Source organism: Artemia sp. Qi Xiang Cuo, chromosome 2, assembly GCF_049724085.1.
Source record: "Artemia sp. Qi Xiang Cuo chromosome 2, ASM4972408v1, whole genome shotgun sequence".
NCBI classification, from domain to species: domain Eukaryota; kingdom Metazoa; phylum Arthropoda; class Branchiopoda; order Anostraca; family Artemiidae; genus Artemia; species Artemia sp. Qi Xiang Cuo.
In genome coordinates this window covers 80,399,094-80,543,272 of record NC_142795.1, presented here as the reverse complement: position 1 = coordinate 80,543,272, position 144,179 = coordinate 80,399,094, and the positions used below count along the sequence as shown (strand labels likewise).

Sequence of the window (144,179 nt, the reverse complement as noted above, 5' to 3'; positions counted from 1 at the left end):
CAATTCTCTAGAGGTAATGATGAAGCCCTCTAGAGACTGAAAGGTTCTGATATTCAAAAATGGTATTTTACACCAAAATGTTTCACGACAACCTTTGAACTACTATGGAGTCTATGGAGTATAATATGGTTTATCCGCTACAAGAGTACTAATAATTGTGGATTCAGGTGTACTGTTTACATTTAAATAAATGTTTGTAATAAATTTTAATAAATGTACTACGCTCCAGTGACCGCAGATCAGTCACCGATGGACAAGTACTCGTACCTAGGTATTTATATCCTTCATTATAACATAATTTTTGGTGTGGTGTTTCAAAAGGCGTTGTGTTACATGATTTATCAAGCTTTAATTTACCATTCTTACATTAGCCGTTACACGTATAACGCTACAGAACAGTTAACGGTTTCTTCGGAAACTTTTACAATCAGATCAGTCACCATCATCATCAGACAGAAAGAAAAACTAAAACTCACAGAGAACAACAATATATGTCACCCACCCTTGAGTCACTTTGGAAACTAGACATTTATTCACTTTAGTCGCAGGAAGTATAATATGGCTTATCCGCTACAAGAATACTGATTATCTTGCATTCTTGTAATGTTTGTATTTAAATAATTTTTATTCTTCTGTTTTTTTTTTAAGAAAGAGTTTAGAAGAGCTTTATAATCTTCTTTCTTTTCTGCATGACATAATCATTGACCTTTAGGGGTAATGATGAAGCCTTCCAGAGACTGAAAGGTTCTGATATTCAAAAATGGTATTTTACACCAAAATGTTTCACGAAAAACTTTGAACTACTATGGAGTCTGGTTTTTAAAATATCTGCTATAATCGCAAAAGTTAAGTTATAAACCTTGCAGGGTTATTCTATCTGGATGGGGTTGAAGCCCATCTTGTGTAATGATATATTATGGCATTTTTTTCTAGGTATTGAACATATCAGTAAAGTCAAGTCACAATGGATACTTGAACCCATTGATACAGAGATATCTGACGACGAAGAGGCTTTGATAAAAGGTTGGCCTAAGCTTTGGCCCAAACAACATAACGGCGAAGTTATCATCCCTTACAAAATTGAAAAAAGCTTAACTGACGTTAGAAAAAACATATCTTTTATTTTGGATGCTTTCAAGCTCTGGGAAAAAGACACATGTATTCGTTTGATTCCTTGGGATGGAAAGCCAGGCCATATTTGTGGTTGGGGATCAATTTCGATTGCCAACAAAGGCTACCTTCAATGCTGGTCATCTCTTGGGAGGACATATAGCATGAAACAGGAAATGTCCTTGGGAGATGGCTGTTGGCGTGTTGGGACGGTTGCTCGTGAATTAGGGCACGCACTAGGCTTGAGAAACGAACATCGGCGGTCGGACAGAGACAAATATTTGATGTTTAAGAGGGAAGCTAACACCAAATGGTCTAAGATAAATCATGTTGGAAGCTTCAAAACTACTTATGGTTATTTATCTGTAATGCAAGTTCCAATTCCATCATGGAATCCCATCCTCCTACCTAGGGATCCGACAAAGGAGTATCTTCTTAGAGACCAGCAAGATAATGTTAGCCATTACGATAGGGAGCGTGTGGTTCACGCCTATGGCTGCATCAAGGAATGGGAAAAAAAGTGTAAAGTTCGAAACTATTGCCTAAATTATGGGTATTTGGGCCAAAATTGCAATTTAATTTGTCCTCCACAAACTTACGGAAGTGCCTGTGAAAGGAAACATGCTCTGACCCTGCCCGCGTACCCACCACCAGAGTGTGGTGGACATATCCAAAAGCCTGGAACGTATGCATCTGCTAAAGCTAAAAGCGGATTATGCATTTGGTGGGTTCAACCTCCAAAATGCCAAATAGCTATTGTTACAGCAACAGGTTTCAATCTTAAATGTCAGTCAGAAAAATTCGGCATAAGAAGTGCTAACATTTATGAATCAGATGAAGAATATTCATGTGGAAAAACGATTAAGCTAGGATCTAGCTAGGAAACAACATTTTGATGACCGAATGGACGAAGTCCTGCTGAAAATCGCAAAGCTCCAGCAGGAAAATAAACTTCTACGGTCGGAAAACAGGTCGCTCAGATCCGAGCTTTTAAGAGTTAAATCGACCGCTCTTCGGTCAGAACTATACTCAAGAAGTAACAATCTTGTTATCCACGGTCTAGAATCTTCAGATGGCGAAGATCTCCGTCAGAAAGTAGTCGGTTTCTTCGAATCAAAACTCGGAATAGCTACCACGAATGAGATACGGATGAATGTGGTATACAGAATTTCGAAGAAACCGTCAAATGCCGAGTCGTCTGGCTCTAGCGGTCCAACACTGAGAAACAGCGCGCAACGAAAAATTCCGCTGATCCGATTTTCGCTAGCCTTGAAAATTTTGATCGGTCAGAAATAATGAAAGAGTGTGGTAAACTGAAAAAAAATGGTTTTAGCGTATCTGTTAACTTGCCAGCTGATCTCGGGAAACGACGCAAAGAACTTTTATCACTTGGTTATAAGCTACGAAATTCAAAAGTAGCGAGTGAGAAAATAGCGGAAACGCATCTGATCCAAAAAGGGATCAAACTTTGGTTAGAAACCAAAAAATCAAAGACGGCTCAGTGGATGAAGTTTCCAGACAAATGCTACGATCCGCTCAAGCTCCCCCGCGCTGGCTCGGACGATGCGAATGATTCTAATTCGGACGCCTAGAATTTTTCTTTTTTTTGTTAATATTTTGTGAGGTTTGTGGGGCAGCTATAATACTGAAGTAATTAGGAGTGAATATTGGTAAAATTAAAGTAGTAAAATTGATGAATAATTTAAATTTAAAAAGTATTATAACTGCGCCATGAGAGAGTGTTTATGTGTAATTTGCCGCTTGCATATTCTTGATTTTTGTTTATACAATGGGATGTTTTTCGTTTTCGTGTGTTCTTGCTTTGTTTTTCTTTTCCAGAGTTATAAGAAAAGTTCGGGTTTACAAACTTCAGAGTGGTCTACTGCTCTTCTCAAAGGTTCAGCCATTGCTTCTCTTCAGTATGTTGGTAAGTAATGAATTCCTGTTCTAATCCTCCCGGGGGTGCCTCCTCGTCAACAAGCCAAAGTAATGCTAGATTAGTAGAGAAGGAAGAACATTTTTTAGATTTATACAATATTTTTGATTTAGAATTAAATAATGAATCAAATATCCTGTTATTTGATAGAAGTAAATTTCCTAGAAGCCGTTATGAAGAAGTGTGTAATTTAAGTACGGGACGCTGTGAATCTCACCTCACTGTTCTTAAACTGAACTGTCAAGGGTTATGCTCATCGTTCGCGGATCTAACGACTCTTTGTCAACAGTTGCAGCCAGATGTAGTCGGACTTTGCGAAACCTTTTTAACAAGACAAACAGATACCCTTCTGGAAATACCCGGATATACTTCCCATTTTTTGCACAGAACAGCATTGAAGAAAGGAGGTTTAGCTATTTACACACGGCAAGAGTACTCGGTATGCATTAACAAAGAATTAACCCGGAATATAGAAGGAATTTATGAATCACTTTTCCTGGAAATATGTTTACCTTCACAGAAGAAATTAACAGATGGAGAAGTATACCACCCACCGGCAGGATCTGTTTCTTCATTCTTGGAAAACTTAAGCCAAATATCGGATCATCTAGAGAAACAAGGGAATGAAGCTATCTTAATGGGGGACTTCAACATCAATCTTACTCTTCCTCTATCTTCCGGTGCGACAGATCTGCTTAGTATGATGTCTGCTTCGAATATGTACCCCTCGACGACGATTCCAACTCGAGTAACTGCTACTTCGCACTCACTGATTTACAACATTTTTTCGACTCTGCCTCCAACATCAGCCTCAGTTCTGCTATCCGACACTTCAGATCACTTCCTTCTGCTTACAAATTTCAACATACAGCATAAATATCCAAACCCTAATGCTTCGATTAAGCAGGGGTTCACTACCTGGAAACTGAATGACGAGAACTTGAACACTCTTAATCAAAATCTGGAGAACACATCCTGGTAAAGTGTTATGAATACAGATGATGTTAATTCAGGATTTGAGGAATTTCATAACATTTTCATGAGAATATATACGGATTGCTGTTGTGAAAAGCGTTAAGGAAGACGGGACGGAAAAATCAACCCATAAGCCTATTGATTAGTCATAGACTGCTCCAGTGCATTAACAGGAAATATAAACTCTGGATGGATTACACAAATGACCCATCCATTGCAATGCTTGAGAAATATTAAAAATATAAAAAATGTTTTTGATCAGTTTTATGCAAAGCTAAACTAGATTATTTTAGTGGGAAAATAGCTGAAAGTGGCAAAAAGTCTCAGAAAATATTGATGTCTGTTACCTCTATATTGTGTTCCAGCAGCCCCCCACCTGAGCGTGCATATAAATTAACTGTCAATGGGGGGACAGTAACAGGACCTGATACTGTTGCACATATATTGGGAACAGTTTTTTCAGACGTGGGCAGAGAAACAGCAGATTATGTTGGGAATTCTGTAAAGAGTTTTAAAGATTACCTTGGTCCGGCATGCACTAAGTCCATGGCAATAGAACCTGTCTCTCCATCTGAAATTCTGCTAATCGTACTAAATCTAAGAGGCAATTCGGCTTTTGGGTTCGACCGAGTACATACCAAAGCGTTAAAAGCAGTTGCCCCTTCAATCATAGAGCCCCTTACTTACCTCATAAATTTGTCTCTGCACAAGGGCACTTTCCCAGAACTGCTAAAGAAAACTAGAATAATTCCTCTGCACAAAGTGGGTTCTCAAGTTGACCCGGCTAATTACAGACCTATTTCTATTCTCTCAGTTTTTCCAAAATTTATTGAAAAACCTATGCAACAGCAGCTACTCCAGTTTCTGGAGAAGAAAGGGTTTCTTAATAATCGCCAGTTTGGGTTCAGACCAGGGCACTCCACACAGGATGCACTAACGGCGTTAAGTTTATGGATAAACAAAGCTTTTGATTCTGGTCTACTACCTGCAGTGGTTCTGCTTGATATCAGAAAAGCATTTTATAGCATGTACCATTCAATTCTCCTCGGGAAACTGGAACATATAGGAATAAGAGGTGAAGCTCTGGATTGGTTCAGATCATATCTGAGGGACCGCAGGATTTATTTGGGAGAAGATCCTGGAAACCATGTGCTCGTTAACTGCGGTGTCCCCCAGGGCTCAATATTAGGACCATTACTTTTCCTAATCTATGTTAACGATCTGAGTCGAGTACTGAACCCGGCACGAACAAATCTTCGCTGCTGTAATTTGTGCCAGGATGAAAACTCCCTCCGGTCCGAAGGTGAAGATCATGAGCTCGTGGCCTTTGCTGATGACACCACACTTGGTTGCTGTGAAACGGATAAGACAAAGCTCATGTCTAAACTGAGGGAGGTTCTGGGGGGACGTATCTCTGGACGGATGCTAACCGACTTGTTATTAATGTTGAGAAATCTTGCGTTCTATTTTTTTCGCGGGTTGGAAGTGTCCATCCGGAGATATGTGGTATCCGGACATCCAGAGGTGTGATTAGTCGGCCAGAAAAGAATTTTGCAAATACCTAGGAATCCTCCTCGATGAGAACCTATCATTCGTGCATCATATTCAAGAAGTAGAGTTGAAGCTATCCCGGAATTTTGGAATAATAAAAAAACTGAAAAGCGCTTTGCCGCAGAAAACGCTGGTCCTCCTGTACAATGCTCTTATAAAACCCCATTTACAGTATTGTGCAATGATCTGGCAATCAACTTTTAAATCCCACCTGCGAAAACTGAATTTGATTCATCAACGATGCCTGATACTAATTGGAAAAAATGAAGAGTACTTGTCATTAGGGTCCTTGCATCAATTATTATGCTTGACCTTTGTGTTCAAGTTTTTAGCTGGAGAGCTGCTATCTGCGTTTAAAATATTATTTTGACCTATTTCAGACCAGCATAATTTGCATACCTAATCATAATCAAACCTGCAAATACCCCTCATCCCAACTGTGTAATCAGATTTCACTCCCAACACAGCCGGTGCACAGATATGGAACCTGCGTACAAAAGAGCTAAGAAGTCGGAGCTCCTTCACATCATTTAAAAAAAGAGTAAAAATCATTTAATAGCATTACAAATGAATAGTTAATAAAAAAAAAAATTAGAATTAAATGTAAGTAGTAAATTTAAATTACAAATGCATTATTTTTAAATATGATGGGGTGGTTTCCCCTGAGGGTAAGGAACGGGAAGGTAATAGTTTTAGTTGTTTGGTAAATGAGGTGTATGGTTGTGTTTGAGATTAGGATCGGTGACCGTTTTGCGTATTATGTTAAATTGTTATGATTTTGGTTCTCTGCGTCCGGGAATGGACTGGGTATATTACTTATGTATGATTTATTATTTTTATTTGTTAATAAACCCATTGAACTTGACTTGGAAAGCCGGATTTAGTTGTGGATTTCCGGTCTAACTTATTCAAACAGCCATCAAGGGACGTATAGCATTCAATGTGTCATCTAACCAAGACCCAGCTTGTATAAATCGTGCTTTTGCATTAGGAGAATGTCCTTATGTGAGATATTCTGACGTCTCTATAAAAGCCCCATTACGCTATTCCACTTCCAATTGTACAGTCTGTTTTGAGCATCCTGGAGCCATTTCCGTTCGTGGTCCTTCCTGAATTCCTTATTGAAAAGCTTCCAGGTCTCCTATAGAACCTTATAGACCCTTCTATCGAAGTTTTGTTGAAATTACAAGTTTGAACGGCTTATCAAGGAAAATATCAATTTTGGATTATTTTAATCACCTTTTCCGTGGAAACAAAGTAACTTTGTCGTTTTACGCCCCCACGGCAATTCCTGGATATGAAGTTGTTCTGTTTCCTATTATGGCAGCTAAAACAACAACAGCTAACTCACTGGACTCTGCCAATTTTGGTTAAGGATAAAAAACATAATTGCCGCTTTATGAAGTGGATTATTATGTTGGCTAAATTTGTTGTTTGTTCGTCACTTAAAATAAAATAACTGGTCCGTTTTTATTTTTTCAATACTTCAGACATTAAAAAAAAGAAGAAAACTGAGACGTTAAAAATATTACCAACAAAAAAAGTAAAGGGTGATGCAAAGTTTTGAAGGAGCTGACATACATCCAAATTAGAGGTGAGATTAAAGGCGAACAAGATTATTACTAGTGGAGAAGCAAATCAAAAACAAACAAAAATTCGTCCAAACGATGGTATGCTTTTTGAAAGTGGTGTACCGCCCCTTTTAGTCACTCAGATATTTGAGTATAACTTTAACTTTACTGAAAACGAAATTTATTTTGAACAGTTTTCCTATTTTATTGTAATTCATACAAACTTTAAACAATGCTCAAACGTCCATAAAAATATTGTTTTGACATTTTTTATTATGCACCTTCTATTTTAAAATTCAATAATATCATGATAGTTTAACATTTTCTATTATTTCATTGAAAACACAAAAAGAACATTTGTTCCTTTGACTAATTAAATAAAAAAAACAAGTTTTTTTCAACTGAAAGTAAGGAACGACGTTAAAGCTTAAAACGAACAGAAATTATTCCGCATATGAAAGGGGCTGTCACCTCCTCTACGCCTCACTCTTTGCGCTAAAGTTTTTTATTGTTTCAAAAAATAGAGTTGTGAGAAAGTCAAACTTTAGCGTAAAGAGCAAGGTGTAGAGGAGGGGACAGCCCCTTTCATATACGGAATAATTTCTGTTCGTTTTAAGTTTTAACGTCGTTCCTTACTTTCAGTTGAAAAAACTTTTTTTTTTTATTTAATTTTTGAACGTTTTTGAATTAATGAAGATTTTGATTTCGGCTCACCGTACATGAATAATTAAAACAAAATTTGCATATTAATTTAACTTTTATTTGTTTCTATGGCTCTCTCAAAAGTTGTTTAATTTTATTTACGAACTTTTTTATTAGTAATAAATATACGTAACTTACGAATTAGCTTACGTAACGAACTTCTGTAGTCATATATTTTTAATACATATATTAGGGGGTTTGCCCCCTAGTAAATACCTTGCTCTTTAAGCTAAAGTTCGAATTTTGTCCCAATTCTTTAAAAATGACCTCTTAATCACAAAGGCCGTTAATTAGAATAAATAACTCTTATGAAAGTATGAAAGTAGCTCTTATGAAAAAATCTTTGGCTTGAAGAGCGAGGTATTGACTAGGGGGTGAACTAAATCATATATGTAATATTTTCTATTCGTTTTAAGTTTTGATGTTGCTCCTTACTTTCAGTTGAAAAACTTTCTTTTTTTTTTAATTTAATTTTTGATCTTTTTTTAAATAATGCTGGGAAATCCGGTGCCCCCTTCATAGCAATGTCTCTTCACCCATGAAAAATTACTTCATGGAAAGATCCTCCAAAATAACCCCCCCCCACTACCAGAAAAAAATTCCCCCTGAAAACGTCTGTATACTTCCCAATAACCAGTACTATATGTTAACATTTGGTAAAGTTCATAAATTTCAGCCCTCCCCCCGGGGACTTTGGGGGATTAAGTCATCCTAAAAGACAAAGTTATCATATTTTCGACCATGCTGAACGAAATGGCTACCTCAAAATTTTGATCGGGTGACTTTGGGAAAAAATGAGCGTGGAAGGGGGCCTAGTTGCCCTCCATTTTTTTGGTCACTTAATATGGGCACTAGAACTTTTAAATAACTTTTAAGTCATCCTAAAAGACAAAGTTATCATATTTTCGACCATGCTGAACGAAATGGCTACCTCAAAATTTTGATCGGGTGACTTTGGGAAAAAATGAGCGTGGAAGGGGGCCTAGTTGCCCTCCATTTTTTTGGTCACTCAAAATGGGCACTAGAACTTCTAATTTCCGTTCCAATGAGCCCTCCCACAATATTCTAGGACCACTGGGTGTTACGATCACCCCTGGGAAAAAAACAACAAAAAAACAAATAAACACGCATCCGTGATCTTTCTTTTGGCAAAAAATGCAAAATTCCACATTTTTGTAGATAGGAACTTGAAATCTCTACAGTATGATTCTGTGATACTCTGAATATGATGATGTGATTTTCATTAAGGTTTTATAACTTTTAGGGGGTCTTTCCCCCTTTTTTCGGAAATCAGCCAAATTTTCTCAGGCGCGTAACTTTTGATGGGTAGGACTAAACTTGGTGAAACTAATATATTTGAAATCAGCATTAAAATCTGATTATTTTGATGTATCTATTGGTATCAAAATCCCGTTTTCTAGAGTTTCGGTTACTATTGATCCGGGTCGCTCCTTACTTATAGTTCGTTACCACGAACTGTTTGATTTAAAAAATAAAAACATGGTTTTGTTCTGGAATCTGGAATTGGAAGTTGGCTCCAACTGGTGAAGCCAAGACATTAAGTGGGAAAATGAAGGACTGATGGGAAAATTCCCACGGGGGTAGGTTGTACCAAGAGACTATTTAAATGGTAATATATTTACGTTAGTATTGTTTTATATTAACTTCGAAAGAAAATCATCGTATGAAAAAAAAGGAGAGTGAATCGTCATGTTCACTGAGATAGCCAAGATCATAGGCAGCGCAATAGCGCAACCTAAGTAAAGAGCGATGTGGGCACAATGTATTATCTATTTATAATTTTTTTGTCAGGCCAGGGCACTCCGTATGGTAGGAGTTGCTGTAAAAACTTCAAAAGCGGCACATTCGATTGGAATTTTAAAGTTCTAGCGTCCTTTTTAATAGACGAAAGTAATTAGAGGGCATCCAGCCCCCCCCCCCATTTGCATCATTTCCTCAGACATATCCAATCAAAATTTTGAAATAGCCATTTTGTTCCGAGTAGTTGAAAAGTCCAGTCAATTTGTCTTTGAGGATAACAATCCCTCCCCCCAAAGTCCTCAGGGAAAGGGCTATAAGTTATAAAAATACCATTATCAACACGTAAGGTTTTCATGGAAGGGGGGTCGTATAAACTTCGGAGGGGGCTCATTGGATTGGAAATCAGATGCTCTAGTGTTTTTTTTAAGAATCAAGAGTGACCGAAGGTCAAATAGACTTTCCCCGCACTTCCTCTTTACACCAAATGCATCTGATAGACATTTTGAGATAGATATTTTGTTCAAAATAGTCTAAAGATCATACAACAAGGCCTGTGGGGTTGAAACAACTCCTCAGAACATGGGGGCAAGGGTTGTACCTTGTGCCCCAGGGGTATATTAAGTTTTTATGGAAGGGGTGATTGTATAAGGTTTAGATGAGGCTCATTTGATTGGAAATTGAAAGTTCTAGTTCCCTTTTAAGAGTCAAAAGTGATGGAGGGTAACTAGCCACCCACCCCCACGCCCACTTTTCCCCAAATTCATCTAATCGAAACTGTGAGATAGCAGTTTTTTCGAAATAGTCAAAAGGCCTTTTTTTTCAAAATAGTCCAAAGGACATATAACAATGGCTCCAGGGCTGATGGAACCCACTAGAGCCCTGGTGCAAGGGTTTTAAAATATGGCCAGATGGCATATAAAACGTCTAGGAAATGGGCGGTCGTTTAAACTTCGGATGGGGTTCATTTGAATGGAATTTAGAAGTTAAAGTACACTTTTAAGAGTCAAAAATGATTTTAGGGCAACCGACCCCCCCACCGTTCCATGACTACCCAAAACAAACAACCAATCAAAATTTTGAGACATCTATTTTCTTCAGCATTGTTGAAAGGTCCCCCCCTGCAATCCTTAGGGTAAGGCAATGCGTTCATTGTATACATATATTGTATGTTTTGAAAAAGATATTCAATGTTTGACTTTTACTTTCCAAAAAGACAAAGGGCGTTCAGGTGAGCATTTCAGATAATGTTGAGGTGAATGTTCAATGAAACCAAACGTGCCATTTACATACGGGTTGTCAAAAGGGCGTAACTCAGCAATGACTGAGTATATCAATTTCAAACTTTCAGCAAATGAGAAGGGACGTGATCGATTGACCAAAAAGGCAATTTTTGCACGATACTACTACTACCACAACTGCTAATACTTCTACTACTACTGCTACCACCATGTTACTTCATTTACAATATTGAGGGGAAATTTGAACTAAATTAAAATACACTATGTGCGTGCACATTGTCAAAAGAGCAGAGCACATCTCAAGAATGAATTTGGGTATTAAGTTGTAACTTTCAGAGAAGGATTAAAGGGGTAGATTGTTGACCAAAGGGCAATATGTGCAGGCTACTGCTAATATTACTACCATTACTACTGCTACATTTAATAATTTTACTACTACTACTATTTCAAATACTGCTTCTATAACAACTGTTTGTAAGGCTAAGAGCATTAAGAGTAAACTCTAAAAAAAAGTTTATGAATATACAAGCTATCAAAAGGACATATCAGCAATGTTATAGCAATAGATAATTGTATTAAGTTGAAACTTCCAGGACTTATACGTCCTGGAAATTTCAACTGCTGTTGATACTTCCGTTGATACAACTGCTGTTGAAAATACGTTGATACAACTGCTGCTACTAGTGTTGGTGATATCACTATTAATAATAATAATACTTTTAAGACTAATGCCACCACTGTGACTTATGGATATGGCTAATGGTATGAAGGTGAAATTTTCAGGGAGTTTTGAGTGGGGAATGTGAACTGAATCACAACACTCCGTGTGCATGCAGGTTTTCAAAAGGCTGTTTCGGCAATATCCTAGGAGCAGTTTGGTGTGTGAAGTTGAAACTTACAGGGCTTGTTGTGGGGGATTTTCAACTAACCAAATGACAATATTTGAACCTTAATTCTACTGCTACTACTCATACTACTACTACTGCTATTACTACTACTACTATTATTGCCACTTCTACTACTACTACTGCCACTGAAGCTAAGGCTACTGCTATTTTTCTACTGCTACTGCTACTACTACTGCTACTACTATTACTGTTGGTACTACTACTACTGCTTCCAAAGCTAAGGGAATTTCGGTAAAAAAATTGGGGTTATTGAAACTGTATTGAACTAAATTGGATCACACTATGCCCACACAGGTTGTCAAGAGGACATACCAGCAATGCCTTAGGAACGGTTGACGGTATTAAATTAAAACTTTCAGCGTGTATTGAAGGGGATGTAGAAGAAACCAAGGTTAATCGTTAAATTTAAAATCATTACAAAATACATAAAATAGCATTGCACACGCATGAAACAAACATAAAGTTAAGTACTGGACTCAGCTTTTGCTAAGGCTGTCAGCATGAGTTGCTGTACACGACAGTAGTGCACTGTAAACAAGCTTTCAGGAGGGTGATGGGGAGTTTAATAAGTTCGGCTTTTTTTCCATTTTTAGAAAAGAAAAAATGTCAAAAAAGGGTGTAAAAACTCTTCGGAAAGATTTCCCCCCACCCCTGCAAAAATTCTCCTCCATGGAGTGTCCCCCTGGAAATTTTCCTTATATTTGAAATAGCGACCGTATTTGTAATTTAAATTATTCGAAAAAAAAAATGTGTGAATCGTTAACTTACTCGTTTAGCATTGTTCGATTAAGAATATCCAGGAAATCTGAACAATTCTAAGCAACAATGCGGTAGACACCTTACATTAATTTAAACTTGTCAGGGATGCTAATCGGATGAAATTTTAGTGTTTTTGTGATATTTTGTCTTGCAAGAGGATTCAATCCAACAGACCGGCTTAGGAAAGCTATTAGTGTCAGTGTTGATCGAATAATTGTAGAACCAATGACCCTTTCATAAAACTTTCAGATTTGAAAACAAGTTTTTGTTTTTTGCTTAATATAGAAGTTATTCTCCAGTTAAAAATTTAAATAACATCTTCTTAGCTATAAATTGCTCCTGCTGCTTTTACCTGGTTATGGAGCCTTGTAGGACATAATTTTGGCTAAAATTTTGTATTACTTTAAAAAGCGGAGTTGTGAAAAAGAGTCAAATTTTAACGGAAAGAGCGAGGCGTTGAGGAGGGGACAGCCCCTTTCATATACGGAATATTTTCTGTTTGTTTTAAGTTTTAATGTCGCTCCTTATTTTCAGTTATTTTTTTTCTATTTAATTTCTTAACATTTTTCAATTAATGCAGGTTCAAATTTGGCTCACCTTAAATGAAAAATTAAAACAGAATTTGCATATTAATTTTGGCAAAGTTTACCCCCGTGTAAAATTTCCTCTGGAGAGTTCACCTCCAGAAACTACCCTCCTAATTTGAATTCCTCCCTGCATAAAAGAACCACTCCCCGACCGAAAATATTTCCCTCGAAAAATATCTGTATATCTCCCAATAACCAATAAAACTCGTTTAATTTCATTGTTGGATTTTAATTACAACTTATAGAATTTTACGGGGGGTTTCCCCTATAATTAGAAAATTAGGCACATTTTCTATATTTATTTTCTATATGTTATCTATATTTATTTTCTGTATATTACTGTGTTATAAACATAGTCTACATTTTCACTTTCAGTTAAAAAAAAAACTTGTTTTTTTATTTTCTGATCGCTTTTCAAATAATCCCGGTAAATCTGGCTCATCCTCCATGAAATACCCCCCACCCCCCTTCAACAGAAACTCCTCTGTAGAAATTTCATCCCGTGTAAAGTGCGAATTTTCCCCAGACAATTTCATCCTCGCTGAAAATCCCCCCCTCCGTAAAATTTCTTGCAGACGATTCTGCCAGAAAAATTCTCAATAGCACACATACATTTGAAAATGACTTTAATTTTTAATTGTTTTCTCGATCACTCTGGAAATGCCCCCTCCGGGGCAATTTCTTCCTGGAAATCAAAACAGGCGGAAAATACCCCCCGGATAATTATCTCGACGTGCAAAGTTGAGTTGGCAAAAATAATGTAAGAAAATTAACAAGAATTTCGCATAGGGATTCTGCCAAACTCCCCAGTGTGAAGCTTTCCCTGGAAAATTCACCCCTCGGAAATTTCCCTCCCCAAGGACAATTGCCCCTATTAAAACCACTACCAAGCATAATACCCCCCACCCCCACCCGAAAAATGTCTGTATTTTTCCCAAGAACAAATACAATGAGTAAATAATGGGCAAATTTCATAACTTATAGGCCTCTCCCCACAGGCTTGGGGGGGATGAGTTTACCCTTAAAACATAGTTATTGGATCTCTCAACTATACTGAACAAAATGGCTATCTCAAAAATTTTATCAGATAACTTTGGAGAAAAAGGGGTGTCGAAGGGGGGCCAGTTGGCCTTACATTTTTTGGATACTTAAAAAGGGCACTAAAAATTTTTAATTTCAGTTTGAATGAACCCTCTTCCGATCTTCTAGAACCGTTTTTTGATGCAATCACCCCTGGGAAAAAAATCATCCGTGATCTTTCTTCTGGCAAAAGTATCAGAATTCTACATTTTTGTATACGTGAGCTTGGAACTATTACAATAGGGTTCTCTGGTACGCTGAGTCTGATGCTGTGATTTTCGTTAAGATTCTTTGAATTGTAGGAGATGTCCCCCCCCCCCTATGTAAAAAAACTAGCAAATTTTCTCAGGCTCGTAACTTTTGATGGGTAAAAGTAGACTTGATGAATTTTTTATATGTGGAATCAGCATAATAAGTTGATTCTTTGGATGTATCTTTTGATATCAAAATTGCAAATTTTTTTTAGTTTCGGTTACTATTGAGCTGAGTCACTCTTTACTTGCAGGTCGTTACCTCGAACCCTTTGAAAATTGAAAATCGAACCCTTTGAAAATTTCAATTTTCAATTGAAACCCTTTGAAAATTGAAAATTGAAATTGTAAGTTTTTTTTTCCATGAGAAAGACTATGTAAGTAAAAACGAACGATGATTAATTTTAATTTTTTTTCCCAAAAGCAAGTTTTTCAAAAAAAAGTAAAGAGCTGCATTAAACTAAAATGAGCAGAAATTAAGTCAAATGATCTTTCAAGCGTCACCATCAATAAATAAATCACCACCAATAAATCAATGAAACCCAAAAAGAAAATAAATTACAATAAATAATCGAGTCAAACTCAAAATGAGCAAAAATTAACATCAGTGGGTTGACAACCCCCATAAAGTGCAAATTATGTTCTGGCCTTGAGAAGGCACGAGGTTGTCAATCCTACTGATGTTAATATTTGCTCGTTTTTGAGTTTGAATCGGTTATTTATTGCAGTTTATGTTCGTTTTGGGTTTCATTTACTTATTGATAGTGATTTGTGGTAGTTTTACGTTTGGAAGATTATTTGACTTTATTTCTGTTCATTTTTGGTTGAATAGAGCTCTTTACTTTTCTTTGAAAAACTTGTTTCGTGAAAAAGTTGTTTTAAATTAATTACTACCAAGAACAAATTGATACACTAGAATGAAACTATCACACCTTCAAGCAGGCTCCGATTGAAACTATCCTTTGTCCAATCAAACAGTTCGTGGTAACGAACTGTAAGTATGGAGTGACCCGGCACAATGGTAACCGAAACTCTAAAAAACAGAATTTTGATACCAATAGATACATCAAAAGAATCATATTTTAATGCTGATCTCAAATATATAAGTTTCATCAAGTTTAATTTGTGCCTATCAAAAGTTAGGCGCCTGAGAAAATTTGCCTGATTTTCGAAAAAAGGGGGAAACACCCCCTAAAATCTATAGAAACTTGATGAAAAACAAACCATCAGATTCAATGTATTTTAAAACCCTACAACCTTTGTTTTAAGCACTTATCTGCAAAAGTATAAAATTTTGCATTTTTTGGCAGAAGAAAGATCACGGATGCGTGTTTATTTGTTTTTTTGTTTTTTTGTTTTTTTTCCCAGGGGTGATCGTATCGACCCAGTGGTCCTAGAATATCGTGGGAGGGCTCATTGGAACGGAAATTAAAAGTTCTAGTGCCCTTTTTAAGTGACTAAAAAAAAGGAGGGCAACTAGGCCCCCTCCCACGCTCATTTTTTTCCTAAAGTCACCCAATCAAAATTTTGAGATAGCCATTTTGTTCAGCATGGTTGAAAATATTATAACTATGTCTTTTAGGATGACTTAATCGCTCAAAGCTCCCAGGACGAAGGGTAAAATTTATGCAGTTTATCCAACGTTAACATATAGTATTGGTTATTGGGACCCGGCTCAATGGTAAAAAAAACTCTAGAAAACAGTATTTTGATACAAATAGATACATCAAAAGAATCGGATTTTAATGCTGATTTCAAAAATATAAGTTTCATCAAGTTTAATCCTACACATCAAAAGTTACGCGCCTAAGAAAATTTGGCTGATTTTCGAAAAAAGGGGGAAAAACCCCTAAAAGCTATATAACCTTAATGAAAATCACACCATCATATTCCGCGTATCAGAGAACCCTACTGTAGAGGTTTCAAGCTCCTATCTACAAAAATGTGGAATTTTGCATTTTTTGCCAGAAGAAAGATCACGGGTGCGTGTTTATTTTTATTTTTTTTTATCCCAGGGGTGATCGTATCGACCCAGTGGTCCTAGAATATCGTGGGAGGGCTCATTGGAACGGAAATTAAAAGTTATAGTGCCCTTCTTAAGTGACCAAAAAATATGGAGGGCAACTAGGCCCCCTCTCATACTCATTTTTTCTCCAAAGTCACCCAATTAAAATTTTGAGATAGCCATTTTGTTCAGCATGGTTGAAAATATTATAACTATGTCTTTTAGGATGACGTAATCCCTCGAAGCCCCCAGGAGGAGAGCTAAAAGTTATGAACTTTACCCAATGTTAACATATAGTATTGGTTATTGGGAAGTATACAGACGTTTTCAGGGGAGATTTTTCCTGGTAGTGAGGGAGGGGGGGGGTCGGGCAGGGACATACGCAGGGAGGGGGCCTCCGGGCCCGGGCCCCCGAAATCTCACGATTTTTTTCATTTTCCCATAATTTTCTGATTTTTCTCACAGAATAATGGGTTTGAAGGATTTGCCCCCCCCCCAAACGAATTGCCCCCCCCCCCCCAAAAAAAACAAATTCCTGCGTACGTGCCTGGGGTAGGGGGTTATGTAGGAGGATCTTTCCATGAAGGAAGTTTTCATTGCTATGAAGGGGACGCCGGACTTCCCAGCATTATTTAAAAAAAGATCAGAAATTAAATATAAAAAAACAAGTTTTTCAACTGCAACAGCAGCAACATAAAAACTTTAAACGAACAGAAAATATTACATATTTGATTGGGTTCACCCCCTAGTCAATACCTCACTCTTTAAGCCAGAGATTTTTTAGTACTTTCATAAGAGCTATTTATTCTAATTAACGGCCTTTGTGATTAAGCGGTCATTTTTAAAGAATTGGAACAAAATTCGAACTTTCACGTAAAGAGCAAGGTATTGACTAGGGGGCGAACCCCCTAATATACGTATTAAAAATATATTAATGTAGAAGTTCGTTACGTAAGTTAATTCGTAAGTTACATATATTTATTACTAATAAAAACGTTCGTAAATAAAATGAAACAAGTTTCGAGAAAGCCATTTAACCTAATATAAGTAAATTAATATGAAAATTTGTTTTAGTTATTCATGTAATGTGAGCCAAGATCAAAACCTGCATTTATTCAAAAACGTTCAAAAATTAAATAAAAAAAACAAGTTTTTTTAACTGAAAGTAAGGAGCGAAATTAAAACTTAAAACGAACAGAAATTATTCCGTATATGAAAGGGGCTATCCCCTCCTCAACGCCTTGCTCTTTACGCTAAAGTTTGACTTTGTCACAACTCTATTTTTTTTAACAATAAAAAACTTTAGCGTAAAGACCGAAGTGTTGAGGAGGGGACAGCCCCTTTCATATACGGAATAATTTCTGTTCGTTTTGAGTTTTAATGTCGCTCCTTACTTTTAGTTAAAAAAACTTGTTTTTTTTTATTTAATAATAGAAGAAATTGATTATTAGTCTATGTTGTGCGAACTTTTGTGCTGAATCTGAATTTGTAGTCAGAATTGACACCACGCCACTAGATGTCTTCCAAATTGATCTTTCCAATTTTATCCTACACTGCAAAGTTGCTTTTATCACGTTCTGAAATTATTCTAATTCCTTTATTTGGACTTACGATAGTTTCAAGCAGTAGATTGATGAGCTGCAAAACATGGGATAGATTGTTTGGTCTTAGGATACTGTCATTCTAAAGACTCGATGCGTCTTTTTGGACATAAGATAGTTTGATGGCACCACGTTTGTCTTCACAATTATCAATATTTATAGTAAAAACTTGCAAATATTGAAGTCACGAAATGAATCAAACAGTTCGTGGTAACGAACTGTAAGTAAGGAGCGACCCGGCTCAATAGTAACGATAACTCTAAAACGGGCATTTATGCTAATTCCAAATATGTAAGTTTCATTAAGTTTAGTCTTACTCATCAAAACCTATCGTAACCCATCGGGGGTTACGTGGGAGGATCTTTCCATAGAGGAAGTTTTCATGAGGAAAGGGACGTTGCTATGAAGGGGGTGCCGGATTTTCCATCATTATTTAAAAAAAACGATCAGAAATTAAATAAAAGAACAAGTATTCAACTGAAAAAATTTTCAACTGAAAAATTTTCAACATCAAAACTTAAAACGAACAGAAACTATTACGTATATGATTGGACTCGCCCCCTAGTCAATACCTTGCTCTTTACGCTAAAGTTTTTTAGTACTTTCATGAGAGCTATTTATTCTAATTAACGGCCTTTGTGATTAAGGGGTTATTATTAAAGAATTGGATAAAAATCGAGCTTTAGCGTAAAGTGGGAGGTATTGACTAGGGAGGGCGAACCCCCCCGATATACGTAATAAAAATATACGAATATAGAATTTCGGTACGTAAGTTAATTCGTAAGTTACGTATATTAATTACTAATAAAAACATTCGTAAATAAAATTAAGCAACTTCCGAGAAAGCCATTTAGTAAAAAAAAGTAAATTAATATACAAATTTCGTTTAAATTATTCATGTACGGTGAGCCAAAATCAAAACCTACATTAATTTAAAAACGTTCAGAAATTAAATTTAAAAAAAAACAATTTTTGTAACTGAAAGTAAGGAGCGACGTTAAAATTAAAACGAACATAAATTATTCCGTATATGAAAGGTGCTGTCCCCTCCTCAACGCCTCGCTCTTTACGCTAAAGTTTGACTCTTTGTCACAACTCTATTTCTTAAAACAATGAAAAACTTTAGCGTGAAGAGCGAGGCGTTGATGAGGGGATAGCCCCTTTCATATACGGAATAGTTTCTGTTCGATTTAAGTTTTAATATATCGACCCAGTCGGCCTAGAACGTCAAGAGAGGGCTCATTCTAACGGAGATGTAAAGTTCTAGTGCCCGTTTTAAGTGAACAAAAACATTGGAGGGCAATTAAGCCCCCTCCCACGCTACTTGTTTTCCAAAATCTTTGATCAAAATTTTGAGACAGCTATTTTGTTCAGCATAGTTGAACAGCCCAATAACTATGTCTTTGGAGATAACATGGCTTCCTCTAGTCCTGAGGAAAGGTCTTTAAGTTATAAAATGTGCCCATTGTTTACGTATAGTATTTGTTATTGGGAAGTATGCATACTTTCTTCGGATGGGGAGGGGAGGACTAATTTTCTGCTGGGGGGATTTTGCAAGGGGAAAATTTTCCATGGAGAGGGAAGTTTAGATAAGATAAGATTTATTGCTGAAAAATGGCTATCACAAGCCCAAAAGGGCCGAATTCGCACTTTAGCGTCAAATACAGCGAACAAACAATCAAACAACAACAGAAAATTATAAAAGGGTCAATGTAAAATACTTAAAAACGTTAAAAACAAAAACAAAGTACAAATTAAACTAATAAAATAATAAGGCTAATGTCGCAATAAAAACTATTAAAACGTATAAAGTAAGCAAACAAAAAAAAACATAAGTTGGATTTTGAATAACAAACAAATATATAAGACCCCCAACTTTACAAAAGGATCCGTGAACTAATAAAACTGAGGTAAGGAGCGAGTGAGGGGGGGGGGGGGGGCACCGGAGATTACGTGGTTTAAAAAGTAAAATATGTAAGGGAAAAAAGTTCTTATATATCTTTACGTGCAAACTATTATTGGGGCGAGAAGGGGGATTTTTGTTGACACAGAACCCGGGAGGCGGGGTCGAAGGGGTGAATATTGACCGGGGAAAAGGGGAGTTGTTCGAGGGTTATGAAGGGCATTGTTAGCAAAACGCAAGGTAATTTTTGCTCTCCTTTCCTTAAGGGTGACAAGATTAACTCTCCTAAGAAGGGAAATATAAGGTACTTTACCCTCATTGAAGATAATTCTTAGGCACCTTTTTTGTACTGCCTCTATTCAGTCCAACAATTCAATGGAAATGCCAGGATGTCAAACAGGCCAGGTGTACTCAAGGGTTGGGCATACAAATGATAAGAAAATCCTCAAACAGTGTGATTTAGGGCATTAAAATTTATTAAAGAGTTTAAGAAGGGAAAATGCAGCATTTGCATGTTTTAAGATGTCATTAATATGACAATCCCATTTTAAGTTGCTTGAGATGGTAACACCCAGTAATTTCATAGTGGTAACGGACATTTCGGGGGGGATTGGACAGGAGAAAGAAGGAGGAGTTTTAAGGAAATTAATAGTAAGAACAGTTGACTTTAAAGGGTTGACTTTCATATCATCAGTAAGAGCTTCGGCTGATATCGATTCCAAGATGTACATTGGGTTGCTTTTGAAAATTTTTGGAACATGTCTCTAAGACAGTTAGATCATCAACGAATTTCCATCTATCCGGGAAATAAACACCAAGGTTATTTATCATTGTAAGAAATGAAATTGGACCTAAGAGGGTTCTTCGGGGCACACCATTATAAATTGGAAGGGGATCAGAATATACATTCAGGTATTTCACGACTTGCGTTCTGTTAGAGAGGAAAGACGCAATTATTCTAATCAAATAAGGGTCAACTTGAAAGTCATTAGATAGCTTTTCTAATAGTATATTGTGGTTGATTAAATAAAAAGCTTTTTGCAAGTCAACAGCGATAACATTGAGCCAGGTATTGGGTTTTTAGAGTGTTTTGCATATTGTGTCCATAAGGTGAACAAGTTAGTGGGTAGTATGAGTAGAGAAGAGGTTCCAAATTTTCTTTGGTCAGCATTTGGGATTATCTGAACTTTCAACCCCTAAGCAAAAAAGCTTTCATATGACTTCGAAAAAACCGAAGTAACAGTAATGGGATGGGCAAAATCAAATCTTGATTTCTACTTTTCTTTTTTACGGGAGCAATAAAACCTAATTTCCAACAATTTGGAAACTTACCAGTAGATGTAATTTCATTAAAAAGTAAGGACAAAGGTTCTGAGAGGTTGTCGGCACAGGCTTTAATTAGTACAATCGGAATGTCTAATGGACATGTACTACACTTTTTAATGTTATTAATTTTTGCCTCTACATCCGAGGGCGAAATAACGGGAAAATTGAGAGAGCACAAATTATAAGGAGTGTCAAAAGAAAGGGGAGGGAGGTTCTGGATTATGGAAGAAAGAAACCTGTTCAGATCATTGGCTGTAACTGAAGGGTCTTCTTGGAAATGGAAATCTATATTATTATGTGTTTCCCCACAAATTTTCTTTATTCTATTATACCATTGTTTTGGCTTTGTAGAAAATAAATCCTGGACTTTGCATTTGTAATATGAAGAAGCAGATTTACGTATTTCTTTTTTTATATGTTTACCCAGTGAGTTGGCTTTGGATGTTTTACCACTCTTTAGTAGATTCATTTTAATTCTAATTATGTTTTTCAACCAGGTAGTAATGTATGGTTTGTCATTAAAATATATTTTTACTTTTTTCACAGGGAAGGAATTTATGTATTTTGTTTTAAACAGATTTTGGAATTCAGAGACTTTAAAATTAATGTAATTTTTTCCTTTGAGGGCCAGCCAGTTTTCATTGGTACTCCAAGATCCAAATGTGTAAAGGCTATCATTGGAAATTGGGCGATAAGAGAACTCAGTAACAGAAAAAGTATGATTAAAGCTATTGAGAGGCTTCGTTAATAAACAAAAATGGTAACTTCCTCCTAACGGGGGCAAGGGAACAGGAGGGGCATAGAAAGCCTGCAAATTGGTGCAAATCAAATCAAGGGTTGAATTTCCTTTTGTTGTTGGTATTTTTACTATTTGTTTTAAGTTTAGGGAACTACAAAGGGGATTTAACTTGAGATCATTAGCATCACCTACTAAGAAAATACCGGCGTTCCAGGGAGTGTAGGAGAAATTTTACACTGGGCACTGTGCCAACTGGTACTGAAGGATTCCTTTTTACAGCATCCTATCTGCTGTTACAATGTTAAGAGACCCTTCCACCAATACTGATAAGGTCCTACAGGTGACATAGTGGTGGTTCTAGGCCTAGGCAGGGGGGTCGGGAATCTGCCCTTCCAGATTTTCTGACATCTGATATTAAATTCCTTATATTCTATATTTTTACACTCTTATGGTATACCTTTCCCTCCCGATTGTGAGGATTAAAACTGCTACTGATGTTACACACACTATGTCTTAGGTCAAACAACGGCAAATTAGAAGATTTTTCCATTATTGAGCTATGAATTATGTGAACATTTCATTCAATGGACTTTTTTGCTCTTTCCGAATAAAACACTCGTTTTACTTTGAAATTTAATTCTAAGCCCTTTGTAAACCTTTAAATATGATAATTTTTTCTCCTTTTTTTGGCTATAGAAAGGGTTGAAAACAACAGAGCTTACTTCATAATGCGCAAGCGAATCTACTATTGAGATGAATCTGAGAAATTTGTGAGCTAGGTATTATTGGTGCTGCATCTGTTTATGACCTCAGTGGAATAAATCAGAATGGGAAAACCTCTACTAATGAATTTTCTGGAATAGATGAGAATGGGAAAACCTCTGCTAATAAACTTTGTTGAACAGAGAAAATGACAGTGCGTCTGCTGGTGAACTTAGCGTAACATAAAAAAGTCCTAGTGTCCTGGGAAATAAAGAGAAAGAGAAAACCTTCCAACTGAAAAAGATAGATAAAAAAATGTTGGTATGAAACCCATTAGCAGAAAAGGAAAGACTTCCAGAAAGGAATATGAAAGGGCCTTGTAAGTGCAAATTGAAGTGCTATGAAATAATTCCGGAGGATACTTTAATAACTATTCTCAGGTCTTTCTGGAAATTGATTGGTATTAATAGCAAGAGCGGATCCAGGATTTTTGTTCCGGGGGGGGGGGCTTTGCCCAATTTTTTCCCGTGGACTTTGTCTAACATCCCGTGGTTTTGTCTTTACAGGTATTTTTTAGACTAATTTTCGACTCGGTCCAAAATTTCGGGTGGGGGGGGGGGTCAAACCAGGTACCCCCCCCCTGAATATGGCCTTGATTAATATACACAGAGACTACATACTTCAGCAAGTTAGTCAAGCGAAAAAAAAACATTCTAGGATACATAAGAACGAGAAACCACCAGATAATGATAATCATGAAGAAGGAATGAAGAAGGAACAGACCGAGTATGGGATTGAAAAGTCAGAGAGGAGAGTTTTTCAGTGGCGTATTCTTTCTGCATCGATGGGGAACCTCAGAGATTCTGTCGACTGTTTTTCATAAATATACTAGGAATCTCTGAGCAGATGGTTAAAATTGCGTTGAAGAAAAAAGTACCTGGTACGGGAGCTGCAAAAAGGGATGAAAGAAGTCATAAAGAGGAATCCTGCAGATCAACTGATATGAGAGAACTTAATTCATGCAGGGAGCATACAAAACTTTTGAAAAAAGCCCTGAGCCATTCCTGCAGAGCTAGATCTAAACCTCAGTACCTAGAAAATGTGATCAAGACTCATGCTCAGTCTTATAAACTCTATTGAAAGTGGTGCCTGGAAAACAATATAAGAGCCGCAAGATCCAAAAAATTCAAAGACATTTTTTAGCATGAATTCAATCTCCGCTTTTTCCATCCAAAAAAAATTAGCACTGTGACATACGCGTTATGGCGGAAAATACTACCCCTGAGTCAGAAGAAGGTAGTTGACCATACAGCACAGTAATCATATAAGAAATAAGGAAAGAAGTAAAAAAATTATAGCAGAGGAACAAGAGAGAGGAAAGATGAATCCTGAAAAGATTATAGTAGCGTGCTTTGACCTGCAAAAGCTCCTACATTGTCCACGTGGAGAAGTTTCTTCTAATTATTATAACTTACTCACTTACTTACTTTTGGCGGGAACCAGACGATGAACTGTCCGCCCAGAACCAAAGGATCTTGGAATGACTTCCGACGAAGACTCGAACCTGTCGGCTGCAGCTTCTCCGGCGATCTTCAGCCAGTCTTTGCCCCATCTCCGACCGTGTCTCCTGAATCCTCCCCACAGTTTCAGGTCCTTCTTGTATTTTTGCCACAGGTTCTTCCTTTGTCCTCCTGGTTTATGTTTCCAGGAGGGGGCTTGTTCGCAGACAAGGACGTCTTGACATATCGTGCCTTCGGGACGGCGCAATTTGTGGCCGAAGAGCCTCAGGTAATGTTTTTTAATTATAAGCAATAGCTCTTCTGATTGGCCACATTGACTCCTTACTTCAATATTTGAAATCCCGCCCTGTCCCTTAATGCGGAAAATATAAAGAAGGCAGCGGTGGTCGAAAACATCCAAAGCTCCCGCGTCTTCAACCTCGATCGGCTATGTCTCGCAAGCATAAAGTAGTACTTCTCGAACAGTTGCAATATAGAGTGACTTTTATTTTGGTTGAGTTCTCCCTTCTGGTCCATAGTACTTTTTTCAGATTAGTAAAGACTCCCCAGGCTTTTGCTATGCGGGCAGAGATATCCCTTTCAGCTCTGCCATCTGATGTTATGATAGAGCCAAGATACTTGAATTCCTCGACGTTTTCTATTTGCTCGCCGTCAAGGGTAACCTGGCAGCTTTGTTGTGAGCATGGTAGAGAAAGAAGCAAAACAATTTGCTTTCATAAGTGACAGTTCTGGAGGGCAAAACAAGAACAAGAATATTATTTCCCTTTATTTACATTGTGCCAGAAAATTGAAAATAGTGATTACTCATACTTATCTTGAAACCGGGTACACGCAAAATCAAGACGAGTCTGTCCATACTATCATCGAGAGGTTTTCTAAAACCAAACAGCGTATGTGCCTTCTCAGAGGTCTCAAGTTGCAAGAAGTGCATGTTTGAAGAATTCTTACAAAATGAAGGAAATGGAAACGTCTGATTTCTACGATCTTGATAAGCTATGTAGAGAGACCAGTGATAATTTTAAAGTCGATATCAATAGGGCTAAAGTGAATTTCACTGAAATCCGACTGTTGAAAGTTGATTACACATTGCCTGACATGATTAGTGTTTGGACAAGCTGGGTAGCTGAAGACGCCAAGATGATTGAAGCTATCAAGAGGTTGAGAAGAAGGAAAGCAGCAGCGAGATTGTCAGCAAAGTCATGCGAATTGTGAAAACAGTATTCTGTTCCGGTTCCAATCTGCAAAAAAGTGTACCAGGATCTTTAAGATCTTTGTACAAAAAAATTGATTCCCAAACCTTATCACCAGTTTTTCAGAAATCCTCCGTTTGATCCTTCAAAAACACATTCCGCTGTGTCAGAAGATTGTGATTAATTTGGTTTTATTTTTCCCTTCTAATGCTTCGAATAATAGCTTTTCACTTTGTCATAATTTTTATATGAAATAAAATTAAATGAAAATTAGATTAGCCTGAAAGGGAAATTATATATATATATATATATATATATATATATATATATATATATATATATATATATATATTGAAAGAAAACTTTGATATAATACAAACATAGGATGGACTCTGATTTTCTCTATCAGGGATTCTCAGATTTGAAAAATCCTATTTCCAATAGTGAGACTTAGTATTATTTTGTGCTGATGTAAGTAGTATGATTAGTATCCTATGTCCAGTTTTTGACGTTCTGTCATAAGCAGGTCAAAATCTCTTCACTAATACATAACCACTTATTACGAGGTAGCGCCAAAGTTCGGTTTTTCTTCTATAATTTCTTTTGGAGTTACTGAAAAACAATCTTAAAAGCTTCAAACACTTTCCTGGAAAGGAGCAGTTTTAGACATAGAATAGTTTCTGAAGTCAAGGTTTAACAGTTCCCGACTTTACACGGTGACTTTTTCCTGGCGTCCAAATTTTTCTAATATATTTGACTATCAGCGTACTCTCTAACTTTGAAAACAATGAAGCGTTTGAATGTCTTGCTCCATATATGACGCTTATTGTGGTGTTTGAATTACATTCAGATTTGCTAGTGCATATTTGATGGCCATTCCATATACGACTGAACCATGATTTATTTTTGGCAATATAAACGAAAGTAATGAAACAGGGAATCAGAAATTAGGCCACAGGACCTATACCTGAATATAGAATGGGGGTGGGATCTGTTTTTTTTTTGCAAATACGGTCTCCCCCCTCCCCTAGACTTTGAAAATACTTCTTTACTTCGATTTGTATTAAATCGTTCTTTTTTTTGTATTTTGGGTGAAAGGTAACAAAATCATTTCCTATGATTTTGATCTCTTTGATGCCTCTTGTGATCGTGGAGTAAAAACCATCGAGTTCTAGAAAATACCAGCTAATTCTAGGATGACATTTTTTTAAATTCTATTTTCTAGCGAATTTTGATCTCTGGGAAAGAGCTTCATTTGTCAACAGTGTACACAAAGAAAGAACAAGAGCACATTATTTAAATGATGTGGAACACTGAAACTGAAAAACAATTAATAACTTTTGTTTCTCAAATACCAGCAATATATGACAGTAGGCCTCCCAAGCTCAAAGGAAAACTCCTTATTGAAAAGAAATGGATTGAGATCAGCCAGCTGATGAATTCGACTTTTAGTGGTCTTGAATTCACAGGTAGGCCTAGGCAAATCCTGTTAAGCAGAGAGTCAACTGCCCTTTGGCTTCTGTTTTTGATCATGCTAAAATAAAATAAATTAGTGGTAAATGGGAAGCATCTTTGTAAAGTAAAAGTTGCCTAATGCCACTAGCCTAGATTTCATATGCTTAGGCTATTTTGTATATTTTCTGAATATTAGCCTCCTAGCTAGTTTGTATTTCTGGCAGTGTAGTCTAGCTCTGATAACATATTTCTTTGTGCTGTTTTTATCTTGTGGTGGGTTGTGGGCCTATAATGGGCTGGCTAGCACCAGTCTTTGCTTGATGAAATCCAGCTTTGCCTGAGTAAGTGAAATTAGCCTTGTATACATAATAGCTTTCAGTTTGAAATGATTTAGGAATATTAGTATACATAAATAATGGTAGCCTACTGGGGCTCTTAAGAAGGAAATATGTTTAAAAACCTAGGCTATTCTTATGTCAAAATATAAAGAAACATTGTTATTAACAAATTTTGAAAACACTTCCACTATACTTTACCCCTGACCCCAGTACCATAATTTGCAGATATATAGCTCAGATTGTGTATTTTTCAATACATTTTGCTATCATCACTCTTGTTTCAGCTTAATATTCATAAATTGAATCAACACAGATGAAACCAAGAAACATAAAAACACATGGTATGTATGCTACTATGAATGTCCAAAATCTGGTTAATGTCAACATTTACCAGTGAATGGCCAAACTTTCTTTTTCTCTGCTTAGATTCAGTTAGCTTAGTGAATCAGCCTTGATGCAAGTTTTGATGGTAAAAGTTAAAATTAATTGTGCTAGGGTAGGTTAGATTAGTTAATAAATCTCAGAAGTGGGTAAAAAATCTAACCTAACCTGTCACCATCAAACCTTGCATAAAACTAAAAAAGTTGACTGACAACACTGACTAAATCCAAGGAGAAAGAACAGCAACATCTTAAGAAATTTAAAAATAAGTCTCTTTTGAATTATTGTCTTGATTTATCAGTAGTTGTACTGAACCAATTGTGCTCAAAATCCTCCTCAGGGCCAAACTGTGGTGTTTTCTCTTGTGGATGGTGAAGTTTTCCCCATAGTAGAGTGCAGACAGTCTTGTATCATATTATTATCTTTTTCTGTTTAGCTTAAAGCTTATTCCAATAGGCAATGCAAAGAACTCCCCCTAAAAAAAGGTCCCTCCAGATCCCACCCTAAATACTAATGAAATTGATCCATTTTTGCCCCATCTTGGCTGGTCAAGCTCTCTATCACAAAGCTCACATGAAAGCTCAAATTCTGAGAATAGGACAATGATAAGTGTTGAAGCTAATGTTACCATAGATGATAATGGATTTCAAGAGGTCCTTTCTAGGAGCTCCAAAAAAAGGAAAAAAACGTCCCCACTCAAAAGTATTTCCCCTCCCCCTGTCCAAGTTTCTCCTTCCCAAAACTTAGGCATTTACCCCAAAACTAATCCTAATACCCCCTTTGAAATAACAAAGATTACTACAATAAGGGTTGCAATTTTCAAAATGTTAAAATCAATGTTTTCTTTTAACATTCACCATGATGGATCTTTGCTAATAGCTGAACAAGATCAGAAATCAGCAGATATAATACTTAATCTAAAATCTTTCTTATTTACACTGAAGGAAAAAATTAATATCCCAGAAAAGTTATTCCTATTTGGGCAAATCAAACCGCACAAGGAATACAAGCCAAAGCCTATCCAGTGTCAGAAGTGTCTGAAACAGGGTCGCACAACAAATAAATGCAATGAAATTCTCCTAGCTTGTAGTAATTGTAAAGGCTCCCATCCCTAAAGAGTTGACAACTTGCAACAACACTTAGCCTACATGTATCAATTGTAAAGGCCCATATGAATCCACCAATAAATCACAATGCCCTGCATATAAGAAAAGAGCACTAACACTCCAAATAGCAACAGAGAAGGCCATTCCATACCATTTAGCAGCTATGGAAGAATATATTTCTCAATCACACCAAATAAAACTTATATTGAAATCAGATAAAAGCCCTAAGTCAACCACTCTCAATGCATCAAGTACCCCTTAATACAAAACCCTATCGATTAAGCCCCCTAGCTCACATCTCTATCAGAAAGAATCACCAAGCCAACAAGCCTCCTTGCCTATTGAGATGAGGTTGGCCTGGCACCCCCTCCCAACATGAAACAAACCAGAAATACTACCAGGAATTAATCCCTTAACTGACAAACTGGATGCACAACAAAACATGCAAACCCCAAATATATGCTTATTCATTCTAAACTGCAATGCAGTTCAGGCCATGAATATACAACAAAAACATAAAACAAAAGTCATGACCAAATGAGCAGAAATCTACATCCTGAATCCCTTACTAATTCAAGCACAAAAATATATTGCCTTACCGCCAAAAAAACTAAATGCTAATGCACAATCAAACAAAAAGCAAATCAACAAAACAGCACATATGAATGCTCTAGTAGAATGTAAGGTCATTTACTGAACATAAGTTAAATGAACTAATATCTTTTATGAATAATAATTCCATCAATATTGCTTGCCTCCAGGAAACTCATTTAATCCAAAATCAACAAATTAAGTCTCTTGGTTACACTATCCTAAGAAAGGATAGATCATCAGAGAGAAAAGGAGGTGGAGTCGCTTTAATAGTTAAAAATAATATAAATTTCTGTGGCATCAACTTTCCAGATTTTGTAAATGATGTTGATGCAATTGGTATCAGTGTTTGGTTGAATAATAGAAAAACTTACATATTAAGCTTTTATAACCCTAATGGCCGAACTACGGATGCCATGGATTTCTTCAGCTATATAAATAATTCTAATATGTTAAAAATATCATTATTTGTGGAGACTTTAATGCTCACAGCCTTTTATGGGGGAATAAACCAGCAAATAAAGCTGGTAAGTTCATTGAGCACATGACTTCAAATAATAATGAATTAGCTGTTGCTACCCCTCGAAACCTGAATATATATTTCAACCCCAAAAGTGGCAGTTCCTCTACAATTGACCAACAAATTGTGTCTGTAAATATTTTGAATAAAATTTATATAAATAAAATTGATAGTCTATGTACTGACCATTTTGCCATAGTTTGCTCCCTAAACAAACCTGCTGAAACCCTACCACATACCTCCAGATATATCAACACTAAAGCAAATTGGCCTATGTTCCAAAATAAGCTAAATGATGAAATTACAAGTTTCACCCAAAATTTATGCATTTCAAATGCAACAGCTGACACACATGCTGAAGTTTTGGAATCTTTACTAATAAATACAGTTAATCATGCTATCCCCAGGACAACACCCAGGAAAACCTTCCCTAAACATATTCCCAAAGCATGGTGGACAAATGAGTGCCAAATTAAATGGAGAATCAAAAAGGCAGCTAGGAGAACATTCTTAAAAAAACCATCACCTACTACATATTTAAAAAAATTACAAGCAGAATCTAATTTAAAAAGGACCATAATAAATGCTAAATATCACTACTGGAATAATTTTGCAAATAATCTCTCCAGAGAAACACATGAGAAAATTATACATAAAGTCATAAGCCACATCTGTGGGAAAAAGACTTCCCCCAACCTACTTCTGTATGAGCTTATACATAATAATACCCATTATGGCAATGATAATGAAAAAGCTAAGCTATTAGCCACTTTTTTTGTTAATAAGCTAAAATCAAACAATTGTAGCAAAATGCCCCCAATTCCTATGAACCCAAGTTACCAACCTCACCCAGGATCCGAGTACATAACCAGCCCATTTTCAATCCAGGAGATGAATAAAGCAATACATCATATTAGGACCAAGACTAGTGGCAGCTATGACAATATACACCCTACATGGATAAAGAATCTCACCCCTTCATACAAATAGGAACTTCTAAATTGTTATAATCATGCTTGGGCTTTATCCCTGTTCCCCAATATCTGGAAATGTTTGTCTCTCCTACCAATCCTAAAGAAAAATAAACCCAAAAGTAACCCTGAGTCTTATAGGTCCATAATGATTAATCCTGTGATGTGGAAAATAATGGAGGAAATAATATATTACCAACACCTGTTGTTTGTTGAAAAAAATAATATAATCCCTCACACTCAAACTGGCTTCAGGAAACACCATTCCTCGACAGATGCTTTCATATTGTGAACAAATACAATAAATGAATCATTCTCAAAAAATAATGTCCTAGTTGCAGCTTTCCTAGATTTTGAAGGGACATATGACAATGTCAACCACCAAATCCTTTTAATTAAACTTGCAAACCTTGGACTACCCCCAAGCTAGTATCTTTCATAAAATCTGTCATACAATTGCGAAGTTTCATTGTTTGTGTAGGTTCAGCCTTTTCGCCCCAAAAGACAATAATCAAAGGCCTTCCTCAGGGAGCAGTCCTCAGCTGCCTCCTCTTTTTTCTATATTTCTGGGGCATGACCCACCCCCACACGAATCTGAAATATTCTAATGATCTGGTACTATGGTCCTCTGGCAACACCTTTGAGATTGCACAGTCAAAGCTGCAAAAGTCACTTTTCCAATTTGAAAAATTCTCTCAACATTCAGATATACCATTGCACCTACCAAGTCAAAAATAATCCAATTTCATCAAAAGCAAAATCATGTTAATGCAAGACTAACTCTAAATGGAACAACTATTCCAGAAGATAATCATATTAATTACCTTGGTCTCATGCTTGACCAAAAACTTAATTTCCACCTCCACATTTAAACTCAATAAAAAAATGCTATAGAAAAGCAAATATGCTAAAAAGACTTCTTTCCACACCCTGGGGTTGTAAGGAGAAAACCTTACTCCAGTTCTATAAATCACATATAAGACCCCATATTGACTATGGGCTCATCGTCTATGGTGCATGTGCAAAGACCCAGATGCAAAAAATTGAAACAATACAAAACGATATAATAAGACCCCATATTGAATATGGGCTCATCGTCTATGGTGCATGTGCAAAGACCCAGATGCAAAAAATCGAAACAATACAAAACGATATAATGCGTCTCATGTTTGGTCTTAGGAAACGCACAAGCACCAAGTTTCTGCTTATGGAGAGTGGATTAACAACAATAAGGGAGAGACGTAGCTTTTTCTTGATTAAAGATCTTACAAAAATTGAATCAAATAGCTCACACACCCTACATAATTGGTTAAGAAATCCAGCCATGTATAGAGGCATTGCAGATGAGTATGCCAATATTCAGAAGAAGTTCCCTGTACCAGCAAAGTCTATTGCACCTACTTTCCCCCAATCCCCTCCATGGAATTGGTCAATCCCCATAATAAATACTGATTTCTCAAAGTGGACTAAAGATTTAACCCCCATCACTTTTGTCTGGAAAAAATTTGCTGAACTTAATGCAATTACTTATAAAAATAATTTCCAAATCTTTATTGATGGGTCCATAATGAATGATAAGGTAGCAAGGGGTGCCTTCCTTCCTCACCTTAAAATTGCAATGGGGGAGAGATTGCATAATAATGTATCTATAATGTCTGCAGAGTTAAATGCCATAATCTTGGCATTAGAATACCTTATGGAAAATAAACCCTTGATTACTAATTCAAATAATATTATAGTTTATTCTGACTCTTTATGAAACCTTGAGTTGCTGTCTTCAGCTCCTCAGTATAAGCTGGATATTGACACTTATCATTGTCATAGTATTATAGATAATCTTGCTTCAAGTGGCATAAGAACTTATCTTCAGTATGTTCCTAGCCACTCTGGTATAAGTGGTAATCATCAGGTTGATGAAATAGCAAAAAATGCTATGAATATTGACCAGCCAAGTGGGAGACCAATCCCCATTAGAGATATTTACTGATGGAGACTATCAGATATTATGTTTAATAAGAAAAATCCTACTCTTTCCCCCTTTCCCAATAAGTATTTTTTTAAAATTTATCATAGAATTCGTTCTGGAACAAATGGACTAAACTTTCTTGCATTCTCGTATCAGTTCCTAGTTCAAGTGGTTCAGTTCCCCTGTCCCCTCTTTGCAGGTATTGTATTATGAATAATGAAACAATTGACCATTGCCTATTTGAATGTAATATGCTGACGTCTGCACAGCATACTGTGCATTGTAAACTGTTAAAGTGCTTCAAACACCACAAAATCTCACTATCAGCCAAGAGCCAAGCCGACTATACCTGCACACAGAGCGGAGAAATCAATATCTTTTATCTTATATTTGAACTCCTTGAGTCGAAACATCTACTAAAAGATATCTGTGAATATCTAACAAATAAGAGGCAACGAAGGCAGTAGCTCTGTGGCCCAAAGAGGGAATCAAAACGAAAAGGGCAAAGTAGTATCATCTGAAAAGCCCGCCTGCTGTGAAATAGATGAAGAAGAAGGTATTTCAGACATTCTTGTCAATGTACAGACATTCAGCAACATTTAAAGAAATTTAAAATAAATTTCTGGTGAACTATTATCTCAATTAATCAGTAGTTGCACCGAATCAATTCTGTTCAAATCATCCTCAGGGCCATACTGTGGTGTTTCTTTTGATCCTGAAATTTTCCCCATAGTACAGTGCAGACGGTTTGTTATCATTGTATTATCCTTTCTTGTTTTAGTTTGTTTTAGTTTAAAGCTTTTTCCAGTTGGCAATGATTAGAAGTCTTCCAAAAAAAAAGTCCCCCCACATCCCACCCCAAATACCAGCGAAACTGAAACCCATCCTGACTGGTCAAGCACACTATCACAAAGCTGATATGATAGCTCCGATTCTGAGAATAGGACAATGATCATTGAAGGGGCCAATGTCACTATAAATTATGAAAATGGGTTTCAAGAGGTCCTTTCTAGAAGCTCTAAAAAAAAGGGGAAAAATCTCCCCAATCAAAAGCATTCCCCCCTCCCCACCGAAGATCCTCCCTCCCAAAACTTAGTAATTTACCTTAAAATTTCTCCTATTACCTCCTTTGAAATAAAAAAGATTACTGCAATAAGAGTTGCAATTTTCAAATTGCTAAAATCAATGTTCTCTCTTAATATTCACCGTGATGGATCTCTGCTAATAGCCGTCCAAGATCAAAAATCAGCAGACACAATAATAAACCAAAAATCCCTTCTGAATACCCCAATTAATGCATCTAAATATAACCCAAAACAATCCCCAACAAGAATGATAGTTTGTAATATTTCCCCAGAAATACCCATTCAGGATTTAAAAGAAGGGCTCTCACATAGGGCTGGCAACACAATTCCAGTTGAAGATGCTACCCAACTCAGTAAACCTAACTCTATTGGCCCAGAAAAAAGTAGATCTTTGTTATTTACACTGAAGGAAAAAATTAATATTCCAGAAAAGTTATTCCTATTTGGGAAAACGAAACCACACAAGGAATACAAACCAAAGCCTATTCAGTGTCAGAAGTGTCTCAAACTGGGACACACAACAAACAAATGCAATGAAATTCTCCTAGAGTGTAGTAATTGTAAAGCATTCCATCCTAAAGAGTTGACAACCTGCAACAACACTCAGCCTACATGTATCAATTGCAAAGGCTCACATGAATCTACCAATAAATCACTATGCCCTGCATATAAGAAAATAGCACGAATACTCAAAATAATAAGAGAGAAGGCGATCCCATACCCCTTTGCAGCAATGAAAGCAAATACTGTGAAACAATGCTAAATAAAACCAGTAATGAAACCAACCAAAACCCCCACGGCAGACGCCCTCCCGGCCTCAAGCCCCCCGTATGAGACCCCAGCCTCTAAGCTCCCTCGCTCACATCCCAATCAGAAGGAATCACCAAGTCAACAATTCTCCTTGTCTGATGAGATGGGGTCAGCCTGGCCCCCCCTCCCAAAAAGAAACTAACCAGAACACTACCAGGAATTAATCCCTTAACTGACAAACAGGATGCACAACCAAACATGCAATTCCCAAATATATGCTTTTTCAATCTAGACTGTAATGCAGTTCAGGCCATGAACATACATCAACTACAGAAAACAAAAATCATCGCAGAATTGGCAAAAATCTACATCCCTGATGATATGCTCATTCAAGCAAAAAAGATCTTGCTTTACTTTTAAAAAAGCTGAACATTGATACACAGTCATATAAAAAATAAATCCACAATACAACAAATATCAATACTCTAGTGGAACATAAGACCACCCATAGAAAATAAGCTATATTAAATAATATCTGTTAAGAATAACAATTCCATTGATATTGCTTGCCTTCAGGAAACTCATTTAACCCAAAATCAAAAAATTAAGTCTCTGAGATATACTATCCTGAGAAAGGATAGATCATCAGAGATAAAAGGAGGTGGAGTAGCTTTAATAGTTAAAAATAATATAAAATTTTGTGGCATCAATTTTCCAGATTTTGCAAATGATGTTGATGCAATTGGTATCAGTGCTTGGCTGAATAATACAAAAACCTACATGATAAGCTTTTATAACCCTAATGGCCAAACTACAGATGCCATGGATTGCTTTAATTAGATAAATAATTCTAATATGTTAAAAAATGTCATTATTTGTGGAGATTTTAATGCCCACAGCCTTTTGTGGGGGAATAAACAAGCAAATAAAGCTGGTAAATTGATTGAGCATATGACTTCAAATAATAATGAATTAGCTGTTGCTACCCCTCCAAACCTGAATACATATTTCAACCCCAAAAGTCGCAGATTCTCCTTAATTGACCTACAAATTGTGTCATTAAATATTTTGAATAAAATTTATATAAATAAAATTGATAGTCTATGAACTGACCACTTTGCTATAGTTTGCTCCCTAAATGAACCTGCTGAAACTCTATCACATACCTCGAAATATATCAACACTAAAGCAAATTGGTAAATGTTCCAAAATAAGCTAAAGGATGAAATTACAAGTTTCACCCAAAATTCATGCATTTCAAACCCAACAGTTGACACACATGCTGAAGTCTTGACATCTTTACTTATAAGTACAGCTAATCATACTATCCTCAGGACAACACCCAAGAAAACCTTCCCTAAACACATTCCTAAAGCATGGTGGACAAATGAGTGCCAAAATAAATGGAGAATAAAAAAGCCAGCTAGGACAGAATTCATAAAAAAAACCATCACCTACTACATATTTAAAAAAATTACAAGCAGAATCTAATCTAAAAAGGACTATAATAGATGCTAAATATAATTACTGGAATAATTTTGCGAATAATCTCTCCAGAGAAACACATGAGCCAATAATACATAAAGTCATGAGCCATATGTGGAAAATAGATTTCCCCCAACCTAGTCCTGTATGAGCTTATGCATAATATTATCCACTAAGACAATGATAACGAAAAGGTTAAGCTATTTGCCACTCTATTTGTTAATAAACTAACATCAAATAATCGAAGCAAAATGTCCCCAATTCCTATGAACTCAAGTTACCAACCACGCCCAGGATCCGAGTATATAACTAGTCCATTTTCAATCCAGGAAATGAATAATGTAATACATCATAATAGGACCAAAACTAGCGGCAGCTATGACAATATACACCCTACATGGATAAAGAATCTCACCCCTTCATACAAACAAGAACTGCTGAATTGTTATAATCACGTTTGGGCATCTTCTATGTTCCCCAATATATGGAAATGTTCGTCCCTCCTACCAATCCTAAAGAAAAATAAACCAAAAGATAACCCTGAGTCCTATAGGCCCATAATGATTACTCCTGTGATGGAGAAAAAATTGGAGAAAATGATCTATTACAGACTCCTCTGGTTTGTTGAAAAAAATAATATGATCCCTCACACTCAAACTGGATTCAGGAAACACCACTCCCCAACAGATGCTTTCATTTTGCTAACAAATGCAATAAATGAATCATTCTCAAAAAATAATGTCCTAGTTGCAGCTTTCCTAGATTTTGAAGGGGCATGTGACAATGTAAACCACCAAATCCTTTTAAACAAACTTGCAAACCTTGGACTACCCCCCAAGCTAGTATTTTTTATACAATGCTTCATAGAAGTGCGAAGTTTCATTGCTTGTGTTGGTTCAGCCTCTTCACCCCAAAAGACAATAACCAAAGGCCTACCTCAGGGAGCAGTCCTCAGTTGCCTCCTCTTTGCCCTATATCTCTGGGACATGAACCTACCCCACACGAATCTACAATATGCTGACAATTTGGTGCTATGGTCATCTGGCAACACCTTTGATATAGCACAGTCAAATCTGCAAAAGTCATTTTTCCAAATTGAAGAATTCTCTCAACATTCAGATTTACCCATTGTACCTACCAAGTCAAAAATAATCCAATTTCACCGAAAGCGAAACCACGTTAATGCAAAACTAACTCTAAATAAAACAACTATTCCAGAAGATAATCATATTAATTACCTAGGTCTCATGCTTGACCAAAAACTTAATTTCCACCTCCACATTTCAAACACAATAAAAAAATGCTATAGAAAAACAAATATACTAAAAAGACTTCTTTCCACACCGTGGGGCTGTAAGGAGAAAACCTTACTCCAGTTTTATAAATCACATATAAGACCCCATATTGACTATGGGCTCATTGTATATGGTGCATGGGCAAAGACCCTGATGAAAAAAATTGAAACAACACTAAATGATATAATACGTCTCATATTTGGTCTTAGGAAACCCACAAGCACCAAGTTTCTGCTTATGGAGAGTGGATTAACAACAATAAGGGAGAGACGTAGCTTTCTCTTGACAAAACATCTTACTAAAATTGAATCAAATACCTCACACACTCTACATGTGGTGAGCAAGGTAGCAAGTGGTGCTTTCCTTCCTCACCTGAAAATTGCAGTGGGCGAGAGATTATATAATAATTTATCTATAATGTCTGCTGAGTTAAATGCCATAATCATGGCATTAGAACACCTTAAGGAAAACCAACCTTTGATTGGAAATTCAAATAATATTATTGTATATTCCGACTCTTTATCAAGCCTTGAGTTGCTGGCTTCAGCTCCTCAGTATAAGTTGGACATTGACACTTATCATTGTCTCAGTATCATAGATAATCTTGCTTCAAGTGGCATAAGAACGTATTTCCAGTATATTCCTAGCCACTCTGGCATAAGTGGTAATCATCAGGTTGATGAAATAGCAAAAAATGCTATAAATATTGACCAGCCAAGTGGGAGACCAATCCCGATTAGAGATATTTACCGATGGAGGCTATCAGATATTAATTTTAATAAGATTAATCCTATCCTTCCCCCCTTTCCCAATAAGTATCTTTCTAAAATTTATCATAGAATTTGTTCTGGAACAAATGGACTAAATTTTCTTGCATTCTCGTATAAGTTTTCTAATTCAAGTGGTTCAATTCCCCTGTCCCCTCTTTGCAGGCATTGTAATATGAATAATGAAACAATTGACCATTGCCTATTTGAATGTAATATGCTGACGTCTGCACAACATACCTTGCTTTGCAAACTGTTAAAATGCTTCAAACACCACAAAATCAGCCAAGAGCCTAGCCAACTATACCTGCACACAGAGCATAGAAATCGACATCTATCATCTCCTAATTGAACTCCTAGAGTCTAAAAATCTACTGAAAGATATCTGAAATTATCTAATAATCATGAGGCAATCAAGCCAGTAGCTCTGTAGCCCACAGAGTGAAGCAAAAGGAAAAGGGCTAAATAGTATTACTGAAAAGCCCGCCTGCTGTTAAATAGAAGAAGAAAGAAGAAGATGTACACCAATTTTGAACATTCATGTTAACATATATAGAGTAAAGAATTTTGGAACCCCTGTTGAAATTTTTCTTCAAAATGGAATAACTCTGCTTAGTCATGACTTTGAGCACCATCTCTTGAAGCCATTTTTGTATCCCAGCAATAAGAAACATTGACACAATATCCAGTATACCCAGATAAGAAAAGAACATTTAATTCAGTCAGTTTCCTGTTTTTGACAAGAAAGGAGCTACCAACAATTTTTCAGGTATGCAATGTTCAAACTGCTGTTACTGCTGTTGATTGCAAAAAAAGAGTTGGGATTAGCACCAATGCATCAAGATACATCTGATTTTATCTGTATTCTAGTAACATTAGCTTTTTCTTGATAAAATTAAATTAAAATGGCAACAAATATTACATTGTCAAAACTAGGTTCCAAGTGTCAAAAATTCTTGTTTAATGTAGTGGAATACCAGGTGCATTAAAAATATTCCTTCAGTCAAGTTCAAACGTAGATAATGGCTTCTATAAACTGATTTATTTTGTTTGCAAATATCTTGTAGTAACCTTGTCAAAATTTTTAACAGACAGTAACAGGCCCTGTTGAAATATAGGTGACTATCGAAACTTCACTGAACATGTTTAACAAATGAGAAATAATTGATGTCAAAATTCCCGGGTCCACTGAGAAAAATATACCTGTCAAATTTATGGGTACCTGCTACTGCCAAAAATTGCAGAAGTTCACATAGAAGTCATTAGCACTTAGCACTTATCAATGAAACTAAATAAAAATTCTCAAATTTGGGTCGGAGGTTGAGCTGCAGCTTGACAAATACTCTGCCATTTTTTTGGTGACAAAAAAAGCAAGGTGCCATAGTTTGTTATTAGGTTTCTGGACTTTCCTGACAAAGGACAGTCCAAACTAAAAATTTCCAAGTGGATTAGAAATGTAGATCACGCTTTGAAATGGCCAAATGTTCCAGTTCTAGAATTTGTATGGGGGTATATGGACTACCATGCAGTCCTTTCACCCCTTTGATTTTGTGTTGATGACATTTACACTGTCAACATTGAATAAATCTTTGCTGGGCCATTAAAACTGACAGGAAGTGGGCCATTCCAGATAGCGTTTGGAGATGCTTTCCTGTGGCATATATGCAACAAAAGAAGATTTAAGTGATCTAGCTCACAATATCACATACCTTATGATTAAGCAATTTTGTTATATTAAATACTACATAGTTAAAACAATTTTTTTAGTTTTATTACTTCTACTTTTTGAATAGTGCTTTATACTTTTGTACATTAAATAAAGTTGAAGAAAAAACAACGAAACAAGAATATACATCTCAAATACACCAGGTTTGACACACAAGTATTCCCCAAGTATTTCAACACATTTCAAATACACCTGGTTCCACTGGCGTGTATTCCCTAAGCATTTTGACACTTGTTGAATTGGATTCTGACTTGCATTGAAAACAGGTAACTTTTTTGTTGTGTCAAATTTGTAGGTGAAAATGCCCTAACTTTGGAAAATCAGAGTTGTTTACCCTTTTCTGATAAAACTTCAAACTTCTCATCAAAGAATTATATTTCTAGATGTTTTTCCTACATACTGAAACCCTTTTCAAACCAAAAGTCTTTGAATTGGGACTTCTAGAGAAGAAAAACTGTTTTTTTTTTACAAAAAATGTTGAATCATCAGTGCACCTTTAATGCATTTTTCTCTTATTTTTGACAATAGAAAAGGGTTAAAAACAACAATTCTTTCTTCATAATATGCAGAATAATTTTTGGTATCTCATTTTGACTGCAGATCTACTATGCTCTTGCCCTAGTCCCACAACCATAATGTGCAAATATATTGTATCAAATTCTGTGGAATTTTGCTAAAAGAGCACAAGTCCACTTTTCCTAATTTCACAGAAGATCAAAATCAAAGTAATAAAGCACAATAAAAAATAAAAGAGAATTTAAGAAACTTGAAACCTTATTGACTGATTCCTAGTTAACTTTTTAATCAGAATTCACTGGAAATGTCTGAATTGTTCATGACTTAGAAGATAAAGGACTTACACTCTCTTTTAAGCCCTTTTGGAGCAATTTATAGCTCGGTCAGAATTAAAGATAAATTCAGTCTGAATAAACCAGTTGATAGATCTCTTCGAGCTCTTTTGAACCATATGCTTAACTAATTTTTAGGAAAAAGTAGACTTAGGCCCTTTTTGCAAAACATCTCACAGTTTATATATTTTTCATGCATCACTCTTGTTTCAATTTAATGCCCATAAATAGAGTCAACACTAATGAAATCAAGGAATAGAAAAGCACATGGGAAATCTATAATTTGGGCTATATACTTGGGGAGTTGGGGTCCCCCCCCCCAGGAAGATTCCCCAATCAGCAAATTTGAGCATCCACAGAGAAAGCACAAAATAGGTACCTTAAAATGTCAGTGAGATATCTTAAGAGGTAACAAAAGGATGCAATACCAAAAATAGTTTTAGTATAGAGGCTGGATGGTCTCTAATCCCTTTCAATTCATAAAAAAATAGGACTAGCACTAATAGTAACAAATTGAATGAGCATCCTCCAAAGTTTCTACAACCACAAGGGAGGTTGGGGATGAAGTAAAGGCAGCCCCTCTCCTATAAGGAATGTGACTATTTACTTCATAATAGTAGCATAGATCAGCAATATTCCCAGAAATCTAGAGGGATTAAATATCAATTTCTACCTCCACCCCCTGGCCCTTTCTTGGAAATAATTCTGTATTTACCTGAAGGCTCCATGAGAGTTAAGATGTTTTAGCATTAAAATGCACCTTTTGAGATACCTGCCCCCTCCTTAAAAAAAAGAAAAAAAGAGGACAATGCTCTTGAGGTTTAAAGCTCTCATCTACAAATATTTAGGAATCTGTATTTTTTTTTTTACCAAATAAAGATAGATGTGTGATCACTTTCCAGATATAAAAACTGTTCTAGGACAGGGGCTATTTATCTTCCAATCCCTTCTGATTTAAACAAAAAGACTAGAACTTTCAATTTCCAATCAAATGAGCATCCTCCAAAGTTTTTACAACCATGAGAGGAAGGTTGGGAATGGGGAAGGGAAAGCAGCCCTCCTTGACAGAAACTGGCAGCCCTCCAACCTCCTTGAAACTTCACTCAACATTTCCTGAAAGTTTTAACTTAATACCTTTGCACTGGGGGGGGGGTCAATGCCACAATGGCCATTTGAACTTAGGACTGTTTTAAATAAAATGGCTATCCCAAAATTTTGATTTGATGCATTTGGTGGGAAGAGGGCACAGAGGGAAGGTTGCCCTCCAATCATTTTGTATCTTATAAAGGGCAATGGAACTGTCAATTTCCAATTGAATGAGCCTCCTCCAAAGTTTACATGACCACACTTTCCACATAAACCTTATCTTGTAACAATGGGCAACTTGCATAACTTACAGCCCTTGCCTTGGGGGTTGGAAAAGCAGTTGTCAACCCAGAAAAGCAGTTGTCAACCCATAAGCATTACTGTTTGACTTTTGAACTATTTTGAACAAAATGACTATCCCAAAGTTTTGATGATAAGCAATTGAAGAAAAAATGGCTTGGGAGGGGCTGGATGCCCTCCAATCACTTTTAAGTCTTTAAAAGGGCACTAGAACTTTTAATTTGCAATCAAATGAGCACCCTCCAAAGTTTGTACCACTATCCCTTCCAAATGAAGTGCCTCTAGGAAAAAAAAAGAATATTATATTGAGTACTTGTGGCTGTTTATTATAGCCATAAATTTGCATATCAGGGCAAATTTGGAGGTATTCCCATTACTGAGTTATGAATTAGGTAAATGTACAAGTTGATACCTTTTTTATGCTCTTTCTGGAAACATTTTTCTTGAAAATTAAATTTTAAGCCCTTTATACACCCTTAAAGATGATATATTTTTCTCTTCTTTTTGTCTATAAAAAAAGGTTAAAAACAAAAGTTTGTTCTTTATAATATGCAAAATAATTGTGGTTAACCCATTTTGACTGAACGAGCGGAATGAGGACTGATACTTTCCAGTCGTTTGGGAAGATCTTCGTCGTCCATACCTGTAAAAAAAAGTCGGTTAGGCGGCATAGTAGAGTTGGTGAGGCCTTGAATATTTCAGGAGGGATCCCATCCACTTCTGGATTTTTAAAGCTGTTCATGCCCTTCCGTACTTTTTGTACGCCCACAATACTTGGCGGGTCGAGATTTATTACGTAGGGATCTCTATCAGCACTCAAGAAGGCAGGTAGATCGCACGGGGGTTTGACAGGGTTCAGTAGCTCAGAAAAATGCTCTTGCCAGCGTTCCATGCGTCCTTCTTCTGTTCGGATGAGTTCCTGGCAGTGTGTCAACCGCTACAGGATCGTTTCCTGTAGCTTCTTTCAGGAGTTTGAACATTTTCCTGCTGTTGTGGTTCTTTGACGCTTGTTACAATTCATTCGCCAGATCTGACCAGTTTTGTTCTCTGTCCCGTTTCAGTGACTGTTTAACTGCTTTGCGGGCTACTTTTAAGGGTTCTTTTGCACCTCCCACGAGGGGTCGCTTCTTCTCAACTAGTTCTATGATGTGGTCAGAGATCCAGGCTCACTATTTTCGTTTTGTGTGGCCAAGCACCTCCTCAGCTACGTCCTGTGTCGCAATTTTTATCTTCGTCCATTCTTCTTCGACGCGTGAAAGACGATTCAAGGCTTCGAACCGGTTGCTTAGCTTTAACACGAAGTCAGTTTTGATTTCCGAGCATCTTAGTTTCGACACATTGAAGGGCTTCCCTGCCTTCTGTCGCTTCTGCCTACTAAGGCGGTGACGGACTTTGCAAGTGAGGAGATAGTGGTCGGATCCATTTAAAGATCCTGTGTCTGCTCTTCTGTATACCTGGGCATCTGTGCAGGAGCTCCTCCATCTTCTGCTGACTAAGTTGTGGTCGATCTGGGCTGTTGTTACGCCGTCGTTCGAACGCCATGTAACGAGGTGGAGTCTCTTGTGCTCAAAGAGAGTGTTTGTGACGCTTAGGCTGTTGTATCTTGCTAGCTGTAAGAGCCTTTCTCCATTGATACATCACCAACGGTGTGGCGGCCAATAACTGCTGCTGTGTTGGGGTCTACTCTGCCAAGCCAGGCGTTCCAGTCTCCAGCTACAAAGAGCATGTCACGCCTTGGTGTCTTGTCGATGATTCTTTGTAGGTCATAATAAAAGGTATCTTTGACCACTTGACAACTATCCCTTATCGGAGCGTACACGGCGATTATGGTTGTTTGGCTAATGTGGCCTCTCAGTCTGATCGTGGTGATTCTTGATGACACTGTCTCCCAAGAGGTGACGCATGATGCAGTAGGACCGTCTATTAGGAACCCAACTCCTTGCTGGCCGGAACCATCATTGGGACCCGAGTAGTAGAACTGGAATGAGTCAGATTCGGAAACGGTCAAATTTTTGGACAGAACATCATTAAGTCTCGTTTCTGACAGACAAAAAACGTTGATTTTATACTTCTGCAGCTCTCTTGCAAGGAGCAGTTGCGTGGATTCCAGCTTGCAGCTGCGAACATTCCACGTGCCAATATTCAGATGTTTTCTTGATCTGGCGGCTTGCATACTTGTTAGGCCAGGCACCACCCTGACCTGGTCCGCGTCGGCTACCGCGAACGCCGTAATAGTAGTATCTCTCTGCATTTGATCTTCAATATCCATTGGTGTTTCATAGGAATTGACTTGACCAAAGGCTCCCCAGACCCTTGGCACCCCATGGCGTTAACCATTCTATTTGTCGGGCAAGGCTACTAATAGAATGTTACACCACTCCACCGCTGTGAGGTGCAACTTAGGGCTCTCCTCCCGGCTCGCTAGGGACGGGGGCGTGAATCCTCGCTCCGAGGCCCCAACCATAGCTTGGGAGCACTCGTGCTTATCATTATATCTGCAGAGTTAACATAAAATGTTAACTCTGCAGATATAAATATTACTTGGTGAATATAGTCATATGGAGCAATGAACTGCAGATGTAACTAATACTAGGCAAATACAGTTGTATGGAGCAGTAAACTAATTCTATTGTGTAATGTTAACTTGGCAGATTGGACCATACCATAGTTTACCATAGGCAACATAATTGTGTTGCCTACTGATGTTGTACATTTAATTTGTGTCTTTAAAGATCAGTCTTTATTAAGATTAAAAATAAACTTAATGCTACGAAAAAAATTTCCTGAAATATATTCCCTGTCAACCAACCACCACTGATATTTTGGTGTTTGCCCCCCCCCCACCCTCTGGAAAATTTTCTTCCGGCGCCCTTGGAAGGTATGGTTCTGAAGCCTGGCCCTCGGAAAAACGGAGGAAGATTTGCTAGATATTTTCCAGAGAAATTACCGACAAGTTGTTTTGAGTACCTGACAGACTGATAGTATTTCAAACAATAAGCTCTAAGATAAATGTGGTTCAACCCCACTTTCTAGGGCAATAACGAGAGAAAGGTTGAGATAGCTAGGAAACTTTGTGGGGATGAAGAATGAGAAATTACATAAGATAATCCTTGTCAGTCAATCGTCTAGGGCCAAACGAAAAGCAGGTCGTCCCCTAATGGGATGGGAGAATGTTGTAAGGAAAGATTTAAAGGAAATGGGGACTTCCTGGAATGGCTTAAGTAGGTAGGTTTTGAATATATTGGGATAGAGGAGGAGCGTGCGTAGGTGTGTTGGCATCAGGTGACTTAGTACTGCAGTGAGGTGTTAGTATTAGTAGTAGTAGTAGTTTTAGAAGGTTTAGGGGTATTAGCCCCACTTCTGTTTATTGCATTTTTTTTTTCGTTTTAAGTCTGACTTCCTTATTCATTTCAATTTCTATGTTTCGAGGTTCATTTATTCACTGAATTTAATTTCTGTTCGTTCTAAGTTTAATCATCATGTGGCTTTATTTCGGCTCCTCTTTGATTTTAATATGGCTCTTTACTTTTCTTTTAAAAGCTTGTTTAATAGAAAGTATTTTTTAAAATTAATTTCAGAAAAAGGCGAAATTGACCAAAAAAGAAAATCGCATTTCTCTACCATTTGTCCCTTTTTTTATCACAAAATTTTTTAAGAGAGAATGCAAAAATATAATATAAAACCAGTTTTTTGTACTTTAAGGTTATTTTCATACATGTTGTAGTTGTTTTTTTGCTTGATTTGTTTGAATGTTTTTTTGTTTCTTTTTTTTGTTTTTTTGTTATAGCTGTTCTCAAATGTGGTGACGAAATATCAAGGCTTATGTAGTTTGTTTTATTCACTTGCTTAGTTAAAAAGCGTCACCCACTTGCTTCATATCTCCACTTTTTTATTTCATTTCTTCACGTAGTCACGAACAAAAATTCAGCTTTTTCTATACAGTATTTATAATCACAGCAAATGGAAAAGTCCTGCATTTTGTTTTGTTCTTCTCTTGCGAAAGAAGATGTTAACACAAAGACTATAATATAAATGTTATTACATGTTGTATCCCCTATTTAGAACTGAGACAAATTATACCCAAGAGGCATTATTGGGCCTTGGATACAATTCGTATCTAACTTTTTTATTTTATCAAAATATTCCAAAACACTAAATACTACAAGCGAGCTGAATTAATGGTGAAAATCAGGGCACATATTTATATGTGCTAAAAATTATAAAATATGTGCACATATATGTAATTATTTATTGCACGATAAGTAAGTAAAAAGGCAGAATATGTCAACAGAATATAAATAGAGTTGTGAGAAAGAGTCAAACTTCAGCGTATAGAGCGAGACGTTGAGGAGGGGACTTTCATATACGGATTAATTTCTGTTCGTTTTAAGTTTTAATGTCGCTCCTTACTTTCAGTTAAAAAAGCTTGTTTTTTTTTATTTAATTTTGAACGTTTTTGAATTAATGCAGGTTGTTTGGCTCACCGTAGAACAATAATTAAAACGAACCTTGCATATTAATCTTACTTTTATTTGGTTAAATGGCTTTCTTGAAAGTTGTTTAATTTTATTTACGAACGTTTTATTAGTAATAAATATACGTAACTTACGAATTAACATACGTAACGAACTTCTATTTTCATATATTTTTCTATATATTTATATATATATATATATATATATATATATATATATATATATATATATATATATATATATATATATATATATATATATATATATATATATATATATATATATATATATATATATATATATATATATATATATATATATATATATATATATAATATATATATATATATATATATATATATATATATATATATATATATATATATATATATATATATATATATATATTTATATCGGCGCGTACAAACAGCTCCTCTCATTTGATCTGCCATCAGCGGTCCAATTACCCTGGAACACGTATTTTGGCAGAAACTTTCTCAAAATGCCTTTGAAACCAACTTGAGACTTCGAAACCTATTTTTAATTCCTAAAACCATCTAATAATAACATTGCACTACTAATTACCGATTTTCATGTATGTATTGGAATAAATTAATTTAAAATTAGTTTCTTCAAAATTAGTGTTCCAACGTTGAAGCCAAGTTTCGCGTTCAAGAGAAATCTGACTTGTTTACCCGTGAAAATATCTAATGCCGCTTATGTTTTTACGTTCTTCGGAGCACTTGCACCTCGGTCCGGGTTTTTATAATGGGTGAGATAGGGAATGATCATACTGCTAATTCTATAAACTTAAAAGTTACATACAAAAAGTTACTTTAAAAGTTACAAAAACCTTACTTAAAAGTTACATAAAAGGAACTATGCGATCGTCTCATTTCTAAAGTAGAAGTTTTCCTTCAAGCTGGTTTTTGGTAATAATAAGGCCTCATTACAAAAACAAAGTTTAACAGAAAAATGTTGCCTTTAATCACCAATTTAATGTCTTTTAATTTGGTGACCATTTTTTCACGTGGAAATTTACAGATCCTTTAAAGATTAACTCAGTACTTTTCTGAAAGAATAGTGGAAATACGGTGATAAAGAGTACTATATTTTGAAATGCATACTATTGGAAGGCCGTACCCAGGGAGGAGGGTCTACTGGGTTTGAACCCCCCCCCCACTCCAAAAAAAGAAGAGTAAAAACAAATATTTGATGCATTTTTTAAAGTTTTTTTTTTTTGTAAAACACCCATCCGAATAAAAATCCCGGACACGCCCCTGCATTAGGTTCTGTTATTAGATTCCTGAATTATTTCGTATGTCAATTCTACAGGAATTTATTGTTTTCTAAGATGGCCTCAACTATTTTTTTAGAGGATAAATTTGAAACAGTCGAAAAATTGGACGTTAGGCCTATATTCAAAAAGTATATAGGGGGAAACTAATGCCTTTTGTATCAACCATCAAAGTTGGTGAAAAAGATAGGAGGCAGCCGCTGGAACAGGAAAATAAATACGATTCTTAGTATTAAAATCACAATTTTGATTCAGAGAAAAATTCCAAACATACAATTGGGAAACTATATTATAATATACTTCTGTTTAATAGTGTGCTTTAATTCCGTCATTTAGTTATGTCGCCAATCGTCATATTTCCTCGAGCCAACACAGTGGAGCATATGTCAAAAAGAGACGCCAAATGACACGTTTTTTGCCTATTGTTATGTTTACCTGTCGTCGTTTGTTGAATATCGCTCCAGTAAATAGCAAGGCCGTATCCAGGGGGGGGGGGGGTTTACCCGGTTACCGGTGACTAGGGGGTTCGCCCCCTAGTCAATACTAGAAAGGAATGCTGTTAACTTTAATATTAAGAAATGCTGTTAACTTTAGTGCTATGACATAGAAAAGTTACCCTTGCCTTCTTAATGGTATTACGAATCCTTTATATCTGAAGAAGAGTCCTTTCACCCGGGGCACTGAAATTGCTACATCTTGTTCCTTTTGTAAGTAATTAATTTAAAAAAAATCTCCAAAAAATAAGTTTTTCAAAGAAAAGTAAAGGCCGTTTTATATAAATTTTATCCATTTTATACAAATACTTGTTGAAATCAAACAGTTCGAGGTAACGAACTGTAAGTCAGGAGCGACCCGGCTCAATGATAACCGAAACTCTAGAAAACGGGATTTTGATACTAATATATACATCAAAAGAATCAGATTTTAATGCTGATTTCAAATATATAAGTTTCATCAAGTTCAGTCTTACTCATCAAAAGTTACGTGCCTGAGAAAATTTGGCTGAGTTTAGAAAAAAGGGGAAAGACTCCCTAATTGTTATAGAACCTTAATGAAAATTACACCATCCTATTCAGCGTGTCAGAACCCTACAGTAGAGTTTTCAAGCTCCTATCTACAAAAATGTGGAATTTTGCATTTTTTGCCAGAAGAAACATCACGGATGCGTGTTTATTTGTTTGTTTGTTTGTTTTTTTCCAGGGGTGATTGTGTCGACCCACTTGTCCTAGAATATCGTGGGAAGGCTCATTGGAACAGAAATCAAAAGTTCTTGTGCCCTTTTTAAGTGACAAAAAATGGGTGGCAACTAGATCCCCTCCCAAGCTCTTTTTTTTCCCAAAGTCACCCGATCCAAAAATTTTGAGATAGCCATTTTGTTCAGCATGGTCGAAAATATGATAACTATGTCTTTTAGGATGACTTAATCCCCCGAAGTCCCCGGGAGGAGGGCTGAAAGTTATGAACTTTAGCCAACGTTAACATATAGTATATTGGGAAGTATACAGACGTTTTCAGGGGGGATTTTTTCTGGTAGTGGTGGGGGGGGATCGGGGGTTATGTGGGAGGATCTTTCCAAGAAGAAAGTTTTCATGGGGGAGGGACATTGCTATGAAGGGGGCGCCGGATTTCCCAGCATGATTTAGAAAAAAGATCAGAAATTAAATATAAAAAAACAAGTTTTTCAACTGAAAGTAAGAAGCAACATCAAAACTTTAAACGAACAGAAAGTATTCGGTATATGATTGGGGTCACCCCTTATATGAGGGGGTCGCCCCCTCCTCAACCCCTCGTTCTTTACGCTAAAGTTTAAATTTGTGTGCCGATTCTTTAAAAACAACTCTTGAAATACAAGGGTTGTTCAATTAGAACAATAAGTACGCCTAACTTGTTTTTTAAATGCCGAAAAACTCTAGCGTGAAGAGTAAGGTGTTGAGGAGGGGGGCAGCCTCCCTCATATACGTAATAATTTCTGCTCGTGTTGTTTTAATGTTGCTCCTTACCTTCAGCCGAAAAAACTTTTTTGTTTTATTTAATGAAGCTTACAACCATTTTTCTAAAGGCAATGAAAAAAGTATGTTAATTAAAATAAAAGTATATAAAACTCGAAAAAGAAAACTAAGGTATGAACGCCCATCATTCAGTTCTGTTGAGCAATGCCGAAACGTTGGACGGATATTTTTTAACAATATCGACAGTTTTGAACACCAAAATATTTAATGCCTTTAGACTCAATTGTTTATAAAAAGTACCGCAGAATCAAAATTAGTTTGTTCAAAGTAAAACACTAAAACTAAGATTAAGAAAATAAAATAAATATTTTAAATTTAATTTTCAATACCAAAAACCAATATATTTGACACCTTTATACTTCATAACTGTAAAAAATTAAATCCTATTCAGAGCTACAATTAGATAAATACAATCACTCCTGGAAAAATAGATACATGATAATAAGACACACAAAACGTATCATACAAAAATTCCCAGCATTCCGTTCAGGGGAAACATTTCTGATTATAGGGGCTTTTTATATTTTTATTGCAGCTCATGTATACTCTCGCAATCCAAGCAAAAGTTGACGGCAATTTTCTTTTTACCAAAATTGCCCATTATTAAGTTGTTTTCTTTAATTATACAAACTTTCTTGTTTACTAATAACTGCACTAATTACTAATAAACAAATACATACCTAGGATTGCCATAAATAGCTGATTCTTAGATTTAGAGTTATCAATAGTTAGGCTCTTACACTTTCGTTATAGGGTCAAAATATATTGGCAGGCTGTCAACAATGGGGCAACATAGATTTTTCCATGGTTTTTCCATATCCTGCCTTTTTTCTTTTAGTTTCCTTATAATTGCTTTAGAGTCCCAAATTTCCAGGGGAGGGGGGGGCATGCCCCTGCCGGCACCCATGAAGCAGTATCCAAACTCAGGTTTGTAGGGAAACTATAATTGTCTTGGACAACTTTAGAAAGAACTAATAAATTAAACTGAATATTTGATGTATAATGATATTAATTACTGAAAGCTCATGAGTTCAAAATTTTACTATAATTTTAATGTTTATTTTCAATATTAAGTACAAAAAAAAATATTTGTAATAAAATTGGTTTTCAGTAAAGCGCCAATGACGCAGTAGGTTTTAGACTTTTATAGTGAGAGAAGGAGGCGATACCAAAACTATTCTTTGTAGTGATTTTTGTTCGTTTCAAGCTTGATTTGCATATTCAATTTAAGTTTCACTCGTTTTAAAATTTGTTTATTCATTTACATTAATAGCTATTGTACGTTTGTTTGCATTGATTGTTTATTTAATTTCTGTTCGTTTTAAGTTTCATTTATCATTCAATAGCAAAATATTTTTTTTCATTTTAAGCTTGATTTTCATATTCAATTTTAGCATTACTCGCTTTAAGATATATTTATTCATTTATATTAGTACTTGTAGTATGTTTTTGCTATGATTGTTTATTTAATTTATTTTCGCTTTAGGTTTCATTTATTCTTTAATTGTAATTAAATAAATAAAAAGTTTTTTTTAACTAAAGGAAGGAACGACGTTAAAACTTAAAACGAACAGAAATTATTCCGTAAATGAAAGGGGCTGTCCCCTCCTAAACGCCTCGCTCTTTACGCTAAAGTTCTTTATTGTTAAAAGAATAGAGTTGTAAGAAAGTCAAACTTTAGCGTAAAGAGCGAGGCGTTGAGGAGGGGACAGCCCCTTTCATATACGGAATAATTTCTGTTCGTTTTAAGTTTTAACGTCGTTCCTTACTTTCAGTTAAATAACTTTTTTTATTTAATTTTTGAACGTTTTTGAATTAATGCAGGTTTTGATTTTGGCTCACCGTACATGAATAATTAAAACAAAAATTTGTATATTAATTTTAATTTTATTTACGAACGTTTTTATTAGTAATAAATATACGTAACTTACGAATTAACTTACGTAACGAACTTCTATATTCATATATTTTTAATACGTATATTAAGGGTTCACCCCCTAGTCAATACCTCGCTCCATACGCTAAAGTTTGAATTTTGTTCCAATTCTTTAAAAATGACCCCTTAATCACAAAGACCGTTACTTAGAATAAATAGCTCTTTTAAAAGTACTAAAAAATCTTTTGCATAAAGAGTGAGTTTTAGACTAGAGGGCGAACCCAATCATAGACGTAAAAATTATTGTTCTTTTTAAGTTGTGATGTTGCTCCTTACTTTTAGTTTAAAAACTTGTTTTTTTATATTTAATTTCTGATCTTTTTTTTAATAATGCTGGGAAATCTGGCGTCCCCTTCATAGCAATGTCCCTTCCCCATGAAAACTTCCTTCATGGAAAGAACCCCCCACATTACCCCTGACCCCCCCCACTACCAGAAAAAATCCCCCTGAAAACGTCTGTATACTTCCCAATAACCAATTACTATATGTGAACGTTGGGTAAAGTTCTTAACTTTCAGCCCTCCCCCGGGGACTTGGGGGGATTAAGTCATCCTAAAAGACATAGTTATCATATTTTCGACCATGCCGAAATAAATGGCTGTCTCAAAATTTTGATCGGGTGACTTTGGGAAAAATGAGCGTGGGAGGGGGCCTAGTTGCCCTCCATTTTATTTTGGTCACTTAAAAAGGGCACTAGAACTTTTAATTTTCTGTTCAAATTAGCCCTCCCATGATTTTCTAGGGCCACTGGGTTGATACGATCACTCCTGGGGAAAAAAAACAACAAAAAAACAAATAAACACGCATCCGTGATCTTTCTTCTAGGAAAAAATACAAAATTCCACATTTTGAGATAGGAGCTTGAAACCTCTATAGTAGGGTTCTCTGATACACTGAATCTGATGGTGTGATGTTCATTAAGGTTCTGTAACTTTTAGGGGGTGTTTCCGCCCTTTTTTTGAAAATCAGGCAAATTTTCTCAGGCGCGTAACTTTTGATGGGTAGGACTAAACTTAATGAAACTTATATATTTGAAATCAGCATTAAAATCTGATTCTTTTGATGTATCTATTGGAGATATCCATTTTGTTCAGCATGGTCAAAAAGACAATAACTATGTCTTTTAGGATAATTTAATCCCCCAAAGTCCCCGGGGGAGGGCAGAAAGTTAAGAACTTTACCCAATGTTTACTTATAGTATTGGTTATTGGGAAGTATACAGACGTTTTCTGGGGGATTTTCGCTGGTAGCGGGGGGGGCGGGGGTTATGTGGGAGGATCTTTTGATGTGGGAAGCTTTCATGGGGGAAGGGACATTGCTATGAAAGGGGCACCGGATTTATCAGCATTATTTAAGAAACGATCAGAAATTAAATAAAAAAAAGTTTTTCAACTGAAAGTAAGGAGAACCATCAAAACTTAAAACGAACAGGAATTATTACCTATATGATTGGGTTTGTCCCCTACTCAATACCTCGCTCTTTAAGCCAAAGATTTTTTTTAGTACTTTCATAAGAGCTATTTATTCTAATTAACGGCTTTGTGATTAAGGGGTCATTTTTACAGAATTGGAACAAAATTCAAACTTTAGCGTAAAGACCGAGGTATTGACTTGGGGGCGAACCCCCTAATAAACGTATTAAAAATATATGAATATAGAAGTTCATTACGTATGTTAATTCGTAAGTTACATATATGTATTACTAATAAAAATGTTCTTAAATAAAATTAAACAACTTTCGAGAAAGCCGTCCAGCCAAATAAAAGTAAAAGTAATATGCAAATTTCGTTTTAATTATTGATCTACGGTGAGCCAAAATCAAAACCTCCATTAATTCAAAAACGTTCAAAAATTAAATAATAAGAACAAGTTTTTTTTAACTGAAAGTAAGGAGCGACATTAAAACTTAAAACGAACAGAAATTATTCCGCATATAAAAGGGGCTGTCCCCTCCTCAACGTCTCGCCATATACGCTAAAGTTTGACTCTTTCTCACAACTCGTAATTTTTTTAAACAATAAAAAACTTTAGCGTAAAGAGCGAGGCGTTGAGGAGGGAACAACCCCTTTCATATACGGAATAATTTCTGTTCGTTTTAAGTTTTAACGTCGCTCCTTACTTTCAGTTAAAAAAACTTGTTTTTTCTTATTTAATACTTTATCAGAAATTCCGTAGCCATGTCACATTACTATAAATAAAAGAAAAATGAGGTGATTCTTTTAAGCCTGGTCCCCCTTGAATTTTTTGCCTCTAATAGTCTTTGTCGCCCTGATATATACCTAGTCAATGGTGTCAATTTGACGGTGAAGAACGAGGGTGGTACCACCCTCCAAGATTTGTTTGCCTCCCTCCGCATGGATTTCGAAAAATACCTTTTTTCGGTATTTTCATAAAAAGATGATTTTCTTGTTTTTTGTTCACTGTAAACTTTCCCATCCCTTGATTTTGATATTTTTGTGCCCTAACCTAAATTTTCGTGAATTGTCGCCACTGCTAAGGGGCCCAACCTAGGCACCAAAGAACTGACTTGTAGTTTTACCGAGAAGCTTACTTCTTTCAGGTATCTCACATCTTACCTTCTAACTCTTATGTGTCTTGCTGTTTCTAGCAATCATTATTTGTATAAGATACAAAATTTGGGTTCTTTATACATTTATTAAACACACTTTAACAAAAATAAAATAACATAAAATTTAACTGGAACTAATTCATCCCACGGAATTTCCCCCAGGAGACGTGCTCCCGTCATCAACGCCATCACGTGTTTCGTAAAAGTTTTGTTGTATGATTGGGTTCGCCCCCTAGTCAATATCTGTCTCTTTAAGCCATAAGATTTTTTAGTACTTTCATAAGAGCTATTTATTCTAATTAACGGCTTTATGATTAAGGGGTCAATTTTACAGAACTGGAACTACAATTCAAACTTTAGCGTAAAGAGCGAGGTATTGACGAGGGGGCGAACCCCCTAATATACGTATTAGGAATATATGAATATAGAAGTTCGTTACGTATGTTAATTCGTAAGTTACGTATATTTATTACTAATAAAAACGTTCGTAAATAAAATTAAACAACTTTCGAGAAAGTCATTTAACCAAACAAAAGTAAAATTGATATGCAAGTTTTATTTTAGTTATGGATCTACTGTGAGCCAAAATCAAAACCTCCATTAATTCAAAAATGTTCAAAAATTAAACAAAAAAAAAGTTTTTTTTAACTGAAAGTAAGGAACGATATTAAAACTTAAAACGAACAGAAATTATTCCGTATATGAAAGTGACTATCCCCTCCTCAACGTCTCGCTCTATACGCTAAAGTTTGACTCTTTCTCACAACTCGTAATTTTTTTAAACAATAAAAACTTTATCGTAAAGAGCGAGGCGTTGAGGAGGAGACAGCCCGTTTCATATACGGAATAATTTCTGTTCGTTTTAAGTTTTAACGTCGCTCCTTACTTTCAGTTTAAAAAAAAAACATGTTTTTTTTTTTATTTAATTCTTTATCAGAAATTTCGTAGCCATGTCGCATTACTATAAATAAAAGAAATGTGAGGTGATTTTTTTAAGCCTGCCCCCCCTTGAATGTTTTGCCTTTAATAGTCTTAGTCGCCCTGATATATACCTAGTCAACGGTGTCAATTTGGCGGTGAAGAACGAGGGCGGTACCACCCTCCAAGATTTGTTTGCCTCCCTCCGCATAGATTTCGAAAAATACCACTTTCGGTATTTTCATTAAAAGCTGTTTTTTCTTGTTTTTTGTTCACTGGAAAATTGAAAAAAACGATTATGTTTTCCATCCCTTAATTTAGATTATTTTGTTCCCTAACCTAAATTTTTGAGAATTGTCGCCACCGCTAAGGGGCCAAACCTAGGCACCAATGAACTGACTTTAGTTTTACCGAGAAGCTTGCTTCTTATAGGTATCTCACATCTTACCTTCTAACTCTTATGAGTCTTGCTGTTTCTACCAATCATTATTTGTATAAGTTACAACATTTGGGTTCTTTATACATTTATTAAACACACTTTAACAAAACTAAAATAACATTAAATTTAATTGGAACTAATTCATCCCACGGAATGATGACGGGAGACATGCTCCCGTCATCAACTCCATTATGTGTTTCGTAAAAGTTTTGAAAATATTCTTTTCTAAAATGTTTTGTTCAATCCGGCCCTCTTGGCTGCCTAATTACAATAGCTTTGGGAGCAGAATATGGTTCTTCTTTTAGTAGTTTGCACCTCTTCTGTGCGGTGGCACATAAACATTAGTAACAGCGACTTCGTCTCGGTTGTCGACAGTTGATTTTTCCTTTAAACTGTCTTTTTCTGTGACAGCACCTATTTTTACATGGTTCTCTGCATCTGAAGTATTGGCTCCGCCACCTTTTATAGGAGGGAGGAAGGGGGATCTTTTTCTGAGTTAGGGTTTGGACCACGCCTCCATCAACTATCTGAGGATGAGCCTTGGATAGAATTTTGCCGTTTATTTGCTGAAACATTTCTTCTTCGTTTTTTCTTTCCACCGTTTTTTTTCTTGGCTTCATCAGAAGTCTCTTTTCTGGGGCTTCATTTTGTTTTTCCTGGCTCATATCGTTCTTGACACGTTCTATGTCCGAAATACTTGTAAAACAATGACCAATATTAGGGACTGCATTCACAAAAAATATGGGATTCAAGCTATCAGCAGAAAAATTATCTGAATTCTTCTTATCTGGGAACATGGTTTCTTTTTCATGGTTTCTTTCGGGGGCCAAGTTTCGCAGCTGGTTGGAAGCAAGGAGCGGTTGATTGTCTCATAAGGTGATTTTTGTCTTTAATAGGACAGATTTCTGCCTCCGTAGGTTTTCCTAAGTTGTGTAAAGACTGCGGATGCGGGTATTCTAGTCTGAACTTATTTACTGCAACTACCTGATGTGTCAGTCAAAGACCCCAGATATTTGGACTAATCCAAGATTTGTAATCGGGTACTGTCTAGAGAGATACCTTTCATCAGCACGTCTTCAGAATTCGTCAGAATTTCGGTTTTGTCATTGTTAATCTTCAACCTGACCAACTCCGCCGTGACAGCCACATTATGCAGCATGGCTTGTGCATCCTCCACATTTTTCACCATCAGGCCAATGTTGCCTGCATAGCCAAGGTCACTAAGGGGGAAAACTGGACTGACTTCGAAAACTCTAGCATAATGCATGGCACGCTTCATACAAAAAGAAAATGACGGAGCACTACAAAGAGAAAAAACAAAACAAAAGTAAAATATCAAAAGCAAAAAGTAAAAACTGGACTGACTTTGAAAACTCTAGCAGAATGCAAGGCACGCTTCATACAAAAAGAAAATGACGGAGCACTACAAAGAGAAAAAACAAAATAAAAGTAAAATATCACTATACAACAATGACGACGTAAGAAGTTGTAGAACTGAAGAAGTTGGCTCCAAGCATGTCTTGAAGTCTTTTTATTGTGTTTTTTCATAAGTTAAGCAACGGCTATAGTAGGATTTGCTAAACACAGACTGTTGATGAGCTTTGAATTGCGTGTTCAAATTGGATGTATTAACAGATATTTTGCGAAACGAAAGAAAGTGGAACGGATTTTCAATTTATCAGCATTATTAAGAATCTTCCATTAGGGTGCAATGTGAAGGATGTAAAGGAGAGCAACAGTAGTGTACAGCGTTTCAAGATAACGGTTAAAACGAAGCTTAGCAGAGACTATGGAAGCATATGTAGCTTATATGCGGCGTTTGATAGCTTCTATTAAAAGATGACGAGTGTGTATTTCCAACGGGATTACCAAGATTAACGATTTGGTTCACAAGGGCAGATCTTTGAATTCCCAACCAAAATTTTGTGAGCAAGTGGGCTTTCAAGTTAAAAAGCACTGCATCAGATTTTTCAGCATTAAATTCAAGACCAGATTTTAAGCATTCTGCTTGCAGTTTTTGGAAAGTTTCAGAAATTTTGTCCAAAGTTTGACTAATGTTAAAAATGCCATCAGCATAAGTGACTAAGGAGATATTGAGGCCAGAAAGAATGCAAAAGACACCACACTGGTCCTTAGCCTCTAGGACATAGCTATTGAAATAACAATGTGAGACAATTACGCCTTGCTTGGCTCCTCTCTTAACTGGTACAGTTTTATCCAGTGACCTTGCCATTTCCTTTTTTCTTAGGAGGTATTTTAAGACGGACTCGTAGCTTAGCATACATATCCCTTTGAGATCTGATTATATCCATACTTACTCCTCTTTTAACAGCCCTTAAAAGCATAAGGGCATGGATCAGGGAGTTAAAGGCGTGGCGAACACCATGACTTGCCAAGGTGAGTGAACTATCTGTACAAAAAGTATTGAGCAGAGCATGAGCAACAACTGCAAGCTCTTCAGCATATTTGTGTTCAAGTTGGGGGTCAGGTGGAGAGAATTCGGCCACATAGAAATAATACCACTCAGATAGAGGAACATCAACAGCGAAATGGGAGGCTTTTAGAATCCTTGGAAGGAGTGTCAACCAAAGGAAATAAGGGTCACCTTTGATTTTTTGAGCTGACTGTTCTGTGATTTTCTTGCGGTGGTTCTGAAGTTCCTTGAAAAAAAATTTCTTTGTTTTGATGCAGTTGGAATGAACATGACCAGACCGTGGTCTGTCGCATAAATTTGTGATCGATGAATGGAGAAACTGTATCCAGATTTGAAGATGACTTTCGATCCATATCGATCGAAAGTCATGCAACAATGCCCATTTAAGTCCAACAGAAATTAATATCAAAATAATTAAGTGATAAGGCAAATGAATATAAATTTAGAAGAATGTTCAAATCGAACTTAAAACGAACAGAAATTTATTTTAATTAAAAGTACATTTAACACCCTGTCAGGCTCCTAAGGGTCAGCTCATCATTTGCACTTTACTACACCCAAAACATATTTGAAACATTTTCTCGCTTATAGCATTAAAATGCGAGTAATTGCTGAGCAATTAAAAAAAAATGAAACTTACTCAAATTTTTCGTAATTTTCTAATAGATAATAAAAAAAATACAAAAAACTTATTATTACTTATTATCGTGTAGGTCTTTATGCTTCAGCTTTACCTCTCAATTCTTCACCAACGGAATTACTCACAAAAGACACTGGATGCTACGATTTCTTTTCAAATGAGCCCTCTAACGTCTCTTTATGATGTGTCAGTTCCCTACTAGTGGCGACAGAAAAAAAAGCGGAGAAGAGGAAAAGACGGGCGAAAAATTAGAAATAAGACGTCATTGCTTCCCATGGGAAAAAGTTGATTTTCTTGTTTTCATTTATATAACTGATTTTTTGGGCGTTTCCTCCCTTTTTTGAAAAACAGGCAAATTTTCTCAGGTTCATAGCTTTTAATGGGTAGCCTAACATTAAACTTAATAAAGAATGTTACGTAGGCTATTTGGAATTAGCATAAAAAGCCAGTTCTTTTTATGTATTCTTTGACTGGTAACAAAATTCCTTTGTTTTGAGTTTTGGTTACAATTGCCCTGAGTTTCTCCTTGCTTGCAGTTTGTTATAGCAAACTTGGGATATTACTTGTTAGATACCATAAACTGAAATGTATTTTTGTCTAATCAGTTGTCACAGTACAGTGGTGAAAGGACTGTTGTTCATATATGAAGTATTCTTTCTTTACCATAGTCCTTTACTAGATTGAATAAAAAAAAACAAGTTTTTTTAACTGAAAGTAAGGAGCGACATTAAAACTTAAAACGAACAGAAATTATGCCGTATATGAAAGGGGCTGCCCCCTCCTCAACCCCTCGCTCTTTACGCTAAAGTTTGTCTCTGTCTCACAACTTTGTTTTTAAAACAATAAAACACTTTAGCGTAAAGAGCGAGGGGTTGAGGAGGAGGCAGTCCCTTTCACATACGGAATAATTTCTGTTCGTTTTATGCTTAAACGTCGTTCCTTGATTTCAGTTAAAAAAATTTGTTTTTTTACTTAATTTCTGAATGTTTTTGAACTAACGCAGCTTTTATTGTGTCTAATCGTACGTGAGTAATTAGAACGAAGTTTGCATATTAATTTTACAAATATAAGTGTTTTTACTTTTATAACTCTAATAAACAAAATCATATTAACATTTTAATTACTAAATATCAGTATATATATATTAAACTGACAATGCAAATTCATTTTTTCTTTTTTCAGTAAAGTGCAAATTATGTTCTGGCCTTGGGAAGACATAGGGGTTTTGAGCCCAACTTATGTTAATTTCTGCTCGTTTTGAGTTTGACTCGGTTATTTATTGTAATTTTTCTATTCGTTGTGGATTTCGTTTATTTATCAATGATAATTTGTGGTAATTTCACGCTTGGTAGATTATTTGATTTTATTTTTGCTAATGTTTTATTTAATGGAGTTCTTTACTTTTCTTTGAAAAACTTATTTTGTGGAAAAAGTTTTTTTTGATTAATTTCTGTTCGTTTTATATTGACATAGTCTTTTCAGGGAAAAATAAAATCATACTTTAAATCTTTTCGTTTTTTTAAGACTTTATAATTTCGCCTGCTATTTGTATGCTGGAGAAAAATTTTCAGCAATTTTTAACAATATACACGCTTTTAAAAATCTGGACACAAATAGTTCGTGTTTAATTTAGTTTCATACCTCCTCTAGTTGACCTGAAATGGAAAACTTGATACCATTCCCAAAAAAAATCTGTTTACTTCGTTTGATAGCTTGGATACACTTACGCTATTTTGATTTGGTTACATTTTAAGAGCAAAAGTAGCCCCGAAAGTTTGAATATAATACCCTCAGTCGTTCTTGGGATACTGCTGAGATGCCTTATTGGGAATTAGCATTATCACAGTGCATTTTGATTTAATCTTAAGGCAACATTTAGTTTTTAAACATAATGGGCAAATGGGAGGGTGGGCGTGGGAGGGGGATTAGTTGCCCTCCAATCACTTTCGACTATCATTAAGAGCATCAGCCCTTTCTATTTTCAATCGAATAAGCCTTTTTCGAAGTTCCCAGGGTAGCTCTTTCGGTAAAGAATGCCCTGGTCTAAACAACAACAACAACAAAATAATACTTTATACACACATCGATTTTCACTATAAAAATTTCAAGCCTTCCAATCACTTTCGACTATTAAAAAGGGCACTAGGCCTTTCAATTTCCAATCGAATGAGCTCTTTTTGAGTTTCTACGATGTCGCTTTCTATAAACACCTTATATGCCCCCAGGGCATAAATTTCAACCCTTACCCTAAGGGCTGTTAGGGTGGTTGTCATCCTTTAAGACGTAATTTTCAGAACTTTCAACTACGTTAAACAAAATGGCTATCTCAAAATTTTGATTGGATGTGTTTCGTTAAATTGTGGGCGTGAAAGCGGCGCTAGTCGCCCTCCAATCACTTTCAACTATTAAAAAAGGCACTAGCCCATTGAATTTACAATCAAATTGGTCCTTTTGAAGTTTCTACGACAACGTTCTCAATAAAAACCTTATATGCCCCCTGAGCATGACTTACAACCCTTTCCCTGAGGGCTTGAGGGGTGGGGGGTTGTCATCCTCAAAGACCTAATTTTCAAAACTTTCTACTACGTTGAACAAAATGGCTATCTGATTGATTGGATGTCTTCGGAGGAATGGTGGGCGTGAGAGGGGGGTTAGTTTTCCTCCAATCACTTTCGACTATTAAAAAGGGCACTAGCCCTCTCAATTTCCAATTGAATAAGCCCCTTTGAAGTTTTTACGACAACTATCTATAAAAAACCTTATATGCCCCCAGGGGATAACTTACAACCTTTGCCCTAGGGGCTCTGGGGGGTTTGTCATCCTTAAATACATAATTTCCAGAACTTTCAACTACGGTGAACAAAATGGCTATCTCTAAGCTTTGACTGAATGTTTTTGGGGAAATGGTGGGCGTGAGAGAGGGGTTAATTACTCTCCACTCACTTTCGACTATTAAAAAGGGCAATTTCAATTTACAATCAGATGAGCCCTTTTTGAAATTTCTACAACAAATTCTATATAAACCTTATATGCCCCCAGGGCACAACTTACAACCCTTGCATTGAGGGCTCTGAGGCGGTTATTATCCTAAAAGACCTAATTTCCAGAACTTTCAACTACTTTGAACAAAATGAATATCTCAAAATTTTGATTAGATGTGTTTTGGGAAAAGGTAGGCGTGAGAGGGGGGCTAGTTGCCCTTCAATCACTTTTTACTATTAAAAAGGGCACTAGCCCTTTCAATTTCCAATTGAATGAGCCCTTTTTGAAGTTTCTACAACATCGCATTTTATAAAAACTTAATATACCCCCAGGGTATAACTTACAACCCTTGCCTTGAGGGCTGTAGGGGGGAAGGGTTTTCATCCTTAAATACCTTATTTCCAAAACTTTCAACAACGTTGAATAAAATGGCTATCTAAATAATTTGATTGGATGATTTTGGTGGATTGGTGGGCGTACGAGGCCGGTTTGTTGCCTACCCTTCGATGTTGACAACTAGAAAGGGCCTAAGCCCTTTCAATTTCCAAATGGAAGAGCCCTTTTCAAGGTTTTAAGACAAACCTATGAATAAAAAAATTATATGCTCACAGGGCATAACTTACAACCCTTGCTCTAAAGAATCTGGGGGGAAGTGTCCTGCTTAAAGGTATAATTTCTTGAACTTTAAACTGCGTGGGACAAAATTGCTATCTCAAAATTTTGATTGGATGTGTTTACGGAAATGGTGGGCGTGGAAGGGGTGTTACTTGCCTTCCAATCACTTTTGACAATTAAAAAGGGTACTACCCATTTCAATTTCCAATCGAATGAGCACTTTATGAAGTTTCTACGACAACGCGTTCTATAAAAACCTTATATACCCCCGGGCACAACTTACAACCCTTGCCCTGAGGGCTGGGGGGGTTGTCATCCTCTAAGACCTAATTTACAGAGCTTAAAACTACGATGAACAAAATGGCTATATCAAAATTTAGATTGGATGTGTTTGGGGGAAAGGTGGGCTTGAGAGGGGGGTTAGTTGACCTCCAATCACTTTCGACGATTAAAAAGGGCACTAGCCCTTTGAATTTCCAATCGAAGGAGCTTTTTTGAAGTTTATACGACAACGTTTTCTATAAAAAACATTATATGCCCCCAGGGCATAACTTACAACCCTTGCCCTGAGGGATATGAGGAAGTGTCCTCCGCAAAAAAATAATATAATGTATTATTTTTTGTTGTTGTTGTTGTTGTTTAGACCAGGGCACTTCTTATCGAAGGAGTTGTCGTAGGAACTTCGAAAAGGGCTCATTCGATTGAAAATAGAAAGGGCTGATGCCCTTAATGATAGTCGAAGTGATTGGAGGGCAACTAATCCCCCTCCCACGACCACCCTCCCATTTGCCCATCATGTTTAAAAACTAAATGTTCCCTTAAGATTAAATCAAAATGCACTGTGATAATGCTAAATCCCAATAAGGCATCTCAGCAGTATCCCAAGAACGACTGAGGGTATTATGTTCAAACTTTCGGGGCTACTTCTTCTCTTAAAATTTAACCAAATCAATATAGCGTAAGTGTATTCAAGCTATCAAAGTAAGTAAACAGATTTTTTTGCGAATGGTATCAAGTTTTCCATTTCAGGTCAGCTAGAGGAGGTATGAAACTAAATTAGACACTAGTATTTGTGTCCAGATTTTTAAAAGGATGTATGTTGTTAAAAATTGCTGAAAATTTTTCTCAAGCGTACAAATAGCAGGCCAAACAATAAAGTCTTAAAAGAAAACGAAAAGATTTAAAGTGTTATTTTCTTTTTCACTGAAAAGACTATGTCAATATAAAACGAACAGAAATTAATTAAAAAAACTTTTTCCACAAAATAAGTTTTTCAAAGAAAAGTAAAGAACTCCATTAAGCAAAAATTGAGCAAAACTAAAATCAAATAATCTATCAAGCCCGAAACTACCACAAATCAGCATCGATAAATAAATGAAACCCAAAACGAATAGAAAAATTACAATAAATAACCGTGTCAAACTCAAAACGAGCAGAAATTCACATAAGTTGGGCTCAAAACCCCTATGTCTTCCCAAGGCCAGAACATAATTTTCACTTTACTGAAAAAAAATACAAATGAATGTGCATTGTCAATTTAATATACATATACTGATATTAAGTAATCAAAATGTTAATATGATTTTATTTATTAGAGTTATAAAAGTAAAAACACTTATATTTGTAAAATTAAAATGCACATTTCGTTTTGATTATTCATGTACGGTGAGCCAAAATAAAAGTTGCATTAACTCAAAAATGTTCAGAAATTAAATTAAATAAAAAAACAAGTTTTTTTTAACTGAAAGTAAGGAGCGACATTAAAACTTAAAACGAACAGAAATTATTCCGTATATGAAAGTGGCTGCCCCCTCCTCCACGCCTCGCTTTTTACGCTAAAGTTTTTTATTGTTTTAAAAAACAAAGTTGTTTGACAGAGTCAAACTTTGGCGTAAAATAAGATAATATTTATTGCTGAAAAACGGCTATCACAAGCCAAAAAGGGCCGAATTCGCACTTGAGCGTCAAATAAAGCGAAAAAAGAACAATAAAAATAAACAATCAATCAACAACAGAAAATTATAAAAGGTCAATGTCAAATGCGTAAAAATGTAAGGAACAAAAATTAATTAAACTCAAAAAATTAGAAGGCCAATGTCAAGTCAGCGAAAATGACAAAAACACGAAAACTCTTAAAATGAACAAGTGGATATAAGTAAAATTGAAACAAAAACATACGCTAATTAGTGGAAAATACTTATAAATAAAAAACCTTAAAATTTGCAAAAATGGCATTAAAATTTACAACTGTGAGGTAAAAAGTGTGTGGGGGGGGGGGGGAGGCTGCGGAGATTCACCTGTTGAAAATGTCAACTATGTAAGGGATAAAAGTTCTCCTATATCTTTCAGTGCTAACTCTTATTGAGGCAAGAAGGGGGTTTTGTTGACACAGAACGCGGGAGGTGGGGTCGAAGGGTTGAATATTGACCAGGAAAAAGGGGAGTTATTCGAGGGTTGTGAAGGGCAATGTTAGCGAAACGCAAGGTAATTTTTGCTCTCCTTTCCTTAAGGGTGACACGATCAGCTCTCCTAAGAAGGGAAGTATAAGGTACTTTACCCTCATTGAAGATAATTCTTAGGCACCTTTTTTGGACTGCCTCTATTTCGTCTAACAACTCAATGAAAACGCCAGCATGCAAAACAGAACAGGTGTGCTCGAGTACTGGGCGTAAAGATGAGAGGAAATCATCAGATAATGTGATATAGGGCATTTAAAGTTTTTAAGGAGTTCAAGAAGGGAAAATGCGGTATTTGCACGTTTTAAGATGCCATTAATATGACAATCCCATTTTAAGTCGCTTGAGATGGTAACGCCCAGTAATTTCATAGTGGTAACAGATATTTCAGGAGGGATTGGACAAGATAGAGAAGGGGGAGTCTCGAAGAAATTAGTAGTAATAACAGTTGACTTTAAATGGTTGACTTTCATAAAATCAATGAGACCTTTTGCTTATATCGACTCTAAGATGCCCAATGGGTTGCTTTTTAAAACACGTCTCTAAGACAGTTAGATCAATAACGAATTTCCATCTATCCGGAAAATAAACACCAAGGTTGTTTATCATTGCAAGAAATAAAATTGGGCCTAAGAGGGTTCCTTGGGGCACATAATTTTAGATTGGGAGGAGATCAGAATATACATTCAGGTATTTAATGACTTGCGTTCTACTAGAGAGGAAAGACGCAATTATTCTAATTAAGTAAGGGTCAACTTGAAAGTCATTAGATTGCTTTTCTAATAGTATATTGTGGTTGATTAAATCAAATCTTTTTGCCAGTCAACAGCGATAACATTGAGCCAGGTATTGGGTTTTTCGACTGTCTTAAATATTGTGTCAACAAGGTGAACAAGATAGTGGGTAGTAGATGTAGAGCGTAGGTTTCCGAATTGTCTTTGGTCGACATTTGGGATTATCTTTACTTTCAACTTCTCAGCTAAAAAGCTGTCATATAGCTTCGAAAAAACTGGAGTAAGAGTAATGGGACGGACACCATCAAAATCTTGATTGTTACCTTTCTTTTTTACGGGAGTAATAAAACCTAATTTCCAACAATTTGGGAATTTACTAGTAGAGGTAATTTCATTAAAAAGTAAGGACAAAGGCTCTGAGAGATTTTCGGCAAAGGCTTTAGTTAGTACAATCGGGAAGTCTAGTGGACACGTACTACACTTTTAATGTTCTCAATTTTTGCCTTCATATCTGACGGCGAAATAATGGGGAAATTGAGAGAGCACAAATCATAAGGGGTGTCAAAAGAAAGGGGAGGGAGGCTCTGAACTATAGAAGAAAGAAATCTGTTCAGATCATTGGCTGTAACTGAAGGGTCTTCTTGGAAATGGAAATCTATATTATTATGTGTTTTCCCACAAATTTTCTTTATTCTATTATACCATTGTTTTGGCTTTGTAGAAAATAAATCCTGGACTTTGCATTTGTAATACGAAGAAGCAGATTTACGTATTTCTTTTTTTATATGTTTACGCAGTGAGTTCGCTTCGGATGTTTTACCACTCTAGTAGAATCAATTTAATTTTAATTAATTTTTTTCAATTGGCTAGTAATGTATGGTTTGTCATTAGAACATGCTTTTACTTTGTTCACAGGGAAGAATTTTATGTATTTTGTTTTGATCAGATTTTGGAATTCAGAGACTTTAAAATTAATGTAATTTTTTCCCTTGAGAGTCAGCCAGTTTTCATTGGTAATCCAAATGTGTAAAGGCCATCATTGGAAATTGGGCGATAAGAGAATTCAGTAACAGAAAAAGTATGATTAAAGCTGTTGAGAGGCTTCGTTAATAAACAAAAATGGTAACTTCCTCCTAACGGGGATAAGAGGACAGGAGGGACATAGAAAGCCTTTATATTGGTGCAAATCAAGGGTAGAATTTCTTTTTGTACCTGGTATTTTTACTATCTGTTTTAAGTTTAGAGAGCCATAAAGGCAATTTAACTTTGGAACACTAGCATCACCTACTAAGAAAATACCGGCGTTTGGAAATTTGCAGAGGACAAAGTCGGGACTACTATGCAGTTGTTGGTAGAATCGCTGTCTTTGTGCAGCGTTTTCATTAGGGGAATAATAGAAGCAGCAAAACACAATCAAATTAAAGGGGCGTGGCAAAACTTTGGGTCTTACACTTCTAAATGATTTCATCATAATCTGAAAGGTTGGGAGCATGAATTAATTTAGGAAAGAGATAATTATTTACAAATAATAGTATTCCACCTCCCTTTTTTCCTAGGGGGTGATCATGAGGACGAAGTTTTGTGAATTCGGAGTGGTTATTAATTTTCAATAAATCAGGGTTCTGTGCTTGGACCTCAGTTACAGCAATTACATCAATTTTATGTACTTGACAGAGGGCCTCAACTTGATCAATTTGTCGAAATTCAGGCTTTCAGCGTTCGTAACAAGCAACTTTGGGAAAGTAAAACGGTTACTAAAGAGGGCAATTTTTTGTTTGTTAATTGTGGGAGGCACTGGGGGGGGGGTGGGAGGAACGTGGATCTGGGAGAGGGGAGGTATCTTTTTCGGGATGAAGGCTGGGATTTGTTTGAGAAGCAGGATTAAAAAGCGGGGCTGGACCGGGCTTGAGAGAAAAGGAGAACAGCGGACAAATTATGGGGATATTATTAAGTTGCAATTTGGGGGGACATAAGTTAGAACTAAAACACTGGTTTACACTAGAGTCACGTAATTCGATGCTTCCACAACCCGAAGTACCTACGAACGAATGGATGGTAGTAGGGTCTTCTTCGTGGTGATAGATTACGGGGGGGGTCTTAAATTCCCCGGAATGAGCTGGTTGTGGTGTTTCAATGGACACTTGTTTGTTACTTGACAGGCTTGGTGACTCTCGTTTTTTGACAGAGATATTTTTGGCACTGTTGGAGGGGGGAGAATTTGTTTTCGTTGAGCTGAACTGCTTGCGGTATCTCACTGACCTTTGATGTAATGGTGGGAAGGTTTGATGTAAATCGTTTTTTGACAGGTCCAAACTGATGAGAGAAGGAATTGGAGGGCGTGCTGACTGTGGGTTTAAATTTTTTTCGGCACTATTTAAGAGATTTTTAAAAGATTTGTACCCATATTTCAAGTGGGTTTGACTGTATTCACCGAAGCAAAGCCCACTTCTAAAACGGACAAAAACCCTGTAATACAAGAGTTTGCACCATGGGACACTATATTAATTATTAAAATAATAATTCTTGCACAAATGAAGGTATTTACACGACTCTTCCTTCTTGCAAACCCCTCTCCAGGCATATTTGCATATACCTTTATTAGCATTAACTTTCTTCCTGGATAGTTCATTACTAGTATTGAACTCACACCTGGTTTTACGTGTATAATCAAGGTTAATTTGAGAATGAAATCGACCTTGAACCCTTCTGCCTGAGATGGGATTAAAAGCCAGATAGTTTAATCCTTTAAACACACAAACTTGTCTTTTTTATCTCAGTTGAACCGGAGATCACTGAATTCGTATCTATAATTTTGTCCTTGACCTTGTCTTTTGTTAAATTTTGATTTTTGATGATGTTATCAGGAGCCACATTAGCATCAATAAGTCTTGTTTTAAAAGGGTTGAGGTTGAGGGTTGAGGAGGGGGTAGCCCCTTTCATATACGGAGTAATTTCTTTTCGTTTTAAGTTTTAATATCGCTCATTACTTTCAGTTAAAAAAAACTTGTTTTTTTTTATTCAATCTAGTAAAGGACTATGGTAAAGAAAGAATACTTCATATATGAACAACAGTCCTTTCACCACTGTACTGTGACAACTGATTAGACAAAAATACATTTCAGTTTATGGTATCTAAGAAGTAATACCCAAAAGTTTGCTGTAACGAACTGCAAACAAGGAGAAACTCAGGGCAATAGAAACCAAAACTCAAAACTAAGGACTTTTGATACCAATCAAAGAATACATAAAAAGATAAGCTTTTTATGCTTATTCCAAATACATAACATTCTTTATTAAGTTTAATGTTAGGCTACCCATTAAAAGCTATGAACCTGAGAAAATTTGCCTGTTTTTCAAAAAAGGGAGGAAACGCCCAAAAAAACTGAGTTATATGAATGGAAACAAGGAAATTAACTTATTCCTCTGGGAAGCAATGACGTCTTATTTTTAATTTTTCGCCCATCTTTTCCTATTCTCTGGCTTTTTTTTTCTGTCGCCATTAGTAGGCAACTGACACATCATAAAGAGACGTTTTAGGGCTAATTGAAAAGAAATAGCTGCATCCAGTGTCTTTTGTAAGTAATTCCGTTGGTGAAGAATTGAGAAGTAAGCTGAAGCATAAAGACCTACACTATAATAAGTAATAATAAGTTTTTTTTTGTATTTTTTTATTATCTATTAGAAAATTACGAAAAATTTGAGTAAGTTTCATTTTTTTTTAATTGCTCAGCAATTACTTGCATTTTAATGCTATAAGCGAGAGAACGTTTCGAATATGTTTTGGGTGTAGTAAAGCGCAAATGATGAGCTGATCTTTAGAAGCCTGACAGGGTATTAAATGTACTTTTAATTAAAATAAATTTTTGTTCGTTTTAAGTTTGATTTGAACATTCTTCTAAATTTATATTCATTTGCCTTATCACTAATTGTTTTGATATTAATTTCTGTTGGGCTTAAATGGGCATTGATGCATAACTTTCGATCGATATGGATCGAAAGTCATCTTCCAATCTGGATCCAGTTCATCTATTCATCGATCACGAATCGATGCGACCGACCACGGTCTGGTCATGTTCAATCCAATTGCATCACAACAAAGAAAAAATTTTTCAAGGAACTTCAGAACCACCGCAAGAAAATCACAGAACAGTCAGCTCAAAAAATCAAAGGTGACCCTTATTTCCTTTGGTCGAAACTCCTTCCAAGGATTCTTAAAACCTCCCATTTCGCTCCTGATGTTCCTCTATCTGAGTGGTATTATTTCTTTGTGGCCGAATTCTCTCCACCTGACCCCCAGCTTGAACACAAATATGTTGAAGAGCTTGCAGTTGTTGCTCATGCTCTGCTCAATACCTTTTTACGGATAGTTCACTCTCCTTGGCGTATCATGATGTTCGCCACGCCTTTGACTCCCTGATCCATGCCTTTATGCTTTTAAGGGCTGTTAAAAGAGGAGTAAGTATGGATATAATCAGATCTCAAAGAGATGTGTATGCTAAGCTACGAGTCCGTCTTAAAATATATCCTAAGCAAGACGAAATGGCAAGGTCACTGGATAAAACTGTACCAGTTAAGAGAGGAGCCAAGCAAGGTGCATTCGATGCAAGGTGCAATGCATTCGAATATTCATGCCTAAGACAATTCCTCAACGTCCTTACCATAGATAGAGTCAGTAACGCCGAATTACAAACGTACTCCCGTCAAAAACATGACATCAGTGCAATAATAAGTAAAACACCACCTAACATGGTATGGCCATGTTTGTAGGATGCCAGAGAGCACCCTTGCCAAACAAGTGCTAAACGGTAAACCCCTGAGCCATTGGAAGAAAAAGCGTAGAGGGCAAGTAAAGACCTGGCTCAATACAACTAAGACCGACCTGGGGCCTATTGAGGGCTCTAGACATCACGGGCGAAAAAGGAAAAAAAATGGCTAGAGATCATTGGACAATAAACTGATAATCGAGCAGCGTGGTGCTCAACCTGTCTGTCAAATCATAACGCCAGGGAGAGCTGAAGAGCTTGTGTCCCGATGACAAGCAGAAGTAAATAAGCACACGAACAGGTTATCGTAAATAAGAGTAGAGCCACCACTCCCTCAAACTCGACTCTTTTAATTAAAGATCAACTTTTGCCAAACAATGCTTCTAGAAAAGAGCTTATTCATGCTTACATTCTTCCTAATGAAACGAGGTCAAGTTCTGAATCCATAATCATCTAATGATTCAGTCAGTTCATCTGAAGCACCTCTTGTAGAAAGTTTGACGACAAAGGCCCAAAACGCTTTTTTGGGGCTTCAGAGCCCCTCTTCACGCCAATAAAATCCATCGGCTAGCACCGTAATAGATAATGTGCAAATATTCCATACTCTATGGTCATAAGTTTTATTGGAAAATGGTCTATTGTAGTAACTGCTTATATATATTGACTGCATTTACATTCAATGACAAATGGTATACTGCACATTAACATTCCCTGTGAGACTGGAGGCTTAAATATATATCATTTAAATAGTTTCTAGAATTTTCGCTTCAGAACATTTTGGCCGTGTATGCTCCGAAGCTACCGCTTTACGGGTCAAAGGCCTTGAAACGGGCAACTTCCTATGGCGTGATCTGTTTTGTTACTAAAAAGACACGAGACCTTCAAATGTTCATTCGAATGAAATCTCTTTCAATAATCTATGATTACAGACTGTGGATATTCCCATGTCTGCCGATCCTTCTTCGGGAAATCAAGAAATTCGATATTTTGTTGATAGTAGCTTTAAGTTTCTTATAAATGATCAATCTCATTTTATAATCAAACAGTTCGTGGTACCGAACTGTATAGTAAGAGCGACTCGTCTCAATAGTAACCGAAACTCTAAAAACGAAATTCTAATACCAGTAGATACATCAAAAGAATTGCATTTTATGCTGATTTTAAATATGTAAGTTTCATCAAGGTTAACCTTACCCATCAAAAGTAAAGAACATGGAAAAGTTTAGCTAATTTTCGAAAAAAGGGAAAAAATACCCCTTAAAAGTAATAGAATCTTAATGAAAATCTCACCATTGGATTCAGCGTATTAGAAGACCTTACTTTATAGGTTTCAAGTTCGTATCTTCAAAAATGTGGAATTCGTTATTTTTTGCCAGAAGAAAGATCCCCCCCCCCCCAAAAAAAAAATATCAAATGACCACTCTGAAAAAAATGTGCGTCGTCAGTTTAATATACATATGTGGAAATTGATGCCTTAAAACCTTAATTGATTTTTGATTTCTTAAAGTTATAAAAGAGGGAAGATTTCGGAGAATTTTTTTCAGTAAAGCACATAGCATGACCTGAGTTTTAGGGAGTTAGGGGCTTAGAACACTACTCGGATAAATTTCTACTCATTCTGAGTTTGACTTATTTTAATTTCTGTTTCTTTTGTTCATTTTTGGTTTAACGGAGTTCTTTGCTTTTTTTTGAAAAACTTATTTTGTGCAAAAAGTTTTTTGATTAATTTCTGTTCCTTTTATATTGACATAGTCTTTTTCAGGGAGAAAGACGGAGCCTCTTCTAAAGTTAAACAACCATCCCTACTATAAAAACCTTTATTACCCCCTGGGCATAACTTACAACCCTTGCCCCTAGTCTTTGGGGTTTGTTTCAACCCCAAAAGCCTTTTTATATGATATTTAGACTATTTTGAATAGAATGGTTATCTCAAAATTCCTATTAGACAAATTTCGGGACAATATGACGTTTGTGTAGAGAGGAGAAGGTAGCTGCCCTCTGATCAGTTTGACTCTTAAAAACGGCACTAGAGCGTCTGATTAACAATCCAATGAGCCCCCTTTGAAGTTTATATGATCATACTTTCTATAAAAACCCTTTCTGTTCCCAGGGCAAAACTTACAACCCTTGCCCCGAGGGCCGGGAGGATTTTTTATCCTCAAAGACATAATTTCTAGACCTTTCTGATAAGCTTAACAAAATGGATGTATCGAAATTTTTATTGGAACCGTTTGAGGAAATGACAGGTCTGGAAGGAGACATTTGTCTATGATTCTTTCGTCACCACCATCGAGGACAATAATTTCCACATCGTTTTTTTTATCTCTCTTGACTCCTTTGGGACATCATTTAGTATTTTCAGCTTTTCTCCGTTTCTCTGAGTGTTTTGGCATGCTTTTTAGTCGTTTTCTGTCAGCTAATACCATAACTTATACTGATAAAATCGCATAATATTGTCCTTAAAAACTAAGATAAAAGAAGTTATTAAAAATTTATTGAATAAGAGAAGAGGATTCTTGATGAACTAAGGTATGCAAGAACGGATTGATGGAGAACCATAGTTGCATTTTTTTCCTTCTATCATCTGAAGCCTTGATTCATTTTCCCATTGTTTTGGGCCAAGGCCTTTCGTCTAAGGCCGCTAAAGAAAGGAGAGCGGCGGGTCTGAGGTCAGTTTTCCTATCTCCTCTTAGAATTAGTGTAAGAATCGAATAAAATATGAAATATGGCTGACAGTTATAAAGCAGTGAAGCTTACAAGAGTGGAAAACGCATTTTGGAATTCAAGGTTATGATAAACAGTTAAGTTTCAAAATGGAGATAATACCTTTTATCAGACAGTGAAAACAGATATTTAAAAAATCTGGATATTTTGACCACATACACCAGAGGTCGTCATCAGCAGAAAAACTGATGTGGCCGAAATATCCGATTTCTTATATGTGATTTCACTATCTAATAAAAGGACTAATTCCGATTTGAACTTTTGTTTGTTTGTCATAGAAAGGCAATGTAAAGGGAAGCGGACTTAGGAGGAAGGCCTGTGGTCGTTTTGAAAAAATCTTGACAAATGTTGATGAACAGGGTTCAGAATGTTCTATTTTTTGTCTCAATGTCTGAAAAACATTTAAATGCTTTAGTTCAAAAAATTTTGAATAAAATCAGCTTTTCAAGCTATTAAGCAACTTTTAAGTTGTTTCAAGCTAAATTCAACTTTGCTAAAACAAACATGGGAGGGAGGGGTGGCTGTCCTCTATTTTGACTCTTAAAAGGGCACTATAACTTCCGATTTACAATCAAGTGAGCCCACTCTAAAGTTTCCTTGACCATCCCTTTCACATGAAGTGGCTCTGAAAAAAATAAATAAAAAATACACTGAAAGCTTATGGTTCTTTACTAAAACGTTGCCTCTGACTCTGGTTCACGATGGAAACAAACCGAATAGGTGCCAAAAAAATGTTTTTAACTGTGTGACATGAAATCCTTAAAATAAAAAGAAAAGCTTGACTTCTCTCAGAGACTAGCTTCGGTTTGTTTCTTGCTTTTTTCTTTACCTACCTCTTATGTAGGATTTTATTGTGTGACCAGTCACTCTTTTTTAATTTTGTTCAGTTATGTAGAGTAAATTGATTCATCCCTTTCAGCCCAGGATTGTGAGAGCCAATGGACAAAATTAAGAATTGCATATGGCAGACATAGAAAAATCCTGCAAAAACAATCATATCCAACAAAACAAAAATGGGTTCATTACCAAAGCATGCATTCATTTATGGCTGGAAATTTCAAACAAAGAAACACTCAGAGAAAACGAAGAAGTCCATTGAGTACAGACAGGTTCTCTTCTCAAATTTATCTCCTTCTTAGTTTTATAATCTGCAATATTGGTTAATCTAAGGGGATTTCCCATTTCTGCATTCCATCTTTTCCTCTATTGATGGAATAGGGGTTAAAATGCACAGAAAAGGAGAGGAAGTGCAAAACAAAACTTATTGAGCTGGTATATGAATAATGGTAGACATAGGTTTATTTATTTGAGGTAACTAATGTTTTGCAAGCATTATTTTATTCTTGAAGCATCAGACAGAAAAAACACAATTAATAATGGGTCAAGTCAGACACAATAGAAAAAGGGTCTTCCAGCTGGTAAAAAACGGGTTGCCTGTTCTAGAAAATGTGCCTGTGTACTTTATTTCTTCTTCATTTTTTCAAGTAGAAACAAAAAGTCTGTCTGATTAATTTTTCAGTTTCTTGTTAAATATGTGTAAACAGTTCCTTGAAGAAAGTATCTCAAACTAACAGAACCAGCAGTACCACAGGGGCCATAGCTGCTCACAAGGATTGTATAAATTATGTTGAACACCCCATACCCCCTTGAGAATGGATCTGTGTATACTTATGGAGAGGCTATTGAATTCTATCCAAGATTATCATAACTGATACTTAACCTGTAAAGTGCACATGTCTCTATGAAAAACATAAAGAAACAAATGGGTATTTTTCAAAGTCAGCTTTGACACTAATTGGGTGGGCTATAGACAAATCCAGCTGAATTAGAACAGGGTGGAGCTGAACAGCTGGATCTTATCACCTTATAGTCTAGGCCTTGTACCTAGCGGTTCCCATTTCTTCCAGTATTTAAGTTAGACCCATTTGGGGTCAAAGGCGATAAAGCGAGATCCAACGAGAAAAGCTTAATGATGATGAATATGTGAACAATTCATCCAGGACTTGCATATACAGACCTAATATATTCGATACTTTTGACTAATCTGAACAAACAGCTTACCGCCAGAAGGCTTTATGCTGTGAATAGCTTCATGATCAGGAATTTTGTTAATAGCGTGAGCCCGTTTCGAAGGATCGTCAAGTTTAGTAGGCACTTTTGAAATGGTAACGGCGGCGCTGCTTTCAATTTGGGACTAGCATAAGGAATGAGAAAATGACGGAATATTTTAATTATAAGCTGTTTTCTTTTCTTTGATGAAGTTAAGGGTACTATCCAGAGCACAAATTTAGGAAGCAAGTTTATGCTAAGCAACAGCAGGAATTACAGGCACTTCAGTGGGTGAAATAATTACACACTTTGGCACTGTTAACTCCTCATTTTCTCACCTGCAAAGCAAATCAATCATATCTTTCACATGCTGAACGGAGGCATTATCATCTTGTCTCTTTGGTGATGTTTTGCTACTAGGGTATATTTCTGCCCATAAATCAACTTTAGCATCTTTGAGAATATTTTCAGGAAAACTCCACTGCATGACTAATAATAACTTGATCATCAATACCCGATCGAATGTTTGATTGGATAAAATTAAGAATAGCTGAAAGCGAATACATTATTATTTTTCCTCAGCCCAAAACAGTCTAGGTCCAAAACCTAGCCGAAATTAATCCATTGTCCAGGTAAAATAAAAGTTCATCAAAATTTCATATGCAAAATTTCATTAAAACCAGTGTTAAAGTCCATATATTTCTGCACTCTCAATGTTATAGTATATTCCAAAATTAATCCGGCTTAAAATGGAACTATTGTACACTGGTCAGATGCCAAATGAATGCGGGAACCTCCCGGGAGGTTGTAAAGGGGAAAACTTTGAATAGATTGGGATGGAGGAGGGGCGTGCGTAGCTGTGTGGACATCAGGCGGCTTGATTCTGCGGTGAGTTGTTAGTACTAGTAGTAGTAGTAGTTTTTACGTCAGATTTTTGACGTGGGAATTTTATCCAAAACCTTAGCCCAAACGTGTTTTAAGTATATTAACTGTTTTTTTTTCTGTAGTAGTGTGGAAGAATGGAATGTTTGACTATCACTTCCTAAAATTAAAAAGTCATAGAAGAGCTCTATAGTCGGGGAGCCAAAGTTGAAAAAGTCATAGAAGAGCTCTAGCTCTCACTACTCGTCAATTTACATATTACGCTTTTATTTAAATCATCTAAATGCGCATTATGGCAGTCCGTTCTATTGTCAAAGGGTTTAGTTTCAGTGGTAAAGACAGTTAAAACATCAGCAAATTTGAAAAGTTTATGGCATGATAATATATGTAGTTAAATACATAAATGTATTTAACTATATATAAAATATATAAAATAAATAAATGTAGTTAAGTATCTGAAATTTCAGTTCCTTAAAATCAATCAAGGAGATTCAAAGTCGTAAATAGCAAGCAATCATTGAATATTCGCTCTTCTTTCAAAAAATAAATAGTTTACTGCTATCACAAAAAATAGCTCGATCTCTAAGTTACTTTTCTCTAAGTTCTAAGTTACTCTAAGTTACTATCTCTTTTGTTGACGTTGGATCCTCGCGGATGTAGAGAATTTTATTTTGTTATTTATTGTCAGACGACAGAAGGTTCACTGTTTACTCTAGGATGTCGGCGAGCTGACCTTTTTCACTTATAGATTTATAAATTCGACATTTTTTATACAATGTTTTAATATTAGTCTTTTATTCTATGTCGTTTATCAAATAACGGGCCATTGAACCCTTTGGGATACTGTTTTTGTTATTGTTATTTATGGAATTAAATGGAACTTGAACTTGGACTTGAACTTACTTTATAGTGGCTTAAAATTTAACACAGTAAAAACAATCAGTTGAAATTTAACTTCTTTATTATTTTAACTGGCTTAAAATTTCACACAGAAGAAACAATCAGTTGAAATTTAACTTCTTTATTATTTTAACTGGCTTAAAATTTCACACAGAAACCAATCATGTTTCAGAAAACCGAAGCTATTGGATTCTCTGTATGATGTACGCGTAAGGAGCAGTGTCATTGGCATATGCAATACGTTGGAGATTTGAACCAATGGCTTTTAAGCCCATTATCTGCCACATAATTACAAGAAACTAATATCTCTTTTTCCCTGCAGTTGCAATTGGAGACAAGATGTTTTTTTTTTAATAATATCCTGTATTTTTACGTTACAGTGATGCAAACAGCGCAGATCACGTTGCTGAAATGCTTGAATTCACGGTGACGTAAGTCTATTTTCTTTCTTTCTCTTTTTTGCCTTTCTTTCTTTTTACTCCTTCATTTCTTTCTTTTTCTTTTTTGTTCGAAATAATTTTTTACTTGAGCTTTATGAAAAAAAAACTATTAGCCGGCTGAAGTGCGTAGAATTAGTTACAGTTGTGATCATATCGCACTTCAAGGCCTCTTATAGACTTCCGAGAAATTGCCTACGGATTGTTTTGGGTACCTGATTGACAGACCGTATCTCAAACAGTAGGTTGTGTGAAAAGTGAGGTTCAATTCCGCTTTCTAGGGCTATAATGAAATAAATGTTGAGATGGATAGGGAACGTTCTGCGGATGAAGGATGACAGAATGCCCAAGATTTTCCCTTTGGCTAACCGTTTAGAGCCAAACGAAAAGCAGGTCATCCCTAGTTCGGGTGGGAGGATGTCGATAGGAAAGATTTAAAGGAAATAGAAACTTCCTGGGAGGGTTTAAAGAAGAAGCTCTGAATTGCTCGGGCTGGAGGAGGATCGTGCGTGGATCTGATGGCCTCTGGGGGCTTGGTGCTGCAGTGAGTTGTCAGTAGTAGTAGTAAAGGAAATCTTAGCGAATACTATATTATAGGGCTAAAGCTGTCCAAGGATAAAGTACTTGTATAGCTTACGGTAACTTCCTAACTTATTAATGTCGCCAGCAAGTGTGCCACACACAGAGACATTTCAGCCTTCTCTTTTCGGAAGATCAAAAATAGGCAAAAACCTGAAGATTCTATAATATCTTGACAGGATATGATGTTTTCCTGCCAAAATGACCCTTATTACAAGCCTTAACCCCCTTCCTACGACAAAATGTTCCCTCCACCCTCCAACCTTGGGTTAAAATTATATAGGTCTTCTTGATCCACATTAAACATGCTTATCTGGAACCAATACAGGTTTGAGCTTAAAGGGAGAGGGAGCTCTTTGGATCAATCTCGAGGGATGTTCATCTCCCTCCCTCTGACCAAAGTTATTTTATTCTTTTTATATCACCGTTGACTGAAGTTGATCGGATCACCATTGGCTGGTTGTTTCGTTAAATAAAAATGAAGTGGGGAAGTATTGTAAAGAATGAAATAGGATTTGGAAACGGAATAGGAAATGTAAAAAGAATAGGAAATGCAACACAGTTGAGCACAGTTACAAATCTAAATGTTTCTTTAAATTTGTTTCAACTGGCTCTAGTATAAATTGATTTTACGAGCAATTATGTTTTTATTCAAGTCTACCGTGATGGAAAACAGCCATTGATTATTTTCCTTTCCTGATTTTTATTTAGATATGTTTATTTTTCTAATTTATTTTAGTATATGTGAATTTACAAAATAATATTTGTGAAAAGGAATCGGAAAAAGAAAAATTGTGTTCTCCAAAGACAAAAGAACATACTTTATTATATCTAATAACCTAATAATTATATCTAATAACCATAAAATGGAAACAAAATGTGAAAATACTTCAAAGTCTAGTTTCTCTATATATTTTAAATGAATTGTAAGTTACTTATTAAATTAATTCATTTATTTCTAGTTAACTAATTATCCAAAATTAATTTATAGAATCATCGAGTGTTTGGATACGCAATACATTGGTTTTGAGAGAATGTATTTGATAATATATATAATATATATATATATATTATATAATATATATAATATATATATATAACGAAAAAAAAAAAAAAAAAAAAAAAAAAAAAAAAAAAAATATAAATATATATATATATATATATATATATATATATATATATATATATATATATATATATATATATATATATATATATATATATCTATCGATAATATATATTCGATAATATATATATTCAGTATCTGAACTTCTGTATTCGTTAATCCAACATGTATGTTCGAATTACTAAACTTAAAACTCTAAAACGTTTTTCGAATGCCTGGTCTGCCTGGTCATGGTCTGCGTTGTGCAGATACCGATCTCCTGATTAGGTGCCTTCGATCGGGAGTGCAATGCGTGGTTGGGGACAGATCATCCGACGATTCCCGTCTTTTTCGCTCAGATTTCTCCAGGCTCCCATTTAAAGCTGGGTCGACTCTGGCTGAGCTTACAGAGTCACACCATTGGTCCCTGTTCCAAACCAAATAAGCAGCGACATCAGGATTCAAACCCTTGACCTCAGGATTTCAAGTTTTTGTTTTTTGTCTTGATAAATTAGCAAGGGCAAGTTTTAAATTTTTGAAAATTTTTTCCAAAAATTTCAGTTTCAAAACCCAAATTATTCATACCCACGGGTCAGTAAAGCCATGATTAATTGAATACCTAAAAAAAACAATTAAGATAAATTGCATAATACCCCATACATCAGAATATTTTAGATAATAAAAATAGAAGTAGATAGTTCTGTAATAAACGCCTAGAATTACAAAAGGAAACAAATGACTAAATATTGTCAGTTGGGGATCGCTTAGAGAGATGCCACCCCTTTATGTGAACTTGGTGCTTATATCAATTATATAATACTTTCCGAATATTATGAATCTTTGTGTTAAAAAGAAAAGAAATTGCGAATTCTGTTTATAATTTGATTGATTTTAATTCCAAAAACTTGTTGAAAAAAAAATGAGAATTGTAAAATATAATTCATATACTACCAAGATATTCGAACTCTCTGACGTCTTCGAAATCGGTACCCTCGTTATTGATGCCTTCAGCCAGAGTCCTTAAACTTCACTTGGCATCCTTTTTGTTTCATCAGTGTTTATTTGCAGGCCAGTAGGGCAGCTTTTGCTGCTAGTTTATTCAGATGTCTTTGTGTTGTGTCTGTGTTGAATGTCTGTGTTGAATGTCTTGTGTTGAATGTCTTTGCAGGTGCAAGAGCAATAGCGTCGTAGTGTACTTGACGCTCAAAACTTAGTTGAATACGGTAGCCTACCTTCTCTAAACAGCACCTCGTATCATAGCGTCTACAAGCATTGAAAAAAAAACATACTTGACGAACACAGGACTTGATTTGGAACCATTCTAATAGACCAACCTCCGTCTGGACTTCACACATCTCCCCTGCACAGAGGGTCTTAATCATTCACAATTTCGAGATGAATTTGAAGTGCTAGGAGAATTTCCACATAGCCTCTTTATGCACGGAGTTGAATGCCTTCAAAAAGTCTATAAATACCAAAATAATCTGTGCTTGCAATTCGTTTGATTCTTCTAAAACAGATAAGTTAAATGTCAAATCACGGCACTTGATTGTGAATTCTACTTAGTAGAATCTAACTCAGCCCTTTGATTCTGACTGGCTGCAGTGTAATGCTTCTCCACCTATCACATACTGTGCATCTTCCTTTCTTAAACAGTTTCAAAATGTACCTTTATCGCAGTTGAAAGGGACAGTCTCAACCTGCTAAGTAATTGAAATATTTTACCAGCAAATGCTCCTCTTCTATATTTCAGTAGCTTGGGAGGGACGTCATTATATCCAGGCACTTAGGGCTGCGTTTACTTCCTGTAAGATGATTGGACTCGAATAGATGCCCAAAATAAACCCCCGTTCGTCAAGAACATCCAAAGGTTTTTGAGGGATCGGTTGTTCAGAACATTCAAAAATTTCCCTCCCAACTATTCTGAACATCTTCCTGATTAGTTAGAAAACACTCGCTTTTGTCATCTACGAAGACATTCCTTACTGGCATTTTCACTCGTTTGTTTGCTCTTTTATACTGTTGTTTTTAAACTAAACCAGCATTGCCTATCAACTGACTGACTAGATTTTCAGATCTGTTTGCTCGTGTTTCAGCTGCTAAGTTGGATCGCCAACCCGGTCATCTTCCTTTCGTTTTTTATAGCCAATGACTTCGACTGCTGTATCTTAAATACTTTCCAACAGTGATTTCCAGAGAAAGTCTGCATTCTCTCCAACGAGATATTCAAGTCTAAGAGTGGCAATCTATTTTCTAGCGACAGACTATCCGTCCTTCTGTGGAAGTTCTGAACTTCTTTGAATTGAACAAACTTCTTCGCTGTCACTAACGCTTTTGTCATAGTCTTCAATTTAGCCGAAGTGGTAAGAGATGAAAGCTCGAAATTTGTCCTTGGTATGGGAATCGTGAAACGGAACAGAAAAGTTCCTGTGAAGTTGGTAAAATTTCCAGTAGTCATAGGCAGCGCGCTAGCGCTGCCTGAGTAAAGAACGATCTGGGCACAATGTGTTTTTTTTTTTTTGATTTTTTCTCCATACCCGGTCACTTCGTATCGAAGGAGTTGTCGTAGAAACTTTGAAAAGGGCTCATTCGATTGGAAATTGGGGTGCCTAATGCCCTTTTTAATAGCCAAAAGGGAATGGTGGGAACTAGCCTCCTTTCCCCCACGCCCTTTCTTTCTCCGAATATCTTTAATCAAAATATCGAGATACTCATTATGTTAAGCGTAGTTGATTTCCAGATAGAAAATATGTTTTTGAGGAGGATACTTACCCAATATCCTGGGGGCAAGGGTGCTGAGTTATGCCCTGGGGGTGTATAAGGTTTTTATAGAAGGTGCTGTCGTAGAAACTTCAAAACAGGCTCATTCGATTGTATATTCAAAGGGATAGTACCCTTTATAATAGTCGAAAGTGATTGGAGGGCAACTAGCCCCCCCCCACGCCCAACATTCCCCCAAACACATCCAATCAAAATTTTTAGATAGCCATTTTGTTCAGCGTAGTTTATTTTCAGATAGAAAATATGTTTTTGAGGAGGAAACTCCCCCACAACCCTCAGGACAAGGGTTTTAAGTTATGCCCTGGGGGCATATAAGGTTTTTATAGAAGGCTTTGTCGTAGAAATTTCAAAAAAGGCTCATTCGATTGGAAATTCAAAGGGGTAGTACCCTTTTTAATAGTTGAAAGTGATTGGAGGGCAACTAACCCCCCCCCCACGTCCATCATTCCCCCAAACACGTCCAATCAAAATTTTGAGATAACCATTTTGTTGAGCGTAGTTGATTCCCATATAGAAAATATGTTTTTAAGGAGAACACTCCCCTACAGCCCTCAGGGCAAGGGTTTTAAGTTATTCCCTGGGGGCATATAAGGTTTTTAAAGAAGGTGTTGTCGTAGAAACTTCAAACAAGGCTCATTCGATTGGAAATTCAAAGGGCTAGTGCCCTTTTTAATAGTCGAAAGTGATTGGAGGGCAACTAGCCCCCGCCCCCCACACACACCCATCCTTCCCCCAGACACATCCAATAAAAATTTTGAGATAGCCATTTTGTTCAGCGTAGTTGATTTCCAGATAAAAAATATATTTTTGAGGAGGACACTACCCCACAACCCTCAGGGCAAGGAATAAGCCATGCCCTGGGGGAATATAAGGTTTTAATTGAAATCTTTGTCGTAGAAACTTGAAAAAGGGCTCATTCGATTTGAAATTCAAAGGGATAGTACCCTTTTTAATAGTCGAAAGTGATTGGAGGGAAAATACCCCCCCCCCCCCCTCTCACGCCCACCATTTCCCCAAACACATCCAATCAAAATTTTTAGATAGCCTTTTATTCAACGTAGTTGAAACTTTTGGAAATTAGGTCTTTAAGGATGACAACCCCTCCCCCCACAGCCCTCAGGGTAAGGGTTGTAAGTTGTGCCCTGGGGGCATATAAAGTTTTTATTGAAAGCGTTTTTGTAAAAACTTTCAAAAGGGCTCATTCAATTGGAAATTGAAAGGGCTAGTGCCTTTTTTAATAGTTGAAAGTAATTGGATAGCGGCGAACGCCCCTCTCACGCCCACCATTTTCCCAAACACATCCAATCAAATTTTGAGATATCCATGTTGTTCAACGTAGTTGAAAGTTCTGGAAATTAGGTCTTTTAGGATGATAACCCCCTCAGAGCCCTCAGTGCAAGGGTTGTAAGTTATGCCCTGGGGGTATTAAAGTTTATATAGAAAGTTGTTATAGAAATTTCAAAAATGGCTCATTTGATTGGAAGTTCAAATTGCCCTTTTTAATAGTCGAAAGTAAGTGGAGAGTAATTAACCCCCCTCTTACGCCCACCATTTCCCCAAAAACATTCAATCAAAGTTTAGAGATAACCATTTTGTTCAACATAGTTGAAAGTTCTGGAAATTATGTATTTAAGGATGACAAACCCCCGAGAGCCCTAGGGCAAAGGTTGTAGTTTATGCCCTGGGGGCATACAAGATTTTATAGATAGAGTTGTCATAAAACTTCAAAAAGGTCTCATTCAATTCGAAATTGAGAGGGCTAGTGCCCTTTGTCATAGTAGAAAGTGATTGAGGCACAACTAACCTCCCTGTCACACCCACCAGTCCTCCAAACATATCCAATAAAAATTTGCAGATAGTCATTTGTTCAACGAAGTAGAAAGTTCTGGAAATTAAGTCTTTGAGAAGGACCTTAGGGTAAAGGTTGTAATTTATTCCGTGGGGGCATATAAGGTGTTTATTGAAAGCGTTGTCGTTTCCAAAAGGGCTCATTCAATTGGAAATCGTAAAGCCTAGTGTAATTTTTAATAGTCAAAAGTGATTTGAAGGCTTGACATTTCTATGGTAAAGTTCGAAGTGGGTATAATGTACTATTTTTTGTTGTTGTTGTTGTTTAGACCAGGTCGGTTCATTTTAAAGGAGTTGTCGTGCGAACTTCGAAAGGGGCTCATTTGATTCAAAAAAGAAAGTATTGATACCGTTTTTAATAGTTAAAATTTATTGAAGGAAATCTAACCCCTCTTCAACTCCCACCCTCCCATTTGCCCAATAAGTTCAAAAAAAAAAAGTTGCCTTCATGTTAATTAAAAAATAAAAGTGATAGTGCTTAATACTAAAATCGCATATCAGCAACAACCTAAGATCGATTAAAGGTATAATGTTCAAACTTTCGGGGCTACTTCTGCTCTTAAAATTTAACCAAATCAAAATAGTCTAAGTGTATCCAAGCTATCAAAGAAAGTAAACAGATTTTTTTGCGAATGGAATCAAGTTTTCCATTTCAGGTCAACTGGACGAGGCCTAAAGCTAAATTAGAAATTAGTATTTGTTTACAGATTTTAAAAAGGGTGTATGTTGTTCAAATTTGTTGAAAATTGTTCTCTAGCATACAAATAGCAGGCCAAACTATAAAGTCTTAAAAAACGAAAAGATTTAAAGTATTATTTTCTTTTTCCCTGAAAAGACTATGTCAATATAAAAGGAACAGAAATTAATTAAAAAAAACTTTTTCCACAAAATAAGTTTTTCAAAGAAAAGTAAAGAACTCCATTAAACAAAAAAGAGCAAAAATAAAATAAAATAATCTACCAAACGTGAAACTACCACAAATCAGCATCAATAAATAAATCAAACCCAAAACGAACAGAAATTACAATAAATAACCGAGTCAAACTCAAAACGAGCAGAAATTAACATAAGTTGGGCTCAAAACCCCTATGCCTTCCCAAGGCCAGAACATAATTTACACTTACGGAAAAAATACAAATGAATGTGCATTGTCAGTTTTATATACATATATTGATATTTAGTAATCAAAATGTTAATATTATTTGATTTATTAAAGTTATAAAAGTAAAAAAATTTATATTTTTTCAGTAAAGTGCAAATTTTGTTCTGGCCTTGGGAAGGCTTAGGGGTTCTGAGCCCAACTTATGTTAATTTCTGCTCGTTTTGGGTTTCATTTATTTACCGATGCTGATTTGTGGTAGTTTCTCGCTTGGTAGATTATTTGATTTTATTTTTGCTCTTTTTTTGTTTAATGGAGTTCTTTACTTTTCTTTGAAAAACTTATTTTGTAGAATAAGTTTTTTTTAATTAATTATCCAGTAAAAACCGCTTTTCTGCTCATGTTGTACATGGTTTCAAAACAAAACCTTCCTAGCTGGGAAAGTAAGCTTTTTCAGAACAATTTTATTTCGTACTATTGCAGAACATTAAATTACCTCTCTGAGAATCGGAGGACAAAATTCTGCATCTTCTATATTTCTTGGAAATAATTCTGGAAAAGTCAATCTCGAATGCTAAATTCCGATTTTTGGGTTGTTTTTTAAAATTCTTGATTTCATGCCGCTTGTACTTTAATCGAGTAGTACTATAAAAGGTACGTAAGATGACATGAACTTTCTTATATATAATTTTTTTTTGTTCACTTAGAAATAATTTTCAAAGTTGTCATGACGCATCAAGTTTTGTGATATTTCAGAGCTAACTTTTCCTAGACATGGCAAAGATTTTTTTTTTGTGCAGCGCCTATAGACAAATCTTGTTCTTCTAGGAACTGGATCTGATTTGTTTTCCAGAAATAAATTTCTTCTATCTCTTTCTTTTTTAAGTTTTGATTTTACTAAGTTCCTATTTTTAGTCTAAGTAAAATGTTCTGGTTTCGAAGCTAAGCTTTTAGAAATCATATGACTTTGAATACTGATAGTGGTTCATATTATCTCTTCGAAAAACTAAGCAAAATTTCCGTATCTCTATTACATTCTTGGGAAATAATACAGTAATTCTGGATTTCAAAACAGTTCCGATTTTTTTTTTCGATTTTTTCAAAAAGTTTCAATCGTGATATTTATTATATTTTGCACTTTTAATGTCGGGAAAATTAATTCGGAAGACATTTACTCATCTATATCCGAAAATGAACTGTAGACCACAGTTTATAGAATATTCCAGTAAGTTTATCGCAGATCATTTCTGGTCTTCATTCTCGGTACGAACAAAAAGTTCCTCCCACTTCTTTCTGCATTAGCGGGTTAGTCTGTTTCCGTCAATCAATGAGAAATGGTTACAAAGTGCATTATTTGTAATTGCGGGTTTCCACTTGTTTCGTGTCCAAGAGAAATCTGACTTGTCTACCCGTGAAAAGATCTAATGTCGCTTATGTTTCTATCTGCAAAAACGTTCTCTGGAGCAATCGCACCGTGGTCCGGGTTTTTATAATGGGTGAGATAGGGTATGATCATGCTGCTAATTCTATAAACTGTGCTGTAGACTAAGAAATATTTCTAAAGTTGCCATTGTGCACCGATTTCCATGACACCTGTAGGTAATTTTTTTTTTCAAGACAAGGTATAAAAAATTTCCAACGCGAATAGATACATTTTGATCTTATAGGAACTGGAGCTGACATTGGTTTTCCAGAAATAAAATTTCTCCTGCGCCTTCTTTTGTTTTGAAGTTTCGACGAATTCCCTAGATTTTTTCTAATTAAAATGTCCTCGCTTCGACGCTTGACTTCTTAGAAATCAACTAACTTTAAATACAAAGGGAACTTTATATTGTCTCTTCGACAACTTATGAAAAATTTTCCGTATCTGTCATAATTTTTTGGGGAACTAATTCTGAATATCCCGTTTTCGAAATAGAAGTTTAAGTTTTGTTTCTTCTAAAATTTCCGTTTTGATGTTTATGATATTTTGGACTTTAATACTATGAAAACTAAGCAAGAAGACATACATTCTTCTATATCCGAAAATAATTTTTAAAGTTGTCGTCGCGCATTGATATTTTTGACATCCTAGAGGTAACTTTTTCTGGAAAAGATACAGAATTTTTTTCCAAGAACTGGAGCTGACATTGGTTTTCCAGGAATAGAATTCCTTCTGTGCCCTAGCTTTGAAGCCTAGCTTCTTAGAAATCAAAGAACTTTGAATGTAGATAGAAATTCATATTATCTCTTCGACAACCTAAGCGAAATTTCCGCATCTCTCAGAAATTTTTTGGAAAACAACAACGAAATCCTGATTTCGAAATAGTAGTTCCGATCTTTTATTTTTTCTACAGTTTGATTTCTATGTTTATTATATTTTAGAATTTTAATGCCATGAAAAACAAGTAAGGAGACGCTCTTTAATATATGAAAACGAACCGTATACTAAGAAATAATTTGTATAGTTTTCATCGCGCATTGACTTTTATGATATATGTTTTTATGGAAGGGGTGGTCGTATAAATTCTGGAGGGGGCACATTTGACCTTTTTTTTTTACATAGACTCTAGGATAAAAAGGATCTAGAGGTAACTTTTTTTGAGACAAGATATAATTTATTTACCAATGCTGATTAACAGGTCTTGGTATTCCAAAAGCTGGAGCTAATATTTATTTTTCCAAAATAAAATTTTTTCTGTGGCTTCTTCAATTTGGAAGTTTTGATTTTGTGAATTCTGGACGTTCCGTTTTTTTTTTAGTATTTTTCAATTTACAAAATGTATGGTTTTTATTTGAAACTTATTGTTGAAACTATAAATAACTGAAACAATTTTAATTAGTTAAAAGAAACCAACACTATCGTTAAGTTTACAGATTAAACTGTTTCGCAAACCCCATTACAGGTAAAGCCAAAAACAATGCTCATACAAAGTTTGACTAATACTTCGACACGCAGAACTTATTTCAGAAGTTCTCTATTTGCGCACTGACATTACAAATAATAATTATAAATAAGTATGAATAATAAATATAAATAAATAACTATAAATATGTATAAATAAGTCATAACGCATCTGCAAACTTGATACGGCAACATAAAGGTTTATTACCTGTGAAATATAGTTGCACGTGTTGCTACGCAACTGCGACCCATATGTCTTAGTTGCTACGTCATTGCACTGGGTCTTGGCACCGGAGGTCTCATTAATCGACGGTCGGAAAAACATTTCCCTCCGTGGTAAGCAACATCAACATCAACATCTTCAAGGGTCGTTTTTTAGCGCTTGCTGCCGAGTATATGGTCAATTTCGTTTCAGGTGGTGCTTTCAGGAAGTTCCGCATGGATTTAAGAATAGTATTATGTGGGACCAGTGTACCCCCCCACAATTCAGTCATAAATACCTCGAAAATCTATCAGAGACAAACTCTTATCGCTTTTTTCCTCAAGTCCTTGCGAGCCAATCACTGTCGGTGCTATAACCCCTGTTGCAGCCAACTTTTCGACTGAAATCATCGCAAACGACCGATAAATCGTCTCTGTGGACCTTATTGGTGACACTACTTTGCAACTGACAGAAAATGTCTTCATCAGAATCACTTGATTGATTTGTCTATGCAAACGCAGCTGTAACCGTCAATTTTGCCGAAGTAGTCGCTAAACATGCTTGCAAAATAGGATCGTTAATTGGTTCCCAATCTAGATTTTCTTCGTTGCCACCAGCTCAAAAATAAAATCCCGATTTTTCTTCAAAAAAAATCCCGAAACATGGTTTTTAGGTTATACAACATAGGGCTGCACAGTGATTATGTAAAAATCAAGGCGCCCAATACGAAGTACGGTGAAACGTGGTTTCTAGAATTTCTTCGTTGCCACACTTAAAACCGAAACGACACCAGCAGATTTTATACGCTCTTTTCCAGAATATATCACATGATAATTCTTGCAATTTTGGAACCAAAACTGGGGAATTCACCCCCTCCCCCCCCAATTGACGATCCTATCTGGTATCCTCCCGGGTAGTCAATGTAAATTATGATTAAATACGAGGTAATGGCTTTATAAAGTTGTTAATGCTACATTTAGCTATTTAGATGAACACAATGATTAATTTTGTTTTACCCACTGCTCATATTAAAACAGTAGTTCCCATTGATTGTTGTATTCAATTTATTTTAGGACGGATGACGCAGATAGTTCAAGAAACGACGGAACTCCCCTTAAAGAAGAAATGGATGATGATAGTGAAACTTGGAAACAAAGCAGTCAAAGTTTACCAATGCAGTATTTGAATCTACCCAGTGGAATCGTTAAACCGCTGAATCATACTAACGGAAATGTTAGACTATTAAATTGCCAAAATGGAATGACTGAAGCATTGCACCCACCCGGTTTTCCTCCATTGTAAGTTCTATTTTTACAATCCGCTCTATTATTGGTTACGAGAACCAAGCCAATAGATAAGATTTTGATTGGGAAAGAAGGTTCAATTATAGAACAAGGCTTTTGACCATAAATACAAAAACAAATGATGGGTAGAATTTGTCATATACGTGATGATTTTATGATGATTTTATTACTTGACTGCACCAAACAGGTATTTCACGCTACAATACTATATAACTACATTTATACACAAACACTAAAATACTTACAAAAAAAAAAAAATAAATAAAAACTATACATTCACTAAACACTCCTCAGAAAACTTTCACAATAACCTCAAACATCAAATCTATTTGTGCTATACAGGAATTTCTTCACTATATTCCTAACATTTTTAACACCATCAATTATCAAACTTAAATCAAAAGGGAACCTAACATTATGTTCGCTCAATTCAAAAATACTATTAAACCTCTGACGAACATAAAAAGGACAATCATACAGGAGATGCTCACAGTTTCCTATACATCAATATTCACACGTTGGGCTATCCGTTATACCTATTCGATGTAAAAAATAATTCAGTTTCGAATGGCCTCTTATAAACTGAGTTAAAATATAACTTGGTTCAAGTTTTTGCACACAAATTAAATCTTCTTTACATTTGAAAAATCTAACAGGCCAACTACTCATATAATTTTCAAATATTACATACCATTTATTATATAGAACATTTTTTAAAACACTATGGTTCAGTTGGAAAGGTGAAAAATAATTTCCCATCAGAAACTCAACTCCTAGCAACTCAGCAACTATTTCATTGGTAAAAACGTTGTGATCAACGGAGTATCTATTTAAAGAAAAATTAGGCTGCAAAATATCTTGTCAAAAAGGGGGACGTCCCTTTTTACCAAATCTCATCACTGCCTGTTCTATTGCTCTTAGATCGAAGGGAATGACAGCAGAAAGGGCCGTAATAACATGATTTTGAGCAGTTCTAAACGACTTTGAAATACTAAGGGTTGAACATCTTTGTGCTGACTGTAACATATTCTGTATATTTTTTTTTCTTAAGGCCCCAATCCATACTGGAGCAGCATACAAAATAGTACTTTCAATTACTGACTTATACAATTTTCTAAGAGCGAAAGGCTTTAAGCCCCAGGTCATCCTTGCCGCGCTCAAAAGACGACTCGAATATTTCTTAGCTTCATTAATTCTGCATGTTACATGTTCTGTCCAAAGAAGTTTCCTATCTAAAATTACTCCCAAATATCGAATTTTATCCTTAACTTCAATAATGTCGCCTCCAAATACTAAATTAACGGTGGGGGGTTTTATGTCTATTTGTGAATAAGACGGCCTCTGTTTTTAATGTGTCAAATGTTAATTTATTATTTACTGCCCATTTATCAAAACTCTCGAAAATCTTATTTGCTATTTTTTCCAGTGTACTTACATTCTTTGCTGTAATAGTAGCACATATGTCATCAGCGTATGCTTGAATCAAACAATTTTCATTTATATTAATTTCAAGAATATCATTAATATTAACAAGCCAAAGAAAAGGAGACAGAATTCCACCTTGTGGACATGACTTTTCTAGTAAATGTAAGTTTACATTTTCATATGCAACTGTTCGATCTGATAGATAACTATGAATTAATTTTATTAAGCCAGAAGGGCATTCTTTTTCCTTTAACCTTTTAATAATTCCTGGATGCCAAGCATTATCGAACGCCCCTTTTATATCAAAAAATATACACAATGTAAATAACTTCTTCTTTTTACTTTTTTCAATCATAGTCACCAAATTATCAGGCGCATCTACCGTGCTTTTATTTTTCGAAAAATCAAACTGATAATCAGAAATCCAATTTTATCATTACTTAAATTATTCAGTCTACCTATTATTAACTTCTAAAAAATTTTTCCTAAATTAGAAAGTAGACTAATAGGGCGATACGATCGGGCGTTACCGTCATTTTTCTTACCCTTTTTATTTATTACAATCACATTAGCCCTTTTCCATTTTTTAGGGAAATACGAAACTTTCAAACACGCGTTTAAAATTTTCAAAAGAGTTGGTGCAATTACATTCATATTTTTTTTCAAAATTAAATTTAAGATTCCATCTGGGTCTGGGGCTTTCATTGGTTTAAATTTTTTGATAATTTCTAAAAGGTCCTCGCTATTTTCTACATCTGCTTCTAATATCTGCTTTACTTCTTGTCGAATTGTATGATGATAGCTATTGTCATCTGATATCTCATCTTTCGTACACCACTTATTTAAAAGTACATCCCCAGCTTCAGTTATTGAATTCGTACAAGTACCATCACTCTGTTTAATATGGATAGGCTTTGCAGTCCCACCCTTCAACCTACAAATCTTATGAATTGTATTCCACGGATCCGTAGTCCCCTTTTCTTCACAAAAACGCCTCCAATCTTCTTTTTTAGCCTTGAAAATTTCCATCTTATATTTACTTTTAGCATTTTTCATATTTAATTCTCTTTCTATCGATCTTGACATTTTAAAAATTCTCGAATTACGTCTATAATCTTTCCTTAGTTCACTTAATTGTGGTGTCCACCAGTGGCAACATCTTTTTAAAATAATAATATGACACATAGGAGTTAATTATTTTATAGCGTTCTGTAATAATTTAGTTAAATGATCAACGGCTGAATCAATTGCTTCTTCTGAAGCCAAATTACATGCAAAAACTTCATCAATACGGTTCAGTAAAACAACACTAAATACGTCCCAATTAGTCTTCTTAAAATTATATCGCTGGTTCACATTTTTCTCTCTAATCTCATCATTAAAACTGAGATCAAAACTTATATACAAATGGTCTGACAGTGAAGGAGGGTCTTGTAGGACTCTCCAATTTTCAATATATGTCAAAAGTAGTATACTAGCAATCGTTACATCTGGGCTAGAATAATGATGATCATATGTGGGTGAATCAGGATCATTAGTAACAACAAGTTGTTTACAATTTACAAAATCCTCTAATTCTTTTCCTTTATGATCAGTAGAAACACCGTTTAGCCACATTTGACTTTTAGCGTTAAAATCCCCACCTATCACGTAGAAAGAATTACACATTCTATCCAAAGTACTCAGCTGATAATCTAAGGACTGCAGCGAAGGGGAGCAATATACTGATGACACTCTAATGATTCTTGACTTCAAGTAAATAGATACGGTGACACACTCGTTTGTAGACTCATCATAATGAATATCGTACTTAAATTCTTTTTTAACTAACACTGCAGCACTAAAGAATCTTTTCTCAGAATCAAACTTTGAGAATACTGCATAATCACTTGGTACACATGTTATTTTTCCAAACTTGTTGACATACGGTTCTTGTACCAATACCACATCTGGTTTTAAGTCGCAAAGTGTTTTCTGAAGCTGAACTAGAGCTCTATAGGAGTGCTGAAGGTTAATCTGAAAAAATGTCAGTTTGTTTGCACTAAGTAAGTCTTTTTGAGTATTCAGTTATACTGAATGTTCTTCTTGAGACGGTCCGTGATTTCGCGAGCAATTGGGCATTTTTTAAATTCATAGGATGCATGTGGCTCACATTTGACATTTTTTTTATTACATGACCGACACACCGGGCGACTTGTAAAAGGTTTTTCATAGTCCTCGTAAGCATGGTTACCCATGCACCATGAGCACGCAAAATCACCCTTACAAACCGAACGTTTATGACCATAGAGACAGCACTTCGTACATCGAATGATGTTGATGTGATCCTCGCAATCAACCATTAAAAACCCGAACTTAAGTCCACGATTTGAAAGTATTTCCTTCCGTAATACTGGGCTGACTTCAATACTCACGTTTTTTCTCGGTCCTCTTTCCAAAGCACTGATAACCTTGAAGGTTTCACCTTTCGTGACGAGGTCTTTAACTGAGGGGTTCGAGTCCATCACACAACTCATAAATTCTTCGCGTTTTACGTAAGTTGGTATTTCTTTCGCTACCATTTGTGGGAGACGCTACGTGATTGGTTTTGGTTTGAACTGCAACAGTTCAGATTTTTGTGTTAAAAACACGAGGGCTTCATCTAAGTCATTTTTGCTCTGCATTTCAAGAATATATTTACCTCCTCGTCCCGGTACAATTTTCTTTGCTGCGAACTTTGTGTTATCCCCCTTTAGCACTTGGGATATCTATTTGGTAAAAAGGTTCAGTATTTTGATTTCTCTGAGATCTGTTCCTTCCATCTTGGTTCTTTAGGGTAGTGTTCATTGGTTCGTGGACCAGGCAATGCGACTCGGATCCTTTTGCTACGCTGGCATACGACCGGGCACGATTCTGAATGATGGGTGAACTTCGACGAATTTCTTGCAACTCGGTCTGTAGTTCGACAATTTTTCTGCAGGTGTTTATTCTTGTTACGGAGAAGTTCCAAATTTTCTTCTATTACAGTCTGGTGCAGAGCCAGGATCCGGTCGCATAATTCTCTAACATTATCTTTCCCACCAGAAACTTTTTTAACGTTTCCGAAGACCTCTTTCAGAAGTCTCAGTAATGCAACGACGCTTTTTTGTTGATCGACGGGGCATAAACTTTCGTCTTCATTTTGGCCGCCGGTATCATTGCCCGAAGCCATAGTCACTGTCACTCGTGGATGCAAAAGTCAAACCCGGTTAACGAAACTATGGTCTTGCCATGGGAAGGTAATATTCACTGGATTGTTTTCATAATTTGCTTGTGATTAATTCACTGATTAATTCGAATAATGTAATAGATTTTGTGCCATCCTGTACTGCACTTTATTGTGTACAATGTAGTATAACTTTTATCACTGTTCACTGAAAGCTAAGCGATACATCCACTCTTTTCCGAATCTTTCTGTAATAGAGGTCTTGACACCTTGAAAGCTAAACAAAGACTCGTCATATACGTGAGTAAAGGGAGAAGTTTTGCATCCAAAATCTCCAATAGTGATGCCTTGGTCGAGACATGGTTAAGTCGGAACCAAGACAGGGTTGTCGTAACCAAAAATATTCCTGAGTTTGGCCATAATTGGTTCGTCGACAGAACCGGGTTGGAATTATTTGACTCCATTCTTGGTCTTTATCATTCTTGATTGTTGCATTACTTTAAAAAACTTTTTCCACAAAATAAGTTTTTCAAAAAAAAATCATTGCTCGAAGCCATAGTCACTGTCACTGGTGAAAGCGAAAGTCAAACCCGGTTAACGAAACTATGGTCTTGCCTTGGGAAGCTAAAATTCACTGGATTGTTTTCATAATTTGCTGGTGATTAATACACTGATTAATTCGAATAATGTAATAGATTTTGTGCCATCCTGTACTGCACTTTATTGTGTACAATGTAGTATAACTTTTATCACTGTTCACTGAAAGCTAAGCGATACATCCACTCTTTTCCGAATCTTTCTGTAATAGAGGTCTTGACACCTTGAAAGCTAAACAAAGACTCGTCATATACGTGAGTAAAGGGAGAAGTTTTGCATCCAAAATCTCCAATAGTGATGCCTTGGTCGAGACATGGTTAAGTCGGAACCAAGACAGGGTTGTCGTAACCAAAAATATTCCTGAGTTTGGCCATAATTGGTTCGTCGACAGAACCGGGTTGGAATTATTTGACTCCATTCTTGGTCTTTATCATTCTTGATTGTTGCATTACTTTAAAAAACTTTTTCCACAAAATAAGTTTTTCAAAGAAAAGTTAAGAACTCCATTAAACAAAAAATGAGCAAAAATAAAATCAAATAGTCTACCAAGGGTGAAACTACCACAAATCAGCATCGATAAATAAATGAAACCCAAAACGAATAGAAAAATTACAATAAATAACCGTGTCAAACTCAAAACGAGCAGAAAATTAACATAATTTGGGCTCAAGACCACTATGTCTTCCCAAGGCCAGAACATAATTTGCACGTTACTGAAAAAAATACAAACGAATGTGCATTGTCAGTTTAATATACATATACTGATATTTAGTAATCAATATGTTAAAATTATTTGATTTATTAGAGTTGTAAAAGTAAAAACATTTATATTTTTTCAGTAAAGTGCAAATTATGTTCTGGCCTTGGGAAGGCATAGGGGTTTTGCGCCCAACTTATGTTAATTTCTGCTCGTTTCGAGTTTGACTCGGTTATTTATTGTAATTTATGTTCGTTTTGGGTTTCATTTATTTATCAATGCTGATTTGTGGTAGTTTCACGCTTGGTAGATTATTTTATTTGATTTTGCTCATTTTTTGTTTAATGGAGCTCTTTATTTTTATTTGAAAAACTTGTTTTGTGGAAACAGTTATTTAAATTAATTTCTGTTCGTTTTATATTGACTTAGTCTTTTGAGGAAAAAAGAATATAATACTTTAAATATATTCGTTTTTTAAGACTTTATAGTTTGGCCTGCTATTTGTATGCTGGAGAAAAATTTTCAGCAATTTTTAACAGCATACACCATTTTAAAAATCTGGACATAAATAGCACTGTTTAATTTAGTTTCATACCTTCTCTAGTTTACCTGAAATGCAAAACTTGATACCATTCGCAAAAAAATCTGTTTACTTTATTTGATCGCTTGTATACACTTACGCTATTTTGATTTGGTTCAATGTTAAGAGCAGAAGTGGGAGGGTTGGAGTGGAAGGGGGATTAGTTGCCCTCAAATCACTTTCGGCTATTAAAAAGGGCATCCGCCCTTTCTATTTTCAATCGAATGAGCCCTTTTCGAAGTTCCCACGACAACTCCTTCGATACGAAGTGCCCTGGTCTAAACAACAACAAAAAATAGTACATTATACCCAGTTTGATCTTTGCTATAAAAATGTCAAGCCTTCCAATCACTTTCGACTATTAAAAAGGGCACTAGGCCTTTCGATTTCCAATCGAATGAACCCTTTTGGAAACGACAACGCGTTCTATAAACACCGTATATGCCCCCAGGGCATAAATTACAACCCTTACCCTAAGGTTCTGTTAGGGTGGTTGTCATCCTCTAAGACCGAATTTCCAGAACTTTCAACTATGTTAAACAACATAGCTATCTCAGAATTTTGGTTGGATGTATTCGGGGAAATGGTGGGCGTGAGAGGGGTGTTAGTCCCCTTCCAATCACTTTCGAATAATAAAAAGGGCACAAGCCACTCCAATTTCCAATTGAATGACCACTTTTCGAAGTTTCTACGACAACAAATTCGATACGAACTGCCCTGCTCCAAAGGAAAAAATTAATAAATAACACATTGTGCCAACATCGTTCTTATATGCCCCCAGGCTATAACTTAAAACCCTTGCCTTGAGGGCTGTGGGGGAGTGTTTTCCCCTTTACCTGGTCCCCATTGGATGCCTAATTCTCAAGTGTCCCCGTTCTTTACTTAGGCAGCGCGATCCTCCTACCTACGATTTATACAACAACTTTTTGTAAAGCTTTATGTGCCCCCAGGGCATAACTCACCACCCTTAAACTGAAGGCTCTGAATGGGTTATCATCCTAAAATACTTAATTTCCAGGACTTTCAACTACGTTGAACAAAACGGATATCTCGAAATTTTGATTGGATGTATTTTGGAAAATGGTGGGCGTGAGAGGGGCGTTGGTCGCTATCCAATCACTTTCAACTATTAAAAAAGGCACTAGCCCTTTCAATTTCCAATTGAATGAGCCCTTTTGAAGTTTCTACGACAACGCTTTCAATAAAAACTTTATATGCCCCAGGGCATAACTTACAACCCTTGACCAGATGGCTGTGGGTGGAGGGGTTGTCATCCTTAAAGACCTAATTTCCAAAACTTTTAAATACGTTGAATAAAATGGCTATCTAAAATTTTTCATTGGATGCGTTTTGGAAAGTGGTGGGTTTGAGAGGGGGGTTAGTTGCCCTCAAATCACTTTCGACTATTAAAAAGGGTACTTTCCCTTTGAATTTCAAATCAAATAAACCCTTTTCCAAGTAACAAAAAAAAAGATTTAAGTATAACTTTTAAGTGCGTCCAATGCGGAAGATATCATACTTCTACGGAGAGTTTTAGGAGAGTGGCCTTCTCCAGACTACGTTATCTATTTAAAAATCAACTACGCTGAACAAAATGGCTATCTCAAAATTTTTATTGGATGTATTTGGGGGACTGATGGGCGGGGGGGGGGGTAGTTGTCCTCCAATCACTTTCGACGATTAAAAAGGGCGAGAGTCCTTTTTATTTCTAATCGATTGAGTTTTTTTAGAAGTTTTTACGAAATCATCTTCTTTAAAAACCTCGCCTGCCCCCAGGACCTAACGATAAAACAGGACCCTTGGAATCGTGCAAGATTATCCTCCACAAAAACATATTTTCTATCTGGAAAGAAGAAACACTTAACACCTTGGCTATCTAAAATTTTGGATTGGATTTGGTTGGGGAACCGATGGGCGGGGAGGGGGGGCTAGTTGCCCTCCAATCACTTTCGACTATTAAAAATGGTACTAGAACTTCGAATTTCCAATCGAATGAGCCTGTTTTGAAGTTTCTACGACAACGCCTTCTTTTAAAACCTTATATGCCCCCAGGGCATAACTTAAAACCCTTGCCCTTAGGATTATGGGGAAGTGTTCTCCTCATAAACATATTTTCTATCTGGAAGTCAACTACGCTGTTCAAAATTCAAAATTGTTATCTAAAAATTTCGATTGGATGTGTTCGGGGGAATAATGCGCGTGGGGGGGGCTTGTTGCCCTCCAATCACTTTCGACTATTAAAAAGGGTACTAGCCCTTCGAATTTCAAATCGAATGAGCCTGTTTTGAAGTTTCTACGACGGCCCCTTTCATATGAAGTGCCCAGCTCTAAAGGAAAAAAATAATAGATAGTACATTGTGCCAACATCGTTCTTATATGCCCTCAGGGCATAACCTAAAACCCTTGCCCCGAGGGTTGTGGAGAAGTGTCCTCCTCAAAAAACATATTTTCTATCTGGAAATTAACTACGCTGAACAAAATGGCTGTCTCAAAATTTTGATTGGATGTGTTTGGGGGAATGATGGGGGTAGGGGGGGGATTGTTGCCCTCCCATCACTTTCAACTGTTAAAAAGGGCACTAGCCACTTTAATTTCTAATCGAATGAGCCCTTTTCGAAGTTTCTACGACAACTCCTTCGATACGAAGTGCCTGACTGAAGAAGAAAAAACAAACACATTGTGCCCACATCGTTCTTTACTTAGGCAGCGCTAGCGCGCTGCCTATGATTGCTTTATTATTTAAGGAACGACTTACTGCTTCCATATTCGTATTCTGATGAGGTGTAGAAGTGAACTTGCCATATAAAAACGTAAGAAGTTGTAATTTTACGAATCTGTGTTTCCAGTTGGTCCTATGCAATACAAGTCAGATTTGCTGTTTCTTTATTTATTTGTCGTAATCAAACAGTTCGTAGTAATGAACAGTAAGTAAGGAGCGACCCGGCTCGATAGTGACCGAAACACTAAAAAACGGAATTTTGATATCAATAGATACATCAAAAGAATCGGATTCCTGCCCATCAAAAGTTACGAGCTGGAGAAAATTTGTCTTATTTTCGAAAAAAAGGGGAAAATACCCCCTAAAAGTCATGAAATATTAATGAAAATCACACCATCAGGTTTAGCGTATAAGAGAGAACCATACTGTAGAGGTTTCAAGCTCCTATCTGCAAAAATATGTAATTTTGTATTTTTTGCCAGAATAAAGATCACGGTGTGTGTTTATTTTTTTTATTATTTTTTTTTCCCAAGGGTAATCGTAACGACTCAGTGGTCCTAGAATATCGCGAGCTGGCTCATTCGAACGGAAATCAAAACTTCCAGTGCCCATTTTGAGTGACCAAAAAGTTGGAGGGCAACTAGGCCACCTCCCCCGCTCACTTTTTCCCAAAGTCACCCGATCAAAATTTGGAGACAGCCATTTTATTCAGGATAGTCGAAAAATCAATAACTATGTCTTTGAGGTTGACTTAATCCCCCACAGTCCCCGGAGGAATGGCTGTAAGCTATGAACTTTGCTCATTATTTAAATATAGTATTGGTTATTGGGAAGTATTCAGAAGTTTTCAAGGGGGATTTTTTCTGGTGAGGTGGGGGGTCGAGGGGAGGGGGTTACGTGGGAGGATTTTTAATGGGGGAAGGGAATTTTCCGTGAAGGGGGTGCCAGATTTCCCAGCATCATTACAAATGATCAGAAATTAAATTTAAAAAAACAATTTTTTCAACTAAAAGTAAGAAGCAACATTAAAACTTAAAATGAACAGAAATAATTTCGTATACTAGGGGTTTCGCCCCCTCGTCAATACGTCGCTCTTCACACTAAAGTTTTTTTAGTACTTTCAGAAGAGCTATTTATTCTAACTAAACAGCCTTTGTGATTCAGGGGTCATTCTTAAAGAATTGGAACAAAATTCTAACTTTAGTGTAAAGAGCGAGGTATTGACGAGGGGGTGACCCCCCTAATATACGTGGTAATTTCTGTTCGTTTGAAGTTTTAATGTTGCTTCTTTCTTTCAGTTGAAAAAGCTTGTTTTTTTATTTAACGATAGTTTAAAAACCAGGTGCTTCATATGAAAACAAAGAACAAAATCAAAACCCACACCTATTAGAAGATGCCCTCAATATTATACGCTAAATGTTTTATTATTAAATAAATAACCATAAATACGCTTAAGGTAACTTGCCCATGCGCCAACAAGCATGTTGTTGTGATCCCTAAAAGTAAAGCCTAAAACTATCGTAGATAAAAAAAAAAGGTTAAATTTTTACTGACTTATATGTGAATTATGAGAAAACAATGTTATTTACGAAACCAAGATTAGAGTATTTTCATGCATGTTGATGTAATCACTCAAAATAAAGTTTCAAACTATCGCAGATAAAAAAAAGTGTTAGCTTTATATTGATTGCTTATATGTTAATTTTTAGATTTTATTTAAGAGGGGGTTGTATGTTTAGAGAGGGGGGGGGGGCATTCCACCACGCAACAGTACATCCTTGGAAACTGAGGGGTTGGAAATATGTTTTTTGAGCTATAAAATCATTGGCTATCCCAGAACTTCCACTCGATGATGTTCTATTCGGTGAAACTTGCGATCGGTAATTGCCCTTTATTATAGCTGAAAATGAGCAACATATTTTAGCATTCCTTATCAAATGAGTCCTCCTCTTGTTTTCTACGTCCATTGGTTTTATTTGATCATCCCCAACTCTTCCCTCCGCCCTCCTTATACAAAATATGTGATTTATATGAAATAAACGATTGGGGTAAATCACGTTGAGACGTTGAGAAAGGGGGTTGAACTCGGATGTAATACTCCTCTTACTTAAGTCCTATCCGTCCTTGAAGGTCTTCTTGGGGCCTCTTTCTTCGTAATAGCGTGGATGTGTCTTTTGTGTGCTTCACGGTCTTCTGCTAGGCGAAGAAGGTCCGAGAGGCGGTGAGGTGCAAAGTTTTACTCCTCTAATATTGTCTAATTGTGTAATGCAAATTAAGTCAACTTCAAGCATGAATGAACCTTTCTCTTCACCCCTCCCCCTCCCGCTCTTTGCTCTAAAGTTGTACAGTCCTTCTTATTCCAATTATATGGAATATTCCAATTAAATTAAATTCAATTATTCCAATTAAATGTGTTTGAGCATTCGTTCTTAAATAATTGGACAAAAAGTCAAACTTTAGCGTAAAGAGTAGTGAGGAGGGGACAGTATCCCCTCATATACGGAATAATTTCTGTTCGTTTTAAGTTTTAATTTTGCCCTTTACTTTCATTTGAGAAAACTTGTGTTTTTTGCTTAATTTTATTAAAGATTGAATAAACGAATGTTTTTCCTTTATATTCATTTTTTTTTTCAAAGCAAAATTTGTTCATTTATTTAGCTTTTTGGGTAAATCTAATGTTGTTCTGCTCTATTTAGTCTGTTGGTATACTAAAACTTTTTACGGATGTGTGGCTTAACATGTAGATTTAGTCACAAATTGTCACTGCTAATGTGAATTCTTATGAGCGTTGAAAGATAGAAAGAAATATATTGAAGAAGAAATAGAACTGAAAAAGGTAAACTAAAAAGTATATACAGCATAAAATAGAAAGCTCGCTTTTTTCTGTTTTTATTTGGAATAGCAAAATGTACCTTTGAAATGAGAGCCAGAAATGGTTCACAGTTCTTATTCCAAGTGTAATACGAAATGTGGTTTGAAAAGAAAGCCCAAAAAATGTGTTTACAAAATATTACCAGGAAGTTTTGCTTTAGTTTTCTTAATAAGGTAATACATGTTACTTGTTTAAAAGATTTTAATTATAATTCTATTGAAATTATAGCTTAAAAGTGATATACTAGCTACTGACATCTAAAAACCTGACTGTTACTTGAGAGAATGTTTGGTTAACTTAAGCGTATTAAAATTCAAGAAGTATATTCTGTTGTAAGATGAACATAATGTTATAAATTTAACATCTATATAATCACGTCTTTACAAATAAAAGACGTCTATATAAATAATACTGCTGTCTAATTTTTAATTACTGAAAAGTGTGCATTATCAATTATTGGACTACTGACGCCTCCAGAAATTTGCATGGCAGAAAACATGGCGTTCTAGTGGTCGGTTGTATGGACATAAAATAGTGCTGATGGAAACGTAACATTTTGGTAACAGGCACACTATTAAAGTTTCTAGCAATTTTCGTTTCTACTATACCATGGCGGATCCCATGGCGGAAAACATGGCGTTTTAGTAGTTGGTAGTAGGGACATAAGCCTATAACCAATTTCAATGTTGCTCGTTGGAACACTATTAAAATTTCTAGCAATTTTTGTTTTTACTATACCATGGCGGAAACCATGACTAACACCATGGCGGAAAACTTGGCGTTTTAGTAGTAGGTAGTAGGGACATAAGCCTATAACCAATGAAAATGTAGCTTGTTGGTACACTATTAAAGTTTCTAGCAATTTTTGATTTTACTATACTATGACGGACACCATGACTAACACCATGGCGGAAAACTTGGCTTTTTAGTATTAGGTAGTAGGGACATAAGCCTATAACCAATGAAAATGTAGCTTGTTGGTACACTATTAAAGTTTCTACCATTTTAGTGTTTACTATATCATGGCGGACACCATGACTAACACCATGGCGGAAAACTTGGCGTTTTAGTAGTAGGTAGTAGGGACATAAGCCTATAACCAATGAAAATGTAGCTTGTTGGTACACTGCTGAAGTTTCTAGCAATTTTTTTTTACTATATTATACAAGATACTAGGGTATATAGGAGTGCTGTTAGTGATGTTAAAAGTAATGATCACCATCTAGTAGTGTCAAGGGTTAATTTAAAGCTGAAATTTCGGAAGGGAAACTACCTCCCGGGGAGCTATGATGTTGGTAGACCCCAGGATGAAAATTTTAGAGAAACTTTCCAGGAACAGTTGACTAAACTTTAGAGTTTAAAGTTTGACAACGTGGAAGCTCGTTTGATTATTCTTAGAAAATAATTTGTGAAATTGCTGAAGGTCTATTAGGGAAGAAAGCTAGAACTGCAGCTAAGAATATTAGTGAAAAAGCTTTATGTTTAATAGAAAGGATAAAGGACTTGTACAAGAATTATCTGAGTGATAAATCGTATGAAAACAAAAGAAATGTAAAGAAAGTGGAGAAAGCATTAAAATATGACCTAAGGAGGTGTGAGGTGGAGGACATGGATAAAATTGCCGAGGATCTGGAAGATGCAGCTAGACGGCATAATAGTAAAATTTTGTACTGGCACGTTAACAAATTGAGAGGGAGTAGTCAATCCAGACTTGTCCCAGTTAAAGATAGGAGTGGTCTCGCAACTAGCGATAAGGAAAAAACTAAAGAGAGATGGGCCGAACATTTTGAGAACTTGCTTAACGGAGATAGAGTTGCAGGAGAAAATATAGAGGAAAATGAAAAAGTGTGTGATACTTTGGATGTGAAGGAAGATTTGTTTTGTGAGGAGGAATTAGCAACAGTACTAAAAGGATTAAAGAATAATAAGGCTCCAGGTGCTGATAGGGTGGTAAATGAGTTTCCTAAATATGGTGGCTCTGAGGTTAGAAATAAGTTATTGAAGATTATGAATATGATTTTTGAAAAAAGGGAAGTAGGCCTACCTAACGATTTTAGGAAAACCTTAATTAAGCCACTTTATAAGAAAGGTGATAAAAGTGAGTGTGGTAATTATCGAGGCATTAGTCTGGTCTCTGTAGGTAGTAAATTACTTAGTAATATGATACTTTTTAGACTGAGAGATGCCGTAGACAAAGTTTTAAGAGAAGAGCAGTGCGGTTTTAGAAGAGGTAGAGGATGTGTCGACCAAATTTTAACTCTTAGGCTAATAATTGAGAAGTGCCTGAGTTTTCAAACACCTTTGGTCCTCAGTTTTATAGATCATGAGCAAGCTTTCAATTCTGTTGATAGAAGAGCTATAGCAAAGGTTTTATTTTTGCATGGTTTGCTAAACAATCACATTACAGTTACCAATGCTATTCGTTAGACCAATTCAGCGGCGGTTAAGGTAGGAACCGAGATTAATAGCCGGTTTTGTGTTAAATTAGGAATTAAGAAGGGCTTTTGTCTATCCCCTTTTATATAGATTATTTTGATGGATTTTATTTTAAGGAGCACAGGAAAGGCAATGGGAGACCACGGAATCAAATGGGGAGGAAAAAGTCTCCTAGCTTGGATTATGCTGATGATTTAAGCATCCTAGATGAAAGTTTGAGCAAAATGAATGAAGTTTTAGAGGTTTTGCGAGTTCAGGGTGCTAGAATTGGTTTGAAAATTAATGTTAGGAAGACTAAGTCACTAAGGCTAGGAATAAGTGAAGATGAAAAGATGACTTTGAGTGATGAAAAAATCGATCAGGTGGGCAGCTTCACTTACCTTGGTAGAATTATTGGTAAAGATGGTGGGAGCAGTGAAGATTTTGAAAGTAGAATAGCCAAGGCTCAGGGTGTTTTTCACCATTAAAAAAAGTTTGGAAGAATAGGAAGATAAGTCTGCAAACCAAGATTAGAATATTGGAAGCTACAGTGATGGCAGTGGTCAAATATGGCTCTGAAGCATGGACGCTCCGAAAAGTAGATGAATATTTGCTAGATGTTTTTCAGAGAAATTGCTTAAGGATTGTTCTGGGTACCCGGCTGACTGACCGTATTTCAAACAATAAGCTATACGAAAAATGTGGTTCAATACCGCTCTCTAAGGCTATAATGAAAGAAAGGTTGAGGTGGTTAGGGCAAGTTGTGCGGATGAAGGATGACAGATTGCCGAAGGTTGTTCTTTTCGGCCAACCATCTAGGGCTAAACGGAAAGCAGGTCGTCCCCGTCTGGGGTGGGAGGACGTCATAAAGAAAGATTTAAAGGAAATGGGAACTTCGTGGGCGGTGTAAAAAGAGAGGCTTTGAATAGATTGGGGTGGAGGAGGATCGTGCGTAGCTGTGTTGGCCTCAGGCGGCTTGGTGCTGCGGTGAGTTGTTAGTAGTAGTAGTAGTAGTATATTATGGCGGACACCATGGCGGAAAACTTGGCGTTTTAGTAGTAGGTAGTAGGGACATAAACCTATAACTGATGAAAATGTAGCTTGTTGGTACACTATTAAAATTTCTAGCAATTTTTGTTTTTACTATACCATGGTGGACACCATGACTAACACCATGGCGGAAAACTTTATATATGATAATATGATATTTTATATATGATAATATATCTATAAATATTTAAATATCCTAGATAAATGAATAAATTATTGAAGTATGAATGTAACTATGGTACTGAAATTGTCTTGCTGAAGATGCTAGTAATTTTCATTTTTATTACGCCACTATGATACTTGAAACTCAAACCTACTCCAATATGGAGCTCAAGAATACTTAGAACAAGAGATACATTTTATACAAAAATGCAGAAATCAAGTTAAGGGGGTATTAAAATTAAAAAACTATTCGAACAGAATACCAGGGAAGATCAGAAGATCAGCGAAGGATAAAATCAAAATACCAAGGATATCAAATAAAAAAAATCCCCTGGTGCCATCTTCATTTTAATTTTTTAATTTCGCTTTTAAGAAAATTCCATATTTAGCAGTATTAAGATATATATAACATACCAGTGCGGTAATGGTCTAGTGGATAGTATGTGATTACGGCTGCGGTGACTCAGTTTTGAATCCTCGTCAACGAAATTTATTTTTTCGAAGTTTTGGATAGATTGGGGTGAAGGAGGAGTGACGCAGCTGATGTATATATGCTATTGATTGTTTAAATTACCCTGTCAAAGAGGAATATTTTTAAATTCTTTCTACAAATCACTTCTTGTAGTGACTCAACAAATCACTATTTTAAGAAACAAATTACAAATAAAAACGGCAGTATTATACTATTAAAATGTTTGTAAAAAAAAACGCTAATTTGGTAATTAGTCATCAATAAAATTCAATAATAAAAATAAAATGAAGTCCCTATTCCTTACATAAATAAAGCTAAGTTCTGACAGAGAACGGTAGACTTTCTGTCCAATTTCGTGGTATCTCGGTTCAGCCATTGGGATCATTGAAATAAATTTGCATTTTGGTGATTTTTTCATTGACTGTAAATTCATTTTCTTCGTCTGTTCAGCTCGACTGAACCAACCATTCAGCTGAAGGGGACTTAGAGTTGATGTAAAAGACAAGAAACTATCATTGAACATAGTGGGAAGGGGTGACAGCGGCTATGGCTTGTAACCCTTTTTCAGAAAAATTACTTTAGATTCTTTATCTTTTCTATAGGCGGAAGATTCTACCTAAGATGGTTATGCCAGAGGTTAATTCAATTCCTTATGAGACACTACAGGTGACCCCTACACAAGTACAACCAGTTCAAGTTGATCCTCTGGGGTTGTGCCTTTCAAAAGATATAAACAGTCTCCCTCTAGACATTCGAGCCAAGTGTATTGCTGAAGTGTATGGTGTTATAACTAGATATGTGGATCAATCTATGAAAAAGCAAGATGATAGTTCTGCTGGATGTTCTCGCTGCCGTGATTATATTTATGAGTGACAATTGACAAATAATTTATCGACATGTTGCTAACATTAAGTGTAGTTTTAGCAGAATCTATGAAAAAACAAGGTCACAGTTCTGCTCAATGTTCTCCTTGTCGTGATTATATTTATAAGTCACAATTGAAAAACAATCCATCGACATGTTGCTGACATTAAGGATATTATCAGGAAATGTGTCCTAGGATCTGTAAAAAAGCAAGAGGAAATTTTTGAAGGATGCTGATGCTGCCATTATTACATTTATAAGTGAGAATTGGCATACAATCCAGCCAAGTGTTTAGTATTGTAACCTTGGGCTCGGGCAGGGTTGCCACCACTAGTGATTTATCACTATTTCTAGTTTTTTTTTATATTGACTAAACAAAAACAGTAAATCAGCACATAAATCACTAAATTATTGAAGAAATTCACTGAATTAACCTAAGAATCACTAGAATCTGGTGATTTTTTCATTGGGTGGCAACCCTGGACTCATGTTCGGCATTGCAACTCCCCGTGAAGATCACGAAATATTTTATTTCGTATCTTACCTACATTAAATTATAAAAAAAATCAAGTTGTATCTTGTGAGAAAACTCACAGCAAAAGTAATCAAATTTGGCAAAAGAGGTTATTTTTTTTGCCTAATTTGAAGACACAATTAGGGTTGCGAATGCGGGACTAGGCGATGCACATGATTGGTATCGAAACCTTTGTGTAGCCTGGGCGTGGCTTTGCAGTTCCCCGTCAAGATCACGAAGGGTTTTATTTCGTAGCCTGGCTATAATAAATTATGGAAAACTCAAGTTGTATCTGTTGAGGAAACTCACGGCACAAACGATAATAAAGGTGACTTGTTTTGTCTGGTGTGAAGACACCTTTACAGTAGTGAATGTGGGACTGAGCGAGAACCAAGCATCATAGAGGTGCTTCTTATTCTGAAAATTCTGAGCGTTTTTATAAATTTTTTTGTGCGTCTTATTTCAAACAGAAGTTATAGATTTTTTAACGTGTTGCTAAATTTTCGATCAATGAAATATTTGAAATAAAATATAAATGCATGCTAAAAAAGGAATAAGTATATAAGGTATGAAATATACAATGAATATTTAATATTATATAATGCATAATGTAGTAGTAAAAAGCCTATGATATGGTATATAATGAATAAGTTATATATATGAAATGTTAAGAATTTGATACAAATTAAAATATGGAAAAGATCCTTTTTTTCGTCTTTCATTAAGTGAATTAGAATTAGGAAGTGACCAGTGCGTATAACCATTGATTAAAAATACAATTTTGATGGAAAAACGATACAATTTTGAAGAAATACTTTTTCTTTATAAAAACAAGAGGCAAAAATAGCTCACAAAAGAGCTAAAATCTAGAATGTAAGAGGTTTTAATGTTAAGTTTACTAAGTAAATATTTTTAGAACGGAGATACCAAAAGTTCAAAATTTGAAGAAAAAAAAAGGTTTCTTTGGCCTTACTTTACTACTTGTTTGATTTTTTTTAATTTGGTGTGTTCAGCTATGACTCCTTAAATCTTGGGAAACATTTTTATTTTGTTTTTTTTTCGAATCCAACTCGTTTTTATTCTTTGGCTTTTAATTTACATGTAAAGGAAGGGAACGCTTTTAAGTAAATTAGAGGTGATAACAATAGTAACCAAAACAAAATTACGACCTAGCCAGCCATCGGTTATTCTATAGACTTGCGTTGACTTGGAGACATTGCCCCCTGATAATGAACAAGTATTAATTTGTAGAAGAGTAGGCGTTGAAGGAAAGAATAAATATTATTTCTAATGTTTTTTTTATTGTACCTTTTTTCAAAAAATTTTCACCTTTTTGTAATGGCTTAATTGGATATAGATTTTGGTTTAAAGGCACATTATAAAACTCAGTTCGCAGCTCGAGTCCCCTTTGGACTCGGTTTTATTAACTTTTTTCATGTTGATTTTGTTTTTCTTTGTATGTTCTTATTGTTTCTTTGTATTTTTGTTTCGTATAAGACAATGTAGCAGTTACTGGCCTAAAAAACCTGATTTTAACTTTGAATAAACATAGTTTGATATGTACCCTTGAACAGTTTAAGAAGTTTATACTGTCTTAAAGTGCAACACTCTGGAGATTCATAAAATTTAGAACTTCCATGTCAATAATACTGCCATATAGTTTAACATCACCCTAAAGCAGATATCATCAGGAAAGCATCCACTGCCCCCCCCCCTAAAAAAATAAAAATAAATGAGAAATACTCCAAAAACTAGAGTTTTGCCCTGAAGCACTAAAAATTGGTTTATGATGTTAGGTAAGTAGCATGTCCATAAAAGAGCTGGGGACCTTATGGCCTCGTAGGAGATAAAAATAATCTGGGAGTCGGCTTTAATGTTATTTTTTATTTTCATAATAGCTACGTAGACCAGAAATATTCCCAGAAATCATAAGGGAGTAAATATCAATTTCGCGTTTTGATGCCTTTTAAAAAAAAATTTGTGCCCCTCGCCCCCGAAAAATAACACCTCTACTCCTTCTGGTTACGGCCCTGGGGACTATAAATCAATTTCTACCTCCACCCTCCCCTCTTCTCTCCCCTAGAACTAATTTTATCTTTATCTGAAGGATCAATGAGAGCTGGGATGTTTTGGCATTAAAATGTACCCTTTGATGTATCTCCTTCCTTTCCTAACTACAAAACAAGCAGAAAACCCCATTGTAGAAGTTTATGTGCCTTTAAGTTTTGTAATTTGTCTACTGCTTTCAGTTAGTATTTGGTTCTAAGGGATAGACGAGGGGAAGGTGGAGGTAGAAATTAATGTATAATCCCCAGGGTCGTAACCAAGACTTTTCTGGTCTACGCTGTTATTATGAAAGTGAAGACTTAACATTAAACCCTAAATGAGCAGAATTTATTCCGTATAGGAGGGGGATTGCGCCTTCCTCATCCTCACCTCCACCTCATGGTTGCAGAAACTTCAGAGGGTGCTAATTATATCAGAAATTGAGAGTGCTAGTCTTTGTTTTTATAAGTCTAAAGTGATTGGAGACTAACCAGCCACGAGGAGTTTTTCTGGGGGGGGGGGGAAATGCCTAGCTCCAAATAATCTGTATATTGTATAAAATTAATTAATGAATCGATAAATCGAGTTTTAGGACGAGTTAAAAATGCATCTGTTGCGTTGATTTTGTTTTTCTTTATGCATTCTCTTCTGTTCTTTCTGTTTTGTATACGGTCTTTTAGGCTTTTCAATAAATTTATCTATTATAGAAATTCATGAGCACATCGAGGACCCGTGTTTTTAGAGAGGCTGAAAAATTGTAGCATAATCCCACCAATACTTATATCTTAAAATAGGAAAATAAATGTAAAAACTTATATTTTTGCAGAAGTTTCTTTTTGAAAGGCATAAGACAAGTAACTGTGACACTTTAGCCCCTGGTGTGGATGAAACTTTTGTATCCAAAAGCCATTATCCAAGGAAGCAAATAACTGTATCATATCGCTTCTCGGCACTACCCTCTTTGATATTTAATCAAGTTTATATAGGAACCCAAAGAAGAGAAACGGAAAATATGCCGCGGTATAATAATCTTTAATGCCCACTATCATGGCACGTTTTTAGCTCTAAACTTCTAGAAAATCAAACCAATTAACCGTAACAATACTTGACAAATAACTTATAGAAACCTATAGAAAAGTTTTGAATCCTGCCCTGGGGTGAGTGAGTGAGTAGGGATATCACCCTAAGAACAAGATTTTACGACGAACCCCCATTCCCTGTAAGAACTCAAACTCTACCACATGAAGATTCACTTTTTGGCATTTCAGACACCACCCTTATGAAGGAAATTTCCATGGTGTTCGTTTTTACCCTTCCATGCCTTAAACAGAAAAGACTTGGTCAAGTTTTGCTATAATGTCAAAGTCCATAAAATCAAAGGTTTGGTTTAAACCTTGTAACGATAATCAGTTCGATTAATTTAAATTAAGTTGGATTAATTTAAGAAAGATAAGATTTCTATTTGTAAATTAAAGATCGAAGTTGAAACTGAAAACTAATAGACATTGCTGTAAATACTAGGGGGGGGGGGGTCCACACTTATAGTTCCCCTGCCCTTTATCCTTTAGCTGGACTTCCGCTTTATTAACTTCTGTTTTATTGGAAGTGTATTAGAATTCAAAAATATAGCCAGTTGTTAATTATAGCTGTTTTGTTCACGGATTTACCTTTCAAAACATTTGAGCGGAGACTTTTCAGTATAAAGCAAGTACACATAATCAAGTCGTTTATTGAAAACGAGATACACTTTCATAGCTATGGCCCAAACACGGTATCTTTTAATCAAAAATCAAAAACACTATAATAATTAAAACATGGTCAATACAAGAAAAATTTGTCAAAGATCACACAAAGTTATCAAAATGCACAAGCTGCGAATTATTATAAGTACGAACAATGGCCCAAACATGGTACCTTTTAGTCAAAAATATTATAATAATTAAAACATGGTCAATACAAGAAAAATGTGTCAACGATCACATAAAGTTATCAAAACTCACAAGCTGCGAATTATTAAAAGTACGAACAATGGCCCAAACATGGTACCTTTTAGTCAAAAATGAAAAATACCATAATAATTAAAACATGGTCAATGCAAGAAAAGTTTGTCAACGATCAAACAAAGTTATCAAAAGGTACAAGCTGTGAATTATTAAAAGTTCGAACAATGGCCAAACATGGTACCTTTTAGTAAAAAATGAAAAATACTATTATATTTAAAACATGGTCAATACAAGAAAAATTTGTCAACGATCATAAAATGTTATCAAAATGCACAAGCTGCTAATTATTAAAAGTACGAACTGTAGCTCAAACATGGTACCTTTTAGTCAAAAAAAAAAAAAAAAAAAAATACAATAATAACTAAACATGGTTAGCTCAGGAAAAATTTTGCCAACGAGCACAAAAGCTATCAAAACGCATAAGCTATGAACTATTAAAAGTACGAACGAAACTCGGCACAAAGCCACTTCTCATGGGAGCCGGGATCTAAGAGGGACAAAAAGAGGCATGAGGGAGTTTTTTTTTAGATGGGGTGAAGGAGAAGAGCTGAGCAAAATTTCATGCACTGTTTCTCACGACGGACAAAAGAGGGGTCAAGTTCAAATGCTTTTACACAAAAAAAAAATAATAAGGCAACAGGGAGCTTATGTAGATGATTTGTAGTGGTATCCTCTGAATGTATTCAATTGTATCACTTTCTTCTGTTGTCAGAGCAGTGCCAAATAAAGCATGTATATTCTAATAAGTTAAGTTTAGTTCATCCCTTGGAACCCGAAATTTCTTTAGAGTTTTCAGCATTGGGATAGCACCGTTTGCCTGTATTACAATCATCTTGTGTTTTCATGCCAAGTAGGATCAGAACAGATCACTGCCCCTAGTAGGCTAGTTCTGGTGCTGAGTAGGTTTGGGTCTATAGGTGGTTCGAATTAATGCTGGCTTTTGCTAAGAAATGAAAATGTAACTACAGAGCATTTATTTTTATTTACCCCCCCTATTCAGTTTTGCTGCTTCAGAGGTGAATTGCTCAATGTGATTGAAAGTTTGGCTTTTACCCCTTCGAGATACTACCTCAGCTAGAGAATGATTCCCTACCTACTTGAATCTTTCGTCTAGCCCGACAGCTGTTTCACTGATCCGGAAGAGGAGGCATAAAGGAACGATCACTGCTTCTTGCGGAACAACGCAGAAAACTGGCGAAGAAGAAGAATTTTTGTTTTTTTTGCAACTTTTTCTCCATCTGATAAAAAACTTTACAATATTAATAATATATTCAGAAAATTTTTCCTTTGCCATCTTTTTCAGTAAATATTGTAAACAAAAATATCTAAGACTTTTTTTTTAATATATTGCAATTAAATTCTTCAATTTCCATGGCTCGTCTCGATGTTTAAAATGACATGAAGTAAACTAATGAGATAGTGAACACTTCGGGACGTTGTTAAATTGCTTCTTATCAATTACTTCCGAGAGTTTTTTTTTACCACGAAGCAATGAAACTTAAATGCGGCTGAAAATCGACGGAACAGCGACCGGCCTTACTCCAGAAAGATCATTAACTGCTCATTTTTTTCGGAATAGGAGTGGTGAATCTGATTTTCCACTTTTTGGCAAAATATCCAGTTTTAATGATATTATGGTGTATAATATGAAGGGGGGACGATAATTATTTAGCTAATGTTTTGCTAATGGCTACTGGAACATCTTAGGGTGCCAGTGATTTAACAAGGAAATTTATTTTTATAATTTCATATCTCGAGATTTTGGGAATTAAATTAAAATCTGCTTATTGAATCTTACTGTGAATTTTGTGATGTTGCTTCAGCTGAAAATGAAGGGTGCTTTTCAGGAGACAGGGGTGGATAGGACTGCACAATAGAAACAAAATCAGAATTTAGATTGTTCACTGTTTTCTCCGGTGGCTCCTCCCTAATGAAATAAATTGTTCGCGGGCCTCTCTAATTAGGTGTTCAACTTTACTGAAGAACTGCGAAGGCTTGGATTCGAAGAGGCTATCTACTTTGATTTTATAATGCTTTTCCAGCGCTTATTTAATTTTCCATTTGATTTTGTTTCTTAATGGTGTTGCTTCTTTCTTCCCTTTCCAATAATGGTTTGATCCTTTGTTTAATCTCTAAATTCAGCTTAGGGTTTGTCAGTTGAATACACTTTGCTCTTTCTTTCCGGAAAATTATGTGAAAAAATTTCATTTAGTTTTCTTGAGACTCCGGCCTAATTTTCTTTAGTTAGGCCTATCCAGTCCCCCAACTGCGAATCTCCCTGATCAGTACTTTGTCTTGAAGTTATTTGAGCTACAGAGTAATTGACTTTAACTTTCTCAATTGTATCCCACTGCAACATAAAATTATAGCTACCATCAAGTGATGGGATTTTTCTTGGCTTTTGATAATAATTGCTGAGATTCATCATTATTATAGCCAAAGAAGTACCACCTTTGGTTATTGGAAAATCATCAACATTCTTGATGTTGATTGACCTGGCCAGAGATTTACTACTTAGTTCATTGACATCTCGTAGCACAGCTATGTTGACAAAGCATGGGTATTCTCGATATAATCTGTCGATTTATGAAGCTTTTCCCAAAAAGCCTTTCTTACAGCAGCGGGTTGCTCAGGTGAATAACAGAAAACACACCGCTATCACCACTGAGACAAATCTAGGGGGTCGCTTTGGTTGGAATTTATCCCATAAAACTTGGTCATTTTCATTAAGAGAAGGAATATTCATAAGCTCAGACCACATGTTCTCATTGACTAGGGCCTTAACACTTCCCCCCTTTTTCGTAAATAAAGATCATCAGGCCTTAATTAAATAAATAAAACGAATTTGTACATTTTCAGTAAATTTAAGTCTTGCCGGTGTACTTCAGTTGAACAAATAACGGAGGAATGAATCTGTCAAGCTCTCAAACTGTGCCAATTTTTCCAAATTTGGAATTTCTGCATTACAATAGAGGAAAGACGGAAAAAAGTCACGTTTACCACTAAATTCACGTGAGATCGCTTCTTTTTTGAAGTTTATACACCCTATATAAGGATGGGCAAAGGGGTAAGGACTGGGAGGGGTTTGAGGCAGGAACCGGTTGTGCCTGTTGCCGGTTCCAAAATTGACTCCAGTAGATCAAGCGCACTAGCAGGTCCGGAATTGAATCTATAAAGTGACCATAGAGAAGTTCATCAGTGGAAAAGGAAACCGAAGCGGCGATAGCGGAGGAGGGCAATTCCGTTGAAAAAAAGGAACACTAAAAGTAGGAGAATTGCTAAGGGGAGGAAAGCGATTTCGTGATACGTATGACGGGTAAAAATCGTCGAGCCTCACTGTAGAATATTATAGCCATGGCAAAGGATTTCGAACTTCATTTGGCTGGCGACTTTTTTGGGTATAAAAATGATTGACTGCAGGAATGTCATCGGTGGATAAACGATTTGCTCTGAAACTTGTATCACGGGATAAAATAATATAAAAATATTCATTTGCGATAAAAATATCGCCCGATTTCGAATTTCATTTGGCTGGCGACTTTTTTGGGTATAAAAATGGTTAACTGCGGGAATGTCATCGGTGGATAAACGATTTCCTCTGAAACTTGAATCACGGGATAAAGTAACATATAAAAATCTTCATTTGCGATAAAAATATCGCCGGATTTTGAACTTCATTTGGCTGGAAACTTTTTTGGGTAAAAAATGATTAACTGCAGGAATGTAATCGATGGATAAGCGATTTCCTCTGAAACTTGTATCGCAGGATAAAATAACATATAAAAATCTTCATTTGCGATGAAAATATCGCCCGATTTCGAACTTCATTTGGCTGGCGAATTTTTTGGACATAAAAATGATTAACTGCAGGAATGTCATCGGTGGATAAATGATTTCCTCTAAAACTTGTATCACGGGATAAAGTAACATATAAAAATCTTCATTTGCGATAAAAATATCGCCGGATTTTGAACTTCATTTGGCTGGAAACTTTTTTGGGTAAAAAATGATTAACTGCAGGAATGTAATCGATGGATAAGCGATTTCCTCTGAAACTTGTATCGCAGGATAAAATAGCATATAAAAATCTTCATATGCGATAAAAAAAATCGCCCGATTTCGAACTTCATTTGGCTGCCGAATGTTTTGGGCATAAAAATGATTAACTGCAGGAATATTATCGGTGGATAAACGATTTCCTCTGAAACTTGTATCACGGGATAAAATAACATATAAAAATCTTCATTTAGGATAAAGATATCGCCCGATTTCGAACTTCATTTGGCTGGCGACGTTTTTGGGTATAAAAATGATTAACTGCAGGAATGTCATCGGTGGATAAACGATTTCCTCTGAAACTTGTATCACGTGATAAAATAACATGTAGAAATAATCATTTGCAATAAAAATATTGCCTGCTAATGTACTCAGAACAAATTTTCACTTTACTTACAACGTCAGACTAGTGATAGAATACGGCCGCTGAAAGTTTTTCAAGGTTTGGTACAGTTTAGGAACAGAAGCATATGTGCACTTGCTAAAATCCCAAATTGCACCTGCCTAAATAAGCACAATCTGTATTGTGTTGGAGCACAATCTGTGGAACATTATTTGAATCGCTCTTTATTTTCGTGCTAAGAATTTATTTTCACAGATTCATTACTTAATTTTAATTACAAATATAACAATTTGGTACAAATTTTTAAAGTATAAAATCTTATGTTCAAACGTTTGAACATTTAATGCCAAAAACTTCATTTTTCCATGTTTACCTTCACGAAACACAGCCCAAGCTGAAAAGACGAGAAAGGTGGATAAGGATAGCACAGACTACTCACACATCTTTGAGTTTTAGAATCCCTGTAATTTCCTGTCAAGTCCAGAGCTGTAGCTTGCACTGAAAGGACTTAAATTAACGGATTAGTTCGATCTATTCATTCACTAGACCAGAATTATGATATTGCTTCGACTTTTTCTTAGAGAAGGATCTAAATTTATTTTGAAAATAGAGACGTTTTCCTCTTTTCTCATGCTTCCAACTCAATCTAAAAGAAAACAAAAAGTAAAAAAAGTCTCAAGAAAACAAAAAGAGAACGAAAAGTCTAAGAAAACAAAAAAGAAAACAAAGAAATAAAAGAAAAATTCAATAAAAAAAACAACAAATTCCAGCAACTTAATTTAGTAGATTAAGCCGAATCTCAACTATCGAATGATATCAAAATTGTCTTCTTTTCTAGAAAAATTAATTAAACATCTTTTTCAACAAAATAAGTTTTAAAAAATCAAAATTATCAAAAATAGAATAAAATTCTCCACCAGTCAAGGAATTAGAATTAATCTACACCAATTAACAAATAAAACCAAAAACAAACTGTTTTTAATATAAATAAGTGCCAAGCTCAAAATGAACAGAAATTATTATGTGGACGGTTTCTAAGCCCCAAGCTTTCTAAAAGCCAGAATAAAACTTGTACTTTACTGAAAAAATTCAAATGACTTTAATTAAAAAAAATCTGCATTGTCAGTTTAATATACATATGCTGATATTTATTCCTTAAAATCTTAATTGATTTTTGATTTCTTAAAGTTAAAAAAAAGAAAACATTTAAAAGAATTCTTTTCAGTAAAGTAAAAATTATATTCTGGCTTTTAGACAGCTTGGGGTTTAAATACTGATACTGATTTGTGGTTGTTGTATTCTTGGTAGATTATTTGATTCTATTTTTGTTCATTTTGGTTTATTGGAGTTCTTCACTTTTTTTGAAAAAACTTATTTTGTTGAAATTTTTTTTTTAATTAATTTTTGTTTGTTTTATATGGACAAAGTCTTTTTTAGGAAGAAAGATTTAGCCTCTTCTAAAGTCAAACAACCACCCCTTCCATAAGAACATTAAATACCCCCCTGGGCATAGCTTACAATCTTTGCCCCTACTCTTTGGGGATTGTTTCAATCCCATTTGCCTTTTTATATGATATTTAGACCATTTTGAATAGAATAGTTATCTCAAAACTTCTATTAGATACATTTCGGGACAATACGACGTGTGTGTGTGGGGGGAGGGGGAGGGGTAGCTGCCCTCCGATCACTTTGACTCTTAAAAAAAACACTAGAGTGTCTGATTACCAATCCAATCATCCCACTCCGAAGTTTATATGACCACGCTTTCTATAAAAACTTGTGTCCCCAGGGCGTAACTTACAACCTTGCCCTGAGGGCTGGGGGTTTTGTTTTCCTCAAAGACATAATTTCCAGACCATTCTGATACGCTGAACAAAATGGCTATCTCAAAATTTTGATCGGAAGAGTTTGAGGAAATCATGGGCGTGGGGGGGCGGCATTTACCCTTTTATCACTTTCTACTAATAAAAAAGGCACTAGTCTTCTCAAGTTCCAATCAAATGAGCCCTATTTGAATCTTCTACGGCAAAAATTTCTATATAAACCATATATGCCCAAAGGGCATAACTTAAGACCCTTGTTCTGAGGGCTATGGGGGGGGAGGATTATCATCCTCAACGACATAATTTCTATACTTTTCAACTACGTTGAACAAAATGGCCATATCAAAATGTTGATTGGAAATGTTTGGGGAAATGATGGGCGTGGGGGGGGGTCTCCCTCCGAATACTTTCGACTATTAAAAAGGGCAATAGCCCTTTCATTTTCCAATCGAATAAGCCCTTTTTGAAATTTTTACGACAACACTTTCTATAAAAACATTATATGCCCCCAGTGCATAACTTACAACCTTAGCCCCGAGGGCTGTGGGGGGGGGATGTCATTCTCATAGACCTAATTTTCAGGACTTTCAACAACATTCAAAATAATAATTATACCAATATTTCTATTGCAGTTCTTTGGAGAAAAGGTGGGCGTGGGAAAGGGTTTGGTCACCCTCCAATCACTTCCGACTATTTAAAAGGGCACTAGTCTTCTCAATTTCCAGTTGAATGAGCATTTTTTGAAGTTTTTACGACAACTCTATCTATAAAAACCTTATATGCCCCCACGGCATAACTTACATCCTTTGCCCTGGGGGCTCCGGGGGGTTTTTCATCCTCAAATAAATAATTTCCAAAACTTCCAACTACGTTGAACAAAACGGCTACGTCAAAACTTTCATTGGATGCGTTTGGGTAAATGGTGGGCGTGAGAGGGGGGTTAGTTGCCCTTCAATCACTTTCGACTATTAAAAAGGGCACTAGCCATGTCAATTTACAATCGAATGAGCCATTTTTGAAGTTTCTATGACAAAGATTTCTATAAGAAACCTTATACACCCCCAGGGCATAACTTACAACCCTTGCCCTGAGGGCTGGGCGGGGGTTGTTATCCTCAAAGGAATAATTTCCAGAACTTTCAACTTCTTTGAAAAAAATGGCTATCTCAAAATTTTGATTGTATGTGTTTGGGGAAATGGTGGGCGTGAGAGGGGGTTAGTTGCCCTCCAATCATTTTCAACAATTAAAAAGGGCACTAGCCTTTTCGATTTTCAATCGAATGAGCCCTTTTTGAAGTTTCTACGACAACGCTTCAACTATGTTGAAGAAAAAAGCTATAAAAAAAATTTTATTGGATGTGTTTGGGGAAAATGTGGGCGTGAGAGGGGGGTTAATTGCCCTCCAATCACTTTCGACTATTAAAAAGGGCACTAGCCCTTTGAATTTCCAATCGAATGAGCCCTTTTTCCAGTTCTACGACAAAGCTTTAAATAAAAACCTTATGTACCCTCAGGGCATAACTTATAAACCTTGCTCTGAAGACTTTGGAGGGAGTATCCTGCTCAAAGACATAATTTCCAGAACTTTCAATTGTGTTGAACAAAATGACTATCTCAAAATTTTGATTAGATGTGTTTGGGGAAATGGTGGGCGTGAGAGGGGGTTAGTTTTCCTCCAACCATTTTCAACAATTAAAAAGTGAACTAGCCATTTCGATTTTCAATCGAATGAGCCCTTTCTGAAGTTTCTATGACAACGCTTTCTATAAAAACCTTATATGCCCCCAGGGTATAACTAACAACCCTTGGCCTGAGGGCTTTGGAGGGGTTGTCATCCTCAAAGACCCAATTTTCAAAACTTTCAACTACGTTGAACAAAATAACTATCTAAAATTTTTGATTGGATGTGTTTGGGGAAAATGTGGGCGTGAGAGGGGGGTTAATTGCCCTCCAATCACTTTCGACTATTAAAAAGGGCACTAGCCCTTTGAATTTCCAACCGAATGAGCCCTTTTTCCAGTTCTACGATAAAGCTTTAAATAAAAACCTTATATACCCCCAGGGCATAACTTATAACCCATGCCCTGAAGACTGTGGGAGGAGTGTCCTGCTCAAAGAAATAATTTCTAGAACTTTCAATTGCGTTGAACAAAATGGTTACCTCAAAATTTTGATTGGGTGCGTTTGGGGAAATGGTGGGCTTGGAAGGAGTGTTAGTTGCCTTCCAATCACTTTCGACTATGGAAAAGGGCACTAGCCATTTCAATTTCCAATCGAATGAGCCCTTTTTGAAGTTTCTACGACAAAACTTTCTAAAAAAAAAACTTATATGCCCCCAGGGCATTACTTGCAACCCTGCCCTGTGGGCTGTGGGGGGGGGGAGGTTGTCATACTCAAAGAACTAATTTCCAGAACTTTCAACTATGTTGAACAAAATGGCTATCTGAAAATTTTGATTGGATGTGTCTGGAGAGAGGTGGGCGTAAGAGGGGGATTAGTTACCCTCCAATCACTTTTGACCATTAAAATGGGTACTAGCCCTCTCAATATCCAACTGAATGAACCCCTTTTGAAGTTTCTACGATAACACTATCTATGAAAACCTTATATACCCCCAGGGCATAACTTACAGCCTTTCCCCTGAGCGCTCTGGGGGGTTTGTCATCCTCAAATATATGATTTCCAGAACTTTCAACTACGTTGAACAAAATAGTTATTTCTAAACTTTGACTGAATGTATTTGGGGAAATGGTGTGCGTGACAGGTGGGGGGCTAGTTGCTCTCCATTTACTTTCGACTATTAAAAAGGGCACTAGCCTTTCAATTTCCAATCAAATAAGCCCTTTCTGAAGTTTCTACAACAATACTTTCTATAAAAACCTTATATGCCCCAAGGGCATAACTTACAACCCTTGGTGTGAGGGCTCTAAGGGGGTTATCATCCTCAAAGACCTAATTTCCAGAACGTTCAACTACGTTGAACAAAATAGCTATCTCAAAATTTTGATTGGATGTGTTTGGGGAAATGGTGGGCGTTAGAGGGGGGTTAGTTGCGCTTCAATCACTTTCAACTGCTAAAAAGGGCACTTGGCCATTTTAATTTCCATTCAAATTAGCCCTTTATGCAGTTTCTATGACAATACTTTCTATAAAAACCTTATATGCCCCCGTGGCATTACTAACGACCCTTGCCCTGAGGGCTGTGGGGAATTGTCATCCTCAAAGACCTAGTTTCCAGAACTTTCAACTACGTTGAACAAAATGGCTATCAAAAAATTTTGATTGCATGTGTCTGGGGAAAAGATTGGCGTGAGAGGGGGGTTAGTTGCCTTCCAATCACTTTCGACTATTTAAAAGGGCACTATCCCTTGGAATTATCAATCGAATGAGCCCTTGTCAAGTTTAGACGACAAAGCTTTCAATAAAACCCTTATATGCCCCCAGGGCATAACTTATAATCCTTGCCTCGAAGACTATGGGGGGAGTGTTCTGCTCAAAGATATATCCAGAACTTTCAACTGCGTTGATCAAAATGGCTATTTCAAAATTTTCATTGGATGCGTTTGGAGAAATGGTGGGGGTGGAAGGGGTTTTAGTTACCCTCCAATCACTTTCAGCTATTAAAAAAAGCACTAGCCCTTTCAATTTCCAATCAAATGAACCGTTTTTGAAGTTTCTACAACATAACCTTCTATAAAAACCTCACATACCCCAAGGGCAAAAACGGCATCCTTTTTTATGATAGCTGTGAGGGGTTGTCTTCTCTATAGAAATTATTTTCGAATATTCTAATGACGCTGAACAAAATGGCTATCCTAAAATTTTTATTGGATGTGTTTGGGGAAACGGTGGGCGTGAGAAGGTGGTTAGTTGCCCTCCAATCACTTTCTACTATTAAAAAGGGCACTAGCCCTTTGAATTTCCAATCGATTGAACCCTCTTTGAATTTTCTACGACAAAGCTTTCTATAAAAACCTTTTATGCCCCCAGGACATAACTAACAACCCTTGCCCTGAGGGCTGTGGGGGGAGTGTCTCCCTCAAAAAATATTTTCTATTTGGAAATCAACTACGCTGAACAAAATGGCTATCTCAAAATTTTGATTGGATGTGTTTGGGGAAATGGTGGGCGTGGAAGGGGTCTTAGTTGCCTTCCAGTCAGTTTTGACAATTAAAAAGGGCACAAGCCACTCCAATTTCCAATCGAATGAGCCCTTTTTGAAGTTTCTACGACAACTTCTTCGATACGAAGTGCCCTGGTCTAAAGGGAAAAAAAAATAAATAATACATTGTGCCAACATCGTTCTTTACTTTAGCAGTGCTATGCGCTGCCTATGATTAAAGTCGTAAAACTTCAGAAAAATAACATACCAGAAACTTGCAAAAGAAACGAAAACCTCAAGAAAGGAAAGAAATTGGACCTAAACGAAGGGGCATTTCGAAGAATTAATGAAGAACAAACATCCTTTGCCTAAAAGGATTATTTTTGCATTACTTACCAAGACTTCAATGGAATTATGTCATAGAAATTAAGGCTAAAATTTATTTCTCTAAATCTAGGCGTTTTTTTGCAGTGAAATTACCAAAAAGGCCATTTTTCAATGAAACAATGAAAAAAGGTATTTTTCAAAATCTAGGGGGACGTCTTGATTGGAGGCAAATGCCCCTGCTCCTTAATTGATACCCCTGAAAAGCTCTTGTATTATGAATTTTCTTCAGTTTTCAATTACTTACAATTTTTATAAAACTATAACAAGACAGCTATAGATTACAGAAAAAAAAGTATTATATATTTGAATTCAGCTAAAGAAACTGCATTAGGTGTATAATTATTTTCCAGGTGTACTTACGTACAAAGCTCCATAATAAAAAATGTTAAGGGGAAAAAACTTTAGGAAATCTTCTGTAAAAGTTGAGTTTTGCGGAGCTTGAATCGGCACTTTATCCTGACCCCTTAGTTAACATCGACAAAGGCTATGAAGGAATAATTCAATCGGTCTCTAATTTTTTACCTTTTTTTTCTTTGTCTTACTTATTCATCGATATAAGACTTTGATCAAAAATGTGATTCAAGTTTAAAACAAATACGAATTCTTGTACCTCAAATACCTTGTACAAATCCTAAATAACTCTTCACCGAATTAATGATTCATTCTCAAGTTTAATTTTGATCTTTGATTATGTTGCTGATAAGGCTAAAAGGATACATGTCAATCAATTAGATGCGTGGTGATTCTGGACGCTGATAAAGCGATAGGTAGGCGATTTAAATTGGAGGTGCGTTCCTTGTCGAGTTCAGTGGCATTTATCGTCTCTTTGTTGTCTCAAAAAAATGGAAAAGCAAGTGCCAACCTCTGCGTACAAAGGACTTGGAGCTACATTGATCTTCCTTGGATTGGCCTTATTAGCTACTTCGGTAAGAATTTCACTCTTAGCTGGCAGGCTGGATAGACGTACCGTTTTTCGAACTAATGCGGTCGTTTTTATTCAAAGAGTATGTATTTTACACCAGCTTTCGGACTAGGAATTCTTTCTCGATCAATGCTCTTTTAGTGTTCTTTCTGCTAACACAATTGAATTTTGAGAGCTGAACAACAAAAAAACTGAATATTTTCAAAATTAGATTTATGGACATATCTGGGGAAAATTATCCGGGGGGGGGGAGGTATTTTTGGGGGGAAGAACTTTCCATGTAGGAATTTTCCGTGGTAAGGGGGGGGGTAATTTGTGTTGTTAAATTTACATTTATTCAAGCACCTGTCATAGGCAGCGCGATCGCGCTGCCTAAGTAAAGAACGGTGTTGGCTCAATGTAATACTTTTCATGGAAAAAGACTGTATAGCTCTAGCTGACTGAATTATAACCTAAGAAAATGCATAGTTAGAAGTGTCCGTTTCATTCCTTTGTTGGCATTAGTTCTATTTTACCATTGTAGTTTCCAGGGGGGGGGGTTATTGCCGTTGGGGTAAACACCTAGAACCGTCCTTTTGGGCCTTGATTTGCACTCTTTGAGACGTCGGCAATTGGCAGCCTGAAGCTTCTCTCCTTTTGTCCCACAAACTATTGTTATTTTCACAACTACAATGGTAAAATAGAACTAATGCCAACAAAGGAATGAAATGGGCACTTCTAACTATGCATTTTCTTAGGTTATAATTCGGTTCTAGGTGTTTACCCCTTGTCGGCGATTACCCCCATTGAAAATACCCCCCTCCGGAAAATACTCCCGGAGGAAAACACACCCCCCCTCGCGGAAAATACCCCCCGGAAAACACCACCACCCCGGAAAATACCTCCCCGCGGAAAATACCCTCCCGATAAATACCCCCATGGAAATTGAGGATTTTAAATCTTATATAATCTGCTCAGTTCTGTCATTCATTCCTTAGCCCCTACTCAAAACTTGCATTCAAAGAGCTGAAATAAATTTTAAGTAATGCCTTAACCCTTTGATGGCTGGTGGCTCTTATAAGGCACACCAAGATTTTTGCCTATAATTCCTTTCTGATTGGTTAAAACGATAAATTATCTGCATAGCCATAAACAAGAAAACGAGAGCTATCGAATGGTATATTACTTTGCCCCTTTATGAGTCATCTAAGAACCTTCGCACAGTATGGAATTTGACATAGTGAAATTTTTCGGATTTTGTGGAATGAAATAAATCTGACTTGGGTAGTATTGAATTTTATGTTGCTTGGCTGAAGCAAAAAAACCTTGTGGTGTTCGTTAGTGCCTGACGGTTCCATCTGTATTATTTTTATTCAAAACTTGTTAATCATCCACAAGCAAGGATGGTTTTTAAGCATGTATCTTATAAGACCCATCCGCCCTAGGGGAGAGAGTACAATACCGACCTGCCGAAAAGTTCAGTATAGTTTACTCACGTTGCATCGAAAATCTTAAATATATTTTTCAGTATTGTAGCCAGTGTTCCATTTTTCAGTACTTCCAAGTGTTAAATCTACTTATCTACTTACTTTCTACTTATTTTTGGAGGCTTAAGTTTTCGTGCCGGCCAAATACTTTGGTTTTGATTCCATTGAATCGTAATCCTATAATGTCTTATGGAATGAAAGGGTGCAATTGTTTTTAACAGCGGCATCTTTGCCGGGAGTGGAATTTTTGTCGGGACTGGCAAAACTAATTGTAAATTATGAAATACCACACCCATTTTTGATCCTGGTTGACCTATAAACGGCTAATTTATAATAAGGATCCTGGTTGACCTATAAACAGCTAAATTGTGTATATAAAGATCAGTTTAAATGAATGAATTTGTTTAAAACCGTAAGGTCATCTATATATAACCCATGCATTATCCACCCAGTTCACCAGTTTACTATCTACTATCAGCAGCTGAAGAGCCAATGAGATTATGGAGCAAATCAACTTCTTCCTTAGTCGATGAGGCAATATCAAGGAGTGAAGAAAGTCTGCAGGAAGCACTGAGAAGGCGACATGAAGGACGATTAAGAAGAGTGGATCTCAGCACTGCTGTTTTCTATGTCTTAGAGCCGGACGGCGATCCCTCTGACCTGAATTTGGAGGATTCTGAAGACGACAATGACCCTATCTTTTGCGAATCAGCAGAAGACGAGCACGATAGTAGTTGGGATGACAGCAACGATGAATACGAGCTACCACTTAGTCAAAGAGCAAAGTCTCGCCTAAAGTCTGCAAAATACCTCCGCGATGAAGCCAAAGTAGACGTGGCTCCTACATCTGTGGCTGAAAAGAGAAAAATCTGGAAGAAAACCCCTGCGCCAGAGTATGACGTGAACTGGAAAAGGCAAAATAATGCCAAGTTCTGACTCATCTCTGGTTACTCCAGTCGCATTCGTTCAAAAGTTCTTTGACTCTGAAATTATAAGCATCCTTGTACAAGAGACGAATCGGTATGCTCTGCAGAAGAAAGGATTGGAGTTGAAATGTACTATCAAAGAAACGGAACAATTTCTTGGAATCATTTTGCTTATGGGAATCGTGAAACTACCTCATATGTCTATGTACTGGAAAACGACTACACGTTATCCTCCAGTGGCTAACGCTATGGCACTCGACCGCTTCAAAAGAATAAGACAGTTCTTCCACGCAAATGATAGCTTCAAAGCAATAAAAAAGGGGAATTCGGGATACGACCCCCTCTTCAAGGTTCGACCCTTGTATGATACGCTTCGTAAAATATGAGAGAAGTCGCAAATGAAGAACGACAATCTGTGGATAAGTAAATGGTCCCGTTCAAGGGCCAGCTTGGGTTCAATCAGTACATCAAAGACAAGCCGCAGAAGCGGGGGATAAAAGTATTTACAGGAGCCGGAGCCAGTGGAACAGATTATGACTTTGAAATTTACAGTGGTAAAGGAACCATTGTCGGTTCAGCCCTTGGTATTGGTGCTGATGTTGAGCTATGCCTAGTCGAATATCTACCGAAGGACCAGAACTTCAAAGTGTTCTTTGACAATTTCTAAAGCAGTTTTCATCTGTAGAAAAGCTGCAGGAAATGGGAATCCAGTCAGTAGGCACAGTCCGAATAGACAGAATGCTGAAAGTAAAACTTCCGCCCTTGAAAGCTGACGAGAAGCTGAAAAGCTCTGGAAGAGAATCGTTCGATTGGTGGGTTGAGCAACATTCTGGAATAGTCGTGACGAAATGGTACGACAATATAAGCCTGTCCATCTTGATTCTTCATATGTTGGGCCTTACCCGCTTGATCAATGCAAACGGTGGGACAAAAAGGGAAGGCTTGAATTGAAATAGCCAGACCTCATGTCATTAAAGAGTATAACAAGTTCATGGGTGAGGTAGACTTGAATGACATGTTGATCGAGTTATATCGTACTGACATCAAGAGGAAGGAGTGGTACATGCGTCTAATTTATTACTTCCTTGACGTCAGTGTAGCCAATGCTTGGTAACCGTACAGGCGCAATCATCACTCTGACGCTGAGAAGCCCATATCCCTTGTTCGCTTTTGTATGGATACTGCTGACTGGCTGCTCAGAGGTGCCGTCATCCCTGCAACAAGGAAAGTTAGACCACCAATCGAGTCTCCAGTTACTATCAGACCGCAAAGCAAAACTAGGAGTGACAGCATCCCCAGTTCCAGCGTTTGCTTTGACAACACAACTCACTGGCCTGAGATGTTTGACGAAAGACTAAGATGCATGTCCTGTGCAAAACACGCCCACACGTTTGTCAAGTGCCTGAAGTATAATGTGTACCTTTGTTTAACAAAAGACAAGAATTGTTTCAAAGCATACCACTCAAGAGTTTAAGTAGACTGTTTCACTATTTAGCTGATGTGCCTTATAAGATCCATATTCCATATGAAATTAATGTTTGAAATAAATGGTTTTCCTCAGTTGTCCCTATGTCATGGACCCCTAGGAAACTAGTGAAAACCAAAACCGAGTTTTTCTAATCTTAGTTTCATAATTCAGCCATCAAAGGGCTAAGATACCATTTTTCTAAGGAATTTTTAGAGTTTTCAGTAGTGAGTGCATTTCCGGTTCGAGCAGCCAGATAGCAGATTAACATAGGATTTCTATGAATCACCCTCCCTTATCCCATAGGATTTCTATGACATGCCATGCCTTTTCCCATACGATTTTTTAACATGCCCTCTTACGCCACGACAGTCCTGGGAAGAATCCGTGGTTTGGATATGATTGTTGGTTTCGATATGATTGCCGGTTTGGATTTGATTGTTGGTTTGGATATGAGTGGCTTTTATGAGTGATTTGGATATGATTGTTAGTTGATATTAGTGGTTATTCTAAGTGGTTTGCATATGATTGTTGGTTTAGATATGATTGTTGGTTTGGGTAAGAGTGGCTTTTTATGAGTGGTTTGGATATAATTGTTGGTTTGGATATGATTGTTGGTTTGGATATGATTCTTGGTTTGGATATGAGTGGCTTTTGTAAGTTATTTGGATATGATTGTTATTTGGATATGATTGTTGGGTTGAATATGATTGTTGGTTTGGATTTGATTGTTGGTTTGGATATCAGTGGCTATTATAAGTGGTTTGGATATGATTGTTGGTATGAATATAAATAGACAAGGTCCCAGGTAGAAATATGATGTTATTACTGGGAGATTTTAATGCCCATATTGGTAGAAATAGGGATAGATGGTATCCCAGCCTAGATAAATTTGGTGTAGGAACAGAAAACAGTAATGGATGCATTCTTTTGTAATATCGTAGGTATAACAATCTAGTTATAAACAATATGGTGTTTGGTCATAGAATGGCTCACGAGTTAACATGGTATTCACGTAATGGTAAGACAGTAAACTTTATTGATTATATTATAGTAAACCGAAGACTGGCAGGATCAATACAAGATAATAGGGTATATAGGAGTGCTTTTATTAGGCTAATTTCAAAAGTAAAGATCACCATCTAGTAGTGTCAAGGGTTAATTTAAAGCTGAAATATCAGAAGGGTAACAACCTCCCAGGAAGTTATGATTTTGGTAGACTCCAGGATGAGAATTTGAGAGAAACTTTCTAGGAACAGTTGAATACTAAACTTGAGAGTTCAAAATTTGATAATGTGGAAGATGGTTGGAATAATTTTAGAAAAATAATTTGTGAAGTTGCTGAAGGTGTATTAAGGAAGAAAGCTAGAACTGCAGCTATGAATATTGGTGAAAAAGCTTTATATTTAATAGAAAAGAGAAAGAACTTCTACAAAAATTATCTGATTGATAAATTCTATGAAAACAAAAGAAATGTAAACAGAGGGGAGAAAGAATTAAAATATGAAGTACGAAGGTGTGAAGTGGAGGCAATGGATAAAATTGCCGAGGATTTGGAAGATGCAGTTTGACAGTATAATAGTAAAATGTTGTAATGGCACGTTAACAAACTGAGAGGGAGTAGTCAATCCGGACTTGTCCCAGTTAAAGATAGGAATGGGGTCGCAATTAGCGATAATGAAAAAACTAAAGAGAGATGGGCCGAACATTTTGAGAACTTGCTTAACCGAGAGAGAGTTGCAGGAAAAAATACAGAGGAAAATGAAAAAGTTTGTGATACTTTTGATGTGAGGGAAGATTTGTTTTGTGAGGAGGAATTAGAAACAGTACTAAAAGGATTAAAGACTAATAAGGCTCCAGGTGGTGATAGGGTGGTAAATGAGTTTCTTAAATATGGTTGCTCTGAGATTAGAAATAAGTTATCGAAGATTATGAACATGATTTTTGAAAAAGGGGAAGTACCTAACAATTTTAGGAAAACTTTAATTAAGCCACATTATAAGAAAGGTGATAAAAGTGAGTGTGGTAATTATCAAGGCATTAGTCTGGTCTCTGTAGGTAGTAAATTACTTAGTAATATGATTCTTTTTAGACTGAGAGATGCTGTAGACAAAGTTTTAAGAGAAGAGCAGTGCGGTTTTGGAAAAGGTAGAGGATGTGTCGACCAAATTTTCCCTCTTAGCCGAATAATTAAGAGGTGCCTGAGTTTTCAAACACCTTTGGTCCTCAGTTTTATAGATTACGAGCAAGCAATCGATTCTGTCGATAGAAGGGCTTTAGTAAAGGTTTTATCCTTATATGGTATACCAGACAAATACATTAAAGTGAATAGTGCTATGTACGAGAATAACACTGCTGCAGTTAAGGTAGGAAATGAGCTTAGCAGCTGGTTTTGTATTAAATCAGGACTTAAGCAGGGCTGTGTTCTATCCCCCTTTATATGGATTATTTTGATGGACTTTGTTTTAAGGAGCACAGGAAAGGTAATGGAAGACCACGGAATCAAATGGGGAGGAAAAAATCTCCTGGACTTGGATTATGCTGATGATTTAAGCATCCTAGATGAAAGTGTGAGCAAAATAAATGACGTTTTAGAGGTTTTGCGAGTTCAGGGTGCTAGAATTGGTTTGAAAATTAATGTTAGGAAGACTAAGTCACTAAGGCTAGGAATAAGTGAAGATGAAAAGGTGACGTTGGGTAATGAAAAGATTGATCAGGTGGGCAGCTTCACTTACCTTGGTAGTATTATTAGTAAAGATGGTGGGAGCAGTGAAGATGTTAAAAATAGAATAGCCAAGGCTCAGGGTGTTTTTTTCACAGTTAAAAAAAGTCTGGAAGAATAGGAAGATAAGTCTGCAAGCCAAGATTAGAATATTAGAAGCTACAGGGATGATAGTGGTAAAATATGACTCTGGAGCATGGACGCTCTAAAAAGCAGATGAAGATTTGCTCGACGTTTTCCAGAGAAATTACTTAAGGAGTTTTCTGGGTAACTGGCTGACTGACCGTATTTCAAACAATAGGCTATTCGAAAAATTTGGTTCAGTACTGCTCTCTAGGGCTATAATGAAGGAACGATTAAGGTGGCTAAGGCACGTTGTGCGGATGAAAGATGGCAGATTACTGAAGATTGTCCTTTTTTTGGCTAACCATCTAGGGCCAAACGGAAAGCAGGTCGTCCCCGTCTGGGGTTGGAGGACGTCAAAAAGAAAGATTTAAAGGAAAAGGGAACTTCGTGGGCGGGTGTAAAAAGGGAGGCTTTGAATAGATTGGGGTGGAGGAGGATCGTGCGTAGCTGTGTTGGCCTCAGGCGGCTTGGTGCTGCGGTGAGTTGTTAGTAATAGTAGTAGTAATATGATTGTTGGTTTGGATATGAGTGGCTTTTATGTATGGTTTGGATAAGATTGTTGTTTTGAATATGAGTGACTTTAGTGAGTTGTTTGGATATGATTGTTGGTTTGGACATGACTGTTGGGTTGAATATGATTGTTGGTTTGGATATGAGTGGCTTTTATGAGTGGTTTGGATATGAGTGGCTTTTATGAGTGGTCTGGGTATGATTGTTGGTTTGGATATGATTGTCGGTTTGGATATGACTGGCTTTTATGAGTGGTCTGGACATGACTGATGGTTTGAATATGATTGCTGGTTTGGATATGATTGTGGGTTTGGATATGAGTGGCTTTTATGAGTGGTTTTGATATGATTATTGGTTTGGATAAGATTGTCGGTTTGTATATGAATGCTGGTTTCGATATGAGTGGCTTTTATGAATGTTTTCGATATGATTGTTGGTTCGGATATGATTGTTGGTTTGGATATGATTATTGGTTTGGATATGATTGTGGGTTTGGATTTGATTGTTGGTTCGGATATGATTGTGGGTTTGGATATGAGTGATTTGGATATGATTGTTGGTTTGGATATGATTGTTGGTTTGGATATGATTGTTGGTTTGGATATGAGTGGCCTTTAATAGTGGCTTTTATGAGTGGTTTGCATATAATTGTTGGTTGTGATATGATTGTTGGTTTGGATATGAGTGGCCTTTAGGAGTGGTTTGGATATGTTTATTGGTTTGGATATGAGTGGCTGTTATGAGTGATTGGAATTTGGATATGATAGTTGGTTTGGATATGAGTGATTTGGATATGATAGTTGGTTTGGATATAAGTGGCTTTTATGAATAGTTTGGATATGATGGTTGGTTTAGATTTAATTGTTGGTTTGGATATGAGTGGCTTTTATGAATGGTTGGATATGATTGTTGGTTTGTATATGGTTGTTAGTTTGGATATGATTGTTGGTCTGGATATTATTGTTGGTTTAGATATGAGTGGCTTTTATAAGTGGTTTGGATATAATTGTTGGTTTGGATATGAGTGGCGTTCTTTGAATGGCTATCGTTTCTCTTCTATGTTTATTTTTTTCGTGAAACTAAGACTTCATAGAGAAATAATTCTATCCAAAGTGGGAAGGGTTGATTTCCCTGGAAGACACTGAGGTGTTTTCTCTACAAGCGCCATTATTTTCCCTCGAAGCATTTTTGTATACTCCGGCAACAAAATATTAATTAAAACGCTTTATCTAATTGATAATGAATAATCGCGTTTTGTGGAGATAAAAAAAAATTTAACTAATGTTATGTACACGAGTTGGGTTTGTCTCTTCTTGCTTTGTAAGAACGTCAGGAATTATGATTTTTCCTTGAACGCCAGCCTTTCTTAGCTTTAATATTTCTTGGCGATAAGGCACAATCGCGTTTTGAGGAGGTAAAACAAGACTAAAACTTATATTCTGTACACGAGTCGGTTTAATCTCTTTTTGCTTTGTAAAAGCGTCTGAGATTATTATTTTTCCTGCAACGCCAGCCTTTCTTTGCTTTAATATTTCTCGGCGATGAGGCATAATCGCGTTTGTGGACGTAAAGGAAGACTAAACCGTATACTCTGTACATGAGTTGGCTTTGGGTTTTATTGCTTTGTAAAAATGTCAGGAATTATGATTTCTCCTGAAACGCCAGACTTCCTTGGTTTTAATATTTCTTGGCGATAAGGCATAATCACGTTTTGAGAGGTAAAGGAAGACTGAAACTTATACTCTCTACACGAGTTGGCTTTGTCTCTTCTTGCTTTGTAAAAACGCCAGGGATTATGGCTTTTCTCAGAACGCCAGCCTTTATAGGCTTTAATATTTCTTGGTGATAAGGCATACTCGTGTTTGTGGAGGCAAAGGAAAACTAAACCTTATATTCTGTACATGACTCGGCTTTGTCTCTTCTTGCTTTGCAAAAACGTCACGAATCATGATTTTTCCTGGAACGCCAGCCTCTTTATTTGCTTGAATTATTCTTGGCGATAAGGCATAGTCGCGCTTGTGGGCGTAAAAGACGACTAAAACTTATGCTCTGCACACAAGTCAGTTTAATTTCTTCTTGCTTTGTAAAAACGTCAGGATTTATGATTTTTCCTGGAACGCCAGCCTTTTATGGCTTTAATATTTCTCGGCGATAAGGCATAATCGCGGTTTGCGGAGGTAAAACCAAACTAAAACTTATATTCTGTACACGAGTCACCTTCCTCTCTTCTTGCTCTTCCGCATAATCGCGGTTTGCGGAGGTAAAACAAAACTAAAACTTATATTCTGTACACGAGTCACCTTCCTCTCTTCCTAATTCTTGGCGATGAGGCATAATCGCGGTTTTTTTGAAGGTCAAGGATGACTAAAACTTATACTCTGGAAAAGAGTTGGCTTTGTCTCTTCTTGCTTTGTAAAGACGTCAGGAATCATGATTTTTCCTGGAACGCTAGTCTTTCTTGGTTTTAATATTTCTTGTCGATACGGCATAATCGTGTTTTATGGAGGTAAAGGAACACGGAAACTTATACTCTGTTCACGAGATGGCTTTGTCTTTTTGACTCTTGTGGGGTTAAAGGAAGACTAAAACTTATATTCTGTACATGACTCGTTTTAATCTCTTCCTTGCTTTGCAAAAACGTCACGAATTATGATTTTTCCTGGAACGCCTACCCTTTTTGGTTTTAAACTTTCTTGGCGATCAGGCATAATCACGTTTTTGTGAAGGTAAAGGAAGACTAAAACTTATAATCTGTAAATGATTCGGCTTTGTCTCTTCTTGCTTTGTAATAACGACAGGGATTTATGGTTTTTCCTCGAACGCCAGCCTTGCTTATCTTTAATAATTCTTGGCGATAAGGCATAATCGTGTTTTGTAGAGGTAAAATAAGACTAAAGCTTATATTCTGTACACGAGTCGGCTTTGTCTCTTCTGGTTTTGTAAAAAAACGTCAGGAATTATGATTTTCACTGGAACACCAACCTTTTTTGACTTTAATATTTCTTGATGATAAGGCATAATCCATTTTTGTGGAGGTAAAGGAAGGCTAAAACTTATATTCTTTATGCGAGCTATTTTTTCTAACTTATATTCTTTATACGAGCTATTTTTTCTAATATTAGCAAGTTTTCTGTCAAAGGTAAAAAATTTTTCGTAGAAGTAACACGTTTTCTGCTAATAGTAACAATTTTTGTCTTAGAAGTAGTTTTTCCTAAAAGTAACAAATTTTTCCTAATACTAACAAAAGTTTTACTTAATACTAACAAGATTTTTGGTAGAAGTATAATAGCAAGTTTTCTGTCAATGGTAGGGACTGATTTCATGCTTCCTATTGCTAATGAACGTTGTAGCTTGTTCTTTTTTCTCATAGTTAAACGTGTAGATTGTTTCTTTTTCTCCTCGTGAAACTGAATTTGTTTTCGGAACTTGTTGCATGATGATTTTAGGTTGTGGAACTTGCTGAGGGCTGATTTTTTGTTCGTGAAACTTTTTGTCTCTCCTTGCAAAACTTATACAATGATTTTTCTTATCGTTAATCAGATTTTGTTCAAGGAACTAATTGCGTGCCAATTTTAGTTCGTTTTACTTGTTTCACATTGATTTTATCTTCGTGAAACTTGCGCATTGATTTTTTTTCTCTTGAAACGTGTTACACGTTGATTTCTATTTCAATAGAAAATGCCCATTCTCCTTGAAAATGTACAGTGATTGTTTTTTTTTCTTTTTCATTGTGACACTCATCTTGCTCCCAAAACTCATTACATGCTGATTTTTTTCGCAAAACTCGTTGCATGTTGATTTTCTCCTCATGAAATTCGTACATTGATTTTTTTTCATCACGATGGAAATTTTTTCTCATCTTTGAGAAAATTCAGAACTTAAGCGGAACTTTTTTCTTCTTTGGGGAAACTCAGAATTAAAGTGTAACTTTCTCTCTTCTTTGGAAAAATTCAGAATCGAAGAATTTTTTCAAATATGACTTTTTTTCTGTTCTATCGACTTTTTTCCTCTTCTTTGGAAAAATTTTGAAGAGAACTTGAAATTTTCATCGCTTTAAAAAAGCACAGAATTAAAGTGGAACTTTCACTCTTTCTTGGAAAAAAATTCAGAATCAAGGTATAACTCTTTCTATCTTCAACGAAAAAACTCAGAACAAAACTCAAAATTTTTTCCCTTCAATTCAGAACTTAAGTGAGACTTTTTGTTCTTCTTCGGGGAAATTCAGAAGTGATTATTAGCTTTTTTCCTCTTCTTTGGAAAAATTTTGAAGAGAACTTGAAATTTTCATCGCTTTAAAAAAGCACAGAATTAAAGTGGAACTTTCACTCTTTCTTGGAAAAAAATTCAGAATCAAGGTCATCCAAATTCAGAATCAGAATAAATCCCTGACATTTTTACAGAGCAAGAAGAGAGAAAGGCAACTCGTGTACAAAATATAAATTTAATCTTCTTTTGCCTCCACAAACGTGATTATGCCTTAAAACCAGAAAAGGTAGGCGTTCCAGGGAAAATCATAATTCGTGAAGTTTTTGCAAAGCAAGAAGAGATTAAACCAAATCATGTACAGAATATAAGTTTTAGTCTTCCTTTGCCACCACAAAACACGAGTATGCCTTATTACTAAGAAATATTAAAGCCTAGAAAGGCAGGCATTTAAAGAAAAATCCCAATTCCTGACGTTTTTACAAAGTAAAAAGAGATTAAGCTCACTTGCGTATAGAGTTTAAGTTTCAGTCTTCCTTTACCTCCACAAAACGCGATTATGCCTATCGCCAAGAAATATTAAAGCCAAGAAAAACTGGCGTTCCAGAAAAAATTATAATTCCCGACGTTTTCACAGAACAAGAAGAGACAAAGCAAACTCGTTTACGGAGTATAAGTGTTAGTCTTCCTTTACCTCCACAAAAAACGCGATTATGCCTCATCACCAAGAATTATCAAAGCAAAGAAAGGCTGGCGTTCAGGATAAGTCATAATCCCTGACGTTTTTACTAAGCAACAAGAGACAAAGCCAACTCGTTTACAGAATATAAGTTCCAGTCTTCTTGTACCTCCACAAAACGCGATTATGCCTTATCGCCGAGAAATATCAGAGCAAAGAAAGGCTGGCGTTCCAGGAAAAATCATAATTCCTGACGCTATTACCAAGCAAGAAGAGATTAATCCGACTCGTGTACAGAATATAAGTTTTATTCTTCCTTTACCTCCACAAAAAACGCGAGTATGCCTTATCACGAAGAAATATTCAAGCCAAGAAAAGCTGGCGGCCTAAGAAATGTCATAACTCCTGACGTTTTTACAAAGCAAAAAGAGAGAAAGCCGACTCGTGTACAGAATATAAGTTTTAGTCTTGTTTTACCTCCTCAAAACGCGATTGTGCCTTATCGCCAAGAAATATTAAAGCTAAGAAAGGCTGGCGTTCAAGGAAAAATCATAATTCCTGACGTTCTTACAAAGCAAGAAGAGACAAACCCAACTCGTGTACAGAATATAAGTTAAATTGTTCCTTTAGCTCCAAAGAACATGATTATGCATTATCAATTAGATAAAGCGTTTCTAAGAAGTCTTAGTTTCAAGAAAAAAAATAAATATAAAAGAGAAACTATAGCTATTCAAAGAACGCCTCTTATCTCCAAACCAACAATCATATCCAAATTACTCATAAAAGCCACTCATATCTAAACCAACAATCAAATCCAAATCAACAACCATATCCAAGCCACTCATAAGAGCCAATGATATACAAACCTACAACCATATCTAAACCAACACTCATATCCAAATCACTCATAAAAGCTACTCATATCTAAACCAACAATCATATCCAAACCAACAATCACATCCAAACCATTCATAATAGTCACTCAAATCCAAACCTACAACCATATATAAACCAAAAATCATATCCAAATCACTCATAAAAGCTACTCATATCTAAACCAACAATCATATCCAAACCAACAATCACATCCAAACCATTCATAAAAGTCACTCAAATCCAAACCAACAATCATATACAAACCAAAAATCATATCAAATTAACTAACAACAGCCGCTCGTATCCAAACAAAAAATCATATCCAAAACACTCATAAAAGCCACTCATATCCAAACCAACAATCATAACCAAACCAACAATCATATCCAAACCAACAATCATATCCAAACCAACAATAATGTCCAAACCTAATAATAGGCACTCATATCCAAACCAACAATCATATCCAGACCACTCATAAGAGCCACTCATATCCAAACCACCAATCACATCCAAACCACTCATAAAAGCCACTCATATCCAAACCAACAATCATATCCAAACCAAAAATCATATGCAAACCAATCACAATTTTTCCATATCCAAAACATTTTGTAGTGTATTTTTTTGTAGTGTATTTTATTCGCAGTGTATTTCATTTTCTCTTTTGTCTTTTTCTCTTTGTGTTACTCCGCAAGTGTCATAACTTTTTATGACGTAGGTTATAAATAAATTATTATATTCAAACCAATCATAAAAGCCACTCATATCCAAACCAACAATGATATCAAAACCAACACTCATATCCAAACCACCAATCATATCCAAAACATTCATAAGAGCCACTCATATCCAAACCACCAATCATATCCAAACCAACAATCATATCCAAACCGTCAGTCACATCCAAACCACTCATAATAGCCACTCATATCCAAACCAACAATCATATCCAATCGAACAGTCCTATCCAATCCGTTAATAAAAGACACTCATATCCAAACCAAGAATCATACCCAAACCAAAAATCATATCCAAACCATTAATAAAGGCCACTCATATCCAAACCAAAAATCATATCCAAACCACTCATAAAAGCCACTCATACCCGAACCAACAATCATATCCAAACCAAATATCGTATCCAAACCAACAATCATATCCAAACCAACAATCATATCCAAACTACTAATAATAGGCACTCATATCCAAACCAACAATCATATCCAAACCATCAATCATATCCAAACCATCACACCCAAACCACTCATAATAGCCACTCATATCCAAACCAACAATATTCAAACCAACAATCATATCCAAGCCAATAATCATATCAAAACTAACAATAATATCCAAACCAACAATCATATCAAAATCAATCATAAAAGCCACTTATATCTAAACCAACAATCAAATCCAAACCAACAATCATATCTAAACCACGGAATGTTGCCAGGGCTGTGGTGACGTTAGAGGGCAAGTCACAGAAATTCTATGGGAAAAGGGAGGATATGTCACAGAAAGCCTATGGAAAAAGGGAGGGCATGTCATAGAAATCTTATTTTAATCTGCTATCTGGCTGCGCGAACCTGAAATGCCTTCACTACTGTTTTCTTTTGGTTGACCCAGGGTCAGCCCCCCCCCCATAATTATTTTCTGGGTGCGCCACTATTCTTCCATTAAGGTGAACGTCTTCCATCCGTAATAATTAAAAATTAGCAATATGTTGATTCCTTAATATAAATACAACTTTGAAAAAAAGCTACCCCTACCCCTTTTTAAGATATTTAGTGTCATTTGTTTTACCATTATTTTTTGCTAATTTTACACTGACAATTCTTTTTTTTTTTTAGTTGTGGTGCCTACTTAAACCAAGAACTGCACAACTGTATAGGGGATTTTCATTCCTGGTTCTAAAAGTTTTCACTCGAACGATTCAACCAATTAGACTAAACTGTCTCTGATGCTTCAAAATATTTTTAAAAGTTGAAACATAAAACACTTTCATAGTTAATTTTTTAATGAATAAATTATCAAGTTCAATATTTATTCTTCGAATTTTTCAGTTCTGTACTCGAAATCCATTAACTTTTTTTTTATAACAATATTCATTTGGCTTTGAAACTAAATTGTTGTTGATTCTTAGAGTTTCGTTTCTCCTTAGGAAAATTTCTGGCTTCTTGGAAGAGTAGCTTTTAGATTCAGGCACTGTAGATACCGATTCTGAATTTCTAGCATAAAATTCCCCTTATTTATGCGTTAGTAAATGTATTTTCTTTTTCAGGCATTAGACTTGGTATTCAGCACCTGTAATTTTTACATCAAATATGTATGTTCAGGCTTTTGGGCTGGAATACCCTGCATTGTCACAGGTACCCTGGCAGTAGCTGCTTCCAAAAGATCAACACATTGCTTTTTATCAACTCATTTAAGCTTTGCCATATTTTCATCTTTGCTTGCATGTGGACCAACTATTTCTGGATTAATTGGCTTGAATTATCACCTTGGAGATGAAAGGGGTTATGTATTATCAGAACACCCGTTTCAACTGTGCAAAGATAACGTAACTTCGTCTACATACTACTATGGCGCCTGTTACATGTCGTGCTGTAGTTGCAATTATGACTATCTTGGTGGTAACCTTTACGATTATCATTTCTTCTACGATTTTGAAGGCGAGAGTGCAGGTATTATAATAAATTCAGTGCTCGCGGGATTGGGGGTTTTATCATTAGTAATATCCGTAGCTAATACGACACTATTCTGTCAAGCAACTACCTGCTGCCCAAAGGCAGATCAAAAAGAGTATATGATTTACGATCGGAACACTTTCCCGCAATATCAAGTGTTCTCTAACCCTGAAGTTGTGAACCAAGTCCAGGATAAGCCAGTGACAGCCGAGGAAAATACCACCAATTAGCTTTTGTTATTCTTTTATGAAACAAAATGTGTAAATAAAAGGTTCAATAATTTTGTTAAGCTATGTGTAATACTAGGTCTACTACCAGGGCTGTATCCAGAGGGGAGGGGTTAATAGGTTTAACCCCTTCCCATTTCCGTGCCACGCTTATTCAAAATTTTGTCTTTTCGCCCCGTATTTATAGTTATATATCTGTACATCCGCTCTAATTGTACACAAGTAATTTAAAATATCCACTGGGTTAGGGTCCCCTCAGCCCCAATTTCTTTATGCATTAGGATTCCATCGGCACTAAGACTTACATATGTAAGCTTCAAGTCGGTCGGAATAAAAAGTTTTTGGCTCTTTTTGGGACGGATTTTTGGGTGAAATAATACTTTTTATTTTTCAATTTTGTTTTGTACACTGTATCAGATGCAACGCTATAGCGTTACCTATAGTAATGGCCATACAGCTCCAATGTTTTATTTTTTTTTCCAGAGGCACTTCATAGTGAAGGAGTGGTCGTAAAAACTTCAAAGTGGGCTCATTTGATTGGAAATCGAGAGTTCTAGTGCCCTTTTTAAGGGTCAATGTTGATTGGAAGGCAACGAACACCTCTTCCACGCTAACCATTTCCCCAAACACATCCAATCAAAATTTTGAGATAGCCATCTTGTTCTACGCAGTTGATTTCCACATAGAAATTATTTTTTTGAGGAGGACACTCCCCCACAGCCCTCAGGGCAAGGTTCGTAAGTTATGCCCTGGGAGCATATAAGCTTCTTATAGAAAGCTTTGTCGTAGAAACTTCAAAAAGGACTCATTCGATTGGAAATTCAAAAGGCTAGTGCCCTTTTTAATATTCGGAAGTGATTGGACGGCAAATAACCCCCCTCTCATGCCCACCTTTTCCCTAAACACATCCAATCAACATTTTGATATAGCCATTTTAGTCAACATAGTTGAAAATTCTGGATATGATGGCTCAGAGAATGAACACCCCCCACAGAGTTGAAGGTATGGACTGTAATTTATTCTCTGGGGACATGTAAGCTTTTTGTTCAAAGTGTTGTTGGAGAAACTTCAAAAAGGGCTCATTTGATTGGAAATTTAAATGGCTAGTGCCCTTTTCAACAGTCAAAAGTGATTGGAAGGCAACTAAAACTCCTTCCACGCCCACCATTTCCCCAAACACATCCAATCATAATTTTGAGACAGCCATTTTGATTAACGTTGCGGAAAGTTCTGGAAATTATATCTTTGAGCATGACACTCCCCAAAGGTCTTCAGGGCAAGGGTCATAAGTTATGCCCTGGGGGCATATATAGATAGATAGATCGTGTATTTCAAAAGCCCAAGAGCCATATACACACAAAAATTTATGAAAAATAAAGAAATCACAAGAGAACAAATTACGAAACACACATTAACATAATACATAAAGAAAAATACCTTATGGTAATTTATTGAGAAAATAAGTTTAATTCCATATAATTAAAAATATTTAATTGTAAAAACTTTTCCTTCTTTCTAATCCCTTCTGTATGTACGCACCAATAGGAAATATTGTGGTTGGATTACTACTTTGTAAAATTTTAGGAAGCAGCAAAACAATCCCATGTAAGTAAGTTTCCCTTAAATCAGAGAGCACCGGGCACTTTCGGAGAAAATGGTCCAAATCTTCGTCTTCATCCCTACAAAGAGGACACACATACCGACCATCTGGATGTACTATCCCCCTGTCCAACACCATTTGCCTGCTCTGGATTGGAAGGCAATTGGCCCTAAGCTGAATCCATCGACATAAGATCATAGCCGGTAAATTAAATTTAAAATAAATGTCCTCTCCAAAACTAGGTTTAACCTGAGTATAATGATTCAATGTATCAGAATTTAAAACCAGCCCTTGCCAAAACTGAATTTGTTGACCCTCTAAGATAATTCGTACCTGGCTTACTAAATTTGTTGGTAGATCACGGGAACCAAGACCGTCAGTCCATAAGTAAGGCATTCCCACTCTTTCTAGTAATGACCTAATTTGGGATGGCCACGACGTTTTCGAACCATAACTCAACATCTGATAATAAGCAGCTCTTACTAGTCTATCTTCATTACACCTAATAGTAGGAGAAAAATAAGTTTTGACCAGGAAAAAATTGGTACAGAAATGGTTTCTTCACCATCCGGACCGGAAAAAAAAAATGCTTAACAGCATATCAGAAATATAAATCTCTAGCTCGATGTGAAATTGTTTCTTTTTAATATTTTTTTATTTATTTTCTCAAAAACCGGGAAAAAAAATTAAAAACGTAAACTATAATTTTTTGAACGTCTTTTTAGATCAAATTTTGGCTCTTGATTAATTTCTTATGCTAATTTCACTATTTCAACAAAAGAAAATATTTATCAGTAAAAAAAAAAGAAATATGGGAAAAAAACTGTGTCTTAGTGGAAAAAAACTCTTAACAGCGTTTAACAAGATCTACTGCGGAATAATTTTGTCGTTATTGTAGTCTATTTGGCTATGTAAACGAAAGGCTTAGAAAAAAAAGACTAAACAACAATAAACAGGAATGACGAAACACCTCAGCGCCAAACACCATGAGACAAGGTAGGTTCTAACTTAATGTGTTCAGAGAAAAGCTTTTATCTTATTTTTCAAATATTTAAAAATTGCACATCATCAAAATGTAGGAACTAGATTTTTCATCATCACAGTTAACTGTTATTCTTCTTCACTAAGTTCTTCTTCTTGAAACTTCGAAATGTTGCACGAGCTTCCTTTACAGGTCCGGCAGGCTATAGGCTAGTACACTCAAGTCCGTTTTTCTTACAGGTACACTTTTCACTATCACAGCCGTCAATACGACACGAGCATTTGATAATTTTCAGCAGCTGAGACGGAGCGGCTGGGAGATCTGTTTTTATTGGTGCAAAAACTTCGTTATCCTGCAGTTTCCATCCCAGGCGTAAAGGGTCTACTGGGTTCCCGAGCCAGATTTGAACTTGGCAGTAGACACGTAGCGAGTGGTACTTCGCTGCTGCCTGAGTCGGTGGCAGTTTTTGTGGATGCACGAAAGTGGTGGCAGTGCTCACTTTTCGGTGAAAGATTAGCTTTCTGGCAGTGTCCAGGTTCGAAACATCAGGGCAACCGTACAGTATCAACAATGCTCACTCTCCTGCTGCCACAATATCGTCAAGCGATGCGAGCTTGTCGCCAAATATAGCAGTGCTGTCCCTGAAACTCTTGTTGGAAAGTAGCAGCTGAACGGCTTTGCCCTTTCCTATTCCGTAAAGGTGAGAGGTTGTGTCACAACACAGCACGGTATTACATAGCTCTATCATTTGGCTGGATTTAGTTATTTGCTTCTAATTCATTTCACTAACATCTAACGCTGAATTTTTCCCACCAAGCCTAGCTACAGGTGAGAAATATACACGCCCGGAATGCGAATCTTATCGATTGCAAGGAAGAACCAACATGTCAGCATCATCAGCAACCACGATTGTGTCTGTAAGACTAGCAGCTTCTACGGCTTTTTCTACAATCAGAACGTCGGCGTCTCCTTCCGAGTGGAAAATTCGGACACCTACGGCTTCCAAATGGTTGCCGAGCAGCTTCAGGAAACGTCCTTTGTTTGTCTTACATGAAAGAAACTCTTCTTTCTTCATGCAGAGGGTCATCTCTTCGGTGAAAAAAACTTGGCGGCCAACCATCCTTCCTTGACGTAAATGGGTAGCATCTTTGATTGCTGGACCACCTTCATATCCGTCAAACACAACGATCGCACTAGGGTACCTTGCTTGTACGTAATGGACGTATGAAGCAAAGATGACCTTGAAGTTTGACCCTACCTTCAACGGAACTCGAAGTAGAAGAGAACCCCCATCCAAGACGATGTTACACGCAGAATCAGGTCTTGAGGGTGACTGAGTCTCAATCCCGCAAGCCTGAAAGATCGCTTTTGCAAGCTCTGGCTTATTTGCTTTTCTCATAAGGCCATCGCTTTCGAAAAGAAAAGGAGGAATCGTACAAATTTCGTACTTGAAGTATTCTTCTCGGAGGTCAGTTCGTTGGGCTACTATTATAAGCCGCTGGAAAAGGAGCGCCGGATCTATGTGCGCTACCCCGCCTTTTTGGCATTCATTAGGGTCACTTGGTCTTTTTTCTTGAAGACTTGCTCCTTCAAGGTTTTTCCCGTCATCTTACTTAGAATCAACTTTCCAGTCACATCGGCCTCGTCAACATTAACATCTTGGGAAGAAGTTATGCCGTTGGCAATGTTTCTAAGCTGATTGTCACCTCTGAACGGAGAAGATAGTCCGAAGTATCCGAAGAGCTTCTGGGTATCGTCGAAGTCACGCTCCTTTCTACTGCAACTCATGTCGCGGTGCTGCTTACTTGTCGAGTAACCAATTTTTGTCAAATTTTGCATCAAGAGGCTGATCTCCAGGCATGCTGGTCTTGACAGAACCCAAATGACTCTCTGCTGTTCTGTCATCCCACCTCCAGTTGTAAGACCGCCCAATGTTTTCAGACTTCTCATACACTCCGGCTCGATGACAAGATCTGCCGAGAGCCCAGCCCAGCGTCGCTCTGATCTTCTAATGGTGTGACCTCCCGGTTCAAATGCTTCGAATACTGATGGGTGACTAGTTTGAAGCTTAGCCATATCTTGCTTGTATATCCAGACCGACTTGACATAGAGGTTTTGTCCAGATACTGCTAGAAACAGAAGCATCTCTACTGCAGATTGTAGGTGCAAATCCCACAGGCCTAGTCTCTCGGCACGTATGAACTTAAGCAGTATCCCAAGCATGTCAAGATTCTGAAACCAGAGCTTCGCAGTTCTCTGAGTCAGCAGGTCTTGTCGTCTCTGCTTGAGAAAGTTTTCAAGTTGCTTGAGCTGGGGATCATGACTGAGATCTTCGGGTGGGTGGTTTCCATCCAGTACGTTAGCGAATACTGTAGACATGGCTAGAGACGTCAACGTCGCTTGCTCTTCTTCGAGGAGATGAGCATATGTGGCCGAGATCACGAGAATGTGAGCTCGAACAGCTCTAGAAATCGCTTTTCCAGAAAGAATGTGCGGCACTGCACCAGTCGCGTATACCAATTCCAGAACCTCTTTCAGACCAGAACCTTGCTTGAGGTGTCCTATGCATCCGAAGAAATTCATGATCAAATGGAAACCGCCTAACTTGAGAACAATACTACTCAGCTCATTCGTCGTGTCGGACTTGAGGATCTTCATTGACTTCCACCAGAGCGGCTGGTCAAATGTGAGAACGGGTGTGAATCCGTAGGTTCTGCCTTGCGAAGCTACAAAGCGCATGGTTGAGTAAAGGCAGGATTCGTTGCTAGACGGGAGGTCAATCATGGGCAAAAACAAGACGCTTGCCTTGCTGCAAAGGTTTCCCGTTTCATGATGTATTTGGTTAGAGGAAACTGACTGCATGAATCCATTCCAGCTCGGCCTTGGGACATTCAGGAACCCGGTAGCTAACCAGAGCTGATCGAGGGAGGCATACGGGTCGTTGACATTTTTGCCAGAAATCTTCTCATATTGCACCTTTGAAAGCACTGTCTCACTTAAGCGGTAAGGGTAGATGGGAATTTTTCCTTTTTCGGCTACTTCATCTAATGAAACTTCAACTCTCGGAATGGGCGATCGGCTGTTAATGAGGGGAGGCGTGACTGTTGCTAGCAGAGACATCCCATGGAAAGTGTTTCTTCCGTCCATCGTGCAAACATCGTGATCTGCATTATCAGCTACATGCTGCACAGCATGTGCGGAGGTAACTCCTGCAAGGCTAGATTCATCATGGACTGATTCACAGCGTTTAAATTTCTGGACTTCAGCATAAGAGGAGCAGAATTCATGGCTGTGTAAAGTGTCAATAAGAAATCTGGACTTGAAAT

At 36.3% G+C, this 144,179-nt stretch overlaps 3 protein-coding genes across 3 annotated transcripts in view; all 3 read left to right on the top strand.

Moving 5' to 3' along the window:
* The window catches only part of LOC148955670 (protein SpAN-like), a 6,766-nt gene extending 4,775 nt beyond the window's left edge, over positions 1-1,991 (top strand). Inside the window, exon 2 of the mRNA XM_089107877.1 lies at positions 934-1,991. Coding sequence (XP_088964003.1) covers positions 934-1,991 — 1,058 coding nt within the window. The remainder of the gene's footprint in view (positions 1-933) is intronic.
* Positions 1,992-26,716: 24,725 nt separating this feature from the next.
* On the top strand, positions 26,717-109,427 carry LOC148955669 (uncharacterized). The gene is made up of 5 exons (XM_089108298.1): positions 26,717-26,884; positions 73,996-74,185; positions 77,288-77,338; positions 88,916-89,140; positions 105,922-109,427. Exons 1-5 carry the CDS (start codon positions 26,719-26,721, stop codon positions 106,190-106,192), a joined length of 903 nt encoding a protein of 300 aa, XP_088964424.1. The 5' UTR covers positions 26,717-26,718; the 3' UTR covers positions 106,193-109,427.
* A 12,799-nt stretch (positions 109,428-122,226) lies between these two features.
* LOC148955668 (uncharacterized) lies at positions 122,227-138,323 on the top strand. The gene is made up of 2 exons (XM_089108297.1): positions 122,227-122,382; positions 137,639-138,323. Exons 1-2 carry the CDS (start codon positions 122,299-122,301, stop codon positions 138,272-138,274), a joined length of 720 nt encoding a protein of 239 aa, XP_088964423.1. The 5' UTR covers positions 122,227-122,298; the 3' UTR covers positions 138,275-138,323.
* Positions 138,324-144,179: the final 5,856 nt, after the last annotated feature.

Excerpts from the sequence above, each read along its gene's own strand:
- LOC148955669 (XM_089108298.1), top strand. The coding sequence starts at position 26,719 with ATGTGGAACACTGAAACTGAAAAACAATTAATAACTTTTGTTTCTCAA. Across the intron at positions 26,885-73,995 it reads TAGTGGTCTTGAATTCACAG|CCCAGGATTGTGAGAGCCAA; the intron begins GTAGGCCTAGGC and ends CATCCCTTTCAG. Across the intron at positions 74,186-77,287 it reads AGTCCATTGAGTACAGACAG|TGATGCAAACAGCGCAGATC; the intron begins GTTCTCTTCTCA and ends TTTACGTTACAG.
- LOC148955668 (XM_089108297.1), top strand. The coding sequence starts at position 122,299 with ATGGAAAAGCAAGTGCCAACCTCTGCGTACAAAGGACTTGGAGCTACA. Across the intron at positions 122,383-137,638 it reads TGGCCTTATTAGCTACTTCG|GCATTAGACTTGGTATTCAG; the intron begins GTAAGAATTTCA and ends TTTCTTTTTCAG.